Source organism: Cydia amplana, chromosome 12 (assembly GCF_948474715.1).
Source record: "Cydia amplana chromosome 12, ilCydAmpl1.1, whole genome shotgun sequence".
Classification (NCBI taxonomy): Eukaryota; Metazoa; Arthropoda; class Insecta; order Lepidoptera; family Tortricidae; genus Cydia; species Cydia amplana.
The window spans coordinates 10114684-10258862 of NC_086080.1; the positions used below are offsets into that span (position 1 = coordinate 10114684).

The window sequence follows — 144179 nt, forward strand, 5'->3', positions numbered from 1 at the left end:
TATAGGTATGTAGGGTATATTCAATTAGGTTATATACAACTTTTAAGATTAAAAAAAAAACGCATTTAACCGATTACCAAACCGAAGTGATCCCATAAGTGTTTCGTGAACAAAGTTTTGTGCGAAGCCCTAATAATGTTATTGTTATCGTTTCTTCAAACCTTATTTGGTTTCGTATATTTATTTATAACTTCTACATTTCTTTCATTCAAATTTTCAAATTCTTTTTATTAAATATGTACTATCAACCTGCTTCACCTACTGCCACATATACGAGTATACATTTTACAAACTTCCATTGCGACACATTATATTACCCTTCCTATATTATCAGTTTAATTAAATTTGTCTAAGTATAATAATCCGAACGGCGTATAGCAAAATTATATTTATGCAACAACTTATCTAATTAACATCGTTGTATCAATCACGGTTATGCGAACATGTGGCAGCTGTCCCTCTTTACATCAACAATGACCATAAAATTCCTACAGACGTAATCTCAGTTTTAATTTTTATTGGCAATTAAACAATTAACCCTTTAAAGAGAATAAAAGATCTTAATACACGCTCCCCTCCGGGAGATGCGAAATTTTATACCCATTCACAGCATTGTGCCCCCGTATATTTAAGGGTTGTTTTTTATGAGGACGGAGATGAAAGCGTTTGGCCTAAGTGAATGCCAGCTTTTACTTTTTTTCGTGATGCGATGTTTGTGCAATCTGAAAAGATTTGAATCCCCTAATATGATTCGGAGAGTTCCGTGTAAGATTATGTCTAGGACGTGAGCTATAGGAACTTTTGGTTTAAAAGGTTGCTACCTGAAAGGCGCCACCATGCGGCGCTAGCGCTTTATAATATGATGTGATACACGGCGAATTTGAACAAAAAGGCGATCATTTGATACTATTTACTCGTCCTCTACAAAATTAGCAATCCAAATAAGATCGTGAGGGCAAATATGATAATAAAAGCAGACAGGAGCATTCCACAAGGTCGATTGTTCCATATTGTTGATACTTTAATAATCTTTAATAGAAAAAAACCGACTTCTCTAACTACTAGCCTAACCCACTTAACGGTGCTTATACTTTATTTGGTAATATGTATACATTTTATGGTAATCATAGTGGTTGATTTAGTTTAGGTATCATAGTGGTTTTCCGGGTCAAGGTCCGGGTCTGGGTCCGAGTCCGAGTACGGGTCCGAGTCCGGAGTCCGGGGCCCAATCCAAGTCAAAATCGAAATTGAAAATCACAAAACGTGTACTATGCGTCGTTGAGGAGTTCTGTTCTGATCATCATCAGCAGTTCCACTTCATCAAATGCCACAGTTTTTAATGTAAATGCTTGATTTTCTGATGAAAATATATAAAATTCTATACGGATGCCTTTAAGATTTGAGAAGTTCCCTCGATTCCTCATTGATACCATGTTCAGGACTTGAGATTGACATAAATGTGCCTAAAAACCTAACTTGCTTAACAAACATAACGAAAAGGACAAATCGCCAAATGCGAGCTATGCGTCGTTGAAGAGTTCCGTTATGATCATCATCAGCAGTTCCACTTCATCAAATGCGACAGTTTTTAATGAAAATGCTCGATTTTCTGATGAAAATACAAAAATCTCTATACGCATGCCTTTAAGATTGGAGGAGTTCCCTCGATTCCTCGTGGATCCCATCATCAGAACTCGAGCTTGACAAAATTGTGGCTTAAAAACTTAACTTGCTAAACAAACATAACGAAGAGGACAAATCGCCAAACGTGAACTATGCGTCGTTGAAGAGTTCTGTTCTGATCATCATCAGCAGTTCCACTTCATCAAATGTCACTTTTTTTATGTATATGCTTGATTTGTTGATGAAAATACAAAAATCTCTATACGCATGCCTTTAAGATTTGAGGAGTTCCCTCGATTCCTCATGGATCCCATCATCAGCACTCGAGCTTGACAAAAATGCAGCTTAAAAACTTAACTTGCTTAACAAGCATAACGAAGAGGACAAATCGTCAGACGTGTGCTATGCATCGTTGAAGAGTTCCGTTCTGATCATCATCAGCAGTTCCACTTCATCAAATGTCACCTTTTTGAATGTATATGCTTGATTTGTTGATAAAAATACAAAAATCACTATATGTGTGCCTTTAAGATTTGAGGAGTTCCCTCGATTCCTCATGGATCCCATCATCAGAACTGGGTTTTGACAAAAACGGGACCAATCTGTATGCATATACATACAATCAAAAAAATAATTTACAAAATCGGTCCAGTAATGACGGAGATATGGAGTAACAAACATAAAAAAAAATAAAAAAAATAAAAAACATACAACCGAATTGATAACCTCCTCCTTTTAGATTTGGAAGTCGGTTAATAAAATATTTAAAAATAAAATACATACTTATTATTACATATATGTAATAATAAATATGGGGTATTATCTATGTGTCGCAGTAAGATAGATAAAGCCGTTATATAGTTATAACCCTAGGGATATAATTATATGTCGTAACATAGTTATACGAAAGCGATTCATTACTATCTTACTAGGAATATAACTATAATACGTCTTTAGTTTAGTGATATAGTTATATTACTGGATTCAGTTTAGTGAAATAATTGTAAGTAGGAGTGCGGCGGCGCGGCGGAGGTATAGTTATATCCCTAGGGATATAGTTATATGCCGTATAGTACGTATTATAATCATATTCCTAGTAAGATAGTAATTGTAGGTAGGAGTGCGGCGGAGGTCTAGTTATATCCCTAGGGATATAGTTATATGCCGTATAGTACGTATTATAATCATATTCCTAGTAAGATAGTAATAAGTAATTGTAGCAGTGTAGTGCGGGGGTGCGGCGGTTAAAAAATATTGTGAAATACTGTTCATTTATTCAATAGATTTTATGTATCCTGGATTGGATTTGATGTATCTTAATATTATATTTTCATGCTGCTATTTTTAAGGGTTTATGAGTCATTGCGATCGATTCATGAAAGCTGGCGCGAGATTTGACAGAATTTCTATGAAAATAGCTGTCACTAAGTAGAAATCTCGCGCCAGCTTTCGTGAACCGCCCTGTACTTTTACGTAATATTGCTAAAAAGTATTACAACTAATTGCAACCAACAAAGTTGATTTTGTAATAAAAATAAAAACGAATATACTTACTGTTTTCATTGATTCCCTGGCAGATTTATAACCATTTAACCACATTAGTTTAGTCAAATACCGTATTATAATCATATTCCTAGTAAGATATTACTATCTTACTAGGAATATGATTATAATACGTACTATACGGCATATAACTATATCCCTAGGGATATAATTATACCTCCGCCGCACCGCCGCACTCCTACCTACAATTATTTCACTAAACTGAATCTAGTAATATAACTATATCACTAAATTAAAGACGTATTATAGTTATATTCCTAGTAAGATAGTAATGAATCGCTTTCGTATAACTATGTTACGACATATAATTATATCCCTAGGGTTATAACTATATAACGGCTTTATCTATCTTACTGCGACATATGAAAAGGGACCTTATTGTCGATGGCGCTTACGCCGCACAGCGTCGCGCGGCATTGTATTTATATCGGAGCATCGTTAATAATGGCGTAAGCGCCATCGACAATAAGGTCCCTTTTCATAGATAACGTCACATATAGACTACCTACCTACTAGCAGTACTCGTATTTATTTAAATACGCGATCCCGATTCACTTTTGTTCCGACAGCTAAAAACAAAGGGGAACATGAGAAGGGGATTTGCAGTGATGGCTGCCCTAGGCTACTGAACAAAACTAGCTGGCAGTAAGAACCCTATATTGAGTACCTATAGGGTTAGTACAAAGGTCCTGGGTGGGTTCGTAGATATAAGTATATATATACCCATACATAAAGTTCCCTTACCTCTTGACTTGACTAAGTAAAGTTACTTATGGGTATTCAGCCCCGCGATCTGATATAAGGCCATACATTTTTATATTCACATAAAGAAGTATTGAAGATACAATCACATGCATTAATGCATTATTTTAGAAGATTGTAACTGTTTTAAGTGATACTTTTTATAATTAACTATTGTTTACTACGGTCTGCCTGAGAGCTACTCATATGGAATTTTAGGTTTTAACCTGTTGAATGCCAAACGGCGCGTCCATTTGCCGTGCCACTGACGCCACGGGAGTAAAATTTAGTTTTGTGAATAAATAATGCCAACCTAAAAGTGGGATGTTTTTCAGTAAATTTTTATCAAAAAACGATCGACGTCAAATGCCGTCTTTGGCGTCGTTGTCACGATTCAAAAGATTAAAAATATTATACTACCTATTAAGGATACCAATACCAGGGGGCGTTCTTTCGCAAGACTGAATTACGAGCGAGACGCATACGAAGTATCTCTACCTGTTTATCTCTTTCATCTTAATGTTTTATCTCGTTTCCATCGTCAGCTACTACTTCGGAGCCCAGGATCAACTTTCCGACCTTTGTCTTCTCCACTTTGCCCGATCATGGTCATTATTTTTATAATATCATTGTCATTGACGCGCATAATAATATCATCCCTCGCAACGTCAAGCCAGCACCTCTATGGCTGTATTCTTTCACAAGATGTATTAGGGAGTACGCCTTAAGAGTAAATAAAAGATTGTAATGACTTTTATGATTTATTTAATAAAAATCTCTTTTGACTTGAACACGGTCGCTAAATTCTTACAGACAGTAAAAGAAATATAACATTGAGAGTGTTTACCTCTTATCAGTCCAGCTTAGCACAATAGTTACATACCTATTACTTAAGTCTCACTGACTGATTCAAATATGAATATAAATTAATAATTATTTACAATCATTATAAATATGTACCAATAAAAGGTAATTTATTAGACACTTGTCACAACAACTAGGTATGTAGACTGGCAGTGTTAATATAGAACAATGAATATGAGTTCTAAAAGTTTTCATACAATTTCCACTGAAAATGTAGGAATCTTTATATTGCTCTGTAAAAATACTCGCTTTTTAAAGTTGCCAAGAATCAATGGTGTAGGTACATAATTATGGGGTATGTACTCAGTTCGCAATTATGTATATAGACGAAAATACTTGTGACTGATATGTGATAATGATAACTGATAAATCAAACATCAATGAGGTATTACTAAGAACTACTAGAAAGAATAAAACTTACCTATAGAAAATTTAGCAAATTACAAAAAACGCTATGAGTGACCTAATAAATTAGGCATATTCATTACTTAGTACAAGTACTAGGTACTAGTATGCATCTAACTGACAAGTGTCTAATATAATTATTTACCAGCAATCATATCGTTCACATCCTTACTTTTTAGGTAAATGGTAAATTACAACATTCTAGTAATTGTGTTTCAGAATAAATACAAAGAGACTATAAATTGTGCTCATTTGTTTATATTTGAGTGCAGATTGTTAAAAATATTGTCGAATTGTAAATACTTTTACTCAATCACTCAAATATAAAACATTCATTTCGATTGCTGCAAAAATGAGATGTATTTTAGGTTTTTTTACCACTATAATATCTATGATTTTTTTTATAAAAGCCTTTCAAATAACAATGCAAAAAAGTTATCGTAACAAAAGTACAGTGCACTGTATGCTTACGTATTTACAAAATGTACAATTATACACTAACAACTATTAACAATGGACTCGAGAACAACATTTTTTTTCTTTTTAAAAACGATATTATTACACAGAATCTTAGTTTTAAATAAATATGTTGGACCAAAGGTTTCTTTGACTTGCTACTCGTAATGGTTCCTTACTTTTAAAAGTTTTTTTCAAAAGTTACATTGGTTTTAAGCGGGCTGTACACACTCGTCGAGAGACCCAGAGAGAGCCCGAAAACGAATGTGTACATGCTGCTCCTCTCTCATCTCGCTCTTCCTCGTCTCCTCTCGCTCTTCTCCGATTAGATCGGAGCGGTGCTCAGCCTCTCGGCCAGAGGCTCTTGACGAGTGTGTACAGCCGACATTATAATAAAGTAATTGGTGCAAAATTAGGCCTTTTAAATACTTAGATAGAGCCGAGCAGTCTGTAATAATGTTCTAATAAATAGTTATACGATTTCTTTAATAAAAACTAGTGCCCTCTAGTGCTTAATATTGTACAAAATGGTGTTGTATCTTGACAGCAACGTATGTGAAAGTTTTCAGGCTTTATTAGGCACCATTAAATTTTACTAAAACAGCAGACAACAATACTTTTTACACATATCTACGTGTGATAAGTATAGGTATGTATAGAAAAGTTACAGACAAACATCAAATAGTTATTTAATTAATATGTACCAGCTATAATGCCAACGATTTCCAATTACCATATACAAAATGCGATTTAACTGTGTCAGCCTTTTCATGTAGGTACCTAGTCTACTAAAAATTGATAAGTAGTAACAACGTAGTCCTTACGTTTCTATGAAACGGTTGTCAAAACAACACAAATATTTATTTAGGCTTTTCTATCACTTCAACGTATACTCGCCGCGTACTTTCCCGAAGTCTCTTGATTTATTTACACATGCTATTTTACATTTCGTTACACGATCGCACTGCAGGCTGTCTTTGAGACGTGCTGCAAGGTTTTCGTAATGGAATGTTTTTGTGAGGTTTCTGATGTACGTATTTGGAGGGCGGAGGGGGCGCGCTTATCGCGGCCCGATCGTAAGGAGCCCTTCAGATGAGTTGGAGGCCGGGAGCGCGAGGGGCCTCGGCCCCTCAGCTCTGCGCTAGGGAATCCAGCGGCACCACCAGTTTTCCGTTGGAGTAGCTGTAACAAAGAAAAAACTTTAAACTAAACGGCGACGGTAGTCTCACAGGACTTATTTTACAAAACTTTCAAAGTTTACGTTGCTAAATGTAAGAAAACACTTGGAATTTTCTTATGAACTTTTCTAAAAGTTTCATTTAATGTTATGAAAGTTCTTAATAGAAATATTAACCTGTATGGTATAGTGGCTGTTCTGGACTTAGCTCGGCTTGGCCTACAGGCGTCATCTGCAACCAAGACCACACGTATTGTTTTGACATTTGTCTTGGCGGACTAATCAGAAACTTTGCCCTCGTTCTAAGTTACATCGTAGCGCCGGGGCTTAATTAAGTGGTAGCGCATGCTATTCTCTCGGTTCTTGCGGAACAATACTTATCTTAAGTCGAAGTCGGTAGAAGTAATATCTCCGATACCTTAACGAGGGAACTTTGTATCGACTTTGTTAATCGTTCCTGACCCAGCCGCGTGCTCGTTATTATTGTTAATACTCACTTTAATATTTAACATAATGGTGTTACATTTGTTTATTAACAGAAAAATATAGATTGTTATATTTGTTATGTTGTGAATGTTTTTAAAGGGTTATTTGAAGTCCTCCATGAGGTAAAAAATATAATTTAAAATGGACGCGGCTTAGCCAATCGGGGTGTTAAATAAATAATAAAATCATTAGTAAAAAACTATTCGATTACAAGACGATAAAATTGTTTTATTAGTGGTTTGATGGGTTTGGCTAATTGGTAGGTAGGTGATTTGTGTAGAACCCTTACCATGGTGCGGCTAACATCGTTGTGAGAGGCACGCATCGCATGTGACCGGCTCGGCACGCCGCTTGCTCTGAGAGCCCTGCGACCCGGACTTACGCCGGAAAGTGTACCTAACGAGCAGACCTGTAATGCAAAATGCCGCACCGTTAACAAAACAAACAAACAAAAACAACAAACGGCTACGCGCGCGCGTCCATCTGAAAACGCCCATGGGCGGACGAAAGCGGGCGAAAATAAAACGGGAGTGATACTCTCTAAGGGGTTTTATATGTTTTATGTAAAAACGGAAACGCGTATCTAAATTTTGTAGTGAATGTTATTTTGGTATCGTGTGTGGTATTTGTCAACTACTTAAAAATTAATTGAATTGTTGGTTGATATTGGTTTAAAATCATTGCAATCATTTGAAACTTTCGGATTGCATGCATCTAGTTTATCTTAAATGTTAATTATTGTATAAGCTTTTGGATCAACTTACCAGTGAGACCGGCCTTGTTGATGCTGTTTGAGCTAGAGAAACCTGATATTTTCTTCCAGGACTTCTTATTCCAAAACCCCGTCGTTTTGGCGTCACCACAGCTAGAACTGCGGGGCGAGGTGGTGTCCCTAGGGCAACGTACGCTGCATTCGTCAGCACCCAGTATGCGGACTCCGGCACCGCGTGTGCCGTACGCCACCGCCGGTAAGTGAGGCACCGACCCAGTCGGCTTTCGTCGCAAACTGCCAACGTAACTCGCTCCACTGCTGCTCCCACTAAACCCGCTATCCAAATCGGGGGGATTACAGCTCGCAGGAGAAAGTAATTCATCTGTTGGCCCGACTCTTAGCAATTCTTCTATATTATCCCTATCTTCAGCTCGCTCCGAATCTGGTGATTCGCATTCTGGCATTAACATCGCTTCGACGCTTAGATTTAGCTCTCCTAAAATTCTCTTGTGCCTCGACTCTACCCGGCGAACTTCTTCTTCTACGACGCTCCTGTCTAGTGAGACGAGCGATTGTCGTGGTGCGTATCTATGCTTAGGACAAGTTCTTGTTCCGTCTGTTATTTCTTCATATATATTTTCCTCGGTTCCGTATCGAGTGACATAATTGTGACGTCCTGTACGATCTCGTGGTATCCCGCCGCGTCCTCGATGTCTGTTAGCCTTTCTTGACGACGACGGCATTGATAAATGGTGGTCATAGTAGGCATATGAATAGTCAACGGGCTCGAACCTTTCCATTGTAGCAGCAATATTGCTTCTGTTCCACGTTTGTGGGGGCGGTTCTCTTGACAAGTTAACAGCGGCCAGCCGAGCTGGTAGAATTTCATCCAAGTCCCTAGCACAACGCTCGTCAAGTGATTGCGCTCCGTCGTCCTCTTCCCGCCTGTGCTTTCTGTGAGCTCGGCGACCCTGAGTGCGCGTATGGACACGCTCACAATCCGACCCATGGCCGTGATTATAATCAGGTGTATGACTACGATTATAATCGACCGGCCTGTGTTTACAATCTAGGGTATGATGGTAATCAGGTGTGCGCCTGAGACTGTAGCTAGAATTTCCTTCATAGTCAGATCGATCGTAGGAGGGACTCTCGTCGTTGCTCGTGTGGGGGTGTGGACAATCGGCGGCGATGCCTGACTCGGAGGAAGGGTAGTCGTGTACTTCTGCGGTGGTGAGCATCCGATCGTCGGGGCGTGCAGGTTCTGAGACGGCGTGACGGTGGTGAGGCCTGGGCCGCGTGGTTTCGCGACAGCTGGCGAAGGTGCGCTGGAGCGTGGGCGTGTGCTGCAGCTGGTAGCGGCCGCACCTGGGGTCGTACACCGCCTCCCCCGACTCCTCGGGGCTTGGCGGCGCGCTTTGTGATTCCATGGCTCATCGTCTCATATCCAATCGGTATCTGTAAAGAAAAACAATTCTGTATCAGCTTCCATATATTGAAGACATACCACGGACACGGAATAGCTTTTAACAAAATTCTGCATCCCATACCGCGTTGAACTAAGGTCAATGAATTCGAAATTACGCGCTCCGTGATAAGGGTAGGGTAAGTGACGATCAACACCGTGGCCGACGTCGATATATCATCATCAGCCGACGGGTCATAAAAGGGATTTCACATTGTGTTTACGTTTCATATCAAGATTTTACTGTTATGTTTGAACATCAAACACCATTATACCGCACCAAAATGAAATAACTTAGTGAGTAGTATAAACTTGGGCGAACTTGTGAAACATAACAAGGCAGTAATGAGGTCGTCGCTGTATATAATAAGGGAAATAAATTGGGAGGGTCGTGTTTTGTCACTTGTAACTATCTACATTGGTAACGTACTGATACGAAAAGGTACGTATTTAAACACAAAAAAAAAAGAATTTCCTTAAAATCGCACGTATCCAAATTAAAATCAAAATTTTGAAATGCAAATTACAAACAACACAGTCGAAGAACGAAACAATTTTCTACTCTTTGCTTTCATATGAAATAGGCACTGGCACTACATGACACATGCATCACAGCGAAACAAGACAAGTATGTAACATTAATATTATATTTCTTTCCAAATACACATTCTTCATAACATCTCCATTTTATTGCGATCCTTGCGTTATTGCGCGTTCCAATTTATTACGATAACGATAAGTGTCCGTGAACTAGAGAGTAAAGAGAGCATAGGGCGGGCACCCTCCTCGTCGCGACGTTGCCATGGCAGCGCTTCGGTTAGTCCCGCGGTTTATAGCCGGGCTTCCGTCCGATATTCCTTGCATCTAAATCATCATCAGAGCTGGGAAACGCCTCGTAAAGCGCCCGTTGACCGTCCGGCTGTATACTAATACGAAAGAGAAAGGTAGTAACAGCGTGTGAAACGTATACATTGTTACTGCCTCGCCTTCCGACGGCAGAGTGATTCGTTATGCCCACCGTCGCATCGTCGCCCAGGGATTTCTCGCTACAATTGCGTATGGGCCGTAAAGACGTCCTATCTATAAGTGGACTAGTATACGGGTGTCACAATTTCGGTCGGCGATTGCCCGTTTAGCGTTGAATATCAATGGATAGTGCCGCATTATGCTTGTTGTTGCTACAGTAGGTATTCCAATATAGTTGTAAGTTTGTTATTTCACTTATTATTTCCTACTACAATAGATTGTCCAATTTAAAATTGTTAGCTTAAATTTGTGGAGTATTACTTTGCACAATTTGATTTTGTAAATTAAGCAAAATCCCGAATCAAATTATTTGCAATTCCCCCAATTTATCCCGATGTATAAATGATGTGATATATTGTTCTGTAGGGAATTTTATTCCCCCTTCGTGTCCCCCGTGGCATAACTAACGATAAAAAAGATCGCAACGCCTCATAATCGCGACGTAATTGCAACAAAATGAATGACGACAGTTGAATTGCGTTTTGATCCGTTCACGGTTTTTATTAAAACAAATAGTAATAGTTGGTGTCCCTTTTTGGCTTTTTCTGGAATGGATGTTTTATTTTAGGATTCCTAGATCTTCGCCCTAGATTTTTTTTAGTAACACATGTGACTAGAAAAAAAATGGAAACTTTCTTTCTTTACTATACGTTAGGCATATATTCGTTAAACATTTTTACACACAGTTTTTACACTCTTTTTAGCCCACTTTAGTTACAAGAAGAAGGAGGTTCTGTATTCGGTTGTGGCAGTATTTTTTATGTTCACGGATTATTCCGAGCCCCGTGGTCCGATTTGAATAAGTAATTATTTTTTTTGTTTGAAAGGACATCCAAGGTGGTCATATTTTATTTTATTTTCTTTAATGGGAAAAAAACGGACATAGGCAGATAATACAAAAAGAGGACATAGGTTTATACATTAATAAGTGCAACCTACATCCTGGGACAATTCCCACTAAGATTTATAAACTAAGAATATTTAAGTGGCATTGTCATCGGATTGAGGTATAAATTGTGTGGTATAATAGATACTAAACTAATATTGGTACATATTAATTTGGTTTTGATCTGATGATGGGATCCATGAGGAATTGACTACACCTCCATTTTGGCACATGTATGGTGTAGACAAAATTCCTAGTGTAATAAACACAAAAATCTGTTTCTTTCATTTTTTAGTATTTAATTATAGTTCCTTTCTCACCCTATTCAATAACCAAGCTTCCGCATTGCTGGGCAAACCGATCAAATGAATTACCCAACGAGAAACGGCACCCCATGGCGACTCTTGCCATTGCATACAACTTTATTATTCAGCCAAAGTCATTTCATATTCAAATGTTGCTGGTATTTGTATTTTTAAATATCGGTACACATTAAACATAATAATTACAATATTCTTAATTAGGCAATCATTGCGGTTATCTATCTGTAAAAAACTAAAAACACTTATAATCGTAACACATCGTCACTTATAACACGTGCTTAGCCTGTTTCAAGCAATTAAATTAAAAAGCAAAATGTATTTTAAATCATGTTCGACATTCCTTTTTCTACGAGATTCATTTTACACACTATCTAGTCCAATGTTTGCAATGACCAGATAGTCGTTGTATAGAATGACACACAATGTAACAATGTTAGTGATTTATTTATTTATCGTATGGCATTAAAGTTACTGGATTTAATTTAAATATTATCCTAGAGATTGATGTTTGCACTCTTCAGGTACTCGATGGCACTTTCACTGAGGTTCGTGAGGTCTTCGATCCGTCCGTTGAATTTGGTGAAAGGGCATTCTAAAACAATGTGTTCGACTGTCTGCTCAGGGTCACCACAGGCGCACTGGGGGGAATCATACCAGCCCCATTTATGCCAATGGTAGGCACATTTCCTACACCTGTTCTGATGCGGTTCAATTGGCTCCATACCCAGCGCTGTTTGTCGAAGCCAGGTGGACGTGCTTTTGGGTTGAGTGTGAAAAGTTGTTCACCCTTAAGTTGTTGGGCACTCCACTCGGTCATCCATGAGTCGTGTATGTCCCACTCGTTGTCAATATGCACCATCCCAAGAGCTGGCGGGTTACGAGACTTGACTCGTTTCTCTCCAAAGTCAGTGAGGTCTTTATGGATAGGCAGTGTAGGTTGACATTTGGTTAGTGATTAAATATGCGAATTACGAGTACATACCATAAAATATTTCAGGTTTGGCTAGTTACAATGTATATGTAACTTTTACAAGAATTAGAATGTTCAAAGAGAATGTACACAAGAAAATACCTAGTTAGTGTACCTATGTAGAGATGTCGATAGTTGTTATAAGCGCTTGAGTAAAAAAGGAATTCGAAAATACAGACCTGGCAAAATTCCAGATGATCAGTCGAGTGTCACGGCTGGATCGTTAGTGAGATGTCTAATAAAATAACTACCAGGCGTAGTAATATATGTTACCTTCACCGTATTACTTAATATGTCGTGATTGGCTAACATGTTTAGTTTAAGTTTTAACATTTTAGACTTAATTTATTTAATTACGGGTTTTGATTATGCTGACTACCTATATAACAATAATTTTGCAACTCTGTTGGTTAAACTGTAGCCGCAGGTCAGGATCTCGACGACTCAAATAAAAAGCTTCGATTTAAAGTAAACTGATGTAATCTTCCAAAGATACTGGTTACAGAGGGTTCTTGCCAAAACGGTTATATTTAGAAGTGGTGTAGTTATTGTATGAAGGCTGATGAGAGAGTGATTTGCAATATTTGGTCAGTACAAAAGGTGGTTTAAATTTAGGTGCCTCTAATTGGCCGCGATACAAAGTATGTGGAGCGCTCCTATTGGTGCTTAAGAAAAAGCTTCCGAATACTAGCCGAGCCCGACGGCCGCGTTTAGCTACTGCATTAGGAATATAGGTATTGAGATTTTATACAATTTGTATAAAAATAACTAATACAATTAGAAATAATTACAACCGGATGAATTACAAAGTACTCACTTGAACCATGGAAAGTATGTTATCCATCGTGAGTTTTTAAATCTCAGTGCATGGCGATTCGACGTAAGTACGGCGCGGGGTGACTCATCCACTTTATGCCTTCGACATCATTTAATTTGTCACAGGCCATCTAGTTTTAAGCGAGCGTAAACCTTCGGTCATTGTGTATTGTTCGTTTCGAAATGATTCCGTAACGGCTTCGTTCTGTGCTCGTCTATTAATAATTTTAATGGTATCGTTTGTCGTACATACATCTCTTTTGTCCCTACATACTTTGTAAGTTTGTAACTGTATAGTCTGTACATAATAAAATAGATTAATTAATTTAAATAGATTACACAGTTATATTGACTCAAATAGATGTCATATATTAAAGAAAAAGTGTCGAAGCTTTCCAGTGGTGAAGGCAGTTATATTGAAAAAAAAAACCGGCCAAGTGCGAGTCGGACTCGCGCACGGAGGGTTCCGCACCATCAACAAAAAATAGAGCAAGACAAGCAAAAAAAAAACAAGCAAAAAAACGGTCACCCATCCAAGTATTGACCCCGCCCGACGTTGCTTAACTTCGGTCAAAAATCACGTTTGTTGTATGGGAGCCCCACTTAAATCTTTATTTTATTCTGTTTTTTAGTTTTTGTTATTATAGCGGCAACAGAAATACATCATCTGTGAAAATTTCAACTATCTAGCTATCACGGTTCGTGAGATACAGCCTGGTGACAGACGGACGGACGGACGGACGGACAGCGGAGTCTTAGTAATAGGGTCCCGTGTTTACCCTTTGGGTACGGAACCCTAAAAAAAACATGTTAGGCATAGTTGGTAAAATAAATACTCTGATTATCTATTACCCATGAAAATAACCTGTGAAATTTGATCCATTTTAACCAGGAGGCTTATTCTGAGTGTAATAACTAGTTATGAATTTGTTCTGAATCTGTTAATAGAGACATTTCTGGTTTACTTACAGATAATTACTTAATAAACATATTTAGATTTTTTTTTCTGTATTAAAAGTGGCTCTGAAATATCCCGTATTAAATCTACAATAATTTATTAGTAAGTATTGATGATTATTTGATACAAACTTATTTATTATATAGCTAGGTCATTCAAAACAAAGGCTGAAATACGTTAAAGCAGTAATTCTAAGCTGAAGGGCTATTTTAACGGCACTCCAACCAGAGACCATTAAGTGGTATTTCCAACGCTTACTTTCTAAACAGCATATGTAATCCTTTATTGACAATGAGATTTAAACCTCACAGCCCTGAACATTGGGTCGGTTTTACAGTTTGTTAATTCGGTAATGTATGTATTTTAGGAACTCCAAAGCAGATTTGTGTAGACCCCTATATTTTATTACAGAATCTTCATTAATAAAATGTGCGAAAATATCCCTGAAACTGTTGCGTAACTCAAATATGTGAGAGAATTTCGTAATGTAAGGCTAATTATGTACCGCTTGTTACATTCGGCGCGATTCGGGAAATGAATTAGACATTCACTAGATATGAAATAGTAACGATATATGACGTTCCACGGCAAAAGGTACCCTATGGTGGTTGGCGCTTACGCTATTATTAACGCCGCTCCAATATTATTGCGGCCATAAGGTACCTTTTGCCGTGGAACGTCACATATCGTTACTATTTCATATCTAGTGAATATTTAATTCATTTCCCGAATCGCGCCGTAAGTACATATCGGTTTGAATAGAAAATAAGTCATGAGCTTTCATGTGTCGTGTAATTTTGTTGGGTAACTATGTACTTACTCGATTTATAATAAGTATTAGAAAACTTTTCATAGTAGTAAAAATCATACACGTTCGTGAAAAAAATTGTTATTTGACTTGTTTGCATTATGTGATGTATGGGTCTGTGTACTTATTCCAAAAATATAGCTGTTATTGTATAAATCTTAAAATTAAAATTAGTAAAAGCTACATTAGTGTTTATTTACGGCAGGTTGTATAATCAGATTACGCGAAAGCTATAAGAGATTTTACCTAATTCGTCTACCTAAGCGCTTACAGGTTTTAATTAGACAAAATATTTAATTAGATTTACCAATTGACGCTAACATAGCTTAACAGGTTTCCAGTTCAAGTATCAGCTAATTCTAGAAGCTAATTTACGTCTGATTTCGGTGAACCAATTCGATTTAACATTTATTGTAATTAAATCTGCTGATCTTTTATACGTTGGCTTAAATTGGCGGAGCAAGCGAATACGTGGGAGTTGACCCGGTAACGTGTGTAGGTAGTTATACCTACTGGTACTTAGAGTCTACAACAATATGGACACCATAAAAGAAATAATTAGGATCAAAGTATTTTTAAATTCTTAGCAATTCCTCAATGAGCATGTTGTTGGAGGATATCATTTATTTATTTAAACTTTATTGCACAGTTAAAAAAATGTACAAAAGGCGAACTTAATGCCAGAAGGCATTCTCTACCAGTTAACCCTCGGGCCAAACAGAGAGCGAGCAACAATAGGTGCAAGAAAAATTAATTATCATTCTCGGTAATCAGAACCTGTCGTGGTTCTTTTTTTTAAAAGTGCAGTACAAATCTTGCGTCAGGTATTCAGGAATCAGCGTATTAAACATGTGCATTATTTTATAGTCCTTTTTTACTAAATAAAAAAAAATGTGCCATGACCGTTAAAATAGCTGTCTCAACTAGAAAAAACAACAATATAAATAGACAAACTTATCTCCCTTCAATCAATATTAGGAAATAATTTAGGAAAAGGCAAATCAAACAGAACACAGCAAACAATGGAATTGAGAGTTTGTTATGATAACAATTACATACTCAATTTCGTAAAATAAACACATGAGCTTACTCGACGTTAACTCAAAGAGTAGATATAGGTATTAGAGGGGCAAGAATTTTACAATCGTAAAACGCCTGGTTTTTTATACCACGTTGGTGGCAAACAAGCATATGGCCCGCCTGGTGGTAAGCGGTCACCGTAACCTGTGGACGCCTGTAACTCCAGCTCAATGAAATCAATTTAAAAGCTAACACTAACTAGCTATAACTGGGAGTTCGTGATTTCTGTACCTTCCTAACTTCTGTCCTTACCTACCCTTATATTCTTATATGATAAACACTGATATAAACTTTCACGATTTTTACACATTTTTATTTACTTATACGGGACTTTATCGCGTATAATTGATTTAACCTAAAATTACCTCCGTCTATTCAAAGACGACATTGTCTATAAATAAATAGATGTTTTGATAACAAAATAAATATGTGTATTTTTTTAAATGTTTAGTTAGACTTCAGTACTCGTACAAATAGAAAAGGGATTAGTCTAAAATGTAAACATGTAAAACCTTAAATTAACCGTACCGTCTGTGTTGATAACTAATCTTACACGAGGTTACACCGCCGTTAAGCACATCTCTAATTTCGGAGAGCCGAGTAAATACAACCATAAAACGAGTATGAACCGGGAATAATTGTTACGACAGAGTGAGCCTATCGTTTCTAATGTGTTCTTAGCTTTACTGAATTTTAACGACTTAAGTCTGTTCTCCACTCGGGGTGTTTGCGATATTAGCATTTTCTCTCGGAGCATATAAATAAAACGCGAAATATCTGCTTCGATGCTAGAATAAAACGAAAGAATAAAAGATTTTATATTTCAAACTCGTACAAATACAATTTATTTATTATCATAGGTTAGGAATAAATGGATTCAGTAGGTTTAAGCTTATTTAAGATAACTTATTTATCACCGAGCCGTAGTAATACTAATAGGGTTAGCTAGAATAGAAGATTAGTTCGTAGCTACCATTTTTGCAACCATTATTGAATTATGTATCTAACCTAGATATTGTTTACTTTGTCTGTTTGTGTGTATGTGTGTTCGCGATAAACTAAAAAAACTACTGAGCGGATGGATTTTCATGCGTTTTTCACCTATCAACAGAGTGATTCTTGAGGAAGGTTTAGGTGTATAATTTGTTAAGGTTTCGTGTAACCCGTGCGAAGCCGGGGCGGGTCGCTAGTACTCTTATATAACCAATGAAAACTAACTGTTGTGAGTGTGGTGTCATTTTCATGAACAATTGAATAACTGGCCCTAAACGGACTGGTATTTGGCGCACTGTGCACATTAATTCAATTGTTTTGCACATCGTTAGCCGCCGGCTTGCCAACATGCATATTTTACATTTGACATTAATTCACTTGTTTTCGATTGACCAAACATTTGCATACTAAACAACTGTGATTTAATATGAAATGTAAATTTTAATAAACCTACGTAGGTACCTTACCAAATGATGTATGGGTTAGTAAAGTTAGTGTAGACGAATTATGACAAAGTTTGATAGCATCGCGCCATAAAAGAGCAATAAAACAGAGAATTCACACACCACTAATGCGTGACCACCAATAAAATCCTACAATTCAATTACGAAAAACCTTTAGCGCGTCGTATATCTCCGTGACTCGCCTTTATGGATGACAAGCATTAACGATGAGTGAATTTTTAGAGTTTTGTGAACGGGTGCGTTTCTGTAATCCACCATCAGGTCGCTATATCCAATTCTCTCTCAACTTTTGAGTTCTCTTGAGTTATTTAAATTGGGATTTTCTCGACGCTATGGGCCCGATTCGGATTTTGTAATAGACATCTATTAGATATCTTTTAGACATCGCCAAGATACGATAACGATATGTTTAAGATCTAAGCTGTCAAATTTGACATTTCCGCGATTCTGGAGATACTCTTGAACGATTTCCACACGATATTACTTAGAGTCTTAGAGATCTAATTCACATCTAATAGATATCTAACACGATCTATCGTAAAAGTAACATTGGTTGCCTGAATTGCGCTACAAAAGAGAACTATTTGAAATCTAAACTATAACGTATATAGAATGGATCTAGTACGTGTCGTCTCTTGTGAATATCTTGAAGTTCGAATACGGCAGTAAGCCGTTTAAACGGGATACGGTACAAATGGATTAATAAGTTTAAATAAACATAAGCTCAGGTCTGTAATCCCAGTGGGACGAGAACACCAGGGCCCCCCGATCCCGCAGTGCTCCGGGCCCTAACCCGGTGGACTTGATCCTCACATTAACCGTTGTTTATTGTACTGTATTAAGTAATTGTGTGTTAATTTTTGTAGCATTGGCAAATTAAGTGTTGTTTTTATTTTAATAAAGGAGATTTTAGGAGCAGATTAATCTAAAATTAATATAAGTGCGTAATATAAATATACACCGCTGTGAGATAAATTATTTGTTTAAGTAAATTATTTCTGATATTCATTTAGTCAGTTGATTTTTGATAATTATATTATATATTGACAAAAATGCGTACCTACCTAGATGTTCAAAGAACGTTTGATCAAGCGTGAAGGATAATATCCTGTCACTTGCAAACGGAGATTAAAAACTCTTTTTAGTCACATTTCAGAAAAATTGATGAAAGCCATCTGAAATAAAAAGAGAGCCAGAATGGGCAAGATTTAGACTAAAATATAACAGAAATTTAGTAGATGATGACTAAACGGTAACAACTAAAATTTTTCTTTACTTTGAGTATAGCAAGATATAAAAATAATATAAAATTGGGCTGATTTTTATTATGTTGTCGAATTGTTTTATTCGTCAAGTTTTGACAAAAAATTGACATAATATTCGATAGAGTTCCGTATATTATGTGTAATATAAGCACAATTTCATTGTGTGCCCATAAAAATAATTATTTGAGTTACGAAAGCGTATGGTAGTGTCGTAACTCAACGGACGATACATACTCGTATTTTTTTTCGGGTATTAAGTTGTGATTTCGTATTTCGCCCAGAATGAGGAGCTCTTTAAACCATCCAAATTCTATCCAAAAATAAACAAAAATTCTACAAAAACATTCTTTAATAATTATATCTAATTGCAAAAAAAAATTGAAAAAAAAATGTTTGGATTTTTTTTTGTTAAAAAGCATTGAGTACTTACGTACCAAGTTTGTCACAAAGTTCTAATGAATCCATGAGAAATAGACTGATTTCCTAAAATTTTATAAGCATACGTGTAGCGATTTTTGTACTTTCATCAACAAACCATGCATTTGCATTTAAAAAAGTGCCATTTGGTGAAGTGGAACTGCTGATGAAGACCAGAACCGAAGAAACATTTTTGTTAAGGTTCTGTTCTGATGACGAATTCCACAAATTGAGGGAACGCCTCAAATCTTGATTAATTCAGATACAAATCTTGAAACTTGGAACGTATCTGAAGCGCGAAATTTGAAGTGACATGATTATTTGGGCAGACAGGAACGAGTCCTACAGAATGTTGCGACACTCATAAGAAAAACTTAAAATAAAAATGAACTTAAAAAAACAGAAAAACAGTCTTAAAAAATTATAAAATACCATCCCAGGCGCTAAGCAACTGATATGTTTGAATTCGGGTCCAAGCCAAATACATACTTACAATGCTGGTCAATAAGACATGCAAACAACCGATGGAGAGCTTTCTATCCTTCGACATTCACATTCGGTTTGACAGTGTGTTGACGCTTTCTAGATTTAACTTATGCAAGTATAAAAGGGCTTTTCCTTTTTTAAGTTTATCTTTAATAACTTTTCCAACTTTTTTTAACGTTTTATATCCACCGTATTATAAATAAAGGGCTCCATGTTGCTTCTCATATCTTTCCATCAAATAGAAAAATAAAGATATGTTACGATAAAGTCGTTCGTTTATTTTGAGAGTTAGGTTTCTCGGTAGACGCTTTAATATCGGCTCCCTGCGTCCAATAACACATTTTAAAGATTTCTGCGGGATCGTTGTATCCATGAGAATGTGTTTTTGGCAGTGAACGGAACTAATTCCGTTCACCGCCAAAAACACTTTCTAAGCCTAAGCTTTATGTGCACCCTTCATCCCCAAATTTTTATATTTGACTCGTAAATTATTATTTTATTTAACAGTTCAATGTTTGTGTCGGGAAAATACATTAACTTCTTACCGATGTGCTCGATGTAACACCAGGCGTGTCTCACTTCGCGATTTCGTCGCTTTGCTACTGTTAGCTATAAAAGTACATCCGTTCGGCCCCAATTTTGGGGAAAGCCATAAGCCGCGCGTGGCGCTGTCGCCACCTAGCGGCCATATCTGTGCTGATCGTAACAGACGCGTTTTGTTAGAGAGTGAGTCTTCTGTACCTAGTACTATTATTTATTCTGTGGTAACACCAATATTAAGCCCATTTATAAGTGAAAATTTGCCGTCAGCTAGGAGGAAACGGGCCGACGAATTGGCTACCAGCCTATAAAACTTAATGTCACATTCATTTGCAATTCAAGAGTCCTCAGCCAGTATTATGCCTAATAAAATTTACATATTTAAATTAAACTGCGAAATAACAAGACACTGAAACCATCACGGCGCTTAGATTGCCCGGACATTCTCTACGCATTTCGTTTTATTATTTTTGTGCCCGAAACATGTTATAAATCTCATTAAAATGTCCCAAATTACAGTAGAATTAGTTAAACTAACAAGATAGTATTTGCACTTAACTTGGGAAGCGTTTAGTTTTGCGCCTTATCTTTATGATATAATTAGAATTGTACTCATTTATACAATTTATGACAAAATGTAAAACTGTCTAAAATATAGGTAAATTCATTTGACGACCGTTATGCGAGAGAGTAACTGAGCTTATTTATTGATAAGAGAAAATATCGTTTGCCAGATATCCCGGGTTCACATTATGTCACCCGGCGACCTCTGCCATCAATCAGTCTCGCGAAATGATGATATAACATTTGATAGATGTGATCGATTGCAATGTTTGTGTGTCACACTTTATAAACTTCGGTTGCAGAGTTCACTAAACTGTGACTCCAAAAAAATTATGTAACTTATGTTTCTTTTTCGTTCATTAAATTATGACGCGTGTTTGAGTTTTGACATCAAGATAATACTATCAGCATGTTTCCTGTCGTCAAAAATAACATAAACCGGAAAGAAAATGGACGGAGTCAGATAGGTCATCCCATATTATAAGGGTATCATAACATCAAGATAATAATAAAAAAATACGCCCTAAAAGCTTCAGGAGACACAATGTTTTCAGCTAAGGTGCTCATGAAAAGTTAAGACACCCACAAAGCAAGCTTATAAAAGTCGAGTGATGTTTTAAGAAAGTTTATGACCCAATTACGAAATGGTGTGACAAAGGGTCATCTTTACAACGGTGATATCTTTGTTATCGCCAGTCGGCTGATGCTTTTATTATTCGGGTAGAGCTTTGTGGAATGAAGTCATATGATACAAGTGCGTCTACTTAAAATATAAGTAGTACTTGCACCTCGGCAATTACCTATATAAACTATTTTCGTTTTATTTGTAAACAGGCATTCACAGTTACTAAAACTAGGCTATTAGAATTCATGAAGTCAAATTATCGGACAAAATATGTATAGGATATACCTTTAGTAGGTTTTTATTTTGTTGATTTGTTGAGAACAAAGGGTTTAAAAATAAAATGGTTGTCTACAAACTATGCTTGCATTTGTAAACAACGTTGATGCTGACACACATTTGCAGGGCTTAACCCTACTTTACTAGCTTACATGGCTTCAGCTCAGACCATCAGCATCATAACTCAATACATGTCACCACTATAATTCCACATCAACACCAAACATTTTCACTTCAGTAAAAGTGTTTAAATATTTACCTATAGGATACAAAGTTAGAACAGGTATAAATCAGCCAGTATTGCGATATTCTTTACCTTATCACCATATTCCATTTCAATTTTCAAACGCGCCAATTATATAATTATTTCATTGTAAAGTTGGAAGTAAAGTACGCATATTAAACAATAAAATACTCAGTTTACCACTCCCCTCCCTACAACTATTTTAATATGTGTGTACTTTAACAGATAAATGCACACATAATCTCATAACGCCCCCGTATTATCGCTACCCGAGTAAGTAAACAAAAAAGTGAAGCCATAAACAAATGAGCATTTGAAATTTAATTAGTCTAATGCAGGTGAGTCCAGTCCAGCTCGGGCACAGGTAGTGAAATGAGGGGCGCTGGCTACGTGTTTGGTTAAAGTCACGGGGGAAAGTTTAACTATAATGTATTGTAGTACAAACGGTAAATAGCCAGTGACCTTTAACGGGCCTGTTTATAAAACCTGTAAATTTATACTCTAAAATGGTGGAATTTCAAGATAATAGCAATACTTAATACAGGCAAAATGAAATAAGTATGTACGTACGTATATACTTATTTATACCAATTTAATCGCTTTGTAATTAAATGCAATACTTACAATTATTAAATACCTCAGACAGAAGATTTGAACTATCACAAAAATCGTGTGAACCACGTCATCTATAATGATATTAAAATAAATCAATATCGGTTAGTTATTTTTGCCAATATATTTGCTAATAGACAGCCATTCAGCGCTTGAAGTGCAAATAAAAACGTAAAAAGCAAAAATGCTAAACTGTAGCATTTTTGCTACCCCCAGCCAGAAAGAGTGCTAAACGCACCAAATTCGCTTCCCACTTGTCCTTCGAACCCCATGTAACGGGAGTGTCCAGTGACATACGACTTTACAGTGCAAGTCACGTGTACTAATGAATCCACTCACCTTAACATAACGCGGTTGGACCTCTGTACATAACTTAATCAATTTGTTTGCCTCACGCTTCACTTTAAACGAGACTTCAAACGCTAAGGGGCGACTCCATGAACTTTAAAATCGAGTTACTTCACCCAATATTTATCCAGGTCGACAGTTTAAATAGAATTTGTTAAAATGTCTAATATCTGGATAAAGGTTAGAGAGGAAAGATCGCGTAATCGTGTTAAACATGATCTGCATTTACCCCAAAAACTTATTGAAAATTAGGTACGTCTTTTGTATGAATTTAGGATTTTAGATAGTTAGTTAAATAGTTTTGGTAAAAATAAAAACGTTTCAGAGCATAGGCCTCTTGGGCAGGCTTAATGTAAATTAAAAATTTCCGAAAATCTATGGACTTTTGTTTATTGTTAAAATCTACACTTAGAGTTATATAATATTGCAAACAGATTGGTGCTTGGTGTATGAGGAATGTTATGAAAGTAACGGAAGCGAAAGAGGTATGTCAGGATCGTAGCAAGTGGAAATCTGTGGTCTCTGCCTAACCCTCCGGGAAATAGGAGTGATTATATGTACCTATGTATATAGGTATGTATTTGTGCTTGACCCCACCATTCCTTATTTACTACCCATGCAATCTTAGATAATGTCTACCTTTCACAACTTTGCGCGCATTGTACAACTGACATGCAAAACAGTACTTACTAATAAAGTGCAAAACTAAAGCAACGTTCACTGCCAACTCCCGTACAGGGAACAGTTTCATTAGGAGCAATGCATTACCATGAACCCATTTATTCAGAGTAACATATAGGGTGTTGCAAATTTGCTGAAGAAAAAGTAGTTCATTAGTTAGGTGACTTGCAGGCTACACACGGAACACGTTACCCTAATGGACGTTACACAGCTAACCGCGCTGCCGAGAGTCGCTGTTTAAGAATATATGCTGGTGCCAGATACACGTTTAAGATAGACGCTCACATGACAACTTGTCACTCGGTTGTCAATTGTGAGTGAACTTTTTCTTGCAACACACATTTATTAACTAAACTTCGGCGCAAACTATAAGTACATATAGTAACATTAAAACCGCAGTTACAGAGTTATCATCTCGCAGCAGACACGAGTTTTATAATTATTTACCTAGTTGATATCTGTGCATTTCGCTCGCGCAAGGTAAAGTTTCAATTTCAACGGTGAAAACTACGCGACGCTAATCCTATTTTATTTTGGTCAGCCTGTTAAGAGTGCTATTACATTTCGGGGATGAGCGAGTTTAGGTATTTTACGCGCTGCGGCAGGCCCCGCGATCTCAGGTCGCCGAACCCTTCCACCGCATTTTCCCTCGGTCGCACTACAATGATGGATTAAACATTCTTGATCCGATCGTGAAGCACATTGAAATCAATCATAACAACACTAACTGTACTTTAATATCAAAGTCCTAAAAATGTTATTTGGTACGAAAATACTAAATCCAGTGCAAACATACATACTTATGTAGGTCATTATTACTAGAAAGAAATTATACGTACTTACTTAGGTACTCGCTTATTTTCATTTTTCGTCATTGCATATGGTATAGGTTGTGTAGTGAAACTATTTTAGCTATATAATAAAACCTTTAATTTGTATCTTAAGTTTAGAAACGAGCTGATACTAAGCATCTGATGATGAAGCCTGATGATGATGATGAAGGTGGTCACGGATACCAATCAACCATGTAGTAACATGATTAGGCTCGTTTGATTCGTCTCAACAGGATCTTTGGCACTAGGTGACACTCAGGGTCTGATAATGGAGCTGGAAGGTGGCCACTGTTACCAGTCAACTATGCAATTAAACCACTTCGTGTTTGAGCTCGTTTGATTCGTCTCAACAAGATCTTTGGCACTAGGTGATACTCAGGGTCTGATGATGGAGCTGGAAGGTGGTCACCGGTACCATTCAACCATGCAACTAAACCACTTCGTGTTTGGGCTCGTTTTATTCATTTCAACAAGATCTTTGACACAAGATACGACTCAGGGTCTGATGATGAAGCTGGAAGGTGGTCACCGGTACCAGTCAACCATGCAACTAAACCACTTCGTGTTTGAGCTCGTTTGATTCGTCTCAACAAGATCTTTGACACTAGGTGATACTCAGGGTCTGATGATGGAGCTGGAAGATGGTCACCGGTACCAGTCAACCATACAACTAAACCACTTCGTGTTTGTGCTCGTTTGATTCGTCTCAACAAGATCTTGGACACTAGGTGATACTCAGGGTCTGATGATGGAGCTAAATGGTGGTCACTGGTACCAGTCAACCATGCAACTAAACCACTTCGTGTCTGGGATGACAACCTTCCAGCTGCACATCAGACCCTGTGAGTACTATGTTGTGTCAAAGATCTGGTTGAGACAAATCAAACGAGCCCAAACACGAAGTGGTTTAGTTGCATGATTGACTGGTACCAGTGACCACCTTCCAGCTCCATCATCAGACCCTCAGTACTATCTTGTGTCAAAGATCTCATTGAGAGGAATCAAACGAGCCCAAACACGAAGTGGTTTAGTTGCATGGTTGACTGGTACTGGTGACCACCGTCCAGCTCCATCATCAGACCCTCAGTACTATCTTGTGTCAAAGATCTTGTTGAGACGAATCAAACGAGCCGAAACACGAAGTGGTTTAGTGGCATGGTTGACTGGTACCGGTGACCACCTTCCAGCTCCATCATCAGACCCTGAGTTCTATCTTGTGTCAAAGATCTCGTTGAGAGGAATCAAACGAGCCCAAACACGAAGTGGTTTAGTTGCGTGGTTGACTGGTACCGGTGCCAACCTTCCAGCTCCATCATCAGACCCTCAGTAATATCTTGTGTCAAAGATCTTGTTGAGACGAATCAAACGAGCCGAAACACGAAGTGGTTTAATTGCATGGTTGACTGGTACCGTTGACCACCTTCCAGCTTCATCATCAGACCCTGAGTTCTATCTTGTGTCAAAGATCTCGTTAAGAGGAATCAAACGAGCCCAAACACGAAGTGGTTTAGTTGCGTGGTTGATTGGTACCGGTGACCACCTTCCAGCTCCATCATCAGACCCTGAGTCCTATCTTGTGTCAAAGATCTTGTTGAGACGAATCAAACGAGCCTAAACACGAAGTGGTTTAGTTGCGTGGTTGACTGGTACCGGTGACCACCTTCCAGCTCCATCATCAGACCCTGAGTCCTATCTTGTGTCAAAGATCTTGTTGAGACGAATCAAACGAGCCGAAACACGAAGTGGTTTAGTTGCATGGTTGATTGGTACCGGTGACCACCTCCCAGCTCCATCATCAGACCTATATATTCTGATTCTGACATGTCATCAAAAGCATTTGTATTCAGCCATTTTTTTATTTAGTATCTTTAATGCTGTCCGGTAGTTACATACTATACTATAAAACCAAATACACAGTACTAGGATCAAAGTTTCTCAGTCGCCGTTTACACGCACTGTCACGCACACAGTATAGCATTTTACACGGCGCCTGCCGCACACAATGATAAAAAACCTCGTCGTCGCCGTTGAAAACGTGCGGAGCCGACCGACACACGTCCTACCTCTACAAGCTCTGCCGCGGCACTGAGCTCACGACCGCGCGTCATCGGTAATATTAGAGTCGTTTTCAAAAAATTGCCAAAAAATTATAGTAGAATTTCATAAACACTAATTTATACTATCAGTATAAGCAAACGCTGCAGATTGCTTGAGTATGAAAATGACTTCGATATTAAGTAGAATTTCGTAGGAATTGACACTTGTTTCGGAGAGAAAATTGAGTTTGTTTTTCTTCGATTTTCTCTTTCTCAAAGGTATTTAGGAAAAATGACAAAAGTAATTCCTAATGTACAGGGTATTAGTAATACAAAATAGCCAGCTTTACCAGAGTAAACTTCTCAACATTTCCAAATACGAGCTCACAATTTAGTGCTTCACGTGGTTTTTCGGAAACAACCATCAGAAAAAAAATCATTACTAATTTAATAAGCCCTTTTTCCAATATTTAAAAAGTAATTCCTAAAGATAAGAAGACGCTTTTACCGTAACAAGTACTCATTGTTTCTAATAATGACCCTAAAGTACTGAATGTCATCGAGGAATATCATCAATTTTGCATTATTTTGACTTTTCTTGTTGGAGCGCTCTTAATGTGACGAGGGGATGTGTGTATGTGTGTGTGTGTGTGTGTGTATCTCAGATATCTGAGATAACCTTAAGAAAATATATGCTGATGGTTGCCAAAAATGTCTAATAAGTCTTTTGTCACAGTTTTCTTCAGATATAGAGTTATAGCCCCGCTATATTGCGCCTGATTTGCTTAAACTCATTCATCATTGTTATGAAGCGCTACTTTAATTAAAATAGAAGTATGAAGTCAGTTGTTCGTTGTTATTAGTATCAGATTTCCTTGGACTTTGATATGTTAAGGAACAGCTCATGGGATTAATAGAAGACGGGCCTGTAGAATATCAATTAAATAGTAAGTCCAATCAAAATCAATGAAACTTTGGACATCAGAGGAAGTCCTATTTTTAATATTTGTACGCGCCAACGACATTTTTGCATTGTTGTAAAATTGCAGCTTCGGTTTCATTTCAACATACGAGTACTTATGGACCCCATTGTAAAACTCGACGTAATGAATATTAAATTTTAATATTAAGTTTATAGAGTGTCGTACCCAGCTACTTAATTATGTATATAATCATATTTAACTTAGTATTTAATATGTGTCTAATACGAGTAGTAGTACCTCAGAGCATAAACGAGTAATAAATAGAGTACATTAACCTGTATAACCCCGGTGTATATTCTGCTTATGCATGAGCTTGTTTTTAGTCATAACAACGATAATGTGCACCCTCCAAATACTATTCCACTTTAATCACCAAGTCGTTAACAACTCATTTCCAAACCGTTAGCTACGGGTCTACCTGTATTTACCGAGCAATTTATTAATTACATAGATGTGGAAATTAATTGGAAACCGCGACGAACGTACGAGATATTCAATTACTATCGTATAGTAATGGTTATTTCCAATGGATTTTAGGATGTGGCCACCGCATCAATCATTTTACTCATCTACTTTATGTCAAATACAAAATTTGATACGGATGATAGATGGCCGTTTTCACGTCGTTGCGCCGAAGAGCCCTTGAATCTAGTGAATTAGACGACTCTAGAGTTTAATGTCTCGAAAATCATTGCTCAAAGTAAATGCAATTCAGAAAGTCTGCGCGACCACATTAACATATAAATCAGCGTTCATAAGTCGCGGAGTTTGCTTTACGGGGGAAAAATAAAATGAACAAACTGCTCCCGTTAGCGTCCCCGACGGCTGGCGGGAAAACGAACAGACAGACATTTCTACCTAACGGCGGCGGGAATACTTAGTTATGTTAAGTCGACGGTCCGTAATTCCATTTATAGCAAAAATACATTTATCTACCTGCACTGCAAACGGAAAATACTATATTCAAAATTATTAGGTAATGCTTCACATAGTATCTATGTACGGTAATTAAGCATACATGTTAGCTAACATAAATTTTAGGCGCTCTGTACTTAAAATTGAAAATGGCGAACATACATAAGTATTATACCTGGTATGTTATGATTGCGATTGCCTATTGAGGTAAGAGTAATGTATAATCCATTTACAAACGCAAACAACCATGAAGTTGATTCTACCTGCGTTGAAATGCTATTTTCCAAGACTTCGGTGCTTTATAATTTGCTCGATGGGTCTGCTGTACAGCCAGTGAGTCTGGTAAACGGACAAAACGGTCAATTACATAGCAGAGCCGCGCGGGCCCGCCGCACGAGCGAACCGCTCCCCAGAAAAATGAACCTCTCATGAAATTTAATGTGGAAATGTCTTGAAACGACGCCAAACCCGCAACTGAATTATTTATGATTCGTTATTTTAATGGTGTCCCCGCTCTTTCATTACACCCTCAAGAGTATTTCTTAATTTCGATCGCTTAAATCGGACGTTACCGATCTGGCCGCGTAGCCAACATGCCAATCGCTTACGCTCCGTAGCGATCGAAACGCAACTGTCACTTTCGCACTAATATGGAAGAGTGATAGAGAGACACAAAGCGTTTCGTTGTCGAAGCGATAGCGATTGTCACCTTGGCTAGGGCGGCTGATCTCGGTATAACACTGGGTATAACGCATTCTCTTAGGTTAGGTCGGTATTGGATTGTGCTGTGCTCTACTGCTCGTATCCGTTTTTATTTTCGTGCGACGTGTTTTGTGTTTCAATCAGGTGCTCAAGAGACGACGGAATTAACAATGGAGGCACATCAGTCTCAGGTGCGCTGTCCTTTTGGTACAACCGTAGGGTTTATAATGTAGTCACGCGGGGATTTGCACGGATAACCCCAAATTTATGAAGGTAACAAATAATATGAAACAAATTTCTAGATCATGTTCTCAATATATTCGTGAACTGTTTTAAAATGTTTAATTTAATGTTTGTCTTAATTTAAGACTGTGATAAAATGGTATTATTTTAGTTTTAACAATGTTTTCCAAATCACGAATATATCGGGAACATAATCCAGGTATTTGTACTTTTTTTGTAATGCATTTATTCAGATGGAAATAAAAATATACCCTTTACCAACATAAAATAATATGTAGGTATCTACTTATATGTTTTTTTTTATGCAAGCATGCGTGTTACGTATTCTTTTTTTATAATAGGTAGTTCAGAATAGGAGCACTTGCAATGTGATGTTTTTTCTTTAGTAGGTACCTGATATATGAGTTTTAGTTATAGACTTACATATTTAATACTAAGTTCTATTTTATACCTGTCAACCAGCCTACGTAAACATGTCGCTTTGCTGTCATGTCTGACTTAACAAGCTCCTGTATAAAGCGATAATCCTAAAATACATACGCCAGTTGTACCTGACCTACGCAATTGACTCCATGTATTATCGCTTGTGGCGTAAATCAATCGCCTACGCATGTCCCATCACTAGCGCACTATTATAAACATGTCATAATCCGATCAAAAATAACACAAGTCTACTTGCGCCTCTGTTGCATTTTAACCCGTAAATTCTGCTTCAAAGAGTCCAAATTCCCATTAGTTATTTTTAGCCTTCATGCATTCTAGTTCTACTCGTGGGCAATGTCGATGCCTGATTTTCAGACCGGCTCACACCACTGTGCGGGCGTCAAGAGTAATAAAATAAAACAAACAGACAGCTTGGATCTCGTGATAGATATCGAGATTTACCGGGAGTCCTAGTAAACTTGTCATTCGAATAGCGTCTATTTTAGATGGCGTAGATTTGTGATTGGAAAACAACGAGATATTAGTGAAGTGCGACGTATTTTGTGGGCTCAATATAACTGTATTGTCGATGATTTACAATATTTGCAATGTAAAGCAGATCTTATCGTTACTGAAATATAAAATATAATATATCGATATGTTTTCTTGGCGTAGTATTCCATTGTTGAACTATACAAACCACGCATGAATGGTTTAAATTAAAGCAAATATACGCTATACGCTATCTCAACGAAATGTGCAACAATGTCAGTTAATTAAATTATCATTCAAACGCCTCGTAGAGAGAACATTCCGTCGGCAGAAATTCCCCTAATTTGGAAGGCAGGGGAGATGATACCTTACTTACCTAATAAATTCTGTTAGGTTTGTGGAAATACACAAGTCAACGCGGCAACAGTAGGACGAAAACCTGTTATGTATTTTTTAACGATATAACTCAAAATTGTATCCTTTTCCAAATCAAAACTCTATTTTAGTTACAGCTAGGTAGCTTTTCGCATCACACAGCGGCAAAAGATACGAGGCTACGAAAGTAAACAGCGAAAATGTTATGTAAACAGAATATCTCCTGGCCCCCGGGTCGTTCTACTGAATAAATAACGTTGTAGCAAAGGCAAACTCAAACAAAAGTAAATTTATTCACCAAATACGACGATTAATACACGATCTCTGGACAGATTTATATTTGCCCTGGGGCTAGTGAAACTGGGAACAGACGAGCTAGTGACTAGACAACGGTTCTGTTTCGCTTGACGTGAGTTCAGTGATATTGCTGGGAGATTTCAGGGCTGTATATGTTCTTTGAGTCGGTATCTGCCTATAGTGCCTATGGAGTTATATAGAATAGATACTTAAGTATAGCTAATATTAATGACGTGAAATTAATTGAACACTACTTAAAATAAACATATTAATGAATTGAAGTATTCTTGATAAGCAAACCGCTTTTTAGGGTTCCGTACCCAAAAGGTAAAAACGGAACCCTATTACTAAGACTCCGCTGTCCGTCCGTCCGTCCGTCTGTCACCAGGCTGTATCTCACGAACCGTGATAGCTAGACAGTTGAAATTTTCACAGATGATGTATTTTTGTTGCCGCTATAACAAAAAATACTAAAAACAGAATAAAATAAAGATTTAAGTGGGGCTCCCATACAACAAACGTGATTTTTGACCGAAGTTAAGCAACGTCGGGCGGGGTCAGTACTTGGATGGGTGACCGTTTTTAGGGTTCCGTAGCCAAATGGCAAAAAACGGAACCCTTATAGATTCGTCATGTCTGTCTGTCTGTCTGTCTGTCTGTCCGTCTGTCTGTCCGTCCGTATGTCACAGCCACTTTTCTCCGAAACTATAAGAACTATACTGTTGAAACTTGGTAAGTAGATGTATTCTGTGAACCGCATATAGGAACAGTTTAGCTAGGTCAGCTCATATTCAAGTGCGCGTGCACCGCGATATGAGCTGACTAGCCAAAAGCTTAGGTATAGCTTTAAGGAACTCGGGACGCCAGTCCCGCTCGAACCTTTGTACGATCAACTTGATTGTTTTAATATACGGAGTTAATAATTCTTAAAGTGATTATCATTCCATACCAAATAGGTCACCCAGCTATTATATATAGAAGTAGAACAACTACTTCTAAACTGGTGACCTTCCGACGTGTGATAGATTGAACTAAAAAGTGAAAGTTATACAAAGACAATTTGATTTAGACTTGTAGACTTTATCGTGCAAAGTGTAGTGACCAACAATGGGTGGAGCCGACGAGACGAAAACCGACGCGGCCGAGTTAACAGCGCCAGCAACTGAGGTCATGGCGATCTCGGTGTCGAGCCGTATTCCAGACTTCTGGGTCGATCAGCCCAGAGTATGGTTTATACGCACGGAGGCCGTTTTGACGCCACAGAAGATAGGCGACGACGCAAAATTCGACATGGTAGTCTCAAAACTACCAAAGGAAGTTATTTTGCGTCTGACGGACTTCCTCACCAAACCACCCGAGACGAATAAGTACCAGGCCTTGAAGAGCAAGCTGCTAACGACATTAGAGGACTCCAAGAACAGGCAGATTGAGAAGGTACTCAGTGAAATGGATTTAGGGGACCAGAAACCATCACACCTGTTAGTTAAGATGCGAAACCTAGCGAAGGGTAGTTTCCCAGACGACACTCTACGCATAATGTGGCAGAACCACCTACCCACAACAGTGCGGGCGGTATTAGTTGCTTCCAGAGAGACAGACCTAGACACATTAGCTAACATAGCTGACGAGGTAGCAGAAGCAACCAAGACCCACGTTGCGGTGGTAGAGACACCTACACATAGCGCAGCACGCAGAACTTCGCCAAGGGGTTCCGGAGCAGGCGACACAGCTGTGATACTGGCAGAGATTGCCAAGTTAAGCGTTAGAATGATGGACCTTGAACGGTCAAGGCCAAGGATCCGCAACTTCGGAAGGAGAGGCCGTGGAGGCCGGTCAGCATCCAGGCCAAGGAGCATTTCGCGCCATCACAGCAAGGCCAGAAAACCAGATTGGCTTTGTTACTACCATTTCCGCTTCGGGACCGCCGCCACCAAGTGTCGTCAACCTTGCGCATGGACCGAGAGGCAGTCGGAAAACCAGTAGGGATAGTACAGAGCGCAACAAAGACGGAGATCTGTACTATCACACCAAGCCGTCGTTTATGTGTAACAGACTTGAACAGTGGACTACGATTTTTGGTGGACACAGGTGCTGACATTTCACTACTACCAGCTCATAACAAACATCGCGCGGGTGAGTGCTCTGATCTTAAACTGTTTGCAGCAAACGGCTCGGAGATTAGAACATATGGTGTAAAAGTTTTAACTTTAGATCTAAAATTACGTAGGCCATATCGATGGGAATTTGTCGTAGCCGATGTTAGACAGCCAATACTAGGAGCCGATTTTCTGAGTTATCATAAATTAGTAGTAAATTTATCAGAACATAAATTGCATGACCTTGTGACATTTCTTAATATAACTGCACCCACCGTGCGTAGCAATCAACCGACTATTAACACTGTCAACGGTAATCATCCGTATTGTGATTTGTTATTGCGGTTTCCTAGCATAACAAAGCCACCGACATACAAGGAAACGCCCACGCATAGTGTTGTGCACCATATCGAAACGACCGGTTCACCAACATTTGCCCGGTCTAGACCACTGCCACCTGACAGGTATAAAAAAGTCAAGGAGGAATTTCGTCGTATGCAGGAATTAGGCATTTGCAGGCCTAGCAAAAGTCAATGGGCTAGTCCTTTAACAGTAGTGACTAAGAAAAACGGCGAAATTCGCCCTTGCGGGGATTACCGTGCGTTAAATGCACAAACAAAACCTGACAGATACCCAATACCTAGATTGCATGATTTTACATTTATATTGGCAGGCAAAAAAATATTTTCCAAATTAGACATAAATAGGGCGTACCACTGCATCCCAGTAGCTAAGCAGGATGTTGAGAAAACCGCCATAATTACCCCTTTCGGGTTATTCGAATTTCCGGTTATGTCATTTGGTCTTCGTTGTGCTGCACAAACATTCCAGCGGTTCATGAACAGTTCAGTCCTGGAAGGTCTCGACTTCTTGTTTAACTACTTAGATGACATTCTTATCGCGAGCGATAATGAGGCGCAGCATAGGGATCATCTTAGACTAGTTTTCGAGCGTTTCGACAAATACGGCATAACGATTAATTTAGCCAAGTGTAGTTTTGGGCAATCGAAACTAGAGTTCCTTGGACATGAAGTAACTACCACGGGCATTAGGCCCTTAGAAGAAAAAGTACAAGCTATAGCCGACTACCCAAAACCACAAAACGTAGAACAATTACGTAGGTTTTTGGGAATGCTTAACTTTTATCGCTCTCACGTCCCTGGAGCAGCGACAATGCAGGCTAAACTCGACCAATACTTAGTCAACACAAAAAAGCGAGATAGGACACCTATAATTTGGACAAGCGAGACCGAAGAGGCGTTCGAACAGTGTAAAGTGGGCCTTAAAAAAGCCGTTACGCTGTCCCACCCTAGGTCTGACGCAGTTTTAGCTTTAATGTCCGACGCGTCATCTAACTGTGCGGGTTCTGCGTTACATCAGTTAGTACATGGAAAATGGGAACCGTTAGGATTCTTTTCAAAAAAACTAACGAAGGCCCAGAAAAGTTATTCCGCATATGACTTAGAACTGTTAGGCATTTATTTATCAATGAAACATTTTCGCAAGTCATTCGAGGGCAGGCCACTGATAGTTTATACAGACCACAAACCTTTGTGTCATGCGTTCGAAAATATAGGGAAAAGTAGTAGTGAAACGCCGCGACGTACGAGACATTTAATGTTCATCAGCGAGTTCACTACGGATATTCGTCACATAAGCGGGAAGGATAACGTTGTGGCGGATACGCTATCCCGCATAGAGACCATTGTTTGCCCAACCGCTATCAATTACACGGAACTCGCCGACGAGCAAGCACTAGACGACTACCTAGCGAGCATGACGCAATCAGACCGGCGCGACGGAAACGATACTATAAACATAAAATTACTCGCAATACCGAATTGTCAAAAGGCTGTATATTGCGAAATATCGTCGAAGGAAGTAAGGCCGTATTTGCCCGAAAAGTTTAGACGCACCGCGTTCGAAAGCGTCCATTGTCTAAGTCACCCTGGAGTACGCACTACTCGCAAAATGGTGTGTCGAAAGTTCTTTTGGCCTGGCATGAATAAAGACGTAAGTCGTTGGGCCAGAGCGTGTATACCTTGTCAAAAGGCGAAAGTCACCCGACACACTGTTTCTGAGTTGGGTACCTTTGAAAACGCTGATAGGCTGTCGCATATCCATGTAGACCTGGTCGGGCCGCTCCCGACATCTCCACATGGAAATCGTTACCTAGTGACAATAATAGATAGGCGTACTAGCTGGCCGGAAGCTTTTCCAATAGCGGACATGACAGCCGAAGTAGTAGCTAAGACGGTGTTTAGCGGGTGGATCGCGCGTTACGGTTGTCCGTCACAGCTCACAACAGATCAAGGACGTCAATTTGAAAGTAACCTATTTAGAGAGCTATCGAATTTGTTAGGTATAAATAGAGTTAGAACCACCCCTTTCCACCCTCAGAGCAATTCGAAGGTAGAGCGTTTCCACAGGAGTTTGAAAGCAGCACTAATGGCCAGAATGAACAATACCTCGTGGGAGGACGAATTGCCGACCGTCATGCTAGGCCTGCGCGCGGCAGGACGAAGCGATAATGACGTAAGTGCTGCAGAGATGTTGTTCGGACGTACGCTACGTTTACCTGGGGATTTCTTTGACACAAGCCCCACGGAACCCAGCGATCCGGGTAATTTAGTAGATAAAATCCGAGAAACAATATCTCAGTACAAACCGGTATCTGCGGGATCACGTAACAACCGCATTTTATTTGTACATAAGGAATTAGCATCATGTCGATACGTTTTCGTCAGGGATGACACCGTGAGGAGATCTTTACAACCACCCTATACGGGACCCTACAAAGTTTTAGAAAGAAACGATAAAGTATTTCTCATCCAATTTCCAAACAGGCAAGCTCGCATTTCAATTGATAGGTTGAAGCCAGCTTACGTATGGAACAATAACGCCGACGATACCGCGAATACTAATACTAAAGTAGGCGACTCCACTACAGCGCAAAGCGAAAGCGAAGCTAACACGAGACCGCGCACCACTAGAAGTGGCAGAGTTATTAATAGGCCGGTCAGATTTTTAATAGACGAATAGATTCGCAGATTAGCTGGATATACTTAGTTCGCGTAGGACACATCTTTGTTGTGTGTCATAGTTATGAGATTTCTAGGAAAACATGAAATACGGGTTCGCTACCTTGCTTAATTTAGTATCTCCTGGAAGGAGCCTGGACCCCGGGGGTAGAAACTTTCTGCTTCCGAAAAGTAGCATCAGTAGTCATTTCACAAAGGGTGGAAGACTACATTCAAAGTTATTAACTAATATAATCAGTTTAAAGCCGGACTCTGAAACATGATGTTCCGCACCCTAGTTAGGTATCATATACTTTTAAGTCGTAAAATGCGTTATAATGGCGAAATTTTACATTATTAACGAGGTTTACACATTTATTTATTCTTCGGTCGAAACAAGCATTATTTTTCTTATCTATCATGGTAGGTCAATGATGCAATGTTTATAGTACAACATCGCTAAGCGATAATCGCAACGGTACTGGCTGACTAACATTAGCGATAGAAATTGCTGATATACAAATTGTAAAAATGTACTTTAGACTATAAGAAATCTGTTGATGCAATTTTTTTTACTAATTATCGTGTCATGAATTTAATGTTTTATAAGACCATCATTTGTCATTTATTATGCAATATTGAGAATCTTGACTTTGTGTGCAGTCAACACGCAGCGCGTGTCATATACATTTTTTTACTTATTTAATTGTCTAACTGGTCATCACACTAACTACAATGGGCTACGGACAGAGCAAGGAGGACAAGTCCCACAATAACATCGCAATTGCAGAGGTCCATAGTGTCACTGGACAGGTTGACGCAAAGCTCAACTACTTCGGAATTATCCTCCTCGTTATCTCCGTTGTATTAGTGCTGTTTTTGATACATTTCATATACACTAAGTGTCGACAATGCATTCGAAGTTGGCTACAGAAAGCGGTTGCTAAAGTGCAACCAACAACCGTCGTTGTACACCGGGAGCCGGCCCAGCCCCAACCTAAACAACAACCTGTAATTTATTGAGTGAAGTGAAGTGTTCTTAAATAAAACAAATAATGTGTTTATCAAATCCATATAGTGTATTTCGGTATGTCAAACTAACATGTTCGTTTAAATATTCCAGAGTTTTTGTAATAAATTCAATTCTTATATCTAATTATAAATGTAAAGCATTAACATTGTATTCCGATACCGTAGGTACTCGTGTCACACAGTTACGCGTAGCGCTATGTCAGCGAAACGCGCGCCTGTGCGATATCAGAGAAGCCATAACATTGTAAGGTTAGGAACACACAGGATGTAAGTATTATCAGATCCCAAAAGAGAGATCATTGTATTAATTAATTTTTTTTTTTTCCCTTAAGGGGGGAAGTAATATAGGAACAGTTTAGCTAGGTCAGCTCATATTCAAGTGCGCGTGCACCGCGATATGAGCTGACTAGCCAAAAGCTTAGGTATAGCTTTAAGGAACTCGGGACGCCAGTCCCGCTCGAACCTTTGTACGATCAACTTGATTGTTTTAATATACGGAGTTAATAATTCTTAAAGTGATTATCATTCCATACCAAATAGGTCACCCAGCTATTATATATAGAAGTAGAACAACTACTTCTAAACGCATTAAGATTTTCACACAAAAATAGAAAAAAAACAATAAATTTTTGGGGTTCCCCATACTTCGAACTGAAACTCAAAAATTTTTTTTTCATCAAACCCATACGTGTGGGGTATCTATGGATAGGTCTTCAAAAATGATATTGAGGTTTCTAATATCATTTTTTTCTAAATTGAATAGTTTGCGCGAGAGACACTTCCAAAGTGGTAAAATGTGTCCCCCCCCCTGTAACTTCTAAAATAAGAAAATGATAATACTAAAAAAAATATATGATGTACATTACCATGTAAACTTCCACCGAAAATTGGTTTGAACGAGATCTAGTAAGTAGTTTTTTTTTATACGTCATAAATCGCCTAAATACGGAACCCTTCATGGGCGAGTCCGACTCGCACTTGGCCGCTTTTTTTTGCTTGATTTGCTCTATTTTTTGTTGATGGTGCGGAACCCTCCGTGCGCGAGTCCGACTCGCACTTGGCCGGTTTTTTTTTTAATGTTAGGTACTAGAATTTTTTTTATCAAGATAAACGATTAAGAAATGATTTATACCTGTGCCCAATACTTACTGTTGTGAAATTATTTCGTAAATTATTGTAATCAGATCAGACAAGGAAAAACAAAAATAATCTCGAGAGTAAACCTCGATTTTTTCCCCATAGAATTCTCATTAAGGGAGACCTTAAAATAATTATATTATAAGGCGGAAGGTGTAAGGGTCCAAAAGATCTTCCTGGTAATATCAAGTCCGTTTCTTGACATAAAAAAATATGTCTGATGTATTTTCATTGTTTTCTTTTAATTTACCTTGTTTTGACGTAACAAATCTGGCCGACTGCAATTCGTAGTCGGTAGTCATGATCACAATTATGATATAAAACATGGTTAAAATGTAATTTTTTTACAATAAAGAGCTGCCGTGTTTGTCCATAAGGAAATTGTTTGATATGAAATTCCAAAGAAAAACGTTTTCTAGACTTTTTAGCCTCCCTAGACTGGGGCATAAGCAGTCTATAGTAGGGGAATTAAAAAAAAGTGTACGTGACGCTATTTTTTAGCACGTCTGATAAAGCTAAGAAGCCGAAGAAGAATAATTTAGCTTTAAATTCAACGGTAAATTTAATTATAATATAGATTTCTACCGGTTCTTTAGGTAGCTGCCATATGCGTCATTTCCCCGACAAAGTAGACTTTTTGTGGAATGCCTCTAGTGCACCACCAAACAGGCCGTGTAGCCAACGTGCCAATCGCCAATGCCAGCTTGGCTAGGCCGGCAGTTTCGCCACGATAGTCTTTACAAGTATATTATTTTATTCCTATAATATCAAGGAATAATTAATGTTGTGACTATGACCGGCCGATAAAAGTCAAATAATCACGTGCTTTCCGGTGACACTAGAGTGATTCATGTCTGGTTTAATAAAGGGACTAGTGCGGGCGGAAGCATTATTACATTGTGTATTATTTTATCTTATCAGCTGTCACATTTACATTATCAAAACGAATGTTGTATTTTAATATATGTATGTATTTATTTTATGGAAACTAATAAACTATGCGCCTACTTATCAAGATCATTCATACATCAGTAATAGATGAGTTAGTAGTAATAAGACCATTTACCTACTTAAAAATTGCAGACACCGGAACTGAAAATATGACTTAGTTGTAAGGTACATTTTCATCGTAAAATACAAATAAAAACGGTTGAACTGCCGAGGCTTGATAAAATTTCCAACAACCCACAAAACTAATTATCGATGCTACCTTCTCCATCGTTAATCTTTTAAAATATAAGCAGTGTTGCCACCTTCAAGGAAAATCAACTTTTGAGCGGAAATTGAAGTTCCGCCGCCAGAGGGCGCGCGCGCACCGGACACGCCGCCATTATGGACACTTCCAATTCTTTATTTACTTCCCACGTTACGCTTTGATATTGAAAATGCGTTAAGGGGATAGCGAGCGACTTTGCTTTATCAATCAGGATACATTTTCGAATGCCGGCTACGGTACATTTTCCTGTTGGTCAATTGTTTGTTTGTCATGTTTCGCTTGGCACGAGCTGTACCTTGTGATCAAATGCCATTTCATATTTATAAAAGCTCATTCGTGTGAGCTAAGTTTGTATAATTTAAAGGCACAAGCTAAAGTACTCTTACGCGCTTGCATAAAAACAATTTACAATACCTAAGTACAAATATGTTGCTTATGTTTTACGTTTGCAAAATCCTTTTTTCCCCATTTTTCTTTATAGACACTGCTTTTAGGCACACACGCAACTCTCAAGCATTTTTATATATGTACATATGTAACTGAATACACTCAAAAACCTGGTGTAGGTATAGGTATGAGTAGATACCTATTTTCATTTCATTCCCCAGTTTCTCAGTCAACCAACAAAGCGCGCACACACAGGCAGGTTTATTTGTTGTTAACACATTCGCACAAAACCCGTAATATAACCGAACTAGAGTTGTTATCACTGAGGGCTAAGACAAACAAATTGTTGATGATCTACGACCCACATCTGGTGTTATTTCTATTATGTGGTGCCGAACATAAAGTAAACTTTGTGTGGAAATGGTTTACACATGGTGAGAAACGGTTCCAATGAAGGTTTATAAATACGGGTTATGACTTTAGTTAGTAGCTTACACAGACGTTTGTTTAAATAGATGCTACATGGATTGCTACAGTGGAGCTAAATAATGTGAACTTTTTCAACCCACAAAGTCAACACAGTAGGCTACTTCAGATGCCCGGCTCCAAAGCTAAGAATGAAAACACGGGAAATAAAACATTAAGAGAAGAATAAAAGAGCTTCCGTATGTGTGTGCCTACTGAGATAGGTATTAAAACTAAGCTAGGCAATGTCCTGAATGTCAGGACGACGTATAATTAAGTGATGAATTTAAGTGTATCTCATATTGTATTATTATTTTATTTTATTTTCTGTCGGTGTACCTATTGATTAGGTAAATTTTGATTGAGTTAGACAAATGGGACGAGTTGACAAATTGGGATTAAGAAATGCTGCTCAGTGTTGTGAATAACGCTTATTTTTAGGCTTAAAGACTTGAGGCCTCAAGACTCGTAAGTCTTGGAGACTCAACTATATTTGAGAATTGTATTTATTTATTTTACGCGTATGGATGTAAGAAATCATATTTGCCGCCTTTGAGGCGTTAAGCCTCATGAGTCTTAAGGGTTCGAGTCTTTAAGCTTCGAAATGAACGTTATTCGCAACACTAATGCTGCTGCATTTGCGTGATCTATTTCAATTGAAGATACATCTCTTTGGAAACCATGTTTACAGTAGACACATGGCCGGATCTATTGTTAACGGCAGTAGACGACACATTTTGTTATTACAGTCGGCTGGCCCATGATGCGTCTCTCTGCCAGGTGGGAAGGTTTTATCTTTCCGCTCATGGAATCGGGATTTGGAATCGACAGATTTTCCACACAAAATATCTGACGTACCTTGGTGATGCTTGGAGAAGTATGTCCAAATGTATGAAAAAACAATAACTGCTTGTTTTCTTCTAAACTTGTTTATTTTTAAAGGTCTTGTAAGTATAATGTATTGGGACTTGTTTTCAGGCAATGAGATCATATTTACTCACAGGTATTTTTTTTAATGTATAACATGTACAGTTACAGTATGTGCTAATATGATAGTCATCTTGAATAAACTCAAAGAACTTTTAATGTAAATTAAGAGTCATTGTTTTTCTTCTGGACTCTGGACTCGACTGGACATTGACAGTAAAGGAGCACATGCCTAATTTATATTAAGTATCCCGCAGCAATCATTGTCCCATATGATAGGTTTGTTATGTACAAATAATCTATATATATAAATGCAAGTGTCCTGACTGACTGACTGACTGACTGACTGACTGACTGATTCATCAACGCAGAGCCGAAACTACAAAAGCTAGAAAGTTGAAATTTGCACACTAGGTTGCATTTGTAAAGTGTACAAGAGATAAGAAGCGATTTTGAAAAATTCAACCCCTAAGGGGGTTAAAAAGGGGATGAAAGGTTGTATGGGGTTCAAGTTTTAGTTTAAGCTAGGAATTTGAAACTTTGTGAAAATGTATTATATTAAAAAACAAGAAAACTAATTTCAGCGTTTTTGAAAATTCATCCCCCAAGGTGGTGAAAAAGGGGTTGAAAGTTTGTATGGAGATCAAATATTTTTGTGAGTGTGGGACATGAAACTCTGTATATGGGTATATTATTATAAGACAGGAAAAGTAATTTCAGCGTTTTTGAAAATTCATCCCCTAACAGGGTTAAAAAGGGGTTGAAAGTTTGAATCCATTACAAATGCTTTGAAACTTCTTAGAAAGGCATAATAGCCGATTACAAAAAAAAGTAATTGCGACGTTTTAGGAAATTCAACCCCTAAGGGGGTAAAAAAGGGGATGAAACTTTGTCTTGGGGTGCAAAATTTATTTTAAGCTAGGACCTTGAAACTTTGCAAAAAGGTATTAAATTAAAAAACAAGAAAACTAATTTCAGCGTTTTTAAAAATTAATCCCCCGAGGTGGTGAAAAAGGGGTTGAAAGTTTGTACGGAAATCAAATATTATTGAGAGTGCGGGACTTGAGTCTTTGTATAAAGCCATATTATTAAAACTCAAGAAAAGTAATTTCAGCGTTTTTAAAAATTCATCCCTTAAAAGGGTTAAAAAGGGGATGAAAGGTTGTATGGGGTTCAAGATTTATTTTAAGCTAGGAATTTGAAACTTTGTAAAAATGTATTATATTAAAAAATAAGAAAACTAATTTCAGAGTTTTCGAAAATTCATCCCCCAAGGTGGTGAAAAAGGGGTTGAAAGTTTGTATGGAGATCAAATATTTTTGTGAGTGTGTGGCTTTAAACTTTGTATATGGGTATATTATTATAAGACAGGAAAAGTAATTTCAGCGTTTTTAAAAATTCATCCCCTAACAGGGTTAAAAAGGGGTTGAAAGTTTGAATCCATTACAAATGCTTTGAAACTTTTTAGAAATGCATAATAGCCGATTGCAAAAAAAGGAATTGCGATGTTTTAGGAAATTCAACCCCTAAGAGGGTAAAAAAGGGGATAAAACATTGTCTTGGGGTGCAAAATTTATTTTAAGCTAGGACCTTGAAACTTCGCAAAAAGGTATTAAATTAAAAAACAACAAAACAAATTTCAGTGTTTTTAAAAATTAATCCCCCGAGGTGGTGAAAAAGGGGTTGAAAGTTTGTACGGAGATCAAATATTTTTTAGAGTGCGGGTCTTGAATCTTTGTATAAAGCCATATTATTAATTCTCAAGAAAAGTAATTTCAGCGTGTTCAAAAATTCATCCCTTAAAAGGGTTAAAAAGGGGTTGAAAGATTGTATAGGGCTTAAATTTTATTTTAAGCTACGAATTTGTAACTTCGTAAAAAGATATTTTATTATAAGAGAAGAAAACTAATGTTAGCGTTTTTCAAAATTCAATATTTAAGGTGGTGAAAAAGGGGTTGAAAATTTGTATGGAGGTCAATATTTTTTGTAAGTACGGGACTTGAATCTTTGTATAATGACATATTATTAGAATACGAGAAAAGTAATTTCAGCGTTTTTAAAAATTCATACCCTATAAGGGTCCAAAAGGGGTTGAAAGTTTGTATAGGGTTCAAATTTTATTTAAAGCTAGGAACTTGAAACTTCGTAAAAAGGTATTTTATTAAAAAACAAAAAACTTATTCAGCGTTTTTAAAAATTCATCCCCCGAGGAGGTGAAAAGGGGGTTGAAAGTTTGTATGGAGATCAAATATTTTTAAGAGTGCGAGATTTAAATCTTTGTATAAAGCCATAGTATTAGAACAGAAGAAAACTTATTTCAGAGTTTTTCAAAATTCATCCCATAACAGGGTTAAAAAGGGGTTGAAAGATTGTATAGGTTATAATTTTATTTAAAGCTAGGAACTTGAAGCTTCGTAAAAAGGTATTTTATTAAGAGAAAAGAAAACTAATTTCAGAGTCTTTGATAATTCATCCCCCAAGGTGGTGAAGGGGGTCGAAAATTTGTATGGAACCCAAATATTTATTGGAGTGCGGGACTTGAATCGTTGTATAAAGGCATATTATTACAATACCAGAAAAGTAATTTCAGCGTTTTTAAAAATTCATCCCCTAAAAGTTTAAACAGGGGTTGAGAGTTGGTAGAGAGTTCAAATTTTATTTAAAGCTAGGAACTTCAAACTTCGTAAATAGATAGTTAGGTAGTAGGTTTTATTAAATAGTGGACTTGAAAATCTTCTGGGGGTTGAGAGAGATTATATCGAGATTATCGAGAACAATTTTATTCAGTTAGGGGCTTGAAACTTCGTAGCCAGGTTGTGAAAGACAAATCTCATGCGTTGTATAATAATTAACAAATGATTAACCGTTCCTACTGCTATCTTTTGCTGCGTAATGTTCTAAGCTAATGTAGAATTTATAACCACCAATATACAAATCCACGCGTACGAAGTCGCGGGCGACAGCTAGTATTATTATGTTATGTTCTTTAAATAATAAAAATAATATTACACTTATGTTACAGAAGACAAAATCTTATCGGAAATAAAATAACGAATCTAAGCCTAGTCTCCGCGCACTGACCTGAAAGGTCAAGCATAAAACGCCCAACGACTCTCGTCTGGTCCCGAACAGTCGATGTATGTCGAGTGTATACTTTTGCACCTTATTCCATTGCAACCAGGTTAAAAAATCTATACTTGATTTTTTTTTATTGAGCTACAAACAGTCATTCATTAACATTAATCAATAGATTGAGCAGCAGTAAATAGACCTATAGTTTCCTTAATTAACATATCAAAAATACGTTAGCCAATGCACCATTAAATACAACAAGAAAAATTTGACCTAGTCTAGTTGAATGGTTATGACATCCACACCCATTCTGAAGCGTTATTGCGGCGCAACTTGCGCCCAGTCTCTTGCTGGAAAGTGGAAATTTAATGAAAATTATTCGCATAATAATATGGTATACGTACCATATTATTATGCGAATAATTTTCATTAAATTTCCACTTTCCAGCAAGAGACTGGGCGCAAGTTGCGCCGCAATAACGCTTCAGAATGGGTGTGGATGTCATAACCATTCAACTGTTTATTCTCCCGAACTCGTATCGAAGACTGACGTAATTACAAAATCAGTCTTATAATTTACAATTTAAATTACATAATAGTTACTTACAGTCTGTATACGAGGTTTTCGAAATGATGAAGCGAATTGGCAAATTGGCACTACTAGTCGCCTATGCTGAGTTTTTAATCTCCTTTTATTCAGTACATATTACGAATTTGCACTAAGTACATTTCTCCGTAGTAAATCTTTTTGTTAGGTACTAAAGTATACATTATTGAATGAAATCCATTCATAAAGTGACCATGCAATTTTGTGGCTTGGTGTACAATGTGTACATTCCCAATAATAATAAATCGGAACATTCAATTTGTTTACTTATTATACATATTTTATTAACTGACAAAAAAAAATACTATTTTATAGGAACGTATTGTGATGCAAATAATGTTATATGGCAGTCTTATTCTTAGGTTTGTTACTACATGCTTAAAAAATCGAATGTACCTTAGTTCTTTCAAGAAAGGCTTTTACTTTAATATAAATTCACAATGTGTACTAAAAGATCACTTAGTTTATAATCACATATTAAAATTCATGCCCACCCTGCATACACCACTGCCCACCCCTAAACTAATGGTAATGCAAACGATAAAACGACCTGCTTAATATCGTATAAATAAGAGTCGTACTAGAGTATGAAAATAGAAATGAATTTTCGTCAGCATCGTAAAACGTCTGCTTTCATACACATCTGTAAAAGTTTTATGAACTTTCTATCTTTCTCATATTGAAAATTAGCGTGCATGAATTCAGCGCGCAACCAGGGGGCCGATTTTTGAATTTCGATCGCTCGATTTCGGCACTCGAAAATCGGTGGAAAAGGGCGTAATGCTGATTTTTGAAATACGAGCGATAGACATTGGGAATCTATTGGTATTGACCGCTCGTTTTCAATTCTATTAGTAGAATTTACATGCCTAGTAGTGGAGGTATTACTGAAAGAAATACACGAAATCGAGCGGTCGAATTTCAAAAATCGGCCCCCAGATGTTACAAACTGTAGTAGCACAGATGGCCACAGATTACTTCATTTTGTAGTAGGTAAGTACCATCTACAAAATGAAGTAATCTACTACCAACTACTACTACACTTACTGTCCTAATGATATTTTTAGACGCACGTACCTAGTACACTATTATTTATTCTGTGACGCACGTCTGTCGCTTTAGCTATTAATTATGTGTTAGTTTTGTTAGAAAGTATAAATATTGTACATATTAAATCCAAATGGGTACAACAACAATGATATAAATTTCCATTTTGTCTTATAGCGGTTTATTTACTTTAATATTTAAAAACCTATGCTTTGGTACAATTATTTTTGTGATAATATACGAGTACGATGAATTGGGAAAAAGCATAATTATAATTTGCTTTCTTAAATACTCTTTGGCAAAATAAAAGGTCGTTCCAGAACTTTTCTTTCTTTTCTTTTAGTTAATAGACATTACATTTTTTTATTTAAAAATTTGCTCGATTTTTTGATCTAAATAACTTTTTGCCACGTGTGTCGGCATAATAGGAAATTATTGACGGATAATAGGTACATAATTATACGGAAATTTAAAGTCATTGGTAGCCAATGATGTTTTCGGAACTTACATATACAAGTACCTTTATATGAATTATCATTTGATATTTACCAGTCACTTTTCTAGTTTCCCTTCTGAGTTGGAAGGCCAGATGTATTAGACATACAACGCTTTCGTCAAAACTAGTTTAGTGCTACGTCTATTCTTAAGGTTAGTTAGTAAGCTAAGCGGACCCTAAGTTCCCATTAGCCATGGCAAAATACCGGGACTACGCTAGGATGATGATGACGTTTACGGAAATTTAAAATCAATCGATAAGTCCACCGTTAATAGGATTTAATTAGTAGGCTTCTTTGTCTCTTCAATTAGGTAGAGCGGCGATTAAGTTTCCGAACATGAGTGGCATTAGGAAAGGATTTGGAAAGTTATCGGATTATACGGTTGGTTTGTGGGAAACAGATTTCGGCTGTTGAACGGCTTCGGATTTTAAATGACTTCGTTGTACGACGCATTTGTTCCTTGAAATTTAGGTTACGTTAGGTTAAAGTATAGGTACTCAATAATCGTAAGTCATAAATAACCTTTTTAATTAGAAACATATATTATTTTAGCACCTTGTAGAAAATTGTACCTATCTGCACGGACTTTTACTCTATTGTTTTTATTTTTCAATACCTACACAAACGGATCACTAAAGTAAACCATTTTATTTTAGAACTTGATAATTATGGGTTTAGACTGCAATTAGATGAAAATGCCCCCCATTTATGATGTCAACTCAAACGATTTATCACATTTAAGTACCTACGTACAACTCCTGAGTATGGTGCTGTCCGTTAAAAAACATTTCTAAAAAACATTCTACACATCGTAAGAGAATAGGTCAAATTTATTTATAATAATTATAATAGAAAATAATAATTACCTACTGTTTTAAAATTCCCTAAATTCGTTATTTCTAGTATATTTGTATCTAAAACATCTAACCTCTGCCTTTATTGGTTTTGTTACGGTAAAACAAGTAAGTACTTAATTAATGTTTACAAAGTTTCCAAGGAACCTTCAACTTATAATTTAAAATTATTTCGATATTATTAACCAAAGTGTTTATGTTTTCAATGTGCCCCGAGTTAGCAAAGTAGGAGTTACTTAAGAAGTAAATCATAAATCGCATTGATTTGGTAAATCGCGGCGTCAGCTTACAACAAGAGGAAAAGTCACTTTTGCGCGGTTTACGGTCTGCAGAAAAATATTTTTGAGCCAATATTTTATGTCGTGTTAAATTCTGAGCCACTGTTGTCTAACTCTTTAAATATTGTATGTTTATTTATTTATTTGTAAGATATACCTAAATATAAGGGAAACACCTGCGTTTTAAAATACTCTAGGGCCTACGGTATGCCGTAGGCCCTAGATGTGCTACGGATGTTAATTAATAGTAACCTACCTCAGCCAGCCTATTATGGATAGCTTTATCCATCTTTATCCACGTGATAAAATAACTGTCACTGTTTAACACCGTGGGAAAGAAAGTGACGGACACCGTTTTATCACGCTGTCACGTAGACAAGAACGACCATCATATCCGTACAGGTCATTGTAATTGAATCTGTTTCTTGAGTACCGTCAAATGTAGTGTAGTAACTCAATACCTACAATATTATAATTATATGATAATATCCGTGTCCATTATCAACACAACTAGCCAATTATGATGAAAATGAATAATTTTACAATACTCCATGGACATGGACTTTAAAAGGTTAATCGTCATCCCTTTTATTGTACTTTAATATCATTTTTATGTCCAAAAAGAGAACAATTTGTTTTTAGCCACTTCTATTGGAGCTTGCGTGTGTTATAACTCTTGTGACACAGCAAAATGTTTTTATCAATTCAAGTGCATTAGCAAATTGCTAAATATAAATAGTGGTTGCTTCAACCGTACGGAAGGCGGATTATTCGGTAATCTCACCGGGCGATGTCTCGACACGCGCCGCCCCGGCCACATTAAAGCCACATTAGCTTCTCTATTACACATTGCCACCAGGCTACCATGTTCTTTTGAACCGATTTTGTAGAGTAACTTGAAAATATTGAGAGGACTCAGGAATAACATTGCTTTTTAATGTTACCGCCCAGGTACTTCCCGATCTTCATACTGTCTACCTCTATTAATATCTTATATTCTCATACATACGGATATAGTATAGAGTGGAATTTCTCATACACTATGAGGTACCTATATGTACATTATGTTCCATAATTAAAACATAATATTTATTGTCGGGTTTATCGCAATATTATTTTGTTACCTACTTTTATTTTCGGCGTTTCGATCGAATCCGCCGCCGCCGCCGACGACGCCGGATTACAATCGTCATGATCGCGAATAACAGATGTCCCAGCAAAATGTCAAAACAGAGATTTGTCACTTTGTGTAACTTCCCGACGAAAAGTCTAGTATGATGTTGGGGGTAGACATCACAAATTCAAGCCATCCACCACAAATTAATTATTTTCAATAGATGCATAGAATGTAAAAAATCATGATTAAGAATTATATTTGAATCTGGGTATCATGTTTACTTAACATCAACAATTCAACACCCATGTACCTACTTATATGTTTACAATTAATCATAGACTACATATCTATTCAGACTTTGCATTAGTCCGAATCTAATTTTAAATTCGCAAACCCTCTTTATATGCGTCAGACTAAAACAGATTTAGAGCACACTTGACGGGCATCAGCGTTACATCCTCGGCACAAAGCTATGAAAGCGGCTTAGCCCAGAGAAAGGGGATTACGCCATAATCTGGAGTCTTATTGTAATTGCTTAGCAAGTATTGAAAAGTCAGACACACAGGTTAACCAGAATTACTGCGTTCTCCGTTCACGTAGGTCTGTTACGGAATTGAAGTTTACATTTACACTGGTACGTTGGACGGTGTGACTAGTTTCCGCTCGGTAAGCATTAAGAATATGGGACCTGGAACGGAGCGGTTGACATACGCCCAGGGCGGACTGCCATATCAATTTGAAACAGCGTAAGCGCGTTAGAGTTTCAGCCGCTCATGTGTCCTTATTGATTAGCACAGGAGACTGGCGAGCGGGTTTGCTCTCGGTAAATACGGTTGCACTGTGCGTATTAAACCAGCCGGCATTGGATACTGAAATGAGACCGCAACACTGCTTAGTAGGGAGTATCGTTCACGCCTGGCCACTTATTCGACATTGATTAAGCATTCGCCATTGATACGTACAGCTAATTGAGAGACGTTAGGTAGGTATTAAGGTGATATTTACCCACTAAGAACTTGACTATGATATGTAATTTGTAAGAGCGGTTTCGCACTACGTTCGATCCGAATCCGATCCGAATCCGGAAAGAAATCAGACGGATCTAGTGCGTAAATTACCATAGAAATAGTTCTACGGCTACTTCGGACCATATTGTCACGGATTCGGATTGGACGTAGTGCGAAACCGCTCTAAGGGATATTCCCTGGAAATAGCCATATTGCCATCGAGTTATAATTTTTTTATTAAGAAAACATCACATTTGCCTTCGTGTAATTTCAAGTCAACTAAGTACTTATTTGCACTCGTGGATTGATCGCTACGACTATTTAAAAAATTTAAATCAATACTCCACAAAAGCCGATATATTGACTTATTGAAAAGGCTTTATTATGCCAATAGCTGTCACAGCGTTACAAACCTAAGCTCCTTTATAAAATCCAGGGTACGGAACATTTTCATAATTCTTTTTTCTCTTAAATGCTCGGAAAGAGATTAACATACCTTATGACATGTTTAAGCTGGGCCGCTCTCGATTCTGAAAAGGAAAGAAATTAATTTATTAGTTATAGAAATACGTATAAATAAATATTGATAAGTACTCGTAATAAAAGCCGTTGTAAAAGTTTAATAATGTTCGGCATAATAAAACGAAAACTTAGTTATTTGTGAATGATAATGACGTCAAGAGTCCCCGCGGACGGAAAACCTATTTGAGTACAATACAATGTCAATAAAAAGCAAATAAAAATAACGAGGCAATGATGACAAAGTGTTAAAGTCAAATAAATTTAGTGCGTAGATGGCCGTGCCTGTGGCGTGGCCCTATTTAAGCAACAATATTGAGAACCATTTAATGCTTAACTTGACGCCGGTAACAAATACAACAAGTGAGTAAAATATATTCAAGTAAAAAAGTATATATTTGGAAACAGCCTTATATAAATATTTTGTTCTGTTTAATCGCTTCAGTATTTATTGACACTGCATTTAACGGTTTGGAAATACATAGTCGGAATTATATTTAATCATTTTACTATCCTTTGCTAATATTTAATAATAAAAAGAAAAACTATTTGACCAAATATAATGTGCACAGATCTCGAACGAATGTATGGCGAATCGAGGCTAATTTGCATTTCGTCAAATCTCAATCTACTTTTGGTCTAGTTAAGACTAGGTCGGTTTTTTCTTTCAAAGGTCAGTATGACTGTGTGAAATATGGTAAATTGACAAATAAAAAACGAATAAAACCTTTAATTAAGTAAATCTAACGGACATCGCACATCCCTATGAGTCAGCGTCACAGCGCTTGACCAACGTCGGTCAGCCAATTGTTCGATAAGCAAGCGCCCACATGCGGGATTATTGACTGACAATAAATGCCACATAATTCATAATAAACAAACACCTCTAAGCGACAAGTCAATTCAAGCGGTCGAACCTAAATCCAAAATGTCATATCCTAATATAACAGCAATATGCTAGAATGACCACTGGTCATAACTCGTTGCATTAAGGTTCACGAATACATTAACCGTGTTAAATTGTAGTAACCTCATACTTACATACTGCTTTTTGACTAGCAAGACAGTCCAGCGAACGACCGATCAATAAATACCTGCTAAAGCTTGAATGTGTGTTTAATAGATGACATTGATTGGACGCCGGTAAGACGTTGTGAAATGTTTTTGATGTTACATAGCTGATGGCACTTGGTTTATTGGCGACGGGGGGGTTAAAGGGCTGAGGGCCCGACGCCTCAGGCTATGGACCTAGAATAACAGTTTACTGTTTGTCCTCAAATGGACTGAATACCAGCTAAGTACAACTGTAATTGTAGTCAATTTGGTTTTGTTTATATAAAATATAGAATATTGTTTTTAACTTTTTCAGTACGCATAATACTTTTTAAGTATTTTTCCAAATAACTTCAACTACTACTAGTGAAATAACATTTTTGTCATTATTTAGCAAAATTAACCACAGCACATTGTAATGTTATTTTTAATTAAGTTTCTTATGGTGGTTAGTATTTTGTCGACACTGTGTGATACAGGAAAACTGGGTTAAAATAATATTTTACTCTAAATATACAAAAAAACCTTACAGTTTTGTTTATTTTTATCGGTAGCATGCAATTGATTGAAACCGAGCACGATGAATTTATAACAATATCCGCAACCCAACTGAATAGAGTTGCACCGGTGTTATTGCAACTTCAATAAATTTGTTTTACACTTTTGCAATTTCAAGTTTCTCTTAAGGATTCATTCCTATGCAAACGGGAATGTAAAACTTAATTCACCTTGTTTATAAATAAGTCTTCAATCACTGCGGAATACCTGATTTGTATCGGATGTTTCATTATTCATCCGTTCCCTGCCTCTCAGACGATAGTCCATTAGCATTTTAAATTACGTAATGAATTTACTAGACGACGGGTCGAAACAACTATAAATTGAAAAACACGAATCTAATTGCTCACAAACATACGATGTAGATTTATTGACACGATTTGCCTATCAGGCCCGCGTTTGGCTAACTGTTTTGCAAAGTTTCACTTTGTATAGATATATATTTCATTATGAAATGAAATAACTTTGCATGTTGTAAGCAATCAAAAAATTTTTTTTTGCTTAATACTGAAATTATCTAAGGACATCTTTAAGAGTAATACCCTCTTGTTAGTTACGAAAAGTTGTCTTTTAAAAGTATATCTATCGACTAATAAAGTAATAATAAGCTACCCTTACTAAACTCGCGAGAGTTTTTCTCATACGTAAAGTGTAGGAAAATTCTATTAATTCAGTCTCTCACTGGTATAATTAATTTATATTTTAAAGTCTAATTCATTTGCTGCACTGGTGCACCCGTGACGCAGAAAACACATTTTGTGTTTAGTTTTAATAATTTAGTCAGGACCAAGAGTTCCAAGCATAAAATGAAGCAACAGTAAGTTGTTTATAATGTTAATTGTACAAGTACATACATGTCTGTTACGTATTATGAGGAGGTACGTTTGTATAAGTAATTATAAATGTTTAGAAACGTATAAAATGGCAAAATTAAAGTTATGTTAGATATATTATATTCATTGCAAGATAGATCAGACCACAAAGAATAAATTCATTAAACATAAACTTACCTACAAATGAAAAATTAGATGATAATGATCAACAAACCGCCGTTGGTTAGCTTAGCGCTAATCTGTGGCAAAATGGCCGTCACCTGACCGACGGCATTATAATTACGGTGAAACCAGATAAAGCCTTTTTAATTTGGTCGGGCGTGCTAGGTAAGTCTTTTAAATTTGGAACGCGCCCACGCTCGCGCGAGACGGTAATCGCTCATTTAGATTACGATTATGTGGACGAATATGCATGGAGGCCTTTATCGCTCCATTGATTTTTAAATAGGATTAACCGACGAGAGAAGCTAACGTTGACCCGTTAGAAACGTGTGTTGACTGAATTTTAGATTCGTTGCGCAACGTGTTTTTCAGAACATTTTCCAATTGGGTTAACATTGTTAACAATAATTTATGGGTCTGGCTGGAACTGAGAAGACAGTTGGGCAGAGTTTCTCAACGGCGATTTGGCAATTATCGATTGATTGGAACAGCTGATAGAAAGTACTCAAAGTTAAAGGGTCACTTTAGTATTACTTAAAAAAACTAATTGATACCTCTATTCGTATAATAAATATTGATTCCTTGTTGACCTGAAATTATGACTTTTTTTAGTAGCTTTGCTAATCATTTAACGTTTTATAGGCCTATTTACCAAAAGTAACTTTTGACATTTTAATGATCGCTCAACGTTACTTACTTACGATAACGGAGAGCTTATTAAATAACTGTATGTCGTAAGTTCATTTCAGAGGATTGAATATAATTGTTCATCGTCATTTATCTTAACAGGGCGACGTCAGAAGCAGGCCCGAGGACAAAGGGCGTACATGTGAGAGCTCGAGGGCCTAACAATAGACCCGAAGGCCTTACAAAAAGACTTCTAAAATTTCACCGAGTTTCATAGAGAGAGGGGTAATGATTCGGCTCCATTACCATGAACGAATGGCTTAATTACCATTGAAATGTTGCCTTTGCCCTAGTACAGTCGACGTTATCATAATTTCATTTGGTATTAAAATACGTAACTGAGAGCGCTCTAGCTCCAAAAATAAAAACATTGATTTATATTTTATTTAGTTTCCACGTTTTTTTACACATTAGACTAAAAGCTTATTCGCGTATAAGAATGAATTTCAAAATCCGTTTATCCGCACTTAGCTTTTTATAAAAATTCAATACTTCGGTAGTACCTAATATTCAAAATTACATTTATCGTTCTACACACATATCACTACATAGTATAAAACAAAGTCGCTTCCCGCAGTCTGTATGTCTGTATGTATGCTTAGATCTTTAAAACTACGCAACGTATTTTGATTGGGCTTTTTTTAATAGATAGAGTGATTCAAGAGGAAGGTTTATGTATAATTTGTTAACCCGTGCGAAGCCGGGGCGGGTCGCTAGTTATTCTAATAAACCGGAACATAGATAAGAATAATGCGAGTGCACAAAAGCTCTAACAACTAATTTCCCCATAATCCCGATGGCGGAACCCAAACTTCTCCGGCACGTAAGTGTTTAGCCTTCTCGACTTTATTCGAGGAAATAATTGAAATAAAGTAGGTGGCGTTACGGCCGCGTGTCACGCAGCGCTGATGTATTGCACTGGGCTTCAAATAATTGTGTCAGTGGAGCCCTAGCACACGATTGTCGACTACCGTTAAGACAAAATTTAACGTCTCCCTGCTTTGATCTTTATGCTGGTTTGAACTTGAAGGCAAAGAAAGTCATTGGTAGAGAGCCGATTTGAAGTAGCGATCTCAATATTAATATGGATATGACTGGTATTTTTCTACACACATTTATTTATCATCATCATAATTTTTGCCCAATATTTACAAAAGCTTTCAAAAAGGTTTTTACTTTTTTGTTCCGATAAGTTACATTATTTTTGTGTGTAGAAAAAATAATAAATTATACCATTCATATCCATATTCATATTGAGATAGCTACTTCAAATCCGCTCTCTAGTCATTGGATTGCCAAAAAGCAAACGCTTGTTACATTAAATATTCCGGTATTTGCCCATTTGAGGGTATAGATAATACCCATTTAAGAAAATAAATTGGCCAGATACAGGAAAATCCTACTATTATCTATTTAGTTGTGATCGATTTCTTACAGTATGTAAAGAGTATTAGGAAAACCAATGATAAGTTTAGTAGCGTATTTCTGCCGTATGATTAGATTTATTTACAAGCCAGCTTATTACACACTTGGTTTACGTCCATCAATTTTAATTCTTCATGCCAGGTAATAAAAAGTCCCATTCAATTTCGGTGTGTTCTTACATCAACTTTTTTATATAAAACGAAACATAAAAGCTACTTTAATCTCAGCATATTGCGTGACGAGAAAGTAAATGTCACCCGCTTTATTTCAATTATTCTGGTTCTAAATCTGAAATTGTATACATTGTGAAGGGTTAAAGTAATTTGCAGCTGGTAAATATTTAAGAAAATCGTCAATCAGAGCAATTGTTCTGTCGTATTCGTTTGAACTTTTTTCTCAAAATGAAATGTAGGTATAATAATTCAATTATAAATTCAACCTTGTAGATAAAGTAAACCATTCTGGCACTTGATCGGATAATTGAAGTAAAATAACGTTAGTCATTATTCCACGCAACGTTTAAAGTAACGCGCAGAAAACTTCATAATTGCGTCTAAAAGAAATAACGCAGGCAGGTTCCCAAATTAATAAGGCCGCTGGGTTGGCAAGTACAGCCAATGTACATATTGTACATAATACAGTGACCTCATTTTGTGCTCCCCTCCGAGTACGGATTCAGAGCCAATAATAAAGTCTGAGCCACTCCACCATCGATGGCTCTTCAACCTTTGAGCTGCTTCTCCAACGAAGACAGAATGAAAAGCGAATTACTCTTATTTCTCACTACAATAACCTCGAATTGAAGGACATTAAAAAACCACCCCACCGACCTTTGTTGCATGAAAAAAAAAAACAGGGTTTTTCTGAAATCACCTTTGTTCATTTAGCCTTTGAAGTAGGAATCAGATACGCCCGCAATTTGTAAGACTTGGGCAGCGCTCATGATAAGCCCATTCACTTAAGTATAGGATTCTCACAATGCCTAATTTAAATCAGCGGTTCTTACTTATTGATTATACGTATTACTTGCTAATTGCTTGTTTACTCAAGCGGTTCTTAGATTTCAGCTCATGCTCTGTGATAATTTTCATGTTATACATAACACAGTCACATTTAAGCTTCCGTAGTTCCAGTTATAAAAATTATGCACTACATAATAATAGCACAGCATTATGACACATTAAACATTTATGTGTATAATAGGTATAAAGATCTTATGCAAAAATAATGACTGCAATTGAAATGTTCTGTACGATGACTGCGAGCGTATTATGATGTTGAAATGTGATTAATTAAGGTATATATTCACACCGTTTTACTCGTACCGTGTAATATTTATGAATATCTTATAGGTATTCCCTAGGAAATCGGTTTCGGAAAAATGTTTATTCAATTTCTCTCAGTCTTCACGCAATTTTTTAAAAAGTTTAATGAATCTAAGGCCACAAGCATAATTTTTCTTAGTGTACTTATATAAGCGATTACTTTCTAAACTTTGGTTTTGAATTATGCTTACTGAGTTACTACGTTTTAAAATGTGAAATACTTTTGAATATAGCTACAATTAACCTTTAACTCACGAGTACGTCGAGTAAATAGGTAAGCAATGGCTTTTATTTTGGTTTATTTCATATTTGTTCATAAAATATGTTTGTAATTGAATACTAATTGAATTCAAAAGTATTCTACTTTCATATTTAATTAATTAAGTAAGAAAATTATATTTCAAACGAATTTGCATTGCTTCCTTTTGAAATTTCTATTATAATTTCTTGTTGCGTGAAAAGCAAAACCCATTTATCTTATTAGGAAGTTTTTTCACTTTTTCTTTGCCGTGCCTAAAACAAAATTATGATTTGTTTCCCCAGGAGTCAAGAAGGGTTGCTGGGACTTATCTAAATCAGATGAGATGGGTCAACTGAGCACTTCGCTAAAAGCAGAAATAACATAGAAGTAATATTTCAATATTATTTATAATCCCAAAATGTCATGAAACGTGGTACTTAACAAGCGCAAGGAAACTTAAAACGAGATTAGTGTGACGGAGACGGCAAGGAGTATATCATTTTAGACGGAGGGAGATAGACTTACAAACATGATGAAAGCTCGGTTACAGTGGCGCCCACTAATATGCAAATTTGTTAGGTACTTGATCAAAGACGACGTCTGAATGAGCCTTGGGGCTGACTTGTATTCCGTGGAGAACGCAAAACGGGAAGCTTTGGGGTCTAAATATGATGCGATCAGCATTTATGAAAGATGTTTAACAAGTACTAGTATTGAATTGAGTACATGTTCAGTGCTTAGTGGAGCTTAGTCAAATGCAATGGAAAATGTAAATACAAATTGATCCGAGATTTCGTAGTTTGGAATATCAATGGATATCATCCGTTAATAAATGGTTCTCAAAAAGTACAAGGTTGTGCCAGTGCCTTGTTGACAGGTAGAGTGTATGCGGAAAGAGAAGAGTCGTGGAATATAAGGTAAACAATACATTCTATGATGATGAGTTATGATGACTGATTAATCATTAGGTATAGGTAGATAGTTACTTAAAGTCTATTAGAGTCTGTGCGGAAAGAGAATAGTCTTTCCGCACAGACTCTAATAGACTTTAAGTAACTATCTACCTATACCTAATCATTAATCAGTCATCATAACTCATATCATAATATGAAATTTAAATTGAAACGAACTAATTCAATAACCAATTAACTTTTCAGATAGTCTGATTGTCTGTATCCAATTGCCGTAGCACACAGTAGCATTTAAATATTTAAACAACCGTAATTACCAATTTTGGGTGCAACTAGTGCAATAATCTATTAGAGTGCATTTGAAAGTCCTTATTGCTAGTAACATGTTGTCCTCTTTACTCTTTGAATTATTAATATGTATATGACGAGAAGGGAGAAGAGCTGTGAAATTTGTTGTCGAGTAGTTATAATCTAAATAGGGTCGAGTTACATGCGATGGCTGTGATATGAACAAGCTTCCTGGAGATGTGTTACTATTGTTTACCAAGAGGAAACGAGTCCAAATATGTAGGATGCCCAGTATAACTGTGAACTCGATTTAAGTTACAACTACGTTCAATGGGAGAGCCACCAGTTCACTTTTGGAACACCCCTGGCCACAACTCGGTGCACAACATAATTATGATCTACACTACGTGAAGTTAGATTGAAAGCAGATTAGGTTTGATTAACTACCGCTCTTGGTTTTGGTGATACCGAATCGTGGTTCGTTCTTATGTTAATGTCCGTGTAACAGAACTACGGTAATGAAGTGTGAATCAAGCAAAAACAGACGTTCTGTTAACGGCGCAAGGTTTTTACTGGTTTGGTTTTTCGAGAGTTTTACCTATACCTACATATATAGTACAGGTACAATTTACAAATCGGTTTTAATACTATTTTCGAGAGTCATCGCGGAGCCGTGACCTTACGAGGTTAAATTAACTAAGTACATAATATCTGTTTAAACGTATGTAAGTACAATTAAATAATGACCAAGTGTGTGTTGGATCATGTACAAGTAAATTGGAGGGTTCGTACTTTTATACAATATGAAGAAAGACGCTTCTAAACTAGCGTTCCTTGTGTATTGTCACCTATTTCTATATAAATTGTGATTTTACGGTTTATTTGTCGTTATATCCGCAAACAAAAGTCACACTCTAATATGAACATTTCTACTGTATAAGCATTACGGTTGGCGATAGACGGACTGACAGTGGAATTTTAGTAACAGGGTTTGTGTTACTCGGGTGAAGTGCCTAGAATTTTGTATTACGCATTTATCATTGTTATGTGTTTAAGTAGACATTACAAAATGCAATCGCTTTGTTACATGGTATGATATAAAATGTCATTTTTTTAATTAGTTTCACAGAAGATCCAAAAACGGGACTATAAAAAAGAAAAGTTACATCTGAAAACACTAAATGAATCATGTCCAAAATTACCAAACAAATATAAAACAATATAGGTATCTCTTTAATGTAATTCAATTGTGTATATAAAATAATAAACTAAGTAATTTACCTCCTCACTGTCGTTTAGTAATTCAATTCATCAATACGAGTATTTTACCTAATCCAAAAATGTATCAACAATTTAACTAATTCGCTCTATGCTCGTCTGTCCGTGTCTCGGCCTCTGAGCTTTCAATGTGGAAATATTCTCATTGTCTTCCTCCGTAAATCCTCTGTAAACGGCACTCAGACATTAAATCAGTTTTACGTGAAGATTCTAAGGGACGGGGTATCAACAACAAGTCGTTACCTTCTTAGCTGTATTTTGCTTAAACATATTCGTTTAGCCCCTGGCGTTAGGGGCAATGATTAATGAACCACCCTGTATCTTGGGTACTAGCAACGTCTGCCCCTTTTTCGTGCATAAATAAGACTTAAGAGGGTTTTGTAAAACTATTTTTAAGCTAAGGGATTCACGGACTTCGTGTTTAGTATATAAATAAGTACACATTTTCTCAAACATTTAGCTTTAAAACTTGAAAACAAAATAGTTCAAACAAATTGGCGTAATTAGGAAACTTGGCTCTAAATTTCATTTAATGTATCATTCTTTACCTATCCTCCTAAGACCCAGAGCAATATATTGTGCTTATTTTTATTTAATCGTATGGCATATTGTCAGTCGTTTATAGGCTTATGGTTAAACCCTGCATCCATTGGATAACGTCGCCGTCAAGGGTGAACAAGTCTGCTGGATCTCCGTCGTATTTACGTAGCGCGCAGTCTCGAATGATATGCGCGACATCCTGCTCCGCAGCACCGCACTCACACCTCGGAGACTCCACCCAGCCGCATTTGTGCAGGAACGCTCGTGAGCGTCCACAACCGGTTCTTAGTCTATTCAGCTGACACCATTCTTTTCTGGGCATTAAAAAGCCAGGTGGTTTCACTGTAGGGTTGATAATAGCGCCCAGGCTTTCGGGAGGCTTGTCTCTCCACTCCTTTTCCCACATTGTAGATGTGTTGAACTGACAGTTGATCAGAGTTCGTGCAGTATCGTATGAAGGGTGCCGAGATTTTAAACGGTTTGGGGGAGGGTTTTGGAAATCAGCGTGCGCAGGCAAGTCTGGGCAGGCCAGGATCTTCCTCGCTTCACGGATAAGCGCTTGTTTCCTTCTTAGATGAGGAGGAGCAATATGACTGAGCATCGGGAGCCATTGTACGGGGGTGCTCTTGATAGTTCCAGAAATACACCTCATGGTTTGATTCAGCTGGACATCAACTCGCTTCACGTGCGCACTATTTAACCAGACCGGTGCGCAGTATTCAGCCGTCGAATATACCAAGCTCAGAGCACTGGTGCGAAGCACATCAGCTCTTGCCCCCCATGTGGTGCCGGCCAGTTTATGCATGATGTTATTCCGGGTTTGAAGCTTTTTCCCTAATTTGCTCATGTGTGGCGCGTAGGTAAGACTGCGGTCAAGTGTCACTCCTAGGTACCTTGGCGTTGGGTTGTAGGTTAGAATTTTCCCTCCAAAAGATATCTTCGGCTCGTAATTAGCCTCTTTGTTGTGAAGGTGGAAGGTTGTTACCTCGGTTTTAGTAGCATTGGGTACCAGGCGCCATTTTTTGAAGTACTCCTCCAAGCTTACCAGGTCTTTGTTTAGCATCTCTTCGGAGGGTTTGAAGCTCTTGTGTTGGGATGTTATAGCGATGTCATCGGCGTACATAAACTTCTGACTTTGTGTAACCGGCATATCGTGTGTATATAAATTGAATAGGAGAGGAGCCAATACTGATCCCTGAGGCAGACCATTATTTAATTTCCTGATCGTACTTTGGTGTTCGCCGAGATGTACGATAAACTCACGGTTGCTCAGCATGGTGTTAATTAGTGCCACTATTTTTCTCGATGGTAATGCAATCATGAGCTTATATATCAGCCCCTGCTTCCACACCGTATCGTACGCCGAAGACAGATCTATAAGGACGGCAACTGTCTTCATATTTCTTTGGAACCCTGCTTCGACGTGAGTTGTAAGAGAAAGGACTTGATCCGTGCAGTTGCGGCCGCTGCGGAACCCAGCTTGCTCAACCGGTAGAACTTTATCCACGTGTTTGTTAATTCGGTTGTAAATCAGCCTCTCCTCATATATTGTGCTTAACATTTGGAACTTTATTTTATTTATTAAATAGTTCAAAAGTCGAATTTAAAACGTTTGTGTAAAAGTATGCTTACGTAGCTTAGCTATATCTACTTATCTAGTAAATAAAACCTAACAGGTATGTTCAAGTTTTTTAAGCAAGTAATTTATCTTTGTAATTGAAATAGTAATGTGAAACAAATTCATAAAATTACAACTACCTTCCTCCTCATATATCGTCACGTTATGCACAAACAATAAAGTTATTACACACATACATACAAAATCGCAAGCGGCAAGTTATTCCGCTAGTCCCGGAATCCGGCCGCGCCGTATCCATACATTTATATCGCGTGTATTCAAAGCATAAGCATTTGTTACCCAAATGCTTTCCTCGGTGGCTGTCACCCGGCAAATTGAATACAATTTGTCATGCTTACTATTTACGTACGTCTAGGTACGATTAAATATAACTAAGTGAGTATCGACACTGGTATTTACTGGGGTTTCGTGACAATGAAATATCGGATTATCGGTTGTGCTTTTGTAAGCAGTTTCGGCTGATTATTTATTAAAAGTTTCTAGCCTTACTTTAGCTGGGATGCCCTAGCCAGACATACCTAATTAAAAGTCATGATATCGGTAGGTAGTTAGATTAGTTAGAGTAAGACCAAAGAAAGTCTGCAGCGCTAGATTAAAAGTAGTTTTTAAAAATCAGTATGCGACAACACCACAGAAAATGGATTAAATAGTCTTGATACTTGTGAAATTTCTACCATATTTACCGTCTATGAAAAAATTAAGCTGTATGCACAGCTTAATTTTTATGGTAAAATAAATCTCATTCCAACAATAGATGTCACTATTAATATGTACCTAGACATATACTAATATTGATAAATAATATTGGGAGAATGTGACATTTGGCTTCATCAAAATTAATAAGCTTTTGTAATATCCGCGACGGCGGTAAATAGGTACAGAGGGCCTACCGCGAACACCGAAGTTCTCAATATGCGGGCATCTTTCTCTTTTTACTCCTATTAAGGCGTAATTAGATTGACAGAGAAATTGCCCGCAATTTGCGAACTAAAGTTTTCGGAAAAACTAAATAAACCATTAAAACAATAAACATATTATTAAAAATAAATTGTAGCTTTAACTAGTAGGTACCCATGCCGTGAGCATAAGCATGGAGGTTGTGGGTTCGAGCTCAAAACCAGGCTAGTACCAATGAGTTTCACGAAATGTTAGAGGAACTTCATAAGTATGCCTATACCTATTAGGTGTGTTCAATTTGCTGTGAAACCTTAGTCTAAACCAATATTATATTATCTAAGTAGGTACATATGGTGAAGTATTAAGATGTTTCATTCCACTTACCCGTCATCAACTCCAAATTTTGTAAACATTGTCGTTTTTCAGCTTGAATCGCCTCGTGCTGACTTTTTACAAGTGTAAAATTATTCGTCATGCGGAAAAGTAACTCCCGCACGCCGGTTTTGTAAGGTTTCACCATGTTTATTCCGTTCATCACAAAACACAACGAATATTTAAACGATTTTGACAAACACATACCATAGTGCATGACGTTTACTGACTGCTAAAAAACATTGCCATATGTAGTTTTTTAATTCGCTGTCAAATTATTGCGCTGCAGACTTTCTTTGGTTTGACTCTAGCAAAGCATGCTAATAAAACAGACAAATACATTTCGAAAGCTTTCGTCATTTGTATACAAAATATTTGAAATAATTTTGATTCAAATGCAACCTTTTTTCAGAATAAAACATGTCCGGAGCACAAAGTGAAGGCCTGATTCGAGCTTTAAGATACATACATTTTTGACGTACCTATCTAAAATTCGAATGAGGGTAACATTCCATTTCTGACCGCAGCTGCACTACTGGTACTGAACGCGTCGCTGTTACTGTCAATTTCCATAGTAAAATGAACAGTAGTGCAGCTGCGGTTAGAAATGGACTGTTACCTTAAGGCCGCAAGTGTGTTAAAATGTGCAATATTTCAAAGGGAAAATTGTAATTTACGGTGTCGCCTGCAAATTTATTCTTCGATGAATTGGTGCCAGCTCAAACCCTCTGCTCGTGTTGAAAATACGAATACAACGACGATTTGTTACAACGTCTGTTGTTGTTATCCGTAGTATCAGATTATTTTCACATATTTGTTACTAGTTGTGCCCGCGGCTTCACCAGTCGCCAAAATGTATCCTATTTCCACCTCCAGGGCTCGAGCTTCCTACATACCAAATTTCATTGAAATCGATTTCGTAAATATTTGAAGCCGTGAAATGGTAACAGAAGAACAAAAGAAATAGAAAGCACGGAATTATTATCTAATAATACCGACCCTATATTGTAATTCTGTCTGTGACTTGTCCTCTCTCGGGACTCCATCTATCTCTAGTTTAGCTGTGAAGAAGGTTACAGAGACACATACGATTAAAGAGTCATTTTCGCATTTATAATATTAGTAGGGACAAACCCCTCGTTAACCCACGAGTGAAAGTACTTAACATAATTTTACTATCACCTTGTGGTACATTTTAGTTGCACATACATTAGACTGATTTTTCCTTACTCTCTTTTTTAGGGTTCCGTACCCAAAGGGTAAAAACGGGACCCTATTACTAAGACTCCGCTGTCCGTCCGTCCGTCCGTCCGTCCGTCTGTCACCAGGCTGTATCTCACGAACCGTGATAGCTAGACAGTTGAAATTTTCACAGATGATGTATTTCTGTTGCCGCTATAACAACAAATACTAAAAACAGAATAAAATAAAGATTTAAGTGGGGCTCCCATACAACAAACGTGATTTTTGACCGAAGTTAAGCAACGTCGGGCGGGGTCAGTACTTGGATGGGTGACCGTTTTTTTGCTTGTTTTTTTGCTTGTTTTGCTCTATTTTTTGTTGATGGTGCGGAACCCTCCGTGCGCGAGTCCGACTCGCACTTGGCCGGTTTCTTCATAAAACAACTCTTCTACCGTAAAATTTTTGAAAGCGTCCGAGGCTCGGATCGAATAACATTGATGTCGTCTATCACTCTTGATTTAAGAATTAAGTCTGTGCCAAGCGGGTCAGAAAATATTGTTTAAGAAGAACTTTTGCCATAGTTAGGTAAGAATTTATTGTTACTTGAGGGCAGTACCTACATAAATTAATTACAATATAGTACCGGTATCCCGAAGTTGTTATTTACTCGTTGTCATAACTTGAAAATATAATTTTTAAAAAGAAATTTTCTAGGAGCTATTATCAATAGGCACTGGCTACATTTTCGAAGTTTTAATGAACGGTGATAATAATGTCTTGGATACTATAAGAATTATCTCTTAAATTGGAAACTTAAAGTGATTGTACTTCAATATATATTCCCGAATAAATTATTGGTGAACATTTAGTTTAATTGGGCGAAAGTGTTTTATGTAACTCGAGCGTTTCACAATAAGAAGTCGTTAGACACCAGGGAGCTGGTTAATGGACCATTAAACGAACCTATAAATTACACTTAATCATGACTAATTGAAGTGACATATAGGGAAGCACACACATCGATTGGATAGACTAGTGACAGCGCCCGGGTGGTCTCTTGAACTGCCACTTGGGCTTTTACATTGTCAGATAATAAGTCTACTAAGGAAACTAAATAAAAATTAAGATAAAAATGATGGAACCAATGTGAAGTACATCGTAAAAACTCGATTTTATTGAACTTAAACATTAATGCCGTCCAATAAAACCAAAAGATAAGGACATCTCAGCCATTAAATATGGCAGTTTGTAATAGTTTAGAACGTTAAAATTTCAATAACCTCTCCGACCGCATCACTTACAGAAGCACTAGAGCAATCCGGTAGATTATACAAAAGGTACCCCATTTTAGTAAAACCCTTCATTAAACTTATCTGCGGCGGATCTAAGCCCGAATCCGTGTAACGTAATCGATGTCGAAACGAGGAGCCGCGAAGGACAAAGTGCGGTCACAAATTTACATATAAATTTGGGATTATTTTAATTTAAAACACGCATTTGGAAAGTGTATTAGCATAAATATACACGAGGACCCATTACAGCTACTTTGTGACAGTTGGTTAGTAGCCGTTCGATGAATTAATGCAACTCAAATAAACCTACCGCGTTCTTGCACCCCCGGCGCGGCAAATAAATAGTCCGGTAAGCCGATGTGACCACTCAATAAAATTAACCAATTTGTCAAGTGTGCTGCGCCCATGTTGAATCTGGGTGGAGTCGTCGTTAAGTGCACTCATTTAACCGATTTTCAATTTAGAAATGGAATTAAAACTATAAACCGCTTGATTTATTGTAGCTTATAGTGGAATGCGTTTTACATTTAGTTATAATTGAATGTCTAAATGTGGTCTCCGTATGCGTAATTAGACAAGCAATTCATATAGCCTTAGCACATCAAAGTACCCGAAGATATATTGAAGATGGGACGTTAATTATAGGCCTTGATTTCATTCCATACGGGTATTAAATCAGTCATTGCCGGGGACGCTTGATCCGGGATCGAGGGAAGAGAAATGTGCGCCGAGCACATATTTGTTCTTGTTGCACTAATAGCTCGTAAATATTTCAGCGCAAGCGTTGGACGCACATGCGCTTCAGACAAATGGTTGCTTATAAATATGTGCCCCGTCACTTTGAACATTCCCTCTCGTTACGTTTTCGAGGACTGAAATAACAATGCTAACAAAGTCGACAGTTTTAAAACGGAAACGCCCGCACATCCATCACTTTTGGCCAGTCCTGACGGAGAACTTAATGTGCTAGTTTTCAACCCTGTGTTTACTTTTTTTTTTCAGAACGAAAAGTCTAACATTACTTAGAAATACCGCAAACTTTTTGAATAAGTTAAGTAGTAGTAAGTAAAAAAGAAGTTAGTAAAAAATATAATGTTCATAGACAGAACTTTTTAAATAATTTTGTAGCTAAGCAAGTGAATGTTATGATAAAGTATGTTACTTCAGAAGTTAATATATTCCGTAATTGATTAACAACATTGTCCCTACCCACCCGCATCGTCCTTAATTTCGTCACTGTCCCTTATAATTTAACTTTTTATGCATAATTGTTAATTTGTTTTAGTAACATAATAACATAAAACCTTTTTGTCGATGAAAAACGTAGCGAAAAAAGGTACGATAGTGTGTGAATCTTTCCTAATCTTCCCTAACCAATAAAACTAGGGGTCGCCGATGTCCTCTTGTCACCAGACAGTTAAAAGGCAGTTTAAAGGAAAGAACGTCCAGAATACGGTCGGGACTTTTTATTGCGACTGAATTAGGATTCTTAGTTTATTGAGAAGGCGGCTCCCGGATTTATTGCCGTGGTTACCAATTCATAGGTTATTTACTGGAAACTATTTGGTTCTTGTGTACGAAGTACATATCGGATTCCTAATGTCTATCTCTATACATACGTAAAAACATATTAAGCAGCTATCAAATAATGCAGATGAAATAATTTATGAAGCTTTCAACCAGAGATCAGCAGAAAGAAGCATTAAGGATTTGCGAACATTTTGACTGAAATTATATGGAACTAATTAGAACCAAGTAGAATAGCAATGAACACCTATTTTTAGCATGCTAAATTTAACCCCCGATGAATTTGCCTACAAACTTTACTATAGATACCTACCTTGTACATTTTGACAGCCCATAACGCTAAGGCAAATATGTCTACACACAAGGGGGCAAGGATCAATACACTGTTCGGACTGTCAATCTTGTTTATCCCGATAATAATGCGATGCAACCCTACTGTATCTTTAACCTGCAAACCCGAAATATCGTATAATATTGCTTTAAGAGCACACTTAAGTCCGTATCGAGATGTCGTACATATAACTCATCCGTTTGCACCGCAATCGCATTGTACCTAAATGTCTCAGACGCCTGGCTTTCCTTCGGGACCGTTGAAAATTATGCTGTTATTCTGTATTCTGTAGGCATTTAATGTTGCCGACAAAATAATTTGGAGCAGCTTGCAGACACAAGTAGTCTATAATATTTACAGAAAAGGCCAAAGTAGTTTTTAAATCTAACCACCACAATGAATCCATAGAACTAATCCTGTTCTTATGATCCGGTATTACCTACACGTACCCTACGGCTCTTACATTACGTGTATTTACATTGTATTCACATGTCAACAGTCTAGCTTTCTGTTAATAGAGCAAATAAGGTCCAAGATATACATGTCGGCGGCAGATCGTAAAATCGGCCATATCGAGATATTCCTAGGCATATCATGAAACGCCGCCATTTCATGATCTGACTAAGATTAACCCAGGCGTATCACGATCTGCCTTATAAAAGAGGCGGCAGATCGGTCAGACCAATGTATTCGTTGATATTCCTAGCTTCATACCGGGCGCATCGTAAAATAATTGATGAGGTATTCCTAGGCATATCATGAAACGCCGCCATTTCATGATCTGACTAAAATTAACTCAGGCATATCACGATCTGTCTTATAAAAGATTCGGCAGATCGATGGGAGCAATGTATTCTCGAATTCCTAGTATCATTCATACCGATCGCATCGTAAAATAATTGCATTTTTTGCCACTGGTGGCGCTGCATTCTATATGGCGCTGCGTCCGAGTCCAGTGTTGCCAGATCGTACCTTTTAATATTACGTTCCTTTTGAGCCTTGAGGTTTGCTCGATATGGCTGGTGGTCGCTAGGCAGATCATGAAATGCCGGCGTTTTATGATCTGCCTAGGAATATCACCCCTTGAGGTTTGCACGATATGGCTGGTGGTCGCTAGGCAGATCATGAAATGCCGGCGTTTCATGATCTGCCTAGGAATATCACCCCTTGATGTTTGCACGATATGGCTGGTGATCGCTAGGCAGATCATGAAATGCCGGCGTTTCATGATCTGCCTAGGAATATCACCCCTTGAGGTTTGCACGATATGGCTGGTCGTCGCTAGGCAGATCATGAAATGCCGGCGTTTCATGATCTGCCTAGGAATATCACCCCTTGAGGTTTGCACGATATGGTTGGTAGTCGCTAGGCAGATCATGAAATGCCGGCGTTTCATGATCTGCCTCGGAATATCACCCCTTGATGTTTGCACGATATGGCTGGTGATCGCTAGGCAGATCATGAAATGCCGGCGTTTCATGATCTGTCTAGGAATATCACCCCTTGAGGTTTGCACGATATGGCTGGTCGTCGCTAGGCAGATCATGAAATGCCGGCGTTTCATGATCTGCCTAGGAATATCACCCCTTGAGGTTTGCACGATATGGCTGGTCGTCGCTAGGCAGATCATGAAATGCCGGCGTTTCATGATCTGCCTAGGAATATCACCCATTGAGGTTTGCACGATATGGCTGGTCGTCGCTAGGCAGATCATGAAATGCCGGCGTTTCATGATATGCCTAGGAATATCACACCCTACTTATTTGATATGCCTAAACGTCGCTAGGCAAATCGTCAAACGTTGATGTTTGAACGATATGGCTGGTAGTCGCTAGTCAGATCTTGAAATGGCGGCGTTTCATGGTATGCCTAGGAATATCTCGATATGGCCGATTTTACGATCTGCCTCCGACATACATAAGATACGATGAAATGGGCACGTCTAAGGGTTTATCCTAAAATAGGGATCTAAAACACGTTTTTCTCTAACTTAGTAATTTATTTACCCTTCTTAGGCTTAGGGGTAGGTATACCAAGGGTTCTTTTTTACTAAAATATAAGTGTGTGAGGCACGGGAAATATTCATCTAGACGGTACAAGAATTTAAGAACTTTAAAAATAATAAACCAGAGTTAAGAGCCGCCTTGTGTGCTGCAAGTAAATTATTATAAAACAATGCAATTAATTTAATTACTTACAGAGAGCGATGTATAAAATGAATGGTCCAATAAAAAATAAAAACACATACGGCGATTAAACTGTCCAGTCAGTATTAAAAGATAATAACAACAAAAGTAATTACGATGACGGAACGTCTCATCGACGACAATAATAAGTTTTGAGTTTATAAATTACTTTGATCACTTCTAAATGTCACATTAATTTATATTAATTTAGTAGGGAGCTCTTTCTGTATGTTTATTAAAAGGTTAACATATTTGAATACGGTTTTAGTAACATGCAGTTGAAATCTAAATTAAAATATAATAATAAAGTTTGAAGCTAAGTTTTATATCCTTCGGATACTTTATCATATTTTCAAAAGGTATTTTACAAACGCGATATCAGCAAGTATACCTAAATATAGAAGAAAGGCTATTCCATATAATAGGATTATTCATTGCAAGTATGTATGTAGTTATATAATCAGAGATTATGGTAAATAAGTTTTTGCTTTTACAGTATGATATTTTTTTTAATTATTACCTACACACTCATAAGTTAGTTAGCTAACTGTTATATCCAGTTATTACCGTAATTATCAATTAATTATTTATCGTGTATCGTGGAAATGCTTTTAATTTACTTACTAATTTATGGTAATTTATAAATGGTCGCCTTTTCGATTGCTATAGTTAATAAAAACCGGTGTATCCTATTTGTAAATTTTCTCATTGTGTCTAAACATAGTTGCTCGTCTATCCCGATTATTCCCATATTATGAGGGCTAAATATATAGTCGGCCAAATCACGTCGCACTGCGTAGACTATGAGAAAAGTTGCCCCAGCTTAATTCCCATAGGGTACCGAGCGCGGCTGAAGCGGACCCGTGTAATGTAAATTATTTCTTGTAACGAATATTTGTTAATCTAGAGGTCATAGTTATACTGGTTCAACTGAGTCGAACGAAAGACTAGCTATTGAAATGTAGGACCAGGACGAGGGATTTATTTGTCAACTTTGTTCTGATAAAACTTTGTTTGACATTTGATTGTGAGGTCATGCCGCCCCGGCTTCCGCACAGATAAGTTCTGGGAGTGTCTCTTAGCTCCAGATTAATTTCCCCTAGTAATATTGGCATCGTTTACTTTATTCTTTTACTTATAAATGAAGCTTCGTGATATAATTCACTACCAGTGCATCGCGCTTTGCTGTATACTAGTAATATTAAATGTTAAAACTGTAGGTTTGGAATTTTGGATACCTTTAGAATGTTTTGTTTGTTGTTCAACCTTGTAAAAACTGCTGAACGGATTTTGTAACTCCAGATAGTAGTGCAAATAATTTGTCACAAAAATTCTAACCTGGATTAAGCTAAACAATAGGTACTTACATTTTACTACTTCTATTACTAGGTAGGACTTCTAGGACAAGGAATAGGTAGGGCAAACCTTGGCTTATCGGTGATACTTGGTAATTCGGTGATGATGCGTTGTTATCTTACGCTGAGCTTACAATGCTGAAATGTAAGCAATTAAATCGCTGCCAACCCAATTGCAAGCATCAAAACTAACAGCTGCCAACAATTTTATAGCTCGCATTTCCTCATGGTGAGAACTGTGTAAGATTATAACGCAGTATCACCGAATTACCAAGTATCACCGATAAGCCAAGGTTTGCCCTATGTCACATGCAGAGGCAAGCAACATTCATAATATATTTTATATTTTTGTAAATTGATATAATTATGTACTTTAACAATTTATAATGTAATATATTATTATGAAAATAAATCTAATCTAATCTAATGTTAAAATTCAATTATTTGTCTAGTTTCATATTTAATACCGATGAGTATTTTGATTATGATTTACAGAACGTTGAACATGACCATGGCACAAATGATATCCTGCATTTACGGCTGTGTGTTTCTTATTTTAGGAAACGTTTATTTCATTCCGATTCGCTAAAGACGAATAGCGTTATGCCTCAGTTGTCATGTAGTTTAAGTCTCTTTAGTGATATTCCATTCGACCACCCTCAAAGTTCAGAGCGATATGTCACAGTCGCTTAACGATCTATTTACGTGAGAGGTCGTCGGGCACACCTCAAAGGAATGGCGGGCAGGCTTGGAAGTTGACAAATCTTTTAGTGCTATTTTGGTACTAATTAGAATCCACAGTGTGGGCGATGTCATTCGAATGACATACAAATTTAATTATAAAAAAAGACATCTGAAGTTGTTCGCGTATTAAACACATTTTGTTGGTTTTATCGTTGAGATCAAAGAGGTCGATTGAGAGGAGAGTGAAAATATATGGAAATTATCACAAACACATTGCCACGTTCGATATCAGTGACACTATGCATGCGTTATGCGCATAACATGAATGGCAGCGAATACGTGTCAAAAAATATTAACTTAATAAACACAGACTTAATATAAACTCCCAAAAGGAGGCACGGCGACACGATACAAGACGATTCATAAGTCTAAACGCGTGTTTATCTCCCGAACACCAAAAGTTTAATAATCTTTGTCTTAACAATACAACAAACTTAACTACGTTTGATTATTAAAAGTAGCTTAGAGTAAGCAAAAGCAAAATCTTAAAAGTTCCCTGTTGTAACAATGAACTAATCGCCTCATTACATTGCTTGTTTTTACTAATACGCTTGTAAACACGACCGCAAATTATAATTTCGCAGAAACGCTCCATTTAAGTCGTGAATGCGTAGGTATGACTCGAGACCAAAACAAAGGGTAATTACCCGTTATTATAAGGATTATACTGTGGTACAACTCTTCGTTTGTACCAGCTTTATTCGCGTTCAGCGCTTATATTTACAAGGGGCTTATTAGAGAGCCATTAAACTTATTATTAACGAAAGCAGTGTAATTACTGAGCCGCCAATTGGTGAGTTTCTTAGTTAGTGCTATCGACTTAAAAAAATACTTTGGGCCATTTCATTATAACGACGTCAAAAATGTGAAAAATTAATAGATTTAATTTAACTCGTACCATTTTCTTACAGTCGGATTTCGATTGAACTGAACCAATTTAGTGTTCAATTAAGGCTCAATTCTGTGCCTATTAGACCGCAAGTCTAAGTTCTCGTTAAATTTTAATAAAATACCAGTGACCTAATTTAACCTTTAAACGTAATAAATAACTAATTTTTCAGAAACACTCTTAGTTTATATTTGCATAACAAGGGTTCTTATATACTACATCCTAGCTATCGTTTCTTACAAATTCATTTTGAGAGCTAAACTATCTTATCTTAGTAACAGACTTTGTGTTTAGTTTAATACCAGGAGCTTGAAGTCAACAACGATAACATCTTTAGATAGTACTCACATGCACACGTAATAAACAAACATAACAACTTCTCTAACCACAAATCCACTTCGCACATAAATCTCAATCATAGCAATCAATCCAACCAGCCAGGCAAGTAACAATAAAACCTCAACCAGAGGCTGGCTGCAGGGAACGGCCGCGCGGCCGTGCGGTAATGCGGTGATGCCTAATGGGCGGTACCCCGTACGAATTAGCTGCTCAATTAGATCTAACTTACTGGGCACACATCGACTTACCTTTTCATACTTTAATTTAACCTAGTACAAAAAACAAACCGTACCATGTTCGACATAAAGTTCAAATTTCAATGGGGTTTGAGAAATACGATGTTGGTAAAGTTGTTCGGTATACCACTAACCGGCTGTGATCGAACGTGAACCCAATTAGAGTAATTTCTGTTATCTGCGGGGAAATGCAGTCAGCATTTTAGCGTAAATGAAAAAGTCCATCCATTTTTCGTTTTGTGAGTCGTTTGTTAGTTTAACTTTACCTGTAAATGTGTAAAGACTTGCTCTAAGTACCCTTCAGCTCTGAGTAACAGAGTCACAATCGCTGAAAATATAAATTGAAATAATATAGAGACTCGGAGAGGTGTTTGAACAGGTTATATGAAAGGAATTTCTGAAGATTCATTACAAACGACAAAGGAATACATTTAATAAGTGCCAGATTGCAAACGCTAGAATTTGAAGAAGAACACAAAAGCTAAGGCTTCATAACATAGAACTACCTATTACAATAATAGTTGGGTCAGCATTGCAATATTCATCATCATCATAATCATTTTAGCCTTCAGTCGCCCACTGCTGAGCATAGGCCTCTCTTTAATAAGGCTGAAGTACTCGTAAATGGACCTTAATACGACATAGATTGTTTTACACTGAACAACAGTTTTTGCTTTTATTTCAGACTAACTTGGACATCCGGAGCCGTTGGCATTTAATGCGTCCAGTTTACACTCAAAAAGGCAAAGGCAAGTCGAGTTTACTTACAAAGTAGGTATACCTAGTAGATTACACTGAAGATGGATGGACAGACAGACTTTGTCCTTGAGACAAGTTAGGCACACACCTAAATGGAGGGTCTAATGAACCCTGTAGGTATCAATTGTCATTTTTATAAACGTCAGTATTTTTTCTATAAATTGAAGTATTTAATTTTAGTATCGGTGTACAATGTTTACGTGTTCATGGAAAGTTTAGTTATAATGTTACATATATTGATGGGCGAAATTAAAGCATTTAAGCCAGTTGTATTGGCAGAAATTTCGTTTTTATTTTGTAATTTGGGTCTTTTCATTTTCCTGTATAACCTAAAGTACGGTACTATCATTAGCATAAATTCTCTCTTATTCTCCAGGTACGCCTTAACTAGGTACTTAAGTTCTTTATAATATTTGAGATGTTAGGTACTAATGAAGATCTTACTTATTCACGGTTTAGAAATTGGTGGAAAGTTGGAAACAGAGAACTTACCCTTAAGTCCTGCTTAGCAATAAAGTTGTGCCAAAACCCATAATATTCCTCTATAAAATAAAATGTAAAGATCCTCTCATAATTAAGAAAAAAGTTGTTATAAGGATTTTTATACCTATATTATACTCCATATTTCGTAAAAAAATAGAATAAGCCCTTGTTGTCGCATATAATCTAACCCCCTTATTCATAAACGTTTACTAAAGTTAGCAAGCCGATAATAATCGTTTGTCCCTTTCCATCATACTAATACGTCGGAAAGGAACAAACGATTATTGTCGGCTTGTCAACTTTAGTAAACGTTTATGAATAAGGGGGTTAGTAATTAATTATGTACATAGGTTAGTAATTATCGCAAACACCATTTAATTTAAGCAAGAAGCTACCTACAATTAAAGAGATATTAATATTTAAGTAAAGGTAAAACTTTATCCCTTTTGACGTCTAGACTCTAGATACCTAGGTGGTAATGGAGCAGATATCAGATAACTGATGAAATTGAAGTAAATAATTTTAGCTAGATATTATTAGGTACATTCATTTTAGGTAAAGGAAAACATCGTGAGGAAACCGGACTAATCCCAATACGGGCCTAGTTTACCCTCTGGGTTGGAAGGTTAGATGGCAGTCGCTTTCGTAAAAACTAGTGCCCACGCCAATTACTGGGATTAGTTGCCAAGCGGACCCCAGGCTCCCTCCCATGAGCCGTGGCAAAATACCGGGACAACGCGAGGAAGATGATGAGTGATCATTAGGTACAATCACCTGCGACAATATGATACTCTTTCATTTGAAGACCGCAAAAATATGTGACACGTCTTATAGCTCTACTACAGATAAGATCGTGTGAGATATTTTTGCGGCCTTCGTTGTGTAACATATTATTGCAGATACCTGCAAGTTTTGAGTAACTTATAAGTTATAACTAACATCAATCAAATGCATGTATCAATGTAAATAGGATCACATCATTAGGCACATTTAAATTTGATGAAATCCAAATTATCCGCGCAAAACGAACTGATTAACTCAATGGCAAAAAGATTGAATTCTTCATGTCGGTGAGCATGGCATCCCGAAAATCGTGACCGGACCACCCACAAGCGCAGTGAGAAAACAAATAAAATAAAACAAGTATTAAATAACAGTGCTCGCGCATAATTGATCACAAATTAAAACTCGCCGCGCGTCCGAAATGTTAAACGCCGAAGTCGCCGAAAGCGAAATTAGTATGGGAGCGTACGTGTGTGTGGGTGCACACTAATATGGAGCCGGTTAAGGGCTGCCACCTTTTGGTTTATTATTAATCTTCATCGTCATTGTTAGAATTTGTCCATTAATCCATTAAATAACAAAGTGTAATAAATCTAATAAGCATTTCATTGTATGTATTTGAATGTTCAGTCAGCAGCAGAGAAAAGGTAACCCCCCTCCTGCATAGAAGTTTTTATGCAAAGGTGCTAAGCGAATAGTAATGCTGAATGTACATACAAAATGAGTAACAACTTGAATCCTTAACTCTAAGATCTTACTTGTTTTTTATACAGCGGAGATAGCAGAAAAGTAAAATTGCACTCATTTAGGTACCTGTAAAGAAAAACATACATAAGTACACCATTACAAATAAACAAACGAAACTCGGGAAAACTACGCACAATATTTATTTATACATGTGTTGATAGCCCTAAACTTGCACCACACATGTAAATTTTTCCTTCTGTTTACATCCAAACAATGGGCCGCACTCGGAACAATATGCCACTAAAATATAAATGTTCTTTGTTAGAGTATTATGCATCTTCCAAACGATACAAATGTTTATTGATTGACAGAAAGTTCTACATCTGTAAGTATCTGCTTGTTTAAGCTTTAAAACAAAATATATGAAAAATAGTATTAAATACGGTGCTTTTACAGAAAACTAGTTATTATTGGTACAGCCATTGAACCTGGGTTACTTATGTAAGTAGCTAATTAAGAAACTATAAGTAAGAAATTAAATATATCTATCTACAATATAGATACTATATCAAATTAAACACTTCTCAAAAGAAAAAAGACTGCATTTATCGTGTGACAGCCCTAACAATTAAATCATAAACATTTTTGACATTCAAGTAAATGAATCGGCAAATACCAATTTGTCAAGTATTTAAATTTCATAGAATTAGAGCGTTTCCAAGAAGGCCGGTTTAATGTTTCTTGCCGCGCTCAGATTGTTAGGCATGATAAACCTAAACATTTCTAACTACAAAACGGCTTTGGACATTTTCAAACGGAACAAATTCTTATATCTACAAGCATTAAAACTAAAAAAAAGGGTTGCACTCAGGGAGTGCCGGCAGAAGTGAAAACTCAATGACTAGTGCAAAATGCACTGTGTAGAATTGAAGTTAACGCCATCTAGCGTTATTTTGTCGCATTACTTAAAACCCCTAAGCACATCACTGTTAGTACTCGAGTTATATTAATACCAGTTAGAGCGTAACTCACTAGATGGCATTTAAATCAATAAAGAAAAACTCAATGACATTACATGTAACAGTTTTTCGATCAGGTCACGTGTCCGTCTTACGGTCACGTGATCGTCTTACGGTCCTAGATCTCTCGCGAGTTTAACTTTTTTTCCCCACCTCAAAAAGTGCACAGCGCCGCTAAAGAAGTTTTCACTTCAAAAATAGGGGGATTCATAAATAAATATAGGTAAATACTTATAAATTTCGAAGTTAAGTGTTCTAAGCACTTCATTTGCAACTTACAAAAACTATGAGCTGTGGCATCTAGCTCTGGTAACTTATAACTTCTGGAAAACTCAACAAACTAAAATTACCAAGTTTGTAACATACTTAGGTATTACTTTTGTCGCTGCAGACTGGATGTCTTGTTTCTCAGTTTGAAAACAGCGGCTTTTCGATGTTCGTGTTGAGTTCATTCTTAGTTTGGAACGATTGAACTTCACAGATTCTTTTTCTAACTTATCCAATTGATGCTGTGATGCTGTCTAGTTATATTGGGTTACAACTTGAATTAGAAGCTCAAATAAATACTTCTGCTATACGCCAGTAAGTTGAAAATGGCCGATAGATCGTTAAATCCAAAATAGCGGTTTTTAGAATTAAATAGGTAACTACTTAATTTTTAAATGAAATAAAACTACTTATCTCTAGAATTCAATTTGTAGTTGGGCCATTAAAATTCATAGGCGCACATTATTCAAACTTATTGGATACCAATTCAGGTCATACAAGGCAAGATGGCGAATGCATACAATCAATCAACGCGAGCCGAACGCATTCAATAGTCGTGATTCGTGTCGGATAGACGTCTTGACTCTTGAGTAACATTAAAATTCATTGAAAACTTGTCTAATATGGCAGTACGTGACACGATTACCGGTACGTTCGCCCCGCGGCTCGCCTGAATACAAAATTCTTACATCGATTTAACTCCATATAAGAACTTATAAATATGTAATGAGAAACCCCGACCTGACGCCATTTTAAACCAAATCAAATGCACTTGATACCTTTATTAAATAACAGTGACTCTTAGAAAAGTTTGTCGATCATAATATCATAATATTTGAATAATCCTAGTTTATGGACGTCGTGAGGTAGAAATGTATAAAAATAAGCATTTTTTGAAATACAATGATGTAGAGATATATTTCAACATCATTCACAATTTCTTACGGCAAAACTGAACTCAGTTTCTATATTAGAATATTGTAGGAATATGTGAATGGGTACGTCCTTATTTATAAAGTACCTAAGTTATGTAGGAGGAACAAATTGAATGTTACTTAAAGATTTAAAAAACGTAAAACCAGATAAATTAACTGTTTCTCGTGCGGGTGCACTGGTGATAAAGCACCTTTTAAAATAAATTATTAGCTTAGATAAGCATCGAAACAGAAAATATTACACCTAGTTGCAGACGTTCAGGAGTTATCAAAATAACTAGCCGCTGTACGAGCCGGCCTGGCCTTATCTCTACAAGTAATGTGTAGTTTTGTTTCTACTGTGTCCTTGCGCTGCCGAGAGCATCATTCGCATGGTTATCACGACCACAAATCAGGACCTTTGTGGTACTTCTTAAAAAACATACAAAACCAATCTTAACCCCGCGTCGTATGATTGCATTTCCTCAAACACAGATAACAAAGGTAAGTTTGTACAACACAGCTAAAGTGCCTCATTCTATGCAGTCCGCCGTGGCTTATCGAGTTGTGGCATCTTATGTGAATACTATTTTGTTATTTTTGCAGAAGTAATGTAGATAGAAGATGGAAGAAATATTGTCGGCTACGCCATTAGGCTGTAAAACGGCTTGAAGATTGTGTGGCTTGGATGTTAAATTCATTTTGTTAACAATAAGGTGTCTCATTACTCTATCGTGAACTTAACGTCGGATATCATCAATCCTTTCCACATCAACCTTTGTTCGGTTACCACGCTATTAGTTTTTGTCTGGGATCGCTCACAAAAACTGAGCGGTTATTGTTACAGAGGTAACGATGTCAAAACCGTGACAAAATATTCGTTTTACATCGGTCCTCATGCGGGAAGGTTAGACTTGGATGGTTATTTAGGGTTCCGTAGCCAAATGGAAAAAAACGGAACCCCTATGGATTCGTCATGTCTGTCTGTCTGTCTGTCTGTCTGTCCGTCTGTCCGTCCAACAGCCACTTTTTTCCGAAACTATAAGAACTATACTGTTGAAACTTGGTAAGTAGATGTATTCTGTAAACCGCATTCCGATTTTCACACAAAAATAGAAAAAAAAAACAATAAATTTTGGGGGTTCCCATACTTAACTGAAACTCAAAAAAATTTTTTTCATCAAACCCATGCGTGTGGGCTATCTATAGATAGGTCTTCAAAAATGATATTGAGGTTTTTAATATATTTTTTTCTAAACTGAATAGTTTGCGCGAGAGACACTTCCAAAAATGGTAAAATGTCCCCCTCCCTGTAACTTCTAAAATAAGAGAATAGTAAAACTAAAAAAACCGGAAAATTGGTTTGAACGAGATCTAGTAAGTAGTTTTTTTTAATACGTCATAAATCCCCTAAATACGGAACCCTTCATGGGCGAGTCCGACTCGCACTTGGCCGCTTTTTTATAGAAAGCTATGAAAAAGCTGGCTTGTAATTTTATATATGTCACAGCCAACTGGTTAAAGTAGTCAGAGACCTAAGGCTGCGACATATAAATTATATATAAGTTAACGAAGACATACATGTAATATCACTATTCACTAACGTCCTTTCGTGCGTAAGTAGGTAGTTCTAGTGTCAGTGTAGCGAGTATAATATTATAAATACCGTGCTTGTATTAGCTTGAAGACCGTTAACAGTTATGTGGCACTTTAACTCTTTATCTTGGATTAAGATTAATCCTTCACTTTTCCACTCGGCTCAATTCTTTATTTTATTATGTTAAGTAGAATTAAAATTAATTCAGAAGATGAAAAAGGCCTGCCGGGCTTGTAACAATTAAAATTAAATACGGTTCACTTCCTGTTTTTTTAGACATAAAGAGGGCGTTCGAAACTTTTTTTTATTCAGGGTCGAGTGGCGAGTGATTTTAACGAGCATTTTATTCGCCGGCTTTTTATACAGTGCCAGGCAACTTGAGGCAGCTACATCACTTATTAAATCCGTCGCCTAGATAATTGGCAATATTTCCAGAAGAAATGTCACTGAAAGATAGATTTTTAACAAAATAAATCACAGATTTTTCGTTATTGTAATGGAATTATTCATGGATCTCGAGTGTAATTGCATCGAGTATGGAATGTAATAAAAACTGGACTAAGTACGATCAAAACTGAATTATAATCGCATTAGGTAGTTATAAAATGCGTGATAAATTTAATTACACGGAGAAGCTTCCGTGGAGTGGGACAGAAATTATTCATCATGGGTCGGACGCGCGTGGGCCCGTATTTAGTCACGGCCTCGCGGCCTGATTCTGAAACTTTGAATGACCATATTTACTAAATTATATATTAGGTACTTGCCTACTATGTGCGTTTAAAGTTTATGTTTACATTGAAATAGTCTACAGTTTTTGATACCATAAAAAACAAATACCTTACCTACTAAATACTTATTTGTATTTTACCTTACCTTATTTTTTTTACGTGAAACATGGCTATTGTTCACATTAGTCTGTTTCAACAAAATCAACTCGTATCGTGTCCGATGTCCCTCATCTAACTATGGCTGCTAAACTTACTTGTCTAGGTATAATTGTGGTAGGAAGAACCGGTTATATGCACTGAGGCTTTATACTCGTACCGGTAGGTTTTGTGACGGTTACCCTAACACATTCACTATTAAGAACACGCTAGGTTCATTTTGTATTAGAAATAGCACTGAAAGTGTTATGGTTAAAAGGCGGGATTCCACCCGTGTGCGGCACTGTGCGGCACAAGCATATTCAGTACAAAAATGCTTGTGTCGCACACTGGTGGAATCCCGCCTTTAATTTTACTTACATAATTATTAGAAGACGTTTGAGCACAACTCCACGAGTGAACAAGAAAAAATAAATATGTGAATAAATTAATTATTATAAATAAATAAAAAACCGGCCAAGTGCGAGTCGGATTCGCGCACGGAGGGTTCCGCACCATCAACAAAAAATAGACCAAAACAAGCAAAAAAACGGTCACCCATCCAAGTACTGACCCCGCCCGACGTTGCTTAACTTCGGTCAAAAATCACGTTTGTTGTAGTTGTAGGGGAGCCCCACTTAAATCTTTATTTTATTCTGTTTTTATTTGTTGTTATAGCGGCAACAGAAATACATCATCTGTGAAAATTTCAACTGTCTAGCTATCACGGTTCGTGAGATACAGCCTGGTGACAGACGGACGGACGGACGGACGGACGGACGGACGGACGGACGGACGGACGGACGGACGGACAGCGGAGTCTTAGTTATAGGGTCCCGTTTTTACCCTTTGGGTACGGAACCCTAAAAACGGTCAAACAGCAGGGTTGAACTGTTTTATATTTACACATTATCACAAATATTCAGGGAGTCAAAGTCTGTAGTAGTAGCGCTGATACTCGTACGTAGCGAAGCTAAGAATTAAAGAGAGTACAAAGTATAAAAGTACCGTATTACCTACAGGCAAAGTAAACGAAAGCTCTTTAGTACCTTATTTAGCATATATTAACATAGTCTGCGAAAAATTAGTGTACTTGTTAGAGCAATCTTACTATGCTGCGAACAAGAAAATAGTAAGTAGATGGAAATAACGGGTAATTCAGGGTAATTGTTTTGGTTCATATATTAAACAGGTAACAGTCAAATTTACGTAGAACCATAAAATTACGTTTTTTTTCGAACTAAAAAGTTTAATACCAGAGGCATTCCACCGAAAACACGTATTTGCACTTTAAACTTTTCTCATTTTAATCAGAAATGCATATTTGGCAACTTCAATAAAAAAAACGATCGAGCAACTTAAACGTACAAAAACATTGGACCCAAAAAAATACAAGGAACCGGTAGGATGACATGCGGCCGCCCGAAAATGGCTCGTTGACTCGTCGCCGGCGAGAGTCTGATGTGACAGGCTGAAAAGACGCAGCCAACCGCTCGGATGTTTTTAGACCAGCGCCACACATTGGTACAATATTTACACCGATCAACGAAACTTCATACCTTCATAAAACACATGTGTCCAATACATGTAGGTACAAGTACAAGCGAAATACACGCTCGACTGACATCATTTAGATATCATTTTGATGTAACAATGAAAGTTTGAATTGGTCTCAAGTTAAGGCGAAGGACACAGGCCCTAGCGCCTCTAATGAAGGGGTAGACGAGTGTGGACCGAACACAACCTTTTTTCAAGCACAGGTGAAGAGAACCCACACTTAGTCGGCGTTAACCTGTAATCTAAATTCATTTCTCGATCCGACCCACCGAGGCCCATATCTCTGTTTTTATTATAGCGTTAAGGCCCATTTACAGTTTTTTTTATTCGAAACAAATTACCCATTATTCTGATGGCGGCTCGATCTTATTATCCGAGGACAAACGAGTCTTTTTTTTTCAGCCACTAACCGTGTTCTTGGAAATTAATTTTATAAGCTCAACATGCTGTAGCAAGGCACTGCAAGTTATCAATATCAGAGGTCATTAAGCATCTGCTGAACCGATCTGCGTCCACTGGAGTGAATAATTTCCAATAGTCCCGTCAAAATTATATCAGCGATACCACTTTATAAGGTACACTGTGAATGTTTATCAAATATGTATCGAGTCTCCGCCCTGTGTCAGTAAACGAATTTAAAATATTCTGTATGAATTATTGAAGTGTTTTGGTGTCCAAGTTTTATTTATTAAACATGGGTTGTTTCATGTTAAACGTAAGAACATAATATATGAAAGGTGTTTTAGAACAAGTAGGCGGGCTGTCAAATTAAATATCAAATTAAAACACAAGGTTTGAGACACTGTAGGGTAAAAGTGGGATAGATGCCCCACTTTTTTAAATTACTTGATATCTCTTATTACAAAAAGCAAGATTCCTTATTTGTAAAACGGGTAGGTGCTTTGGTTTATTATCTTCAAATTTATGAAAGGAATAAGCATTATCTTTGATATTTCCAGAGTATTGGCGATTTTTGCGGATCTAAATTTTGGGACATATAGGGGATATTTGCCTAATCCATGTAAATTAAGTTTAGGATAGATGCCCCGTCGAAAAAGAGTATAATTATTTATCCCGCAAACACTTTGATCGCTCCTAGCTGACCCATGCAATTGCACAGAGACATGCAACACGGTCAACTTAGTTGTAGTTGCAGAGTCTCTCGATAGATAAATAAAATAACATGTGTTTCATTTGCGAAACTAGAGTAATTGCAATCAAGGCAACTATACCCCCAGGGCATCTATCCCAGTTTTACCCTAAGCCTCCTCCAGCTCCTAGTTTCTAAATCCTATCTTTCACATCTACATGGAAAGTGAAATTTACGCTCCATTAAATAGGGTTACTATTTTTACGAAACCCTTAATTTAAGATACGAGGTCACAGGAGCAAATACTTATCAGCTTCTTATCTGGGCGGTCCATTTCTGCTTCGTTATCAATCCAGCACTCTGGTTGAAAAGTTTGCAATTTGAAGTGGAGAATAAAAAACTCCGGGGTTATTTTTTTATATTTGAACTACGGCAGATATGAGAGCGTGGGACATTTTCTGTCTCGAGTCCTTTGTTAGCTTTTAACGATTTTTTTTTAAACTTACTGATAAGGAGGTATCAACCCCTTTTATTTAGCTGAAATAAATAAGGTAAGCCGTTTGGTACAAGGAAAGATAATGTTTTTCGAGGTTATTATATCAATTGCCAAAAACATTCATACATTAACCAAGTACCTAAAATGTTTTATTTTTAGAATAAATTCGAACGAGAACCTGAAATAAGTTGAGGTGGCATCGGAGAGCTAGCTGTCATGTTAGGCACAGTGAATTCATAACAATTCACGAACTATTTTAAAATAGCATGCTACTCGTAAGTACCTACTTCAATTGAGAGTCAGAAGTTAGTTTCCATAATTATAACGGAAATTCTTTTTTCCCATATTTTTTACATTTAGTTTGTCTTTCTGGGTTTTAGAATGCTTTATAACTATTTTTAGGCGAGAAAGTACCTACGCTAGTCGTAACTATTTAAACTCTCTGTAGAAAGCTGCCTGCAATAATCGTCTGTATTTTCATTGTAATAACTGGAAGTCGACTATTACGATAATATGGTAACACACAACAGTTGAGGTCCGTAACTTGTATGTCCTCTTCAAATTATGTGTCTGTTCCATGCGAAGTTTATGGTCGTGTTTAATGATCGTTGTTAAAAATTCCCATAGTTTCTAAGTTGTATCTTCCCGTCGTTTATTCAACTCCATGTTAATGTTTCGTTACGACGGCTGAGAAATCTAACCTTTCTTTTCAAGGTAACCATATGCAATTATTTATGTGCGAGCATGCAAACTATGTTTTGCGTGTATCATACGTGGAATTAATTTTACACCGCTAAGTGTTAGAAAACAATGTTACTCAAACATGAAGACGGGTTTTGAAATAGGTACCCCTGAAATGTATACGGGTTTTGTACGTGTGCTTGTTGAATCCATATAGGTACATATTGTTTCGAATTTAGAAAGTCAGTAAAACTTAAAACTTAAGTCGTTTTTAATCCAAAAGGCCTATTATTCCGTTGCTGAATTCTTGGATGAATAGCTCGACGATTAACTACTCATTGTTTTTAATTTCTTAATGACATTGTTAGAATTTTATTGTTACATTTTTTCTGTATTAATGTATTTATGTTTGACACCCATCTCGCATAGAGACAAACCAAAGAAAGTCTGCAGCGCAATAATTTGACATCGAATTAAAAAACTACATATGGCAATGTTTTTAAGCAGTCAGTAAACGTCATGCACTATGGTATGTGTTTGTCAAAATCGTTTAAATATTCATTGTGTTTTGTGATGAACGGAATAAACATGGTGAAACCTTACAAAACCGGCGTGCGGGAGTTACTTTTCCGCATGACGAATAATTTTACACTTGTAAAAAGTCAGCACGAGGCGATTCAAGCTGAAAAACGACAATGTTTACAAAATTTGGAGTTGATGACGGGTAAGTGGAATGAAACATCTTAATACTTCACCATATGTACCTACTTAGATAATATAATATTGGTTTAGACTAAGGTTTCACAGCAAATTGAACACACCTAATAGGTATAGGCATACTTATGAACTTCCTCTAACATTTCGAGAAACTCATTGGTACTAGCCGGGTTTTGAGCTCGAACCCACAACCTCCATGCTTATGCTCACGGCATGGGTACCTACTAGTTAAAGCTAAAATTAATTTTTAATATATGTTTATTGTTTTAATGGTTTATTTCGTTTTTCCGAAAACTTTAGTTCGCAAATTGCGGGCAATTTCTCTGTCAATCTAATTACGCCTTAATGGGAGTAAAAGAGAAAGATGCTCGCATATTAAGAACTGCGGTGTTCGCGGTAGGCCCTCTGTACCTATTTACCGCCGTCGCGGATATTACAAAAGCTTATTAATTTTGATGAAGCCAAATGTTACATTCTCCCAATATTATTTATCAATATTAGTATATGTCTACATATTAATAGTGACATCTATTGTTGGAATGAAATTTATTTTACCATAAAAATTAAGCTGTGCATACAGCTTAATTTTTTCATAGACGGTAAATATGGTAGAAATTTCACAAGTATCAAGACTATTTAATCCATTTTCTGTGGTGTTGTCGCATACTGATTTTTAAAAACTACTTTTAATCTAGCGCTGCAGACTTTCTTTGGTTTGTCTCTACCTATGTACCTAATTATAAAACTGACAATGTATGATTAATACAAAATAAAATGAATATGAATATGAATATGAATAATTGATTTCCATATTATCAGTGACTATAACTATCATTAGTCTTAACATTTCTAGAGCAAACCGCCTAATAAATTTGAAGTTGGTACGGAGCACTCCGCATTAAAAATCATAAACTGTGCAACTGCTTTTTTCACCTGGGTTCGTTTGTTAGGTTAGGTTACATTGTGTAGGTACATTTGTTGACTGGTTACTGGGTCTTAAATGCTTAAAAATATCAAGTAGACAACACGGCAACCAAGCAGACCCCGGGCTCCTGTGAGCCGTGGCAGAAAGCCGGGATAACGTGAGGAAGACGATAATGATTAATAATTAGTTATTATATTATTCTCAAATAATCTACTAGTATTCATTATTTGACAGAACAGTCTTTAACTACGTAATAAGATTTCATTTTCAATTATCGGTTTAGCCCCTAATTTCAACTTTAGAGAGACACAAGAGCCATATTACATGTCCCAATTAGAGATAGATTAGTCGGCGCGATGCGTGCTACACGAAATACGAACACCCACAAGTGATTAAAGATAGTAGTCGTTGCAGTGAATGAACATGAGTGGCTTTGTCTTTGAGCTCCTAGACAGATAAAAGAATTACCGACACGCGATCTGATATAAAACGTTTTAGGATCTCAGAAACTGTTGTTTGAGTTGAAATAACGAAGAAAGACGACGCTCCGCATTTGCTGTATTATTTTAATAAAGACTTAACGGGCTGAAAGTTCGTATCTACCTACCAACATTGTATATTAAGGATTGATTATTCATTATTTATTTACTAGAATGGTTTACACCAATTACACTCTCAATTTTTATTATTATCTAGCACACTTATACATAAGTAACGGTGTAAAAATCATTATTCAACTCACACAGTCCTACATTAAGTAAACTAGGCACCTGGATGCCATGCAGTTAAGACTATTGATAGGTATCTAGAGTTAATGGATTAGTTTGAGAACGTGTGGGTGCTAATGTAATGATAGCGTTGCGTTATTCTAAGTACTTACATATATACTTTATATATCTCATAGGGACATTTTAGAAATTAAAGTTGTTTTATGCCATGCTCTGTGTATAAGGGCGTTTTCATTTAAAAATGGTTGAGAACAAAAATATGGCGGGTACGATAATTACTCACTCTCATTCTGTCAAAATGTCTGTACTTAAGGATCTACATGATTAAATATACATAGTCAAATCAATGTATTTTGAATTAAACTTATCAACTGTTTGCTAAATCTAGTAACTGGTTGTATAGTAGGTTAATACTTCGGAGCTGCTTGTCTAATTAATGTACTTCGAAGTCCGAATTAGAGATATTTCCATCTTGATTGTTGCATAAATATTAATCAAACTTTGATCACCGTGATAAATCAAAGCTTATAATTATTTTATCGAAATGTAATTGGTCATCAAATTATGTAAATACTGCCCAATAAATACACAGTAAAAAATACGCCTGGGGGTTTGGTTTGGTGCAACCTCGATCACTCAAATTTAACTTAGATGGAGTAAAATCAGTTTAGTTGGGAGTTGGGTTTCCGGCCAAGATTTGATTATGTGAGTGACAATACTGACTTAGATTTGGTCAAATAAAAGAAATGGATTAGGTACATATTAAGTAAGTGCAGCCACTTTAAATCAGCAAAATCCTTAAAAATTGGTACCTAAATATTTTTTTGCTATATGGGATATATCTTAACGTTAGTATCATTTAATTTATTCATTACATTAACTTGTGCACAGACACAATGAAATGACTCTCACCGCAGATTAATTTGGCTAATAGAAGTACTCATTTACACTAATAACCATGTGCGTCCTATAATTATGATTAATTATTCGTGTATGATTAATTATCCAATTTTGTACCTATTCGAATGCGAATGTTATATTATTTACTGTAAACACTGTTGAACTTCTCAATAAATAAAATAAAAATAAAATAGAAATTAAACATAAAAAATTGTCTTACAATACCTACATATTTAACACACCTAATATCGTACATTGAAATATAAAGAATGAATAGAATACATTTTGTAATACAATGTGTATTCCACTCTCCCAAAAAAATATAGCCTGCGTTGAGTCAATTTGTTAACAATTTATTATTATTTATATTAAATGTATATGTGTGTATGTGTTTTTATTTTTTTAAATGTGCTACAGCTTAAAATTCTTACATTAACACTAGATAGCTTTTATAATTTCATTTAAATAATATTAACATTGACTGCTAGCTTAAATTTAGCTTAAACATAGTTTATTTATGTCTTAATCTTAATTTAATTTTTAAGTACATAGTTATATTTAAGGTTAATTAAGTTTTATTTTAGTTATACCTGTTTCGTATTATGTGTTTAGTAAAAAATTAAGTAAATTTACTCATGTAGGTGTTTTAATTTACACATTTAATAATTACATTTCCAATTTAATTTGCCCCGACCAATGGATAACCGGGGTCAAAATGTGGGAAGCAATGTTAAAGTATAGTTTGTGGGTTTTGTGCGGTTACAACCGCTAATTTGAATGGTGGTTTTAACAAAGTCTGTGTGGTGAGACAAAGAATGACCTGGACCAATCAGTGGCGCAGGCGTCTTTGGGCGTGGCGGCTCTTGCGCCGGCGCGGCCGTGAAACAAAACACCGCTAAATAAAGCCCATACAATTAACCAGCGAATAAAAAACGGGTTCAAATTTTTAAGCAGCAATTTCTCTTTTGTTGAAGTCAAAGGCCCTCTAAAGCATGCTCATTATTATTTGTGTTGTGTTTTATTTAAACTTGAAAATAACGTAATTTTCATGATTCATATTCAAATCTCGTGTATGACAAGTTTTTAAAGGGTTACACATTTTATCAAACAAAAAACTTTTACCCGACTCCCGATGAAGATTTTTTTTAGTCTTAGTCTGTCTTAGTATGCCTATCCAGACGGGGACAATTTGATTAAATTGTCCGATCAAATCAGGCATTAGTTTTATTTTTTTGCATGTTTGTCTTTTAAAGTAGATACTAGATACCTACTTCATGAATTTAATGATAGTACCATGCCTGCCCTCGTATACCTGTATGGCGAAAATACATGTACACGCCGCGGGTAAATTAAAGTGTTTCAGTCCTTAGGTAAGATTTTAGTTTCGACAGCATTTCAGCACAGAATTGTTGTAAGAAATGTTGTTGTATATTAATGAAATTGATATTGAACTCGACATCCCTATCCTGCAACAACAACAGTCAGCAGAATTGCAATCCGGCTCGAAGGACCACTTTGTTGAAACAAGTTGCTACGTTACGTTACCAAACCATTTATTTACATATTTGACAGTTTAATATATACATTTTACGATGAACTAATGTTATCTAGTTTGCGTTAGTAAGAGCGCCATCTTTTGTGAAATTTGGTCATCAAACTAAACACAATGTAACTTAGCAGCTACTTATGTACCTGACATTGTATAACTAAAATAAATAAACGGATGTTATAATATGTGTCCAAAAAGCGAAAGTTTAAATGTGCCGTCTGGCGTAGGTATAAATTAATGAAATAAAAATCAATCATTTATCGAATAAACTTAACATATAGGTAAATCTTACGCGAGTTAAACAGAAATAGAACAAATTAAGCTCATACCTATTTAATAAACATACGTCACAGATCAAGTCAAGTTCTATTAAGCTCTAGGCTAGGCACCTACCACAGAACAAGTTAGAATGGTGATGCGAGCAGGGTACGTGTCGCCGCCGGTTTTGAGCAAACGCTCGCATGCTACTCGCCCGCGCTGACCGAAAAACGAAGTAAACATGTCTTTTGCGCCACAATAACCTTCAGATTAAGAAGCTAGACATCAAATCTGTCTAAAGGAAGCGTATCCATTCACCACGCACACAAGTTTTTACTACCGTTGCGCGAGTGTTAGTAAATGTGGAGAGGAACGAGCGGCGACACCGGTTCCGATACTAACTGCGCGCGATAGCCATTCTAACCTCTTTAATATGTTCTGTGGCACCTACACTGTGTGATGAGGTAAATAGTACACACGGGTCTGCGCCGCGGGTTGATACGGCTGTTTATTACTATAATCGCTACTTGCCTGTAATTACCCCGCCCATGCACTTAATATTAATTCCCAGGAGAAGTGAACTGACAAACACTTATTACATGTAAGTTGCACTTACGTCGGATAATTTCGCATAATATTCAATGTGAAGGTGTAATTTATTCGTCTCGAGATTTGTTTTGCACTGCGTAATTTTGGTTTATGCGGGTGATTTTCAACATACTTATTATATTTTATGACGATTAACTTTAATGTTGTAGTGCTGTTAAATTAAAAACTTGCTTTTAGTGGTCACTTAAACACAATATTACAAGTAGGTTCACATAGTTTTTATTATTTATTTATTTATTTAAACTTTATTGCACAAAATATATACAACAATGTACAAATGGCGGACTTAATGCCAAATGGCATTCTCTACCAGTCAACCATAGGGCCAGACAGATACCTTCAATTGGTGCAGAGAGAGAAAATATATTGAGTTAAAAGAAAAGCAAACTATACTATTATTATTTTTTTCTCACATTTAGCCTATAAAATTACCTTAATTTCCTTCTTCTAAATTCTATATTATCCTAAATTCTTATTAAAAATGTTAATATCATAATTTTAAGTAAACAAACTTCGTTAAGATCAATTTAAAAGCGTCTAAAAACTCGTTTAAATCGGTAACGCGCCCATTGAAATTTAAATAAAGAATTTTAACGATAAATTGTAACGATAGCCGGCCATTAGAGTCAACCATTCTGTAATTATTGGGCGACCACTGAGCAACAGGTGGTATTTAAATGGACGATGGGCACCCAACGAAACCAACGTTATCTCTCGTACCTATGGCGTTTTAAGATAATTAGCTTCAAACTTGTTCACTTTAATGCTAATGCGTTAGTTCAACTCGTAAACTTAGAATCAATTTTATTGTGAAAGCCGAAATATTAAGTGTCTAATAAATAACACTTATTTTAAATTTAATTTTATTACTAGACAGCATTAAGCATGGAGTCATGCTATGCAACAATGATCATATATGATTTTTACGAATTTAAATTGAAATCCATTACCATAGTAAATTGTAGGTAGGTATGTGAAAATCTGTGAAATTTGGTTTTCTATATCGTCAAAAGAGCAATATCCTTCCCATCTTTCATGTTTTTATACAACTTACGTCTCACTACCATGCCTTCATGTAGAAACAAACCTACCTAAGTTTAAATAATAAAGCCTTCTTGAGCTTACTGTGGGACTTAGTCAATCTGTGTGTGTGTGTGTGTGTGTGTGTGTGTGTGTGTGTGTGTGTGTGTGTGTAATATACAAAATAAACGAAACAAATTGTTACAGGATTTGCAATGATACCATTCCGCACAGGCGAAGGTTTAGAATAAACCGCTATCACGGACCCATAATGTAGAAACTGAAGTACCACTTTTGCAAAGTACAGTACGATATCGGTTGGAAGTAAAGTACGTTGTTAGATTCCGTGGAAGCCTAGGAACAGGCCATGTATTCCAATAGCATACAGAATTCATATTTGTAGACCCAGTTTAACCAGTAGATATCAGTGCGCTTCTTGATTGTGAATGTTTGTCACGGCTAGAGATTTTGAATCACTTGCTTTCGGTAAGCTACGGGAATAAGCGGTCAGCTTTAGCGTAAGGTATTCGCAGTCGATATCTTGATCGGAGTACTAGCGGCAACACCTTGTTCTTGCAGCCGCTTGGGATCGAGATACCGCTAACGTTTGCTAACTTTAATAATCGAGAGAACCGAGTACTTAAATTATGTTTAATCTCCATTTTAATAAGATTGCGAATAGCTGCTATTTAACAAAAAGTTAACTCCGATTCACACATAAAGATTCCCGATAATATTGATCACTTTCAATCCTGATAAAATTACAGATTAGCTAAGGGCCATAATAATTTTATACCGCTTGGATGAATCCGTATTTAAAACCAACATAAGAAGACAATTATTCATCTATTTAAACTATAGTAAAAAGTGTTGAAAAGACGAACTTAATTCAAGAAGGCATTCTCTATGAGTTGTGATCGAGACTAAAGTACCTAGTTCAAATGTTGTGCTCTTTTTGACCTGTTAGATATCCCTAAGCAACAAATAAGATTATTTGATATTAGATACACTAAATAGTCTAAAGTTTAGTCCTTAGTAGGTACTTTAGTTTTATCTTTAATAAACAAAAAGTCCAACCCATTTTTAATTTAAACCAAAACAACTGAAGTCTGTAGAGTTCTTAAGAAAATGATCCTTTTACATCCGGAGCTTCGACTCTTGTAAACTGAGCTTTATAAAACAACAATAAAGAAAACTATACTTTCTTGTTTCTCTGCTCCATACTTAATGCACTGTGTTGTAGCGGCGGGACTGAATGCTTTTTAATGGGCTGGCTGAGCATTAAATTACATACCTATTATAAGTTACACGCTGGTCTAAAATAGCCCATCGTATAGCCAGTGTAGGTAGGTGTTTCTTGGAAATAATATTGGTATACTGCCTCATATATTATGGCAAACGCGATGTGGTGCCGCGGCTTGAAGCCTTTGGAGTCAGTATCGTTTATATCTGCAAGTTGATTTGCAGTTAGTTAATGCTTGGCAGACATTGAATACGAATACTTATGGTAAGTTGACTCCGGAATTCAGAATTGTAATCCTTATTTTGGTAATGAAATAAAATACACAGAGCTAGCTGCGTAAATGTATAAAATAAAACTAAAAATGTGATATCTATTTTAAAACACTTAAATATAAAAACCTTAGAATATCAATGCCACGATAATTAGTGAAAGTTGTCAATAAACACGTTCAGCTCACTTACGGGTTCAAAACATTCCTAAAAGAAAGGTGGCAAATGAGTCACCTTGCACCTGCTTGTAAATATACAAGATGAAATTGATAAACTCCATAGAAATTATGTTCATCGATCTTGTAATATTTTTTTTTTCATTTTTAACTTATTTTTTTCTCGAATAAGAAATGTGTGTTCGTAAAGGGTATTCAATATTCGAAAGATCTTTATATCTACTTTCACTACAAATTTCATCAATGTATGTAGTGTAGTATAATTGCATGTTATACAAGCTTGGGAACTGTTAGAGATTTGAATTGGTATGATGCCGGCGGTCGAATGCACCAGGAATACCGATAGGTAATGGAATGACGTTGCATAACTATATAACTGGTTTTCCGGCACACATGCCCGATCGATACCAATTGGAGATGCCTAAAAATATAACGGCAATACCACGAATTCGATTCCGCTCTAGTAAGCACTAGAGTTGGCTTCTGAAAATTGCACTTGAAATAACTGATATTCAAAATACTGAATTTTATTTGATATTAACCTAATGCACGAGCTTCAACCTGGATTAGGTAAATTTAAAGGGTATCAATAACATTAAAGTTGTTAGATAAGTTTTCAAATAATGAGATAAAGAGTGCTCGATATAGAAGGGGGTGGAGAGCCAAAAGTGTTCCTTAGGCAGGTAATATTTATTTTGATAGCAAGTCTATTTTCTAATCTGTAATTTATCTTTACCACCATCTGCCAATATGTAATCAACCGTCAGCGTCAACTAACGCAAATTCTATTTTGTTTTCTTTTAAACCTGGGGTTCGAACTCAATTTCGCTTCTCATATCATCCGTCAATAAAACTTATTTTATTATACAGCCGCCGGTAATGTTAGTATCGGTTTAACCTCATTTTGTTAGTAATAACCGAATAATACGAAACATATTTATATTCTAAAAACGAATCGAGATGTTTTATTTTTAAATGTAGGAAGCCAATATTGCGAATAATGCCGGATAGTATTTTAAATCATTAACAAAAATATGTAGTAATAGGCACCTAAATATAGAAAGGCAAAAGTAAATTCCAGTGATTATACTGTACAAAAAAAAGTCCAATAAACGAACGATCGCCACAAACATTAACGAACCAAACTAACTAATAGTAAACTTGTGTACAAGTACTTAGAGAACAGAAACGCGGCGTAAACACAACCTCAACCTCGAAGCGTGAATCGTGAATGTACTAAACGGACTTCACTTCCCATTTACCTTTAACGGGCCATTGTCATAATGTTAACGCATCATTGTCATGTCACAGTTTTAAAAAGGTTTTTTAGGCGGTCGGCAACTGTATGTTAATTTCGTGGGGCGGTTCCGACTCGCTGACGAAACACATGTCGTGGCGCAACTATTGTTGAAAAAAACCGACATGTTAGAAGAATGTGTCCCGATAACATCGACGCGTGATCGTGTTTGTTGTCGGTTAATTCATTTTTAATGTCCCAAAATTCAAAACGGATATGTTGTAAAGGATCCACATGCAAGGAAAGTGTATATCGATGGAGAATATTTATTTATTCATTTATTTATATCGATGGAGTACCTAGAATAAGATTAATAAAGTAGGTATACGATCACATTGTAAATGTTCATTAGTATACTATTAGTGTATCTTCTAAACTAAATACAGGTCCTTGAACGACAGCGAGGACAAACTTAATTTAATCGAAAGCGGTAAGTCGGCCGCACTAAGCTAGCTTTAGCAGAAGACATTTTGATTTACACTGTAGAAAAAGTTACTTTACTGTACGTTCACTCCTTAAAGTGAAATTAGGGGCGAGCTTAGGAGATTTTTATTTAAAGTTGGCAACAAAATTAGTTGCATAAATTAGTGTTGGTAATTAATCACCGCTCCACTAAGACTAGAACGGATGGAAAAACTTGAGGAAGAATTTGTATCGAAAATAAATCGGTCCTCAACTCTACAATATAAAACATTTCAAAAAGTGCTAAATATTTACTTTGATCAATTTGTTATATTGATAAAGGTTGAATTGTAAAATAAAATGGCGAACGATATTAAATGCACGATAAAATGCTGCTAGCGGTCGGATCAGTAACTCCGTTATTTCGGAATATTTCGCAATTTAATCCCAAGCAACATCCAGTTGTGTTACAAGTTTTAAATTTAACAGCAGTCGCACTCCAGAGCATAAAGTTGCTTTCAAAAAGCGAGACCGAATTTCGACCGCGGTAAGATCACGCCTGTGCGGTGCACTCAGCTACTACTTTTAACTAAATTGAAGTTGAGGGTAAAGAGTGCAGCACTGCACGTGACGCATCAGTCCGTCGGTTCGTTTGTACTCGCGCTTAGGTATCTTACGTGAGTGGATTGCAATGGTTTTTTAAAAGGTGTGGCTCTGAGCCGTTTCGGTCAGCTGTGCGCCAACTAGGTATGTATTTATTTTTATTTTGTTTAGTCACAGCATTCTTCACAGTTTGATATTCACGTTGAGTGTATTAACCATAATAAATTCACTAACCTAAACACATCTGAGGAATGTTGTAAGTGACTCACCAAAACTATGCTGATGTACATGATGGTTTTAGTCAGGTATCTTGTGTAGATTTTAAAGTGGGTCTAAATAAAAAGTCTTTATTGGATAATGAATATATCGAAACAGAAATGAATCTCAGTGGTTAAATCAACCGACACATTTTGTGACTTTTAAATAATCATAAAGCACACCTACATATATTTTTAGTGGTTATAAGTTACATATTTCAGACGTCATATCTCAGTTTATCCGAATGAAGTTTTTCTTGTTTTGCCGCCGCGCTTGAAACTAGATTGAGTGCCATTTCGTGCAAGCGTTCCTTCACTCCCACACATAGCGAGTTGTGCATTGCAGCTGTACAGTGTACACGTCAATGCTGTGCCGTCCAAGTTTAAATATTCAACTTCTTCAATAACATTTTATCCAAGTTATTTATTGAAACTAAGAACGAATACGACGTAATAATTTAATATTGCACCTTTTTTGTCAACATTTGTTTTGTATTAGCGACTGCATCTAGTTTATGTACCTAGTTGGTACAGCTCTGGCCCGGTGAGTCACAGAAGACACGATTCAAATCCTTTAAGATAAATTATGTTGCACATTTTTTAGAATAATAGCCAAGAGATAAATAATAACAGCAAAGAAATATATTTGAAAACATGAAAATTTTACGAGGATGAGTTTTAATACTTATAGTTTTACTCATGTGTCATGTAGTACTATTTCGATACCGTAAAATGGGGTGAGTCGGGTCAAAACTGAAATTCAAACCCCGATAACATTTTATTTTTACATATGAAAACTGAATGGTGTATATAATAAGTGTTCGGGACGTTTGTATTTTAGTTTTTATTTTATTTTAGGTAGTTCCATTTCATAACTTTGACGATAAAGAGAAAAACCCACCTCACCCCGTAGTGCCTCGTATTTGGGGTGAGAGGAGGTTTTCCTACAAAGGTGATTTTGGAAGATTGTTGGATCGATTTTTTTTTATTATGCGTATTACTATATCTCCATTTTAAATTGGAATACATTATTTTTGTAGCAGTAGCCTTAAAATCCCTTCTCACCCCCCTCTCAAACCTTCTCTCCCCATTCATAACCCACCTCTCCCCGCGAAACCTACTCACCCCGTTTTACGGTACTTCAATGTTACTTAAACCCAAGACTCCAAGACACATCGTGTCGCTTCCATTACTAGTATCACTTAGAATGGCAACCCTTAAGTTGGAGAGGTACACCAACACTATAATGGACACGCTACAAGAGCACAACTTTCAGCTTACGCCGGTTGAATTAAAGTGTGCAGGTGGTTAGTTCGAGTACTTATCAGTCGCGTCTCAAGTAAATTGTGTTTGGGTTGGAAATGACGACAGCGATAACAGCCTTTAAAAGGCACAAGTTGCTGTCTAATTAAATTTTTCATTGCGGTTTAAATGTACAATTTAGTGACACTTAGATTTTTATACTTGCCCGTTTTTTTATTCTTACTGCATTTACGTTGAGTTACCAAGGGTACATTTTTTAAATTGTTTCAGTAATTTGTCCCTACTGACCTGAAACAAACTGCTTAAATAAGTAATATATATATACAAGAATTGCTCGTTTAAAGGTATTAGATATGTACCTACTTATGAATTAGATCATATATGTGTATGTAAGTATTTTATGTATATCACAGGATTCGAAGTTACATATATGTTTCGGTTATTCGTATTAACATAAGTAGGTACATCATATTTCCAAATTAGCACAATTTCATAGTCTATATTTAATTTATTACTTAACCGTGTAAGTTCTGTGAACGCGAATATAGGCGACGGTTTAAGTTGAAGTGTCACGGAGCCAGTTCTGGCCTCAACTTTGTCAGCCGTGTTCAAGTTTCGCTGCATTTCAAAGCGGTATTGCTTATAATAGTTCGTATTTCATCCAGTGATTTTGTCTTAAAAGCTTATATAAACAAATTTGAAATTTTGAGGTGTTTTTGGTACAGTTAATGGAATGGGAGGACATTATTTATTTTACTTATTAGTAGTTTCACAGTCAGCCTATACTGTGCACCCATTCCACAATATAATTTCTAAAACAGAACCGTTATTTAAAAAAATGATTATGTACATTTTATCGGATTGCCTCATCCGATGAGTAGATGTAACGAATAAGTTAATACAAAATTGTGGAATAAGTATTTAATATGTGAATAACAAATCCGTTATTAAAAAAAAGCTACCTTTTATATCAAGTTTAACATAAACTTTAAATAACATATTTTGTCAATTAGCGACGTTTTGTTAGAATCTTAACATCCCATAAATAACAAATCTGAATACAGCATTCCGAAAAGCGTAGGCCGTAAGATTTACCACCACGAATTCGTATTCCGATTTCACACGTTTCAAACGCATAAAACCGGCAATCGTTGTGACCAATAAGTAAACTGTTTTGAAAACAATAACCTGACTAGTAGTCCGTGACTAAGTACCTACACTACACTACATCTAATGTTCGCATAGGACGTCCACTTTTTTATAAAATCGTTATTTGTTGAAATGCATACTTACACTCGAAATAGTCGTAGCATATGATTTGTAAATTTACATACCTATGTGTGTTGTGATAATTAATTTGTAGCAGTTTATTCATTAATAATAAGACCTATCTCTCTACGCGTAGGTTTGAGCTCCGCGCACGCCTCCCAAAATTTCCAGAACACATTTTTCCGTGAATGGAAAAGATCAATGATAAAACAAGACTGAAAACGTTATGTGCATGACGTGAACTACACTTCTGTTACAAATTTAATGAAAATTGAAATTACCTAGCGTTCGTTTGGTCAGTTTTCAAACAAATCATTAGTTTAAAACGTCATGACTACGTCAAAACATGAAGTCAGAGCACTGTGCTATAACATTTCCTGTGTAAATACGTCAACGACAGAGCAGTCAGAGGCGACGTCGCTCACACGGCCAGCGCCTGCGAGCTGCAGCCCTAATTGACAGTTACACGGTCTGCTATGGCAGACACGCTAGTGCTAGTACTGTACTACTGCGACCTGTTATACGATAGGGTTGCTACCTACATGAAATTTAAATTTTGTAACTCTGCGCTTTCGTGCTTACGAGCGCTTACAGTAGGTATGTTCGTTCATTACCTGTGTAAAATGTTGGCACAGAAAGCTTTGCAATTCGTATGCTTTGTATTTTTATTAAGTCTCGATTAAGTAATGCGTAATCTTAGATTTTTATTATTCTTGTCTGACCTTAACTTACGTGACCAACTATTATAGTGTTGATATATATTAGCTAATTATTGTAATGTTTGAAGTTGTTCTTGTCTTTTTAGTACAGTCAGCAGCAATAGTTGCTAAGCGAGCGAGGTGTTCAAAATAATCTTGACGCGACTTTATTGTTAAGAGAATACGAGCGCGTCAAGGTAATTATGAACGCCTCGCCCGCTTAGCAACTTCTGTTGCTGACTGTACTAATTTTAAACAATGCTTCAACACCTACAGTACATTAGCAGATCAATAAAAATAGAATACGAAAACAGAAATAAAATCACCAAAGACAGTTTTTCTTACGTTTCACCAAACGTATTTTATTACATAATCAGGCACTTAGAATGTAATATGACGGTGACGGTCCAATCGCAGCGAGGTTCACTTGTAATTGAATTATTTACTCAACGTTCGTCGTGTCGTGACATCGTTTACTGTGTTCTATGTAATCTAAACTTCATTATTGGTCGAGTTTGATAAGAGTAATAATTTAGATTTTGAGATGCTTTAAAAAAACTCTAGTACTTACGTAAATCAAAAACTTCGTGTTTCAGTTTACTGTACAATTTGAAAATTGTATAAAAATAAACTAACTCACATTAATGCTTTTTAAATTGCATAATTTCATTCAATAAGAGCCTGAATAAAGTAAAAAGAATCCCCTATATTACAATCTACCTAAATAGATTTATTATTCTTACAACAGCTACATAAAAAGAAATTCTTATGTAATTCGTTGTAATCCAAATATGTAATTCCAACTAGTAAGAGGAAATTGTAGGAACATGGCGCACTTGGCTGCGGCCTGAACCCCCGAGACTACGAAATTAGTGAACCCGTGTTAGTCTCCCTCCCCTCGCCCCTCAGCCCCTTTCGATTACCTACAAACGGCAAGGAAGTGCTTGGGATCAGACACAAAGGTATATTGTTCTATTAAAGACTGTTAGCACTCTCGAGCTTGGCAGGCACGGAGCACGAAATGCCTCTTCAAGTGAATACAGATTGCAAAGTGACAGACCAAAAACATCATTCGAGCTATACAAATCGCAACTTTAATTTGATACATCGCAGTCCACCTAGCTTATACTTACTTGTACGCGCGATGTGCACTGCGAGTATCTATATCTAATCAAGATGAGATATTTAGGATTTGAATACCGCTTCAAGTAAGCTGCTGCCTTAAAAGGCGAGCGCGCCAGAGTATTTACGGTGCGGTGACCCTAACAGCGACAAAACCCTAGTTATAGGTACAGTCTGCAATAGAAGCATCTAAACATATCAAATGCTACATATAAACCTACAAATGAAAAAAACAAGTGCATTAAGCAAATCATTAAATTTGTACAACCACATCTTATATAACTTAATTATATATATTTCGGGGATCTCGGAACGGCTCTAACGATTTCGATGGAATTTGCTATACAGGGGTTTTCGGGGGCGAAAAATCGATCTAGCAAGGTTTTATCTCAGGCAAAACGCGCATTTTTGAGTATTTATATGTTTTCCGAGCTTTGCTCGGTCTCCACAAATATTATGGTATATAAGTAACATTTCTATTTCCGTCACACACTTAGCCGGTATTTTTTAAGCTTATTTGTTGGCTCAAATCATACAAATTAGTGCAATGAGTTTACCTAAGCTGTGAATCTCGTGCTTTGACGACTTTTATTAGACATTACAGAACCGGTACAATCCGAATAAATGAAAAAGATTTCATAATTAATACTCAATAGGTATATATTTAGAATGGAAAGTTGTAAAATCTAGAGTCAGTTTAAACTCTTCAGTTGACACGCTTGACGGCTCCTTTGTAAAAGTCTGAACGAGACAGCTGTTGGGGACTCGGTGCCGCACTTAGTTTATATTTATTTTTTGTGTAACAATGATTCTTAATAACACCTAGCCATAAAGGATTAGTGGGAGGTATTTCAATTAAATTTTATTCATTATTATTCTTTGTTATTCGATAAAATCGTTTGAAATTGCTTTCTTATCCCGAAATTGTAGCAAACGTTGCATTAGCGCGAACAAACTGTAAAACAATTACCTCTGTTAGCTTTGCCAATAACAATAACATTTATCAAATTACCGAGCGACTTCGAGGCGATACCGAGGGAGGAACAAAATTGACAAAGCAAGCAAAAGGCTTTCAAGGTTCGCGTGTTGCGTCGTGTTTGCATCCGTAATTTGTTTGTTGGCGGCAGCACACGGCAGACTACATTAAATGGATCTCCGCTTTGCACGCTACCAACCATGCCACTCACACTGTTCCAAACCTTGTCTTTAACGTCTTTCTTTAAACACTAGTCGCGTTTATTATTCTGTTTGTGATCGGTCTAAGCGGTAATGCCTTTTTCCTATAACTAAACTATGCAGGCTTACAGAGTTGAATTACTAAGGACCGCCGCGCCTCGCCCTTAAGCTCCAGACGACGCTATCGACGGAAAATCTAAAACCAGTCTCAAAATAAACAAACCACAGCGCACTCAATCGCCCATTCCTCTCATCACTGCTATTCTGAACCTATGAATGAACTACGCGGAACCACTGCCGAATGGTACATAGCTTTATTCAAACTTATACAAATTGCAATTATGCAGTCTCCAACTCGGTTTAATTATACTTCTCCCAAATTATGCCACTAAAATGGTTACTATTCCACCATCCAGCTGTGTACTAAAAGAGCCTTCTGGAATATCTAACTTTAAAGTTTTTGCGACGGCAATTTTTGGTAAGTACCTGGTTCGTATTTTCTACATCGCCATTAAATTTTTATTGCCATTGTTTCTCTGTTAACGCAGCTCTCTCAAAATTATTATTTAACTACCTACGTTGAAAGGATTACGATACATTTTAGCAATGTACGATACATTGACACGATTTAGTAAACTTGTGGAGATAAAAAGCTTTTATAATTTTATTCATATTGGCGTAGCGATAAGGTCCATAAGTGTTAATCGAGTGTCCAGGGTGATTGGCTGCAGCGCTTCGCGGCAATTATATCGGGCTAAAAGTACCATTATTGATCAATTAGTCAAGCAAAAGTAGCTCTTAATGTGTTTGTATCAAGGTCTTTATTTATCAGGTCAGCTTGTGTCTTGCTGGGTATAGGTGTTATCTCAGCGAACACGCCACGCCGTGCCAATTAAGCTGATTTCGTACTCTCTTCGAATAGAAATTTCTCGATGTAGTAGAAATTTCACGGTAGCGTAATAATTATGTGACTTTAGTTGTTTATGCTATTTCGAAATAGATTCGAATAGTTTACTCAATTAATTAGAAAAAACAGCCAGCAATACTAAATTCTAATTTAAATTGGTATTTTATTCACTGTTCACTTAGTAGTAAGATTCACGGTGCATGTTAAGACCTGATTCAAATATGTAGCATCTTCTATTTAGTTGTATTACAACTTCACTAGTTTATTCTTATAAATGAATCTGTATAACTACATATTATGTTTAGCCAAATACAATTACCTAAATCGGGTTACCATTGTATTGCAACATGTTTACCATTTCGAACTTAACTTAGATGATCGTTCTGTTTTTAACATGTATCGCATTAATTATTCTTTAAAATGAACTTGTTCTGCATTTTACGTGTAAGTTTCTGGTCTTTTCTACAGAGATGCGATTTATTTGAAATACTTCTATTTAAAATGCAAATACAAAATGCAAAATACCTATTTTGTATTTTGCATTTAAATGCCTTTTAGTAAAAAGCATTTTGTATTTTATTTGAAATACTTTTCGAGATGTATTTTGCATTTTGCATTTATTTCAAAATGCAAAATACTTTGTGCTTAAGTTTAGCCAACATTACCAGTCAAACAAAATGAAATGAACGAATGACGCTTGTATTGCCAAATTTGACCGATAGAGGCGCCTACTGCTAGCCATGCCAGTCAGAGTGCGCGCCTTATTCGCTCCGTGCAAAGCACCCGTAGGGGAAGCCGAAACGATCGCAGCGCTTGATGTGGCCAATAATGACAAGATTGGTATCAGTGTTTCTGTCAATTCCCATACTTCTCAGTTATTTTAGCTTTATAATCATACTTACGATAAAAATCACGATAGCTATTGTGTGGTAAACTGCAATAATACTGGACGAAACCGTAATAGTAAATTTTATATATTTTCAACGCCGAGCTAGATATTAGCTTTTTATATCATATAGTACTATTCCAGGCTTAACAACGTAATGGCTAAACATTTTATCTAGTCTATGTCAACACAGAGTTTTTCTTGTATGTTAATAAAATAGCTAATACAGTGTACCAACATTAAGTGATTGTAATATTAGTTATTTAAAGCCCGTCAAAAGCACACTTTTGGCACGTAGGGTTATCTGTCGTCTGTCACAAGTGTCACAACAGACATTGTGTCTTAAGCGGGAGAACATAAATTTTTAACATAAAATGTGTTGATTAAAACCTGTGAAAAAGGTCAAAGTTTTTATAATTGCAAGCATCGTACGTATCCCCAGGAAAAGGATCACTAAGTGAGTCATCAAAACATAGTGAAACATGCGTTTATTCATTGAATTTGTAACGAAACAACAACGAAGGATATTGACCGAATAATATAAAATACACAGATAATTCTTACTGTTTTCACTAAAGCAAAAACCAAGTGTATTTAACATTAAATACGAATAGATTCCGCACATTGTTAAGTACATTATAGTAAATATTTTTAAGGAATAATCTTTATTTTGTTGCGCTCGCTATTTGACAGCGCCGACCACGTTGCGAACGCTAGGCGGCGCTGCCATCGTGCACGGTCTCAATAGTCGTTTAGACTTGCGGCTCGCGGCTCGGCTCGTGGCTCGCCTCGACGCACTCGCGTTCGGCTTGTCATTCGGTTATAAACCTTATGCCGTGCCGTTAGTGTTTAAATTATATTAGCTCGACGAGCTTGCGAGCCACGAGACGAGCCGCGAGCCCACCGCTTACACTCGCGTTTCGTGGCGCGGCTCGCGGCTCGTCTCGTGGATCGCGCGAGAGTCTAAACCGGCTATTATGTCTGACTAGTGTCAATGTCAAACGAAAACGACGAACATGATCTATGGCTATGAAACGCAACGCCGCTGACGCCGACGATTCGATTTCACTGATTTATTGTTTGCTGGTGCTGGTGAAGTGGTTACTGATTTGATTTGATTACCTACTTTTATGATATTGAAGTGTTGTTGTTATCCCTACAATACTGGAACGGCTATGTACTGTACTACAACAAGATAATTTAGATAATGTAAACATTTACATGATTTACATTATTGATACGCGTACCTACTGATAAATATGACCAAAATGTCATGCATAAGGTGCCATGTTATTAGACGTTTTTGTTTGGCTCGGCATTGTGTCTCTATTTCTCATGATAAATAAGTACCTAAAATAAATAAAAATATCTGAGATTTGGTCAAAAGGTATTTTATTTTGAAAAAGTATTTTGAAAATACCTATTTTGTATTTAGCATTTGAAATACAAAACGCAAAACTATTTGGTATTTTGCATTTGAAATAGTAAATCTGAAAAGTATTTTGCATTTTGTATTTAAATGCTTTTTTAAAACCATTTTGTACATCTCTGCTTTTCTAATGCTACCTGCAACTTGTTATTGTGACAAAATTTAATTTAATTGGTTATTGTTTTTGTTTGTTTTGTATAACTTGCGATGCTCACTGATTTACTTTTATTTTAGTATGTATTCTCATGAAGTGAAATGTATAATTTCTTTTGAGAAATAAAGTTCTTTAAACACAAATCTTTTTGTTGACTTACATACAATCTGAAGTATCAGTATCTTTCTGCTAGGCATCCTCATGAAACATGACCGAGAGTCGTGACCACATGGTATCGTCGCTTTGCCAATGGCCCTCAAATTTTCGCCAGTGCCTACAAATTTCCTTTTCTTACTATTGCATCATCACATCAATCCAACGAATAAGCTGATTTACTGTGCACCTGCAATTGCACTGTGTACCGCCCATAAATTATAAATCGGTGTCTACTAACTCTACTATTTATGTTTGCTTTAAGCAAGGTTCTCACAACTGGCCACCAAGTGGAATTTGCTCGTGGTTACACTATGTTATAAATATGAGCAGGCTCATTTGCAAGTTAACTTATTAAAACTCTCTTACAGTTTTGCATTTACAAAATAATCTCGTTTGCATTTAAATGAACTTACGCCTAATATGTATCTACTATAGGTATACATTAAAATAAATATCTTAATAGGTCCATTATTTTGTGTTTCCATAAATATCCAGCTTTTGCTACTCGTATTCGTTCCACTTAAAATCATGATGTTCTGGTTGATGTGACATAACAATGAAGCGCTGTAGATGTACTCTGTAAACAAAATGGCGGCGTATTATAAACATGTTTTACACGGTTAACAGCCACGGCTCTTGTTGAAAACTCGTAACCATAACAAATTTCATCAATCATTTTTAACGTTCCGCTATTAAGTAACTTGAAAATTTACCATATTTAATACGTCATAAAGGATAACAAGGTCAAAACAAAATGCTCTAAGAACAAATTAAATTGCTTTCTACGAAAATATTTTAATTTGTGTTATTTCGATTTAAGGTCAAAATGAATAGAATATAATGATAGAATTAAAAAAAAATTCGTTAGGTATTTTTATGTTTTCAGTAATCGCCAAATTATTTTACTTTTTACAGGCAACCTCAATATGCCTGTATGGACGTTTAATTATCGGAAACTGCGAGCTGACCTGTGAGCAGCCTGTGAGGCATTCAATAATTCCCCGATATTTATAATGTCGCTCACTTTTTAAATTTGTTTGTTGAATGAGATAACATCGGTGATACAAACAGTATTATGCTTTAGCAAAAATTCACATGTCACGATTGGAATAAAATATAGGCGTGCGGTGCAAAGTTTTATTCTCGCCCTAAATATTCCATTGTGGCTGCGAGTAGAAATGGGACATAAATCCGAGGAGGCAACTCGCACCGATTACTCAGGCGCCGCGCGGCAGAGGGCCTACCGCGAACCACGTTCGACGTGTTACCTCCCTGTCACACTTACGTACGAATTTACAAGTGCGACAGAGAGGCAACACGTTGAACGTGGTTCGCGGTAGGCGTTCAGGCTTCGCCGCGCCGGCCGCCGCCCGCGCTGCATACCCCCACCATACAACTTTTATCATTTACAAAAAGTTTACACCCAAGCACTTAGAGCGCATTACGGCGATTGAGATAAATCGCCCGTTTCTGATGAAACAAAAAGTCATCAAAGTTATTTATGAGCTTTAAAAGACTGAATGCATATGTGTTTTCGTGAATAGATTCTTTCATACGATTTCTTCTTTTGTTAATGATTTCTGTGAACGGTTATGATCATGCTTCGGTCGTAAAATATGCCCATGCGCATGCGTTTCGTTGAAAGACGATAATTAATTTTAAGACGGTTACGCATCTTCTATGATACAGCAGTGGCTCGAGGCCCCATTTACAAAATCATTATATGGTTCAGACGATTGGATTTTTGTGTTATCTCTGTCTCTGGTTGAATTAATTTATTCACTGCTGTTGAATAAATTAATACTTGGTAGAACATAGTCGTGATATTGCCATTTCTTGCTAGATCTACATAGGTACCCTATTAACAGCCTATGCGCGTGGTCCGAGCTAGTGAAAAAAACACAACCTTCCACTTCTTCAGTCCCGAATCTTTGGAGGTTACCCGCAAGCTGTGGATATATTTTGCCAGTAGCTGCTGAGGAATAACAAAAGCATCCTCTAATTTGGCTACTGAACAAAGTCACGCAACCCAATCTTCTACAGAGATGAAGTGTCGCTTGATTCTGGTGTGTTGGCTGTGTCATTGTTTGGCGAACTCCATACGAGCTTATTTGTCTCAAGCACAACAATAGTTTTTTAGCTTCATTCACGGACTAAATACTCTATTGTGATGCAATCCGGACGGTAAATCTCTAGAGTTAAATACGGCAATTATTCAGGGAAGGCAAGGTTTCATTGTGCCTGGTGCCGCGGCTCGACCGACCGTTCCATAGAATGCTCACTAAATTTGGATTTTCATGCCTTGTCATCCAACTGGGAGTGTTTTAATATGGTTATTATATTTTATAAGCACGTTTGGACATCGCATACTGTAATGTGCATTCTATTATTTATGCCATCTGGAGCATGAACATGTCTTCAACCTAAAGCACAATAGATAGCGGTTAAAAGTAATTCTTAACAATTGATTCGAGGATTAAATTACATTAATCTTGATTCATTCCTCGTGTTACCAATAAGCTAGCAACCTGAGCTTTCTGGTTTGAGTTTGCTAATATTAAAAACGAAAAGGCTAATAATAGATATCGTCTTGGAGATGTTTATCGCATTAATATAATACAACATTAAGATCACAATGGAGCGGCTCAAGAGAGACCCAATATAAGAAGCTTGGAACCCCACGTGCTTTGTTGTGAAAATAACTTTATGCTCCAAAGGGCGGGAATAGAATAAAGCAGGCACAGCTTTCAATAAAGCCAATGGTCCTTCTAAGAGATAAACTTGTGTCGCTTGTATCCTTTGTGCTGATGTAATGATATTCAGCCGCAACCCCGCAAAACAAACTATTATTAGATTTTTAATTGAAATTTGTTTTAGGGGCGCAAGTTCAATTAATACTTTTAATTATTTGCTTTGCCAAATTGCCATGGTTAACCCTTTATATGCAATTCATAGTGATTCGACTTCACAATTCATTTTTTATAACACATCTTCTTAACCGTAGTAGCTTTGTACTTTATTAAAATAGTCTAAGAAAGAATCTTTGCGGTTCAAATCCGATTATCAACTTTAGTATTCATTCTTGGACTAAAAGTGAACTTAGTGATGTGGTGAACAATGCATGCATTTAAGGCAAAATATAAACGTTGAACGAAGCCGGGAAAGCCGTGTGACTCAGCTGAAATATGTGGCTACTGACATCACAAAAGCAAAAACACGCAAACGGCTGAGCGAAGTACGCAATATGTACCAAAAGGGAACCCGGCACAGCCGCGATACCATCAACATCAGCCTTATGCCATCAGACAATCGCTGCACCGCAATTACAAATAAGTTATTTACAGCACGCCCATTGGTAGATATTTTAAGCTTATCGCCATCTTTAATCTATTGATTCACTCGGCTTTATGCATTTGCTTCTAGAGCGTCTTGTTTCATCCAATTGATATCCGTATTTGGACGAGAGTGCGGTCTGTTTTGCATTCGCACCTTTTAATAAGATTTATACCCCCTTTGAACTGCACTTAGCAATCAAAAATCATTAGGGTAAGATAATCCTCTTTGAAAAGTCGTTGATATTGGTTCATTGATTGATTCATTTAATCGGCTCGTCGACATCAACAGTGCTTGCGTGACATTATATGCAGGTGCAAACATCTTACACATATGAAATTTTGTAAATGTTTGTGCCATCTTTATTGCACTTAATGTATGTCATATTTACGAGTATTATAAATTATAATGTATATCATTATGCAGTTCGGTTCGGTATTATGAGAAAGCGTAACGAGATCCTGATATTTAGGGAACATTCGGAACAATAAATATTTGCAAGCGTTTTGTTTATTGGCGGTAGGTGTGGACGTGATCAAAGGCAAAGCGCTAAATGGTCAAAAATCGAAGCGTGTCTGGTATGAAAAGATCGAATTTATTACTTCATAAGTCATGAGGGTTAAGTAATAATCGTCGACAATGGGCAATAAAGACTTTATAGGCAGTAAAGTTCGATCCTCTCGCACGTCGCGGCTCGGAAGTCCACGCATCCTACACTTTACTACTCATGAAATCAAAACTTATTTTGTTTATTCAGTTTTGAATTACACTAGTAAATAGTTTATCGCATAAAATGAATATTGTTGGCAATAAAGAAGTCGTCGTCTCACAGTGCATATGTAACGATATTATTTTGTGAAATTTATTGTTACAGTTATGGATGTTCAATAGCTGTTGAGAAGCTAGGAAGAGAATAAAATTTGTACGAATGACAGTCTTAAAATCTTTTATGTTAAGTGATTCGAGATTCAGTACTGACATTGTAAAGCAAACCATTGGAATATTTTTAAAAATAACATAGGGATAACCGTCTTTCCTTTCGCCGCTGCCTTGAATATTTATATTCATATTATTTTATTTTAAAAACATAGCAAAGCTTTCAAAAAGACCTAGACAGTAGCTTTACTTTTTACAAGTTTTATAGTAATATAGATCAATAATATATCATCTTGTTAACGGTAATTTATTGTTCTTAGTTGTGCATATAACTTCATAATACTGCATAATTACCTAGATATCAACTAAATTACAAATACAAATCAATGATATAAATGGCTACTTCTAAGATAAGATAAAAAAGATAAAAGATAAAAAGATAGTTTATTCAAGTAGGCATAATTACAATGCGCTTATGAACGTCAAATAAAGCTAACCGGCTCCAACCCTACACCTCTACCCCGAGAAGATTTCATATCCCATAAAAACCATATAAAGAATAAGAAACAATAACTCGAAAGTAAATTATATTACATTAAAAATATAAATTCTTCACCGTCCTCCTTCTGAAGTAACATGTCGAGAGTAATTTAAAACCAGTTTGTAGGCCATTTGGTTAACAAGAAGATTACTTACAGCTATCTTCGAATGTTGCTCAAAATTATTAGAAACTTGTCCCGTAGCGTATCGTCTCAAATTAACGTAAATTATTTACTGTCAAGAAAATTTCATAACATTTAGCGATAAGTTTTAATGATGTATATGGCTTCTAACATGGACGTTAACTGAATAGTCTCATTAAGTTATATTTTATTTTATAATAAGTACCTACATATTTATGCTTTCGTGATAAATGCCTACATAGTGCAATAAGAATATCAATTTCATGTAATTAATTTCATCTCGGAGAGATTTTAAGAGACAAATGTAGTGTAATCAAAAAGTTTTTGTAGTATGACTAAAAATGTTTATACCTACCTAGGTAAATAGCGACGTCTACATAGGTATCATGTAATTTGTCAAAGATGTTGAGTACACTACAAAAAGCGGCCAAGTGCGAGTCAGACTCGCCCACAAGTGCGAGTCAGACTCGCCATGAAGGGTTCCGTATTTAGGGGATTTATGACGTATTAAAAAAAACTACTTACTAGATCTCGTTCAAACCAATTTTCGGTGGAAGTTTGCATGGTAATGTACATCATATATTTTTTTTAGTTTTATCATTCTCCTATTTTAGAAGTTACAGGGGGGGGGGACACATTTTACCACTTTGGAAGTGTCTCTCGCGCAAACTATTCAGTTTAGAAAAAAGACAGACAGACAGACAGACAGACATGACGAATCCATAAGGGTTCCGTTTTTTGTCATTTGGCTACGGAACCCTAAAAATATGCATTAGTAAGTAAGTACTCAATGCTTTCCTAATCATTAATTTAATTCCTTTTAAAAACTAACTGGGACTTCAAACCAAAAGTTTTTGATAAAACCGTACCATTTTTCCATATTTTTGTACCCTAGAGGATTATATCCCCAAATATGAATATATTCCTACGTAGAGCGATTAGTTTTGTAGAAGTGTAGACACTAAACTATCATCAATTGTGTTTACTGCAAATTGATAAACAGTCAACTCAAACAACGGAACTTGGGGAACACTATGAATCTAAACAATAATGTTAAAGCACACAACGGAGGGTTGCGTTACAATATTTTGTTATTCCCAACACTTAACAGGAGTTCATCTCGGAGGAACCAGTATTCTATGATCTCGATATACACGTAGTTGTTACGAATATCAAGATCACACGAATATTGGTTAGTTTTAAGCGAATGTTCGCTAAGTGACAGTAAGACGGCATGGAAGATAATCTCGCCGGCTGTCGGCGAATGTTTAAAATAAACACCAGCCGTGGTCTCCTATGATAACACCGGTGTTTTGATAGTCCGTCCGCTGGACGTTACTTCCTCGTAACTGTGCCCTGTCGCGGCCAACAGTTGTTATGTAATAAAAGTTAAGAAGAAATATCGTTGCAATAGAAATTAAATTTTAGTGTCTTATTTTGTTACAGTACCTACTAATATAAATAAAGAAGGTACCATACATGTAGGTAATCGTAACACTATTGTATTTAAGTATACTTTTTATTATCCATGTGGCAATTCTGTGACCATGTTTCGCTAGATTGGCTGAGGGTGTACCAGTAGTGAAATGTGCAACACATTATATTTATTTATTCATTGTTAAAACACATTACACGTCACTTCACAAGTATACCAAAAGTAGACCCTTGTTGAAAGTGGGTACAGATATCGTCAAACATACCTACTATTAATTATTTTGATACTACATATGTACAGAACTTGTTAAAAGAGACGTAAATACCAAGCAAAGATGAAAACGTTATTTGACCGGACCGTCGATTAAACAGAGTGGATAACATCATAAGCTTTCACCAGTTCAATGTTTGTCTTAACAACAAAATTATGATCACACAATTTATTTATACATACACATATGATATGATTCGTGATACGTTAGACAGACTCTAGTTCCTATTCATATTTCAATATGCAACCGGAACACGCAATAGTAACAGATAGGTACTAGTTAGGCAAGACCAAAACCTCATTTAACGGCACACGGCGGCATAGTTAAACATCAGATAAAATCACAAGCTTACACCAGCTTAATGTTTGTCATGCCAACATAAAATGACACTTTCCCAGTCGGCTGTTTTGATTGCTGCCGCCGTCTGTTTGGCCGGGGACAAGGCGGGCGTTGGAATGTACGCCGTCATAGCCGGTTTAAATCCTTCCAATGATTAGCCGAAATCCAGTCACGATTACACAGTTATTGACAGAGATCGGGCCGGAATTGAATACGGTTCGTCGGATCTATTAATGCGTGCGATATTCATCGTTTTGTGATCTTGCGCTGGAAGATAATGAGACGGACTGATAAAAATTGGGTACAATAGCCAATGGTCTACAATCAAGCAGCTTTCAGATTATTTTTGACTTATTTAGAAACGTATTTTTCTGACGGTCGATTTTGTAGATTTAAAATGAGTAGGTTTACTTATCTATACAATAAAATGCAATACTCCTTATGGTACATCTCACACATATTATTCTTTATATGTTCAAGAATACTTATAACTTTCTCTTAACGTATAAAACATACGTTAAGAGAAAGTACGTTTTTTCAGTAAACCTCATATATCAGAAATAAGGTTTACAAACGATTTTTAAATCCATCTGCAGGCTATTTCAGTTATTGGAATCATTCAATATAAAGTTTCGCTGAACATAAGAGTGGGTAAATTCAAAATAAAATTTAACAAGTATATTTAAGCAACTGCACCACAGGCCGCTAATCTTCAGTAAATTAATTCTTTACGATAGTGATAGTTGAACCTGTTGCCGCTATTGTAAGCGTGCATTATAATACAGCGGATACTCATGCATTTTCATTAGAGACGCCATAATGCAATCAAAATAATAAATGAAGGAAACGAACCTATGTACAATTTACGGCTAACACGAGGGAGCTCGATGTAAATCGGGTAAACTATATTCCGACAAACGATAGAAACTTTTTTCAAAGTTATATTGAAGCCTTTCTCCAAGGCATTCCGTGCAACATGGGCGCCGGTTATTTATTAAACGCAAAGAAACGTAGTAGCCTTTAGTTGTACTAGTTTACCATACCCGAAAAAAGTTGTTGGTATTCTGTTTTATGAACTTACACTTAGCAAACAGTAATAAGACGTAAATTTCCTCAGAATTTAGTGCATAATTCATTTTGTAAGTGACGTAAATATTCGCTTACCTGCTTGTTTGTTGTGAGGAGAAAAGGGGCCATCGGCGGGCACAGAATCTTTTTTTACGTCGAATTTTATGTGTGGGAATTTTAATATGGGACCGAAACGGCACGTTCTGCTCACAGATGGGCCGCAGTTGGTTTAGAATTAGATACTTTGCGAAACACGTGTCGCTTTTAGTCATAAAGTTTAATAACTCCTAAAAGAATATTCTAAGAACATCTCAAAACACATCTTGCTGTCAGCTGCGGATCAGTTAGCTATTGTTTTACCGAGGCAACAGCTTGTATCTTTCATTAAGTTACTAACAGATGATTGATGAAAGTAACATTACGGTGAAGTATGTTTATCGCAGTAATCGATAGTTTCTCCGCTATCAATTTAACCAGAGGATAGCGTCGGCTCACACACGCTGTTTCACGGCGGGGCGGTACGAAAGCGCAGCGTCATCCATCTCATATTTCTTGAGCCTGGACTTCAACGGGATCCACTCTAAAAGTTCAAAATAAACACAAGTTCTACGAAATCTATCAGCAGCGGTAGCTATTGGCCCCATCACGGATCATAAAATCCAGTTTGATTTATGATAGCTGTGGAATCGTATTCGGCATCTGGTTTTTTTTTTCATCAACACCTTTCACATAATGGAGCGCAGAGTTCAGCAATCGCAGTCTTAGTTACATTTTATTACGCACAGCATTTAATTAATGAATGAATCGTTTTAATTTCCGTTCATAATCGACTAATAAGAAGTAATGTTTAAAGCAGCTGGAATTCCCGCAAGAAATCCGTCGGACGGCTCGCAGCGGGACGCCCCGACAATGGCAACCAAATTAAAAGGAACCGTAAACGTTTGGACTTGAGCCTCGCTAAAATTTATTGCTCCAAGCTTTTTTCTCTTGTTTTGCTTGCTAATGAGATTCGAATGTTGCAGCTGTATTATTTGAGATTTCTGGCGTTGATTAAAAAAATCTGAACAAGTTACTGCTCACAATTTTATTCTGTGCCGAATAAGTTTCGCCGGGACCCAAAAGTTTTAGGAATACTTTTTTATTCAATTTCGTTCGACAGCGCATGCTGATTAGAACCATTTCGACATGTCTGGAGGCCGAGCAAGCTACCCGAAATCCAATAGCTTTCTTTCAATACACATATTGAAATTCGCAAGTGAATTGTAGAGCATCTTATTGCAAGCGATATGATGCGGAGCGGGCCGGGGTCCGGATTTGATATCTGGTGCGGTGCAATAAGGCTGCTATTGATTCGATGCTGGTGAGGCTACGCGGGTGGTCCTAGACAATGTTGTCGAAGCGAAGCGGGAATGCAAATTTCACCAATGTTTCTGGTCAGGTGTTGTTGAACTCTCGGGCAATTAGCCGAGGGACTTGCAGGATGTAAACCGTTAAAGTTGACTATGAAACGACTTTGCGTATAATCAATCATTTTCAATAACTGGATTGGAGCGTGACTATTATTAATTTATTTAAATCATTATTTATGTTAATGGACACGATATCACCGTTTGTAGCCTCTTTTATCTGTACCAAATTACCTATGTTAATATTGTCTTATTGAGCAAGATAATGAAATCGTGATTCGTCGATCTTGTACCAAAGGCACAGGATACCGATCAAAGTGCTCTGAATAAAGCAAAAAATGTAAAGAGCCGGTGATGCAACACGAACCGAGTGCAGCAAACTAGATCCGAGGAATAAAGAGCCGCTTTGAAACCCTGACGAACGGAGCTAAGTAGGGACAAAGGGACAATGGTGGAAGAGCGTAAGTACCGGAGCGTGGCGATCCAGTGCCAGTTTCCGGCAACGTGGGAACGTCTTTTTATTGCCATCGATAATTTCTCTGCTTACTGTTACCACTACACACACTGTGTGTACACTGAGTGTGTGTGTGTGTGTGTGTGTGTGTGTGTGTGTGTGTGTGTGTGTGTACTCGAATCTTCGCCATTATCTGCCATAAAGGGTACAGCATGTATGATTGGGATCTCAGGTAATTACTCGCAGAATTCGGAGTTTATTGCTTTAAATCATGATTAGCCAATCTAAAAAAAGCTATAAAGCCCTTTAGGATTTTCAATTAACAGCTTTTAATAGCGGATTAATTATAAATAAATTACCTATATTATTACGATGCTTTATTTTACCCGTGAAATTAAAGACTGTATTTAACATATCATACCTATTATAAGATCTTAATTAACTATTAGTGAGCATAGGCGTTTAATACAAGAAGTAGGTACATAGACTAGCATATGCTCGCAACTGCCTTCGTATAAGTATTAATATGGGGATATAACGACCACTACATAGGTAGGTACCTACCTAAATTCACAACTTTAAAGAAAGTATACCGGCATAAATTGTACCCGAATATAATAAATATAATAATCAAGGTTATCTGAAATCTAAAATGCTGTCTGTTTACCAAATTTCACCCAAATCTGTATATTATAGGTACTTACTTAGTTGTTTTTACCCAAATATCAAAACATAGAAATTTTACTTTTTTATTTTATAAGTGGGATAATAAAAGAAACATTAATGACAAAAGTTAACTAGACTTCAGAAAACCCGAACGCGTAAAATCAACTCCGACACCCAGCACACTTTCCTAACAATACTTCATCAAATGGTATCGTGAACCGACACGTCATTTCACGGCCCATCGGCTGTTGGTCTATTTAGCACTTCTATTTCCTACAGACGTCGACGAACACCCGATCTCCAATTACGCGTTTCATTTTGCCATGGCTTATTAGTTTCCCCCTTACGTATGTAGACTTACAGTAATTACAACTTCAGCTGAGTAGGCAAGCGGAAATATACAAGAGGATTTCTCGTACTCAATTTGAAATAATTCGGGCTCCGCCAAGGGGCCGATTCGGATTTTGAACTAGATATCTATTAGACATCACCAAGATACGATAACGATGTTTTTAAGATCTAGCCTGTCAAATTTGACATTTCCGCGATTCTGGAGATACTCTTGAACGATTTCCACAAAACTAAAACGTCTCGTTATGTTTTTAGATCTCAAAACGATTTTGAAACGATCTTAATACAATAATTTAACGTAAAAGTGACATTGGTTGCCCGAACTGAGCTGCAAAAGATATCTACAGAGTTTAAATCTAAACATTATATCTAGTACATATAGTATCGTTCTCTTCTCTAGAACGGATTTTTATTTTCCGAATACCGCTGTATTTGTCTTTTTGTTATCTGTTTTACTAGGAACTCATTTAAAAATCGTTCGCAGTGCGCTTTGATTGTTTTACTCCGTTTGTCCAACCGAAGGCAAACATAGCTTGATCAAATACATGGCCGGCCGAGTTCATCGCATGTTTTTCCTTTTTCTACATCATTGGCTGCAGCTATTAGATAAGCGTACCTATCAAACAGAACTAACAAATAAGGGAGACTCTTGCCAAATACCTACGCGGCGTTGGAAGCGCATTTCAGTCAGGGAACCAATGATTTATTGGTTAAAGTTGCGCCATTTCTCATCACACCATTCGTTACTCCAATAAAAAGAACGTCTCCCGATTATTTATCGGAATAAGTATGAAACTATTTTTATTACGGTGTCTATTTTAAAGTGCACTCTGTTCTGTCAAATGGCTGTTACCTTCAACTATAAATAAATAATAACTTTTGATTTATGATATCCTTCCAAAAGCAATTTAACTTTTTAAGAGAAATGAAATGGTTTTTTTTATTATTATGACAACTGCTAGATGAAGCTTTATAGGTGCGCTTCAGGGGATTTTTTTCCACTTGTCATATTTTATTACCATCTTTGACTTTAATTAATTAACTAAGTATTAAAAACAGACAACTATCCAATGTAGGTACCTACCTAGATATGCAGGTAACTATTAATAATAATCATAAAAAGTCCTGGGCCGGATGGATTGCACAACTTCTGGCTAAAGTGGTTCCGATGCTCGCACTCGCGCTTGGCAGCACAATTTCAACAAGCCCTCGAGCTTGGTTCTCTCCCACCTTCCTTAACAACTGGTGTCACCTTCCTGCTCTATAAGTCCGGTAGTACCACGGAAGCGAAGAACTACAGACCCATCACATGCTTGCCTACACTATACAAGCTCCTTACATCCATTTTGAGAGCAAAAATCAACGCGCACATTGTCGCAAACAATATTCTGGCTTCCGCTCAAAATGGATGTAGGGTTGGGTCCCGTGGTACTAAAGAGCTCCTCCTCATAGACATGACCATCTGCCAACAAGTCCGGCGGAACAGGGGTGCCTTCTCAGTCGCTTGGATTGACTATAAGAAGGCCTATGATTCGGTGCCTCATTCATGGCTGGGGAGGGTCTTAGAGCTTTATAAAGTTGATGCAGCTTTGAGAGCCTTCCTAAGCGCGTGTATGAGGCAGTGGACCACAGTCCTTCGTCAACCAGGAGGCGGAGATGACCGCCCTGGCCCGCAGGATTTTATAAGGATTGAGCGAGGAATCTTTCAGGGCGACAGTCTGAGTCCCCTGTGGTTCTGCCTAGCTTTGAATCCCCTCAGCACCCTGCTGAAGGATTTGGGACTAGGTTGCCGGCTCCGGAGTGGGGGTGAAGTCATTTCTCACCTTCTGTACATGGATGACCTCAAATTATTTGCACCAAATAGCCGAGACTTGTTGGAGCTACTGAAAACCACCGACGTCTTCAGTAGTGCCATCAACATGGAGTTTGGTGTCGATAAATGTGCGGTTATGCATGTACAGCGGGGGAGGGTTGTAAATTCAACAAATTTACAACCTTCTGAGACAATGTCTTTCAGATCTATCTCTGAGTCAGAAACCTATAAATACCTTGGTATGTCACAGTCGTTGGGTATTGAGGACGAGGGTATTAGACGGTCGGTGAAGGAGCGCTTTTTCAGTCGGCTCACAAAAGTCCTTAACAGTCTTTTGTCAGGAGGCAACAAAGTGCGCGCCTTCAACGCCTGGGTAATGCCCCTGCTCACATACTCCTTTGGCATACTAAGGTGGACTCAGACCGAGCTGGATGCCCTGGATCGGAGGGTCCGATCACTGCTCACCGCGCATCGCATGCTACACCCACGCTCGTCAGTTATGAGATTGTACATCCCACGGAAATGTGGAGGCCGAGGCTTCCTAAACGCCAAGGATCTCCACAACCGCGAGGTGTACAATCTCAGGAATTATTTCCTTAACAACGACTGTGGGATGCATCGTGATGTGGTGGCAGTAGACAGGAACCTCACGCCGCTCTCCTTGGCAAACGAGAACTGGCGCAAACCTGTGGTACTAAGTACTGCGGATCGCAAGGCGGCATGGGAGAGTAAGGTGCTACACGGGCGGTTCTACAAGGCCCTCACGGGACCCGATGTCGACCTGCTCGCGTCGGTGAACTGGTTACGATTCGGGGACCTCTTCGGAGAAACCGAGGGTTTTGCCTGTGCAATTGCGGACGAAGTAATGATGACGAACAACTATCGGAAATATATCCTGAAGGACGGTACGGTCGACATTTGTCGGGCATGCCGTCGTCCCGGAGAGTCACTCAGGCATATCATTTCCGGTTGTTCTCATCTTGCTAACGGCGAGTACTTGCACAGACATAATCTCGTAGCCAGAATTATACACCAGCAGCTTGCTCTTCTATACGGCCTTGTGGACCGCGAAGTACCGTACTACAAGTATTCACCTGCGCCAGTTCTCGAGAATGGTCGTGCCACGCTCTATTGGGATCGATCTGTCATCACTGACAGGACTATTGTAGCCAATAAGCCTGACATTGTGATAATAGATCGATCGCAACGCCGGGCCGTGCTCGTTGACATCACCATCCCCCATGATGAGAATCTCGTGAAAGCCGAGAAGGACAAGTCCAGCAAGTACCTAGACTTGGCTCACGAGATAATCGCCATGTGGGATGTTGATTCGACGATCATTGTCCCGATAGTCGTTTCAGTGAACGGTCTAATAGCGAAGAGTCTCGACCAACATCTTGAGAGACTCTCGCTAGGTGGTTGGATCAAGGGTCAGATGCAGAAGGCGGTGATCTTGGACACGGCGCGGATAGTCCGCCGGTTCCTCTCTCTGCAGCCCTGACCACCGGCAGCTTGGGCCTTGCCCCGCTGCTGGCGGCACCCTAGGTTAGGTTTTTTATAATATGTTTATAAGTATTTTGTATTGTTTTTGTAAGTGTTTTTGTATTTTATTTTTATATCCATATTATAAAATAACCTAACTTAAGACCAAAAATAAATAAAGAGAATAATCATACATAGATAATATCGTTGTTGATTATTATTGACAAGCGATCTTATCAGAAACAAGGTATTGTAATTGATATTGGTCACGCTCTCTTGCTCTGCTCTTTGTTTAAAAAAAACAGCCTCAAATTAAAAATACCTACACCACGTGTGTATAATGTTCTGATTATAAGCGCATGTAACCATTCATGCATCTATTATGCAGAGGGAGACAGGAAGTCTCTCTGTCTACATGTCTACAGGGTAACGGTATGGTAGAGAAGTATCCGTCGTAGGTTCATGTTCACCACCTAAATAGGGAAAGTGCCCCAACGCATGGCCAGCAGTGGCCTGACTTCTAGTCTAGTGTAGGTCTGTAGGAAAATAATTTACCTTAAAGATGCAGTGCAGATGCTCCCACTGACGTACTTATTGTATAAATTATCACATTTTAAATAGGAAATGGTGTTTTTAAGTCGCATGCGATAATTTTAAGAGATGCTGTTGGGAACAAAAATTACTTAATGCAATGTTCTTTCACGGCAGTTGTGGTTTTCTACCTATAAGTAATAGGTACCTGTATCGTTGTGCGCGGAGCAACCTGTTGGAATTCCATTATACTTACAAGGAACTGGCTATGATAACAAATTTTGTTCAGCAGATAGAAAAACACAAAATAATAAACACAATAAATACCTTTTGAAAATGTTGTCATAAACAGTCTTATTGGCTGTTCCTTCCACAGAGACCCAAAGTTTGAACTTTCTGACTTGGCACATCAATTTGTGGTCTGAACGCAATTAACTTGTCAACAAACCAAAATTACGTGATCGCGGCACGTAATCACGATACTTTATGTCACTTCATAACTTCACTGTAACGGAGTTACAAACTTAAAACACATCACAAAAGTGTCAATTGGCGCACTTAACAAAACAGAACTTTGTCGGCTCAGCTGAAAAAAGCTCTTACAAGTCTTAGTTTAACACAAGTTTGTTATTGGTCGCATAACGACGAGACGGGGCAAACCGGTTATCGTTTACGAGCGCTCGGAGCGAGTAGCGGGGCGCGAGGCGGCGTGAGGTCGCCGTGGCCGCGCGGGGCTCTCTGGCTACAGACGAGAAGCCGTGGCGGGCGAGGGGGCCGCCGAGAGACGAAAATGGCTTCACAAGTTAATTTTTTTCTCTTTCCTCCTTTAATATTCCGCATATGCCGTGCGCGGCGGCCGGTGCACGCGCATGCGTCCTACCCCCGACGTAGGGGTTGTAGTGTAACGCGATGCACTTTACATAACTTATTGGGCTAAATCGAAGCCACTGTTTAATAAATACCCTGTCGGCTTTGTGCGAAGCTTCCTCGGTGCTCACTTTTGCAGCAATAACCCGCGGCGAGCCTGAAAGCTTCCTGAAACTCCAGCCATTAATCAAATGTACAAAACATTGTAATGAACTTATGAAACACTACTTACTCATAAACAATCCATGTGGGTTACAAACTGCCTCATGACAATATATTTGCACAAAATTACACTTGTGCCATAGATAAATTGTTAAATAAAATATAAAACAGCTACTTGTGATGAATAATGCACATATAAATGTCGAGTAAGAAGATATGTTTATCTAACGCATAAAATATGTAATAGAAAACTAGGTACCTCTCATAAAATTTTAAAATAATACGTTACGTAACTGACAGTAAATTAATTTAATTTATATTTGAGAACGAAGTTAGAAATTCAGAATGCCTATTATTGTGAGTGGTACGTACCTACTTGGAATATGTACATTTTTATGTTTTTATAACTAATATAAAACTTATGCATAAAAAAAAACATAACCACCCACATGCCAGAGAAAAAATATGTACTTACCCATCTATAAGGAACATACACCATTAGTAAAAACTATATCATTTCCAAATGTCGCTTCCTTTCATCAAATAATCGTAAAATTTTTACGGTCGACTTTAATTTGGGAAGGACTTTCTAATTAGCAGCTTTGAAGCTTTGGTATGGAAAGACGGATGGTGCTCAGTTTATGGTCCGAAGTGAACTCGAAGGTGTGAATTGTCATCATTCAACTTGGTAATAATGTAACATTCCAAAAATTATAGTGGCTTTCAATCTCATTAACTTGGCATATCAATCTCAACTAGTTCTGGGTAAAAATATGATGATTTATTAAAATATTATTTAATGTAGGTAAGTTTATTTTTGCCGGAAGATCCAATTAGGTGCGTTAGAGGCGCGGATGTTTTATGCGATAAACGCAGCGTTGAACGCATGCGTTTTAAGTCACTTTTACTGATGTGCCTAAGGAAACTTTCCAAAATTGCGAGAATTGAAACTTTCCAATTTTAAATTTAAATTTCCCATATTTCCTAGTGAAAGTTTCATGAAATTTCCGAGAATTTATAGAATTTTATGGAAACTTTTCGCAACTTCCACATTAGTCACTTTTAACGGAATGTATGAAACATGACAATGCGTTTACCTACCTTACATAAAATGATTCCTCGCTTAAAATTAATAATATGTATTTATAATCATTTTCTTGCAAATGTTTAGTAACAAAACTAGAATAAGAGTAAACATGTAACATCTAATCATTTTCGCTCGTCACCTTTATACCCTCTCGAGCTCTCTTATTTAGTTAACTGGTGTGACGTAAATAAATGTATTTTCTTCATTCCTTTCATTCTAAAATTAGATTTATCCAATGCATTAGGGAAAACTAGTTTTAAATAGGAAAAACAAGTTTACCGCAACATAGGTAATGTATCTTCTTTTAGTTGTGGATTTAGAAGGTTTTTTAAATGAGACCATCGATTTTCGGCCCACTTGGATGTGTTCGCATACAAATAAGTTAATAAGTAGGTACTTACTGCTTTGTAAAGTAAATACCTACGCAATTTCTTACGCAACTACGCGTATCTTCGATTACTTAAAGCATCAGGCTTGTAAGTTGTAAGTTAACAATTAAAAATGTGTATCAGAGGAAACTTACGTATGTCTTAATCCGTAACTACAATTATACACAAACAATTAAGCTTAATGAAACAATAAACGAGATTCCGGAGATAATAAGCTAGGCAAACTATGCACGCAGCTGCATACAAATTGCCTGGTAAAGCTTCGGATAAAATGATAAAAGTTTTCTTTTTGAGGTCTCTTATAAATTATAAATATTGTTATATAGCATTCGTAATTATATAAACTTATAATACGTTACTAAGCTATTTTTATTCCAATTGTAATCAATGCTATGGGGAATTAAAAAACATATGTGCATAAATACATAGTAGATTTTTCTCCAAGGGATGAAAGGACGACGGCGTTTCTGACGAGATATTTGGCGCTTGAACGGAGTGAGATCACCGATACTTCGAGTCAGAAATCGGCGCTAGCCGAGTAAAGCACTCTACTTTTTATTCCGAATACAAGGACAATTGGATGATAGGAAATAGACAAATTAATGAAAAACCTCTGTAAACCTAGACCAGCTGGGCAGACATACTCGAAATCATTTTTTTTATGTCCAAGCAGCTGAAACAAATACGATTAGCTCACCCTTCGCACTCGCTCGGTGAATTATTTTTAAAAAATCGCCTCATCAGATCTCGTCTCTTGAGCAGTAAAAAAAACGTTGCCACTTCCCAAAAGCTTTCAATCCTTGAATAAAAAATAATTTCAACGAAAGCGAACAATCTAAATAATTTATTACATGGCCTCCCATTAGCACGGCTATTACATTATTTTCGGAAGCTTAGAGACTGAAGGGGATTTTAAAATCAAATCATGGATCATGGAGTAGATTTATAAAATGTTTTGACGATTTATTTCGTTTCTATAAAATTAAACAACATTTGAAAAAGAAGAAGCCTATTAAAACCGTATCTGCGGTGATGAGATTATTGTATTACCTATGTCAGTTCATAAATTAAAAGATTTGCTTTGCGGTACATGGAATTTAGACGCTAAACTTTCAGAGAGATACCTAAGTCTTTTGACACAGTGAACTCCCGAGTTCAACTTTCATTAGAATTAAATACTCTTAACAGTACATGCATAATCCGGTTTCCGTCATGCATGCGGTTTACGACATTCCTTTTTTAATTTAATTGAAGATATGTGTTAGCTTAGCGTTGCAGATTTTTGGTAGGTACATAGTAAACTGGAAGGAATCCTGCGGAAATCTACTAATATGAAGTTGAGTAACGGAAACTGGATTGATTTATCCTCAGAGAACTCGTAGATACACATGTTCAGTCAGCAAAATTATAAGCTTATCATGAGTTATCACCATTCGCCTTTGGAGTCTGGTGTGACGGGTGTCTAATTGTTGTCTATGGGCCACGGTAATCACTTGCCATCAGGTAATTCGTCTGCGCGTTTGCCTCATAGGTATATCATAAAAAAAGAAATCCAACCTACGTACATAATTGAAAACATTACCAATAAGTAAGTACTATTATTGCCCACATAAATTATTGATTATTTATTTTATCATGCTACAAGAATTTACACGTGTACGTGTAGGTATTACGTCAAATTCAGATTTTTCATTCGGTATATTTATGTTCTTACCGACTCATTAGGAACTACCATATAGGTACATGTTTTGTGTTTTATGATACATATATAATTAGGTCACTAGATAAGTTTTGTAACAGACAAATGTGAAACACAGAGGAGGCCTATCACATAACTTTTTAAAACTATATTTCCATAGACAATGATTGGTCGAGAAACATTTATAGCTTTCAAATTTGCCGCTTTTTTCTACTGACAAGATCTGCTTGACCAGCTATATGTACTTTCTTTTTGCTTAAAGATAGAAGAAGAGGGAGGCCTACATGTGATTGGCAGCCAAAAAAAAGATAAAAACAAGTTCGATGTCGAAAAGATCGGCTCTCCACAAAGGCGGGCCACAATTTCAAATTCATAGCACCGACGATTAAAAGTCAAAACAAGTAAAAATGGCTAACAGTCTCGATAAAGGACGAAAGTATGCAAAGTGCTCAGTAGAGAGGACGGACGGCTGACGGCACACGTGGGAACTGTATGCAAATGATGTCGGGTTTTGGTCGTGTATCCGACCAAATGAAGAAGGTAACATGAATGTACGGCCTCTAAACTGCGTCATACATTTTATGATCCGCAGTATTGCGTGGCGAATACGGACTAACTAGCCCAAAAACCAATCCCAATTGGAATGAGCTTCGTATGTTCGCGAAGCAAGTGCTTATGTACGGATGGCTTAAAAAGTTTCCGACATTACAGGGATAAATCTGACAAACTTAATGTGTCTTAGGGGTCATCCATTAATTACGTCACACGAATTTCTAGGTTTTTTGACCCCTCCCCCCCTCCTTGTCACACTTGGTCACATTTGCCAAATCGAATAAAGTAAGTACCTAAGTATTATTAATATTTTATGAAAATATTTTTGACGATATAAATATTAGTAATTTTATAACCCAAAACTGCGTAGGAAAGAAAATTAAACGAATAAAAACGATTTTCGTTTTAAAAACTTTTTATTTAAATGTACAGCGAATAAAATAATTTAAATAAATTTTCGGTTACTGATGAAGTTAAAGTGACGTCACAAAGTTTGTGTCTCCCCCCTCCCCCATGTCACAATATGTCACATTTTCTTGACCCCCTCCCTCCCCCTAAACGTGTGATGTAATTAATGGATGACCCCTTAAATGTAAACAAGCAACGGGTTGCACTCTGGGAGTGCCGGCAGAAGTGAAAACTCAATGACATTGTAACAGTTTTTTGATCAGGTCACGTGTCCGTCTTACGAAGCGTCTTACGTCTTACGTCAAGATATTTTTTCTTGACTTTTGCAGTTTTAATTTCCTATATTTGTTAAACACAATGAACAATGCTATACAAATCTATGCCTTGCTTTGCCTTTAATATTCCTTAAGATCCGATAACTACAGAAATATCTACATTTCACCCGAGCGAAGCCGGGGGTTCATCTAGTATATTTATAAATTACTCACTCATTTTCTTTCGCTATTTTACACAGACGGTCAAGCCATCATCAGTCACAGTCGCAGTCGTGTGAATTAATACACATGTATCCTTATATAATTGTACGTTCATTGTGTACATTCAAACGCTTTTTTAACGCGCGTTGAAAGCTGCCATGCGAATAGGGCCTTACGCTTGTTTAAAAAGAAAGGTACATCTTGATGAAATCGCTAATGAAAGTGAACTCTAGTACTGGTGAATAAAACTCAAAATACCATGACCAAATATATTTAGATGCGAGGTCTGCAAGGTAACTTTACTATGTCTATTCGAATTTGAAACAATTAACGCTACAAATTTGAATTTCGAATTTTAAACAAGCGTAAGGCCCTATTCGCATGGCAGCTTTCAACGCGCGTTAAAAAAGCGTTTGAATGTACACAATGAACGTACAAATATATAAGGATACATGTGTATTAATTCACACGACTGCGACTGTGACTGATGATGGCTTGACCGTCTGTGTAAAATAGCGAAAGAAAATGAGTGAGTAATTTATAAATATACTAGATGAACCCCCGGCTTCGCTCGGGTGAAATGTAGATATTTCTGTAGTTATCGGATCTCAAGGAATATTAAAGGCAAAGCAAGGCATAGATTTGTATAGCATTGTTCATTGTGTTTAACAAATATAGGAAATTAAAACTGCAAAAGTCAAGAAAAAATATTGAATTAATTAATTGAGTGGTCCTTACGGTCCTTACGGTCCTTACGCTCTCGAGTTTATAATTTTTTCCCCACCTCAAAAAGTGTCCAGCGCCGCTAAAGATGTTTTCACTTTTAAAACTAAATTCAAATTGTACAGCAGCAGTCATTTCAATAACAAATAGTTGTTACAAATTGATTCCACATAACATGAAGCAACTGTAAAAGACGGAAGTCGTATTATTGTATTATTGAAGTGCTAAAACATAGTTTTGTGCATTTGCCGCGGTGCCGTGATGGCCGGCTCGCGTGTCGCGCCCCGATAACGAACCCAAAGCGCAGCGCCGCTATTCCAATCTAAACCTATACCTACATAATCATATAACTTAAAAAGCCTATTAAAATGTTGTCTCTTTTTCACAGACAGAAATTTCAAAATAACGGACAAGGACAAACGAATTTCAACGGGATTTCATGTTTGGTAAGAGGACAGTAAGAGTAGAGGGTAGAGTTAGTAAAGAGAATCCATTGCTCGGATGCACGTGTGTAACGCAACTTCCATAGAAATACACAATCAAAAGGCACACTTTTACTGGTTTGAAGGTGCATATCATCGACTGCATAGCCATCAAGGTGACTATATCGTACAGCGAGCTGTAAAATTGAATTCATGCACTTTAGGTTAGACGAGCGCTCGATGGGCAATTGGAATACGGGGCCAGTACCAAGTAACTGCCTGTATTGAGTAAGTAGCTAAGAAAATAGAAAATGAAAGTTTATAACCAAAGCTACATAAAGATTCTAGGAATTTTAATAACGTGAGTGAACGTACAAAGTGTGATGTGATTATTATTACTTTTAGAAGAAAAATGCAATGCACCTTTTGGTATATGATGTATTTATGTTTGTTTCAGGTATAATTTTTGAAGCATTGTTATTAAGGTAAGTATAAAAAAATAGGTATATTATTAATTAGGCATTAATAGTAAAAGCTCTTATAGTAAATACCTCTAAATACTTACCTACATAAGTACATATATACTAAGTGTACCCTATATATGTATTTGTAATTTGTAAGTAAGGCTAAATGAATAAAGTAATTAAATATAAAATATATAAAAAATATATAAAAAATAGGAAACTTAATATCAAAGAACGCAGCTTTGATTCTGAAGCTACGAAAAATTAAAAAAAAAAAACGTCTAAGAGCTGAACGGTTTTGGAGGGTTCTGTTTTTTTTGCTGATCTTCATACAGTATACCTTTTTGATTGGAAGCACTCTACGAAACTCTAAAAACACGATAAACGTTTCGTTAAGGAATTTTCGTCAGCTGTTATTTTGGGATAGAAATATTTAACAAAAAGTTGCACCGTTGCGCTTAACAAGCACCAGTGTCCATAAAGGTCCCGCCCGATGACTGCGCTCCTTGTTGATATTCACCGACACCCCGCCGTCACAGATTACATAAGCCAGCAGATACGCTACGAGTACTTTATAAAACTTACCGATCAGCAGTCGCCACGCCGCACCCACTCAAACTACTGACTACACTCCTCGTTGACGGTCACTGATACCTCACCATCACAGACTATAATAGTGGCTCTATGAGCTGTAGACTTTGCTTTGTTCATTGAGTAATTATCACAGCGGACTCGCAATGGTCTTAAGCGTCTTATTTGTGTCCTCTTTAGTTAAAACCATAATAGGAAGAAATGCTCTAACCTTTTACCATGTAAACTTCCACCGAAAATTGGTTTGAACGAGATCTAGTAAGTAGTTTTTTTTTTATACGTCTTAAATTGCCTAAATACGGAACCCTTCATGGGCGAGTCCGACTCGCACTTGGCCGCTTTTTTATAACAAATACCCTAATAGTTATTTACGATACAAGTGCGGAAAAGAGGAAAGTCGAATTACCTATTCGCACGTGTATCGTACAAAGTTTTACAGTACATATGCCCCTTTAAATATTTCACATATCAATGAAAAGTGACTACTTGTTATTGTGTTATGTCAATGTCATTCAGTTATGATTTGAATAGAATAAAATATGTTACTAATATTTTAGTTTCATTCTCTTCAGTTTGGTTACATAAACGAATTTGTTTTAAAATGTTTTTTTTTGGCAAATATATCTCTGGATGCAAAGTCGGTTAGTTTGACGATAATCTATGCCGCCACGCCACGCCACTCGGTTCGTGCGACGTTGGCTGAATTGCTTTATTGCCGCCATCCACACCTAAATATTAAAGTGCCAGGTCTGTGACTCGTCTCGGTTTGTTTATGGAAATGCTACACTTTTGGTGTTGCGTTTTATGAATGGAGGAAAGTAAGAAAGGAAATATTTATACTGGACAAGGAATATTCAATTACTTTATTACGCCATTACGCATGAAATAAAAAATCGACTGATTGTATTAAAAAAAAATACAAAAAATATAAAGTTTTTTTTTTCAATTACTTTATGGCCCCAAAGTATTTGAGAAGTTCAAATAAATTCTACGAAATAAAATCGAGGAACTTCATAGAAGCTTCCGAAGAGTTACACTTCCACTATCGACAAATCGACATCCTGTCCCCATCATCAGATCAACTCGCTGGTGTTAAATTATTGTATTGTTATATGGGTTACGTGACATATTAACTACCTACTTGAAAAGTTTTAATATGGATAAAACTATTACAAGCAGATTACATTTCAAATTTACTTGCAACTGTTACTTTTTATAACAATTGTAACTGTTACGAGCATATAAGAGGGTTCGTGATTTCATATACAGTGTGTAGCCTGTAACACGGGCGAATAATTAAAACGTAGATTCTACTCCTCAAACAATAAAACTTTTGTTCAACAACTTTTTGAAATTATGTAGTCTTCAGATTGTGCCTTTTTCAAACAAACTAAATAATATTTTCAATGTACTTTAAATTCCGTCTAATTGACATTGCCTGTCAGCCTTGTCACCGTACAGGCATAATCAATTTCGTAATACATTGCGTGTTCGAATAAATTTTAAACTGTTTTAAAATCCAAACCACAAGTTTTTAAAAGTCGCTGAACAAACATTGTCTAGTTTGAGGAGTAGAATTTACGTTTTAATTATTCGCCCGTGTTACAGGCCACACACTGGGGCCTATACGAAAAAGTAAAAACACAATTTTAAATAATTTGTACAAGAAAACATAACATCACTTAATTTAAAAACTTTAAATAAATGTCATATACTAAGAAAAAGTGACCAAGGCCTCCAGTGAAATAAAAACAAATTTTAATATTTTCTGAAAATAATTTAATTTGTTCTAACACATCACTTAATTTTTTTTTTGTAATAGCACTAACCGCTAAAATACGATTCAATCACTGGGTGAATAAAAGTTTTGATCGGTATTTTATATTCTAGCTGTTACTTACATCGTAATCGTAAAAAGCTTATGATGTAATAATGCCAATAGCTACACAATTTCTTAAAAACAAAATGGTTCCAAATTTTCGTCACCCCCGCTAACAAACAAGCCTACTGATTGGTGCCAGCCGATTTCGTTTAGGGCCCGAGATCGGACCAAATCACTTTCCACATTGATCACTTACCTATTAGATGGGCCATTAGTCCTGTTTAAGACAACCTACGGTCATCAACTCATCACATAGGTATTTGTATTTCCGTATTTAGCTGCTAGGATGGTATAATTTACTTTTAAATTTGAATGATGAATGTTTAATAACATTCATTTGGATTTGAGTTGATTTTGTTTGATGTTTTATAGTTACCTGATATTTTCCTCGCGTTATTGTGGTTTAAACTCTCGTAACGCTCAAGATACCATTTATAGGTTCAATTTTAAAATATTTCGCTTGCTCGGGTATCAATATTAGCACGACAACTTTGCCCCGTTGTATAACTATTCCCATGAAATAAAATTTTATAGATAAATTGAGTAGTGCGGCTTCTTCATATTTTATGAGTAATAAATCGCCTGTGGTTGTTGATCGTTAGGGTAACATTCCATTTCTGACCGCAGCTGCACTACTGGTACTGAACGCGTCGCTGTTACTGTCAATTTCCACAGTAAAATGAACAGTAGTACAGCTGCGGTTGAAAATGGACTGTCACCTTTAGTAATCGTAACGCACCCGCTTTATAATGCGGAGTCTTTAAGAGGTAGTAAACGGTCTCTTAACTCAACTTCGTCAAGTTTTGATAGAATAGACAAGAAAATGTAAACAAGGCATAAAGCAGCCACTAAGCAAAATTGCAAATAAACGGAAATGTCGTGCTATAATAAGTTCAGTGTTCCACTTGCGGTTTTAATAAACAAGCGGGAAATGGAAAAAGTTTTCGTTTGACACTGAGGTTGTATTGTCATAGATATGATGACTAAATTATATTGACCTAACTTAGTTGTTGGTTTAACTTAAAAAGAAACAGAATTTACAATCAATTTTAACTTATGATATGACGACCATATTGTAGTGTATTGAGGCTTTCTTTGACATTGACCTATAATGGTTATAGCCTACATAAAATAATGTTTTATTTCCATACAAACTTATTAAATAGGTACGAGGATACACCTTTGTTTAATTATTTTAGCACGAAGGCGCAACTTAATGGCCTAGTTTTAGTTATATATATATATATATATATATATATATATATATATATATATATATATATATATATATATATATATAGAATTAAATCACTGAAAACACATAATCGTAATACCTAGGTACCTATTGTGGCTATTACGAGTATACGTGCTTGTCTGTATAAGTACACGTCGTCGGCCTAAAAACTCGACGCCACGAAAGGCCGGCCACAGCCGTGTTCACATTAGGCAGTATTTTTCCGAGCTACCCATTTCGATTTGTTGGATTCAGAAGTTGAATAGCGATGATTGCCAGTTTGCGTGCACCACTCTGATAGTTTTGTGCTCGACGGTAAAATCCACAGACATATCTAATCCTTCCTTCATTTACCACGTAACTTAACATATCCACAGTTTTAAAAGACACTTAATCATTTTCGGCATAAAACACAAATTTGATAAAAACTTCGTAGAGGAATGCGAGGTTGTAAAAGTAATCAATCAAAATATACTTCACCGGAGGAATGAACGATTACTAAACATAAATATTAAATAATACGCCGATGCGAAGCTCACAATATTAATACTTTTCGTGACTGGGAACACTGTTTCTTTGTTTGCTTATTATTCTTGAACGATATACGCTCTGTTTCGAAATAAGATGGTCACGATGTAACTAGTGAAGAGTTGCATTGTAACCCAAAATGCAATCAGCAACAACTACTCATGTTTATGAATAAAAACAAAGGTCTCTACTTATACGCCTGTTAATTTATCTTGACTAAGAAAAGTATAGGTAGGTAATTTAAATATTTGCCATTGGGTTAGATAAGCTATATACCTATATTTGTAATCGAACGAGTAACCAATTACTTAAGTAAATATTTCTGGTCTTAAATTTAAAACGTAACTCTACATACGTAAATTGTTTATGAAATATTAAGGCAAAAATCGAAGCTTGCAAACTAATCTTTAAATTTAAAAATGATATAATCTGTTAAGGGACGTTTTGGTAGGAATACGCAAATATATGTACAATAAAAACACCTAAGTGCTTGGGGAAATTAATTAAATTCGGCCAAGATATCGATCTCCCTTGTGCAGAAAAATATTTTTTTGCGCTCGATACCGTCACTAATTGTGCAAAAAATCCGTTCCGGTCTATCGATTACGAATTTGCAAAGTGCTGTTTTTGCAGAACATTGAATCAAAGTTAATTTTATTATGACAGTTGAATGACGTGCGATGTTTGACGCTAACGAATGAGCTGACAACGAATCATTGGCGGTTTGAGCACTGAGTGACGCGCGCTATCAGCCCTTGTTTGTATCGCTAATTACCTCTAGACATAGAAACGTGATGATGTTTCTACTAAACTTTCTAGTTAGTTATTTGTGAAAATGAGAACAATGCAAGCAATATCTGTCAGAGACCATTTCCAATTGTTTTTGATAGCTACTTGTACAGGTACGTATAGTACATATTCTATATCAATTGTATGCATTCTAAAATCTCCGATTTTAACTTTTGTTTTGTTTGTTTTGTTTTGTTTGTGTTGTTGTGTGGTACTTAATTATAATCACAGTTTCACGCTGACAGGTCTCATTATGACGAAGTCGAATTGAATCTGAGATGTTCAATTATAGCTGCTCTGCGATCACTGCTAAAGTTATGTCACCATTTTCAATTGTTTTTTAGAGCAAAAACTCAGCATCATTACGTGGGGTGTCTTCCAATGCTTTCCAAACGCGGATATGATCACCGCTGACATACCATTATTGGAACCCACGCCGATCACATGAAACGGTTACTGATTTTGAGGTCACGTTAGATTGGTTTTACAAAAATCTCGACTATTGCTCTATTGCACAAAGAATATGTGGCATGAACGCGATCAGATAAGTGCGTCACAGTTGGCTACGGGTCCGACTTCCTTGCCAAATGTGTCACGACTGATAGCGCCGGATTTACTACCCCACTCCGCGATAGCACCTAGTTCTAGCGATTGAGAACCATTACACAATATTGTTTCCGAGCAACCATTACAAGAAACATTGTCACATACGTGATCAGATAATCTTCACAGTTGGCGACGGCTTTGCCAAATGTATCGCGATTTGCAGCAGCGAATTTAGGTTGGCACTTGTTCGAAATTGGAGCGCTGATGGCCTAGCGGTAAGACAAGTGACTTTCAAACCAGAAGACGTGTCGTGCGATCGATTGCTGCCCCGTATAGTATGAATTATCTCAGATGAATTTTTCGGGCTCGAGCACTAATCTGTTCAACAAAAGCCTTTGTTTCTTTTAATAGCGGTCTTCAGCACGTGCCAAAGTAACCATGTCGTTTAAAAAGCAACTATCGTGATAGTATTAAGGTTCAAATTTATGTGACAGCTCATTCTGAGGACAATACGTGTTAACAAAACGTGTTATCTCCAAATGGGTTGTTTCATGAATTTGAACCATATAAAAAGAATGGTAAATTTGCTTTTTAAACGGGTTTGTTCCCGTTACTTATGTAGGCGTAGGGTCTATTAGCAGTAAACAGGTGTAAGCACTGCATAAAGGAAACAATACCTTTTGTTTAATAGACTAGGGCCCGAGCCCGAAAAATTCATCTGAGATAATTCATACTATGCCTATATCTATTTAAGTTTCTTTAAACTTGTATATCAAAACGTAATGAGTTTTATAGACCCGTTCATGGCAACGAAGGACAAATTTTATTGTAGTAATATTTAAGTAATAATAATATCCATCGCAATGTAAACGTGAGGTATTGTCCAAATAAAAATGAAACTATATATCCGACAACGCGATTACACGATTACTAAGTAAAAATAAGCTTGGTAGGCTCTAGCCATAATCATATGTGACATTTATTTATGTCATGACCTTATGATGCTAATATTGCTAATACATATCTACTTGGGTTCACAAAGTTTTGAACTTGGGACTGTTCCTAGTAAAATGATCTGGTAGACACGAAATGATCATTACACTAACATGCCTTCCTAGTTATTCCTCCACTGCAGAATTTCAAATTTTTACCGCTGAAAGCGTAACTTTTCTAGATTACGGTTTTAACATTTCAGCGTGATTATTTGGATGTTCTCCTTTTGCGTTGTCGACCAGTGTTATTCCTACCTAAAGCTTATCAAGCTGTCATACTCAAAACTTCATACTTAAAGTAGCGTCTGACATAATTATGGAGTCAAGCGCTACAACGCAAGTCATGCTAAGCAGGCAGGTGAGGTAAGAAGATAAGCTGTACCAATAAATTTTTCTTCTTGTCTGTTACCCTCCGTGATTCTTCTCACTTGATGGTTTCATCGGAAGACCAGCGCTGGAAGCCACCAGCAACATGCTGATATGAGGCCATTTCGTGGCACTTTAATCTTATTTTGCGTTTTCTTTTATATGATGTACGAGTATGTATTGTCTCGTTTGTTGGTGCTTACGAATAAATTCTATTCTATTCTAAATACATGTAAGTACGTTTTAGGCTGGTTTTAGTGTCACGCGGACCGTCCGTGCGGATCGCTCCGCACCGGACCAATATGTATTAAGTTCAGGGAGCGTTTTTAGAGTGGTGCGCGGACAGCTTTCTCATACAATTCAGCGGTGCGGAGCGATCCGCACGGACGGTCCGCGTGACACTAAAACCAGCCTTACAGGTTCATGATTTTCGAGGTCTCGTAAGATTGGTTTGTCGGGGAACTCTACATGCCCGTGCTCACGTAAATGATGGAATGCGACGGCCAGCCCTCGCCTCGCTCGTCAGCCGGCATCGCAACATTTTCCTCACAAGTGGCCCGCACGGCCGAGCGACCTCAAAAGCCGGCCTTAAGGCTCATGATTTCTCTTTGCTTAAGTACCTACTATTTATATGTAGTTATGTGACACAAATGGATATATGCAGAAATCGTTAACCGAATTATTATAATGCCTTTGCTTTTTAGGATTGTACCCTTCAAGTAATGACGAGCTCTGTGGAGTTAAAGCCACACTGGTGTGTCGATTCTAACGTTTTCTCAGGCCCCGAATCCTCGAAGCTTGCATGTGAATTAAAATCGGCAAAATAAAACATGCTCGTTACTTAAAATCTACATCATTTGCAAATCTAGATACGCACATATAATATTATGTACCTAACTTTATTGAATGTTACATCATATAACTTAAAAAATTCAGAGGTTAACACATGCGTTGGTCTTTTTAAGTTACAAATGCCAGTATAAATCAGTATGACGAATGATAGTTTTAATTTAAACAATTATTAATTATCATGTTATGAATCAATTTTTTAACAAGCAGATACGTCTGCGAGCGATATTCCAAATTTTATATTAAAGGAAAAAATGGAAAAAGTTACGCTTCCGGCAGGACTTGAACCCGCATCCTCCACAATCCGTGTGTTGCTCTTTTGCTTCCGTAGCTCAATTGGTTAAGAGCGTAACTTTTTCCATTTTTTCCTTTAATATAGAATTTGGAATATCATGTAATGATTAAGAAAAGTAAACAGCCTGTATCATGTTCATAGTTAATGCGTTTTGGAACACACAATGATCACGTGAGTATAACGTGACCGACGCGTCCGACCAAACAAGATTTAACGAACTAAACTGACTGGAATACACGGAGTTCTATAATGATATATTGTTTTATTTAATACTTGTTTAATACTTAGTCATTAAACATAATACATGGCGCAGTCGTCTGTTCCGTCAATCATGTCGACATTTAACATACCTGAAAAATTAGACGTATCAGGTAATCTATCCGAAAATTGGAAAACATTCGAACAAAACATAACAATATATTTAGTGGCATCTGGCTTAGACAAAAGTGAAGAAATAAGAAAAGTGGCGATCCTGCTAAATGTAATTGGTGAAGATGGTATCAAAATTTTCAATAATTTCGTGATGACGGAAGAAGAAAAAAACAAGTTTGAAGAGGTAATGACAAAATTCCGAGAATATTGCGAGCCGAAGAAAAATTTGATTCATTCAAGGTTCCTTTTTTATACCAGAAAACAGGAGGAGAGCGAACCATTTGACAGCTTCCTAACTGATGTAAAGAGGCTAGTTAAAAGTTGCAAATTTGGAGCGGAAGATGAGGCTGTTCGGGACCGACTCGTTTTAGGTACCAATGATCTGAATACACAGAAGAAAATAGTGATAGAAGGCGATGCGGAGTTGGACACGGTAATCACAAAGTTGCGACTTGCAGAATTAGGACGTCAACAAGCTGCAGAGGTCCAGGGCAAAGTCAAGGACGTCAAGGTTGACAAGGTGATGGATAAACAATCTAACAATAAACCGGTACATAATAATAACATGGTACTGAAATGCAAATGGTGCGGAGAACAACATGAGCGTAAACTCGAAGTGTGTCCGGCTCGAGGCAAATTATGTACAAAGTGCAATCGATACAACCATTATGCAAAAGTGTGCCGCAGCAAATATGTAAAAGTTATTGCAGACAGTAATCTGCAAAATCAGGAAGATAGTGATGGTGAATTTTATTGTGGCAGTGTTCAGAAGGTACGTTCTAAAGAATGGACACAAACATTATTGTTAGAGGACACCAAAAGTGTAAAGTTTAAGCTGGATTCCGGCTCTGATGTGAATTTGATTCCGTTCACTGATTATCAAGTGATTAAACGAAGAAAAAACCTGAAGTTGGAATCTTCTAAATGTAATCTATATGCTTACAACAATACAGGGATAAAAATATATGGCTCTATATTGTTGGAAGTCAAATTAATGAGTAAATGCTATTTTATAGAATTTATTGTTACAGATTCAGAGTTTCAGCCAACCCTGGGCAGAGATGCTTGTGCAATGCTAGGTTTGGTTGAAAGAAAATACATTAATAAAATTGACTCATTGCAAAATGACATTGTTACAGATGATCCAAGGAAAATGGAATTAATTGCAAAGTACCATGATGTATTTACTGGGACGGGGAGATTTCCAGCTGAGTGTCAAATACTACTGAAAGAAGGGTCTGTACCAATCTCAAAACCACCTCATCGTGTTCCTCTAAAATTAAAAGAAAAACTCAAGTCTGAACTTGAACGATTGTGTCAAAAAGGTGTCGTTTCAAAGATGGATGAAGCCACAGAATGGGTCAATAGAATTGTGATAGTTGAGAAAGACCAAAATGCAATACGTGTGTGCTTAGACCCTAGGGATCTAAATAAGTGTATTCTTAAGAAATATTATGAAATACCAACTATAAATGACCTTAAATCTAAAATATCTGAGGCAAAATATTTCTCGGTCCTAGACTTGAAAGAGTCTTTTTGGCAAATTGGTCTTTCTGAATCTAGTAAAAAGCTTTGTACATTCTCAACAGTTTTTGGCACATACAATTTTAATGTTTTACCATTCGGATTAGACATTTCAGCTGAAATTTTTCAAGAAAATTGTGAAAATTGTTTCAAAAACATTGAAAATACATTTATTTACATTGATGATTTTTTAATATATGGCAAAACAAAAGAGGAACATGATGTGGCTTTAGAAAAAGTCTTAATTAGGGCACAAGAATTAAATATTAAATTTAATCTTAAAAAATTTCAGTATCTCCCTGAAATAGTAAAGTATTTTGGTCATGAGATAGTGAATGGTTGCCTGATGCCTGATAAAAATAAGGTTAAAGCTATAATGGATTATGACTCACCCTCCGATAAACAGAGTTTACAAAGGTTTCTGGGCATGGTAAATTATATGAGAGATTACATCCCAAGATTGTCTGAATTAACAAGCCCGCTAAGAGAACTTTTAAAAAAAGATGTTATGTTTCAGTGGGGAGCGGCTCATGAAAAGTGTATTGAACAAATAAAAAACATTCTTGTTAGTCCACCTGTTTTAAGAAATTTTGATCCCAAGCAACCGTTAACTATCCAGACTGATAGCTCAAAAAATGCAATTGGCTGCGTTTTAATGCAATTTAAACAACCAGTTGCATTTGCATCGAAAAGTCTAAGTAAAACTGAATGTGAATATGGTCAAATAGACAAGGAATTTTTGGCAATTTTATTCGCTTGTAAAAAATTCCATTATTATATATATGGTCGGCATACTGTAGTCCAAACTGATCACCAACCATTAGTTGCATTAATGAAAAAAGAAATTTATTCTATTGCATCACAAAGATTACGGAAAATTAGATTGAAACTAAATATATATGATATTGATGTCCAGTATGTTAAGGGTTCACAGATGTTGATTGCAGATGCTATAAGTAGAGCGTCTTCAAAAGCTGATGCTAGTACACTTGAACAATCTTTGGACCGTGTTGTTCATACTGTGAATGTAGGTGATAGCTTTCTCATAGAGATTACAGAAGCCACGGGTAAAGATGCAGCACTATCCCAACTGATAGGATACTATAATAATAGTTGGCCTACAAATATTGATAAAGTTACAGATCTTGTCAAACCTTATTGGAAATTAAGAAATAACATTGTAGTTGAAAATAATATTGTATATTTAGATCATAGGATTATAGTTCCCTTATCTCTTAAGAAAACTGTCATGGAAAAAGTACACTCTTCACATTTTGGTATCACTAAAACACTGGGTAGAGCCAAGTCACTTTTCTTTTGGCTTAACATGAAAAGCGATATCATTGATACCATAAGTAAATGTCACTTATGTGAAAAATATAGTGCTAAAAAAGTAAAGGAATCCTTATTATTAGATGAAACTACTCCATCACTCCCATATCATAAAGTGGGTTGTGATTTTCTAAATTATGGTAATGAAAACTATCTAGTAGTAGCTGACTACTATACAAAGTGGTTTGATCTAATAAAAGTCAACTCAATGACTGCTGCAACAGTTATAAAAATATTAAAAACCTTATTTGCTACTCATGGTATACCAAGTATTCTCAGAGCTGACAACATGCCATTCAACTCGATTGAATTTAAAAACTTTGCAAAAATGTATAAATTCTCTGTTGTTACATCTAGCCCGCTGTATCCTAAATCAAATGGCTTTGTTGAAAAATATGTTGGTATAGCAAAGAATATGTTAAAAAAATGCAAGGATGAGAATTTAGACATACATCTTGTTATCTTAGAATATAGGAATAGCCCAGTGATAGGTTCACCATATTCTCCATCTCAATTGTTGTTTAGTCGTTTTACTAAGTCTATACTGCCAATACACAACAAGTTGCTTGCACCAAAAGTAGTCACTGATTTTGTTAAGTATCAAGAAAAAAGAAACATTATAAATAAAACTAATTATGATAAGACTGCTAGACATTATAATTATACTCTAGAAAAAGGGCAAGATGTTGTGTATCGCAGAGAAAATGTATGGTTACCAGCCAAAATAGTGGGCCTCCACAATTCGCCCAGGTCTTACTTAATCCAAGATGATCAGGGTTCTATGTTAAGAAGGAACTCTTCGCAATTGAAGCCATCAGTCACTCCCAAGATCCCATCAGATGTTTCTGTTAGGTCGCCTAGACGATGTGTTATACCTGTAGAGGATGGGCACTCGGAGTTACCTATGGATTCAGAACAGATGATGGAACCTGTACCTTCGGCTAATTGTGAAGGCAGACCTAAACGTGTTATTAACCCTCCAGCTTATCTTAAAGACTATGAGACAGACTTATCACATGAGGGGGAAGATGTATCATGTTCATAGTTAATGCGTTTTGGAACACACAATGATCACGTGAGTATAACGTGACCGACGCGTCCGACCAAACAAGATTTAACGAACTAAACTGACTGGAATACACGGAGTTCTATAATGATATATTGTTTTATTTAATACTTGTTTAATACTTAGTCATTAAACATAATACACAGCCTTACAGGAGCGAGCCTTAAACGATCCACTCTACAAGTCGGCCGCATAAATTCACGCATCACCTCATTATTTTACGTCGACTTCCTTCACTTCAATCCAAATAAATGCTATTAAAAATGCAAGAGTAATATTTTTAAAACGTTGAGTGTAAACGTTTCGTTGAGCCACGGCGCGAGCAATTAGGACTTGCACGTGTGTTTCGAGTAATGAAATGCGTTTACTTTGAAAGCGGTTTTTAATCTCGGCAGTTTTAGATTTTTAAACACTTTCCGTGCACTTTTATACAAAATGGGCTCGCCTTTTACACTAGTTTCATCCCCATGGGTGAAGAATCGAGCGTTTTTATACGCTTACCTAGTCTAGGAGATTGATTTGGTTCTTAATACGTTGAAACGTAAATTTTATTAAAATATCTTGCTTAGAACTAAATTTTAGATAATCTACTCAGAGTTGCCCTTTGGAATATCATTCGAGTCAAATATTTTTCAAAAACTGGTGCACCCTTTTCTTTTGAAGATGACAACAAGTTCTTGTACTGACGCTTATGAAGGAAGTACTGATATTATCGCTACAATCATACCTTCTTCTCATTAGAAATTACTTAATTACTAATTGCGGTGCAAGTCGCTTCAATGGTACGTTCGAGTTGCTAAATATTATTAAAAGAGCAACAGTTTATATGATGTCTGATCTTTCGATAACTATACTCCACTACTTATGTCATAAAACCTTAAATCTAAAGATAACAATATTCTAGTCACAATCGAGTGAGCGAGGAATCACGAGGTCAAGCGCCACAAATGCAAATGGATATGTAGGTATTGTAGGTACGTACCTAAAAATTTGGCATTGATTCCGAATCCTAAAAACTCAAAGCTGATTGGCATAGACATTAGATACCTTAGTAACCTAGCTTATACGGGACGCAGTATGTTAATAAATGAAGTCCCTCGTTTTATGAATATCCAGGTAGGAAAGGAGTAGTAGGTAGTATAAGGCGAATCCTTACAAGGAAATTTAAAAGCGTCCGCAATGACTAACAATTACGTAACTTTCTACTTAGTAAACTCTTAAAAGATCTTGATTGGGTTGAGCAGAAAACTTGCAAATACACAAGTTTCTTACTTGTAAAAACTGTCCGATGTTCATAACTTTTACAAAGTTTTGATTTCTTGGTTTTGTTACTCCCAAGACTCAACGTGGTAATGAGTAAAACTTGTATAACCTACGGAATTACACAAGTTTTTAATAATCTGGACCCTTGCGACTTTTGCAACTTCTATTATAGTTCGTTTTTTTTGCATTAGAAGAAACTTGAAAGAAGGTAAGCGATTTTGACATGTCTCTTAATTGAAAAACACTTTTACAAAATCAATAACTATTACTTATGAAAGCAGAAGACTAAAAGATCGTATTAGATTCATAATTGTTACATATTTACCGTAACTTATTTTTAAAATGTGTTTTTCAATTAAAAGACACATCAAGATTGTTTACCTTATTTCTAATACTAAAAACAAGTGCGAGTCGGACTCGCCCATGAAGGGTTCCGTATTTAGGCGATTTATGACGTATAAAAAAAACTACTTACTAGATCTCGTTCAAACCAGATTTCGGTGGAAGTTTACATGGTAATGTACATCATATATTTTTTTTTAGTTTTATCATTCTCTTATTTTAGAAGTTACAGGGGGGGGACACACATTTTTCCACTTTGGAAGTGTCTCTCGCGCAAACTATTCAGTTTAGAAAAAAATGATATTAGAAACCTCAATATCATTTTTGAAGACCTATCCATAGATACCCCACACGTATGGGTTTGATGAAAACATTTTTTTTCTATTTTTGTGTGAAAATCTTAATGCGGTTCACAGAATACATCTACTTACCAAGTTTCAACAGTATAGTTCTTATAGTTTCGGAGAAAAGTGGCTGTGACATACGGACGGACAGACAGACGGACAGACGGACAGACGGACAGACAGACAGACAGACAGACATGACGAATCTATAAGGGTTCCGTTTTTTGCCATTTGGCTACGGAACCCTAAAAACGAACTATAGGTAAGTTGTGTAACCTAAGTAAACCTATGTTTTAAATAAGAAGTTAAATAGTAGCAAATAATTGAATAGGTCGTATACATAATAGGAGTACAATCTCTGTTATTTAAATTTCAACATAGCTGAAGGGCAATTTCGCTGTAGGTGGCTATAATTTTTCAATTTATTTATAAGTTGTCATCGACTACTGTCTAACAAAATTAGTAATTATAAATCAATCACAAAGGTTTCACATGTTTAGTTGACTCATCAAACAGCATAGTTTAATGCATTGCCTATTCATAATTGGGCGTTATTTTTTGTTGTCCCCTACACTTTTTTTCAAATTTGGGATTTTTTATGTTATTTCTACTCAGAATCACGAGCTCTTTCTATATCCTAATAGGAGAAAAAAAGTGTCCCAAAATTTCCATACATTTTTCGATCTTTCCATTCCGCGACCGCCATACAAAGTCTATGAAAAATGGTGACGTAATGAAAATAAAAACCTTAGGACACTTTTTTTCTCCTATTAGGATAGCAAAGAGCTCGTGATTCTGAGTAGAAATAACATAAAAAATCCCAAATTTGAAAAAAAAGTGTAGGGGACAACAAAAAAAAACGGCTACAAATATAATGACCACCAAAATATACTTTGGTACCGTAAATAAAAAATTCATGCTTACCAAAAAAAATTACTGAACATCAAAAAAATAAGGCCTAAAATTACAAAAGTACCACCGTTTTAATTACGACTGCACTTCAAATTGTATTCGAATACCAAATATATTGAATGATTACCAAAAATCATTAATGATCACCAAATCCAGAAGACCAAATTAATGCGATATTTTCACCTAAATAAACAATAAACCACTATGATTACCAGAAAATGTATACATATTACCAAATAAAGTAAAATGATGCCAAAATTACTAGGTTTGAACTGCGACCCCTACAGAAAAGAAATGCTACCTACTAGAAATGTGGGTTAGGTTAGGTTTCAACTGCGACCCTTATAGAAAAGAAATGCTACTAGAAAAGTGGGTTAGGTTAGGTTTGAACTGCGACCCTTACGGAAACGAAATGCTACTAGAAAAGTGGTTTAGGTTGACCCATACAGAAAAGAAATGCTACTAGAAAAGTGGGTTAGGTTAGGTTTGAACTGCGACCCTTACAGAAAAGAAATGTTACTAGAAAAGCAAGTTAGGTTAGGTTTGAACTGCCACCCATACAGAAACGAAATGCTACTAGAAAAGTGGGTTAGGTTAGGTTTGAACTGCGACCCTTACGGAAAAGAAATGCTACTAAAAAAGCGGGTTAGGTTAGGTTTGAACTGCGACCCTTACGGAAACGAAATGCTACTAGAAAAGTGGGTTAGGTTAGGTTTGAACTGCGAGCCTTGCAGAAATGAAATGCTACTAGAAAAGTGGGTTAGGTTAGGTTTGAACTGCGATTGTTACAGTAATAAAATGCTACTAGAAAAAGGTGACGAAGTGGATTAATTAATTTAATAGGATATCGATATATTAAATATTTGCCTCTTTTTAATTAAAATGTGGTTACAATTTTGGTGGTCATTTACTATTTTTGGGTTTACAATGATTATTTTGGAGTTATTTGCTTTAATAGGATAGCAAGATTTAAAAATTTGGTTATAATTTTAGATTAAAATGGAGTTCTAAAGTTGGTGGTCATTTACTATTTTTGGGTATACAATGATTATTTTGGTGTCATTTTCTTTAATAGGATAGCAAAATTTAAAAATTTGGTTATCATTTCACATTAAAATGGGGTTTGAAATTTGGTAATAATTTACTATTTTTGGGTTAATAATGATTACTTTGGTGTCATTTCCTTTAAAAGGATAGTAAAATGTAATAAAATTGGTAATCATTTCACATTAAAATGGAGTTACAATTTGGGTGATCATTTATTATTTTAGGGTGGTAAAATATATTTTTTGGTATTAAATTTTACTAAATCTGGTGATCAGTTAAATAGCAGCCAAAAAAAAACCGCCCAATTATTGAATTAGTGACTGAGGGATCGGTTTAAAAATCTTTTAAGGTTTTTGATTCTGATACGGTATCATCGCTTGAGCTGGTTGGTGCATCTCGCATGCACTGCGTGTCGTGTCAAGGTGTCATTTTAATATCAAAACTTCAACAAATTTTAAAATCTGAATATCGCTCCCGCTCCGTGTTCCAATGTAATGAATGAATTTACGCACGCTACGCACATTTACTGACACGAGCGAATGTGCTACGTTCGCTATGTCGTCGTAGCATTGACTAGTCAGCAAGCAAACACCTCACCCTTAGGGCCCGATTCGGATTTTGTAATAGACATCTATTAGATATATTTTAGACAACGCCAAGATACGATAACGATATGTTTAAGATCTAACCTGTCAAATTTGACATTTCCGCGATTCTGGAGATACTCTTGAACGATTTCCACAAGATATTACTTAGAGATCTAATTCACATCTAATATGTAGGTAGATATCTAACACGATCTATAGTAAAAGTGACATTGGTTGCCCGAATTGCGCTGCAAAAGAGAACTAGTTGAGATCTAAACTATAACGTATCTAGAATGGATCTAGTACGTGTCGTCTCTTGTGAATATCTTGAAGTTCGAATACGGCAGTTAGAATATTTTGCTGAGGTTTTTAACGTATGCGTCAACCCGAAGGATAAAATTTCGCTTTACATAAATCAATAAGTAGACGTAAGTTATGGAGAAAAACTCTTTGAGGTTGAAAGAGGGATAATTTTCACCGCACTTTGCAAAGTTCCGGAAACAATGTTTACCAAAATATTAAACGATAATTTATATCAATAAATTATAATGCCTTTATAAGATAAAATGGGCCAAGACGATATAGGATCATGCTTAGAGAAGAGTTTCGTAGTCATGCACTACGAATAAACGCTATCGACTTGTAGGTAAGGATTTTCAGTAGGTGTAACATATTTATATCAAGGAATAAATTATAGTTTTTAGTTAACTTATTCCGTCAACAACTATTTTGCAGCATGGAAAATTTGTACTTTTAGTATCCACCATTCAAATTAAATTCACGACATGTCTTACCCGTATATAGAATATTAACTAGTGGCTTTATTTTTGTTCTGTAAACCTTTCGAACTTCCAAGGCTCCGCCATAAAAAAATCCATATAATTATTGCATTTTTGTTTAAGGTTGAAATGTTCCCGCTCACGCTCTCGTAACAAAAGGTTAGGTACTTATTTGTGCAACAAGTTACCAGTCCGTTAATTGACCGAGCGAGTTAAAACTATTTAAGATTTAACTTCATGAAAAATGTAATGCAAGTAGTCTTCATTTTGATTATCACCTCTGCTGTGTAAAAATATTAATAAGTATAAAAACTGAACATATCTTGAAGCGTCCGCTTGGAACAAAAAGCAAGGCGGCGCTTCCGTTTACCGACAAAAGGAAATTCAATAAGTGCGAAATTCCCGTGATTTACGGCCACTATTTCCTCGTTAAAACTTTTCTGAACCCTCGAGGTGTGTTCGCGAGACTTTTATTGTGAAGGCGATTCAGTTAGGTCTGTAGGTAACGACAAAACAATGCATTTTATGTTGTCGTGGCATCGTGAAGGATCGGTTTGAGAACTGGGTTAAACAAGAATGGGGTTTGTTGAAGTCTTATTTGCGGATAGCGTTTACTATAAATCAGAAAA

At 36.7% G+C, this 144179-nt stretch overlaps 1 protein-coding gene across 4 annotated transcripts; it reads right to left on the bottom strand.

The window, feature by feature from the left end:
* Positions 1 to 6155: 6155 nt before the first annotated feature.
* Positions 6156 to 119672, bottom strand: LOC134652976 (uncharacterized). Of its 4 annotated transcripts, XR_010097227.1 has the most exons (6): positions 118989 to 119672; positions 50429 to 50462; positions 8080 to 9485; positions 7605 to 7724; positions 7007 to 7061; positions 6156 to 6834 (listed from the first exon to the last, which is right to left on the bottom strand). XR_010097227.1 is itself a non-coding variant. In XM_063508238.1 (5 exons), the coding sequence occupies exons 3-4, from the start codon at positions 9455 to 9457 to the stop codon at positions 7615 to 7617; spliced, it is 1488 nt and encodes a 495-aa protein (XP_063364308.1). In that variant the 5' UTR covers positions 9458 to 9485; positions 50429 to 50462; positions 118989 to 119672; the 3' UTR covers positions 6156 to 6834; positions 7605 to 7614. The 4 variants fall into 4 exon arrangements, 3 of the variants coding, with proteins under 3 accessions (XP_063364308.1, XP_063364310.1, XP_063364309.1); XM_063508238.1 differs by lacking the exon at positions 7007 to 7061; XM_063508239.1 differs by lacking the exon at positions 7605 to 7724 and having other exon boundaries at positions 6158 to 6834; positions 118989 to 119670.
* Between the last annotated feature and the right edge of the window lie 24507 nt (positions 119673 to 144179).

Coding starts and splice junctions, on each gene's coding strand:
- LOC134652976 (XM_063508238.1), bottom strand. CDS start 9,457: ATGGAATCACAAAGCGCGCCGCCAAGCCCCGAGGAGTCGGGGGAGGCG. Junction 7,725..8,079: donor CAACAAGGCCGGTCTCACTG/GTAAGTTGATCC, acceptor TTTGCATTACAG/GTCTGCTCGTTAGGTACACT.